General features: G+C 46.2%; 1 protein-coding gene across 1 annotated transcript; it reads left to right on the plus strand.

Moving 5' to 3' along the window:
* Positions 1-11818: 11818 nt before the first annotated feature.
* Positions 11819-60958, plus strand: itih5 (inter-alpha-trypsin inhibitor heavy chain 5). Its single transcript, XM_038811887.1, has 13 exons — positions 11819-11985; positions 12249-12293; positions 15398-15561; positions 20125-20217; positions 25705-25952; positions 30467-30630; positions 34041-34157; positions 45085-45256; positions 46321-47166; positions 48563-48616; positions 54601-54717; positions 56070-56447; positions 60543-60958. Exons 1-13 carry the CDS (start codon positions 11881-11883, stop codon positions 60845-60847), a joined length of 2808 nt encoding a protein of 935 aa, XP_038667815.1. The 5' UTR covers positions 11819-11880; the 3' UTR covers positions 60848-60958.
* Positions 60959-144179: the final 83221 nt, after the last annotated feature.

A 144179-nucleotide genomic window follows, 5' to 3' on the forward strand; every position in this document is an offset into this window, starting at 1 on the left:
GAGGGCTTAAGTGGGTCGGTGCAAACTCGATGGGCCGAATGGCCTCCTTCTGCACTGTATTTTCTATGTTCTATGTTCTATGACTCTATGACCTCTGGGTCTGTGCTGACTGGGGACAAAACTTTACTTCCAAAGTTGCTTGGATATCTTTAAGGAATGGAATTGTTTTACCACAGAGAGAATGGCACTGCCATGAGCTGTCATAACATTGAAATAGAATTGCTTGGACAGCAAAGCCACTATGCTGTCACATGTGTGGGCACACGATCATCCATACAGCCAATGGTTTAGCACACTGGGCTAAATCGCTGGCTTTTAAAGCAGAGCAAGGCAGGCCAGCAGCACGGTTCAATTCCCATAGCAGCCTCCCTGAACAGGCGCCGGAATGTGGCAACTAGGGGCTTTTCACAGTAACTTCATTGAAGCCTACTCGTGACAATAAGCGATTTTCATTTCAATGTGTGTCATTTATTCGTGAGATGGAAATGCATATCTCAGTTTCAGACTCTTCCAATTTTTGCTAAGAATAGCTTCCAATATCATGCGTGAGAAGGCCATTTGCTTCTCAAATTGACTCCCTTTCTTCCGCGGCCTCAATTTGAAAGCAAGTTCTGCATTTTGGGCTTTTGGCTTGATCCAGTTCTTTTCTCTTGGTGCCTCTTCCTGATTGGTACTTCGTGACTCACCCTGTGCTTACTCACCCTTACCAACATCAGCATTTCCCACAGTGGAGGCAGTATTCACTTTGTATGATGGCGAATCGCTAAGCTGTTTTACATAGTTCACAACGTTCTTGAAGTAAAAGCCATAGAACCACAGACTGATGCAGCACAGGAGGAGGCTAATCGATCCATCGTGCCTGTGCTGTTAATATTACAAAACTCCAGTAAGCTTCACCAAACTTCCTTACGTAGCTGACACTTCAGGCCTCCGTCCTGGGCATGGACAATCCAAAGATCTTCCAGCGTAAGGAATGCCAGTCATTGTAAGTCTTTGCTGCAGGACCTTCTGATCTGCAACACCTTTAATAAATTATGACATGAAAATTAATTTTGTATAAGCTCCAGAAAACCTGCCTAATTTTAAAATGCCATGAATCCTCAATTCAATACACCCCCCAAAATCAGGTGGGATACAATATAAAACCCATGCTAGTGTTATATCTCACAAATATTTTTGCAGCACTAGATGGCGTACTGCAGCAAGGCAAGTTAACTCAACTTGTATCAGAATGTCCAGGCACAAATGATCTAGCTATGTCACGAAATATTTATCCCCTTTGAAATAATTGTGCTATTTATGTAGTGTCTATTTTTCCACCAACGCTGGCTCCACTGAGTTGATGGGAGGAGTGCAAAACATCTTCTTGTGCAGAATACCTGTGAAGAGTAAATGGAATATTGAGGCGAAGAAGGGATTGCGCACTCTAGCCGAATTAAGCCAACAGTGGAAATAATTAAATCAGTTAAACAGCACCAGCAAGAGAAAGGTACTCTTACAGATCTGTTGATGAATCATAGAATCATAGAATTTACAGTGCAGAAGGAGGCCATTCAGCCCATCGAGTCTGCACTGGCTCTTGGAAAGAGCACCATACGTCAGCCCACGCCTCAACCCTATCCCCGTAACCCAATAACCCCACATAACCTTTTGGACACTAAGGACAATTTAGCATGGCCAATCCACCTAACCTGCACATCTATGGACTGTGGGAGGAAACCGGAGCACCCGGAGGAAACCCACGCAGACACGGGGAGAATGTGCAGACTCCGCACAGACAGTGACCCAAGCCGGGAATCGAACCTGGGACCCTGGAGCTGTGAAGAAACTGTGCTAACCATGCCACCCATTATTAAATGGAGAAAGAGAGAAATAGAGAGAGATGAGAAGAGAGGGAGCAGGTCCTTGTCCCTGTGTGTTCAGGATTTTAACTGAGCTCCTTGGATCTCTGAAAATCATTCCATTCAGGCAGGACCCAATCATCACCTGTTACCGGGCAGAACATGGCCTGTTGGCCGATTCATTGGCCACCACCCAGTCAATTGAACCAAGTCCCACCCCATATCCCGGGTGCCGAGAATTCTGGGTCTTGCTGTCCAAAGCTGGCAGCACCATATACTATGTTGCAACTCCTTGAGTTCCTCATGCTCTCTGCTGGTTAGTTTAATGATATGCGTCCATTAAGCATCCATGGATCAAAATGATAACAGGAAAAATAATGGAAATGGGGGATTCAACAGGAAGGTCGCTGACAGTGCAGAGCCAGCTTAACTGGCAGATCAACCTTCTTAATTGGTCTGTTTCTACCTTGAATGCAAGAACATAAGAATATAAGAACTAGAAGCAGGAGGAGGCCATCTGGTCCTTCGAGCCTGCCCTCACCATTCAATGCGATCATGGCTGATCTTTTGTGGACTCAGCTCCACTTTCCGGCCCGAACACCATAACCCTTAATCCCTTTATTCTTCAAAAAAACTATCTATCTTTATCTTAAAAACATTTAATGAAGGAGCCTCAACTGCTTCACTGGGCAAGGAATTCCATAGATTCACAACATTTTGGGTGAAGAAGTTCCTCTTAAGCTCCGTCCTAAATCTACTTCCCCTTATTTTGAGGCTGTGCCCCCTAGTTCTGCTTTCACCCGCCAGTGGAAACAACCTGTCCGCATCTATCCTATCTATTCCCTTCATAATTTTATATGTTTCTATAAGATCCCCCCTCATCCTTCAAATTTCAACGCGTACAGTCCCAGTCTACTCAACCTCTCCTTGTAATCCAACCCCTCAACTCTGCGATTAACCTAGTGAATCTCCTCTGCACACCCTCCAGCGCCAGTACGTCCTTTCTCAGGTAAGGAGACCAGAACTGAACACAATACTCCATGTGTGGCCTCACTAATACCTTATACAATTGCAGCATAACCTCCCTAGTCTTAAACTACATCCCTCTAGCAATGAAGGACAAAACTCAATTTGCCTTCTTAATCACCTGTTGAAACCTGTGAACCAACTTTTTGAGACTTATGCACTAGCACACCCAGGTCTCTCTGCAAAGCAGCATGTTTTAATATTTGATCATTTAAATAATAATCCCTTTTGCTGTTATTCCTACCAAAATGAATAACAGCACATTTGTCAACATTTTATTCCGTCTGCCAGACCCTAGACCATTCACTTAACCTATCCAAATCCCTCTGCAGACTTCCAGTATCCTCTGCACCTTTTGCTTTATCACTCATCTTAGTGTCGTCTGCAAATTTGGACACATTGCCCTTGGTCCCCAACTCCAAATCATCTATGTAAATTGTGAACAATTGTGGGCCCAACACGGATCCCTGAGGGACACCACTCGCTACTGATTGCCAACCAGAGAAACACCCATTAATCCCCACTCTTTGCTTTCTATTAATTAACCAATCCTCTATCCATGCTGCTACTTTACCCTTAATGCCATGCATCTTTATCTTATGCAGCAACCTTTTGTGTGGCACCTTGTCAAAAGCTTTCTGGAAATCCAGATATACCACATCATTGGCTCCCCGTTATCTACCGCACTGATAATGTCCTCAAAACATTCCACTAAATTAGTTAGGCACGACGCCCTTTATGAACCCATGCTGCATCTGCCCAATGGGACAATTTCCATCCAGATGTCTCGCTTTTTTCTTCCTTGATGATAGATTCCAGCATCTTCCCTATCTTAACTACCGAAGTTAAGCTAACTGGCCTATAATTACCCGCTTTCTGCCTATCTCCTTTTTTAAACAGTGGTGTCACGTTTGCTAATTTCCAATGGTAAATTATCACTAGTGCATTTGCAATTTCCCTCGCCATCTCTTTTAGCACTCTGGGATGCATTCCATCAGGGCCAGGAGACTTGTCTACCTTTAGCCCTATTAGCTTGCCCATCACTACCTCCTTAGTGATAACAATCGTCTCAAGGTCCTCACCTGTCATATCCTCATTTCCATCAGTCACTGGCATGTTATTTGTGTCTTCCACTGTGAAGACCGACCCAAAAAACCTGTTCAGTTCCTCCGCCATTTCCTCATCTCCCATTATTAAAACTCCCTTCCCATCCTCTAAAGGACCAATATTTACCTTAGCCACACGTTTTTGTTTTATATATTTGTAGAAATTTTTATTATCTGTTTTTATATTCTGAGCAAGTTTACTCTCATAATCTATCTTACTCTTCTTTCTGTGAAAGATCATCTTTCTGTGAGGACAAGGCCTGATTTATTGGGATACACTTTCTCGGTATGATTGATGATTCAAGGTTACCCCTGACGTATTCAGAATATTGTCTTCCAATATATATTTAAAGGTCCCCAAAGCCTGACTTCCTATCTTAAATTCACTTTTATCTTGCCTGTAACAAAATGCTCAACTTCTGCAAAACCTCCTCATAGAAAATAATTTATGTGCATCTTTAAGATGCCTGTGAGTTTCTCTCTGTGATACCAGAAGAACTTTGCTGGGCCTGCTTTCTGCTGAATACAACCTACTCCAGCAAGACAGACCTAACTGGGAAATACCATTCACTCGATGTACCACTTATTCCATTAACACATTTCTTTAATTTTTAGATTCCCTTCCACATTACCTGCTTCTTTTCAACCTGTAAAAATGGGGTTTTATATCGATCGACTTATATTCGCAAGAATAATTGGAGAAGAGCCAGGAAAGACTTCATGGTCACTATTCCTGCAGTGAGGGAGTCCACGCTAATATTTTGGTCATCAAATCTCTCTTTGAAACCCTGAGCTAGTAGTCTCATTTTAGTTTTATATCTCGCTTCAAAATATATTTTTTCCAAACATATCCACCCGCGTGACATGGCTGGCTGTCCCCGATCTGACATTTAGAGTATGCATCAAACTCTTTCCAATGATCCAACTCTTGGTTTTGCATCTCATATCCATTTACCTTCAAATTGTTGCAGCCACCAACATTTTATAAGGACTTTGATTTCTAGTGTTGTTCCTATTTTGTTCTATGGTTCTTGTTCCAGTCAAACTATGGCCACTTCTGGTCCAACAGTCTCATTCTAGATTATCACTGGATGATCTTTTCCTCCTACCATCAGTGGTTCTGTTGACAGTCAATGATCTTCTCCACGGGCCAGAGTCACTTCCAGATCCACTATGGGAGCACATACTGCATTTCCTAGGTTTTCACATTTTCACCTCATTTTGCCAGTCCATATATCTTTATCTCTTGTCTGTCATCATGGATAAATAGCCGTTCTTCGAATTTGCTGATGGCTTCCTCCGTTCTCCCTACAATGGTCACGTCCTCCATTCACTGCCCCCTTTTAACTCAGTATCAAGTCTCAGGAGTTCTCTTTGAAATAAATAGCCCCATCCGGTCCATCAGTATCACTTTGTCTATTGTCGTCCATATCCTTGTCTGAACTGCCAAATATATGAGTTGTGATGGACACAGGGCAGCTCTTCACTTCCTACTTATTGTTCAGATTCAGCAGGTGTATAATCAATGCTGATTATCCTAGATGAATAAACTCGAATAGTTTGATTACCATGTTGGAGGCTTGCTGTCTTCTCCTCACATCCTATCACTTTACCCATACCTTTCTATTCTATCCGACCCTCTCTTTTATACAGTAGTGTAATAAATCTCAAGGATCAAAATTTATCTCTGACGATTTTATGCAATGACTTAGGGCTGCCTGAATTTTCACTGAAAACATCTGCCTTGATAAATGTCCTTCTCCCTATATGTAGCACATGCAAGTGCAGAGAAAAGGTGGAATGATTGTATTCCCTTCCAAGGGGTGGGGATGATCACCCATCGCTTAAGGTACTTTTGCGTTTTTCCTATAGAGCAGCTAATACAGAATATAGCCCTCAAGCATTTCAAGTGAGTTATTGACATGACAGCCTCTTCCACAAGTCAGCTACTGCACTTCCCACATGACAACAATGACTACACTTCAGAACCACTTCATTGACCGTAAAGCTCTTTAAGGTGACCTGCGGTCATGAAAGTCACTGATCTGAAGTTTTCCATTTTACACCATAGACCAATATTAAATTGCACCTGTGCCGGCTCTTTGCTTCTGCAATCCAGAACTAATCTCATTCTGCTGGTATATCATTCACCACGTCGGCTATTCATCCACCTTTTTTCCTCTTAAAAGGTGCCCTAGTTTCTGTCTCAGCTACTTGCTGTATGCTCCAAAAACGCTGTGTGCAAAGACGTTTCTTCAACCGGCTTCGTGACAGTTTCAAATTGATGACCCTCATCAAGGATTGCCCAGTGTTTATGATACATTTCATCAAATAAAAGTGGCAGAGACAGGGCGAAGGAGCATCTCATATGAGACTGTCCAAAAGAAATAGTGGAGGGAACAGCGATGGGCAACAATGAAGAGTACAGAAATGCTAATAACATTGCTCATTGAGTCACTGAATTTTATAATTCAGGAAAGAACAAAGAACAAAGAAAAGTACAGCACAGGAACAGGCTCTTCGGCCCTCCAAGCCTACGCCGACCATGCTGCCTGTCTAACCTAGAACCTTCTACAGGGGTCAGTATCCCTCTATTCCCATCCTATTCATGTATTTGTCAAGATGCCCCTTAAACGTCACTATCGTCCCTGCTTCCACCATCTCCTCCGGCAGAGAGTTCCAGGCACCCACTACCCTCTGTGTAAAAATCTTACCTCGTGCATCTCCTCTAAACCTTGCCCCTTGCACCTTAAACCTATGGCCCCTAGTAATTTACCTCTCTACCCTGGGAAAAAGTCTCTAACTATCCATTCTGTCTATGCCGCTCATAATTTTGCAGACCTCGATCAGGTTGCCCCTCAACCTCCTTCGTTCCAGGGAGAACAAACCAAGTTCATTCAACCTCTCCTCATAGCTAATGCCCTCCATACCCGGCAACATTCTGGTAAATCTCTTCTGCACCCTCTCTAAAGCCTCCACATCCTTCTGGTAGTGTGGCGACCAGAATTGAACACTATAAGGTATAAAGGGATTAAGATTGATATTTACTGTACACAGGTCAACACTATCGCATCTTCTTCATAAATAAAACATAGATCCGTGTCTAGAAAAGCAAAATCCTGCAAGTGTTGGTAATCCGAAAAAAAAGAGAATGCTGAAATATCTGTATGAATTATTCTCCATATTAATAAATTAATATATCTCTGCTAACACAGTCTGAAAGTTTTCTGTTATTTTACCATTTATATGCCTAGCTGGTAAAAAAAAGTTCAGCTTTACTCCAGCAGAAATCACATCTTTATTCCTTTGCAGTATCTTTGAAATTCTTTATTAGAAAAGGCACTTATCGCAAAAACAGATCAAAAGGAGACTCCAAAATAACTTGTTTAATGCATTTGGCTTTCTTTAGTATCTCACACCAGTAATAATTCAGTTTATAAAATTCATTTTATCGGAAAAAGTCAGTTTAAAAAAGGTCTGTTTTTCCCCATGTGCTGAAAGCAGCAATTAACCAGACTGGAAAAATGAAGTAACACTCTTTTGTCACAAAGTAATGGTGTCAGAAGGCCATCTGCTACACAGGAAACAAAAATATCAGAGCACAATAGCCTTCTTTGAATTAAAGATTCCATTTTTTGAAAAAAGTCAACTGCAAACCAATTTTTCCCATATTAAAGCAGATTTTCACTCTGTTGAAATGAGGGAAACAGTATAAATTTAAAACACACAGACTCCAATTTTCCTATCTGTTAGTCAGCAGCAGGTAACCGTAACCCTCTTCTGACACTATTATCTGGTGTCTAAAGGTTATTAGTCTATCTCCATGTCAGTTAATGCGGGGCACCCAGGTAAATGGGGAAAGCTTCTACTTTGAAATCATTTTAACGGAACAGGAAATTATTAAATGGTAATACTTGGAACTAGATAATCAAGAAGTGTTAAGTGCAACTTATTAAATACAAATTACAGCCTTGACTTGCTTTAGGCAGCACAGTAGCACGGTGGTTAGCACTGTTGCTTCACAGCGCCATGGTCCTGGGTTCGATTCCCGCCTTGGGTCACTGTCTGTGTGGAGTCTGCACGTTCTCCCCACATCTGCGTGGGGTTCCTCTGGGTGCTCCGGTTTCCTCCCACCGTCCAAAAATGTGCAGATTAGGTGGATTGGCCGTGATAAATTGCCCTTAGTGTCCTAAGATGTGTAGGTTGGGTGGGGTTGCGGGATGGGGAGGGTGAGTAAGCCTGGGTGGGATGCTCTTTCGGACGGTTTGTGCAGACTCTATGGGATAGCTGGCCTTCTTGTGCACTGTAGGGATTCTATGGATAAAATCAGAGGAAGGAAATACTCATTTTATCTTGGTGCCACATCAATGAAACTTCTCCAAATGCTTCACACCATAAATCCCCTTTTGAAACGCAATGGCTGTTATGGAGGCAAATCATCTGGTTGCAAGAATGTTCCACGGAGAACAGTGAGAAAATCATAGCATCCTACAATACAGAGGGAGACGATTTGGCCGACCAGGTTTGCACCAACCCCTAGAAAGAGCACCCCACCTAGATCCACTCCTCCACCATATCCTTGTAAGCCAGTAATCTTCACAAAATAATCATTATTACATTTAGACATTACTCGCTGAGGGTGGAATGTGAGCCTGGACATTTGGTTCCTCATCCAATTCTGCCCTGAAAACTTTCACAACCACCTCAGGGGGCAGACACAACCACAGTACAGCACCTCACCCACAGCAACACCTACAATGCTGCTGGTTTGGAGCATTGCCATCGGTGTCCGGCATGTGCTTGTTTCTTGCCTGTTAGTGAGGAGAATGGGCCAGTCTGGTTGAAGAGTAGTCCCATGCCTGTAGTGTTGCCCAGGCTGTGTAAACAACACAGGGCAGCAAATTATGAGGAAATGCTTCCTCAACCGAGCAATAGGTGCCAATAAAGGAAAACCTGGCATGCAGTTTTCAACCTCTCAGCTAGTGTGACTAATTTGGGATAAATTTACTCGGTTCGCAAAATATATATTAAAAAAATTCAATTTGCGGTACAAGATGGTGGAAGCTGTGAATTTTTACAATTGTCCAATTTGACTTGCTCTGCTGCTGTTAATAGTTATGGGAAACCAAGGCCAAATTTCTGTCAACACCAATAGGCATTTTGGAAAATCGCCAATGAAGTGGCTTTATTTATTCCAAATTGGAGAGTTATGTTTTACACAGAAACATCGAAAATAGGAGCAGAAGGAGGCTATTTGGCCCTTTGAGCCTGGTCCGCCATTCATTATGATCATGGCTGATCATCCAAGTCAGTAACTTGTTCCTGCCTTCCCTCCCTCATACCTTGATCCCTTTAGCCCCTAGAACTACATCTAACTCTTTCTTTCCTACTAAAATTCAGTTTCATCAGCAAGAACGTGTTTGATGGCAATTGGTTCCCAAAGCCACCAGTTTCAAATCTGACTGAGTTATTTATAAGTGATGTTTGGTTCCTTACATTTCCACTTTATGTTTTCTTACTCCCGATTCCTTCTCCTTACGTCTAAAATATTTGTCGGATGAAGTTACGTTCCCAAAATTGCTTTTATGTTGTGCAACAATGCATATTTTGCACAACTCGGGAGATGACTGAACTTCATAAACACATGTTGGGATGGGTGGGTGGGTGAGTGGGTGAGTAGAGTAGCGATGATGGGTTCCCGGCTTCCATCCAAAAAGGTTGTGAAGTCAATGGAGTGACTGTGCCAGCGTTAAGAGAGGTCGGAGACATTATCAGGTTTATGCCTCATTTCAACTGCAGGGGCAACACAGAGCCCTACTGGATTGGACTGGTTACAAGAGAATAGGAAATTGGCAGAGGTTGGGACTCTTGAGCTTGTGATATTCTTGGTGTTGCTAAATTCAGGTGATTGGTGTAAGGTTCACAAAGGCCACAAAATAGCTTTAACTTGAACAAAGCTATACATTTATTAACACTACTAATATGGATTTGACACTTACTCCCTAAATAATATACAGTTGATAATAAACATATAATCTATACTCATCTACTACTAATCTCCAACATTAACCATGATCTGCTCTCACTCACACTATCTTTCCTTCAGGCTGCTCTCTAGCCTTCTCCTCAAACACTCCCCCATAAGGCTCAGCATCAATGTATTATATGCTTGTACATCTAGCTCCCTTTAGTGGTTGAGTTACACATTTCATTAACCCTTGCAGTTCTTACATTTATGATCATACCACAGAGCCCAGGGGTTGGGGAGTGGGGTATTGATCTCAGGAATGGCCATATATGAGACTACAGCTGGCTGTAATGTTTTTTGTGGACCCAGGAGGAGGAGGAGGTTGCCTCAAATGGAGGGGAAAAGTAGTTTGGATGCCATTTTGTCAAGCAGCTGCCAGTATTTCCATTTGGGATTACTGCACGGGCTAAACATCATCCAGGACAAACAGGTGGAGTGCGTGTCACACACAATCCATTCATTTGTAGTTCAAATTTTCAACTGGGTTCCAGCAAGGAGCTTAAGCCTAGATGTGCACATTTAAAGATCCTCCCATATGGATAGATGGGTGGCTATTAACATTGCTTTGAACATACAAGGGGCAGCCTACATTTCCCAAACTCAATTTTCCTCTTCTGGCTTCCTATTTTCCGGACACAGATGGGCAGCAGTTGTGAATAGCTCCTGAAATATCATGAGGTCACAAAGTGCCATATGAATTCACAGGCCGCAGTTTAACCTGAGCCTCCATCGTCCCTCCCAGTTTCTGGGCGTGCTCCCATATGGGTGAGCTCAGTTGGCTGGAGGGCTGGTGGCGATGAGGAGTGAGGCCAACAGTACAGGTTCAATTCCAATACCCGCTGAGATCTTCTCAAACTTGTCCCTCACCTGAGGCGTGCTAAGCCTCAGGTTAAATCACCGCCAGTCAGCTTTCAAAGGGGAGTGCAGCTCATGGGACTGCAGTGACATTTTTTTCATATTCCTCTTGTAGATCCACCGAAGAATCATATAGCTGAGGAGGAAGCTCTAATGTTCTCAGTTTTGTAAATCAGGATGTCTCGAGTATGTAGTGTGGAACAAAGAAGATCAAGCTAAGTTAATGAACAAAGCTTTTTTAAAAATAAATTTAGCGTACCCAATTATTTTTTCCAATTAAGGGGCAATTTAGTGTGGCCAATCCACCTATCCTGCACATCTATTGGGTTGTGGGGGCAAAGCCCACGCAGACACGGGGAGAACGTGCAAACTCTACACGGACAGTGACCCAGGGCCGGGATTCGAACCCAGGTCCTCAGCACAGTATGCAACAATGCTAACCATTGTGCCACCGTGCTGCCCGTTAATGAACAAAGCTGATTTATTTACACTACTGAAATAAGATTTGAATAAGTTACCAAAGTTAAATTAAACTATACAATATCTCTAACTACAGATCTCTCAACTATGCAACTAATATTTCTCAGGCCTAAACACCACCTCCCAGAAGCGACATGACATTTATAGGATTGCTCCTTATCGCCATCTGGTGGTGAACAGTATTAATGTCAAATTGTCAACCGTTTGTATTCCTTGCAATGTACATATTGTTAGAGGCCACTCAGCCCATCGAGCCCGTGGAAACCCTTCGAAATAGCTCCAATTAGACCCATATCCCCTTCAGGACAGACTTAATTTCCAAGCAGGAGTGTCCAAGTTTAAAGGATTTAAAAAAAGAATAAACTCTTTGGGCTGCACTTCAGGATAGAGAGTGGAGCAGCCGAGTGGGTTGAGCCGGGGGGGAGGGAGAGATCAGCCCAGCCATGCCCCCTGGGACTGGCCAGTGTCAGTGAGGCAGTCAGGCAGCTCAGGCTGAAGTGGAGCAGCTTCACACTGCACCCCAGCAGCGGAGGGAAGCGGGACAATGATCGCAATTCTCTTATTCTCATGCTCTTCCCTTGCCTCCTGGGCAGAAGGAAGCTGGGGTTTGAAGGGTGAAGCGGACAGCTTTAACACAGATCCCCAACCTGTAAGTGAATGCACTCCAGCCAGATTCCTATTAAATATCAAAGCCTTGAGAGTTTAGTTAAAAAAAATAACCTCAACAGGCTAAAGACCCAAATAATCAATGAACGCGTGGATCCTAAATTAGAATTGTGCAGTTTATAGCGTTTTATCTGACGCAGTTTAGAACGTTTGGCAGCAAATGTTCACTAAAGTGGCACAAGAATTGGATTGTCTGAACACAGCTCAGTGAAACTTGCGCTGATCTAATGCACCTTTATGTTTCAGGAGTTTCAGCGTCTTCCGAGGCAGATCGTTGTGTCGCAGAGATCGGTAAGTCCCTGAAACTTGATGTTATCCGTTTAGTTTGACTGTCGCAGCAAAGCAGAAATGTGCAGGATTTCACCACCCTTGCCCCCAGGTCCCCGGGCAGTTTTTTTTTCCATAGCCACACGGGGTGTGCAGGAGAGCTGGGAGGGTGAAGGAGGAATCTCTGACCTTGAGCTGCATCCAGCTGGGATCTGCAACAATAGCCCCACAACATTGCTCCACCTGTCCCCTTACACTGCTGGCTTTAGGACAATTTTAAGAAGCCGATTAAGAAGCCAATTGTATTGACGTCCTCAGGACAGCTAAAAGGATTTTGCAATCGTGAATCCCTTTTGAAGCGTAGTCACCGATGCTTTGCAGGCGGATTGATGATTCCTGCACCCCACTGGGTGTATAGCGCTGGAATTCCCTGTCTAACATCTGGGGTCACCTTCACCACAGGGATGGCAGAGGTTCAAGAAGGCAGATTATCACCACCCTCTTGAGAGCAGCTAAGAATGGGTAGCAATAATAATAATCTTTATTAGTGTTACAAGTAGGCTTAACACTGCAATGAAGTTACTGTGAAAATCCCCTAGTCGCCACACTCCGGCGCCTGTTCGGGTACACAGAGGGAGAATTCAGTGTTGAATTCACCTAACAGCACATCTTTCGGGACTTGTGGGAGGAAACCGGAGCACCTGGAGGAAGCCCACGCAGACACGGGGAGAATGTGCAGACTCCGCACTGACAGTGACCCGAGGTCGGATTCGAACCTGGGACCCCGGCGCTGTGAAGCAACAGTGCTAACCACTGTGCTACCATGCAGCCTGAAAATGCCACTCTTTCCAATATTAAACGCAACTGGGCAGCATGGTAGCACAGTGGTCAGCACTGTTGCTTTACAGCGCCAGGGACCCAGGTTCGATTCCCGGCTTGGGTCACTGTCTGTACGGAGTCTGCACATTCTCCCCGTGTCTACGTGGGTTTCTTCCAGGTGCTCCGGTTTCCTCCCACAAGTCCCGTAAGATATGCTGTTAGGTGAATTGGACATTCTGAATTCTCCCTCTGTGTACCCGAACAGGCGCCGGAGTGTGGCGACTAGTGGATTTTTCACAGTAACCTCATTGCAGTGCTAATGTAAGCCTACTTGTGACAATAAAGATTATTATTATTACTGTGGATGCTGGAATCCGAAACCAAAAGAGAAAATACTGGACAACCTCAGCAGATCTCACAGCCTCTCTGGGAAGAGAAGTGGGTGAACGTTTCGAGTCTGGTGCCTTTGAATGGCTATGATACCATTGGACCGCATTGGTGGTAAATAAATGGGTGTTACTGGCAGGAATATATAAAGCATTCAGTTCTGTGTGATCCAACCTTTGTGGCTGAATCAGAACAAAATGGCAACCACTGTGAAAGTAAATTAATTACATCAGTAAATAACTATCGATTGAGTTAGGAATGTAAGCAAGAGGAGTCGGCCATTCAGCCCATCGAACATTTAATTAGATCATGACTGATCTGGATCTCAACTCCATTTAAGCACATAAAAACATACAAATTAGGATCAGGAGTAGGCCACTCAGCCCCTCGAGCCTGCTCTCCTATTCATAGACTCATAGAATCCCTACACTGCAGAAGGAGGTTGTTCGGCACATCGGATCTGCAGACACGGGGAGAAAGTGACAGAAAGTCATCGAGGCCAGGAATTGAAGCCGGGTCCCTGGGACTGTGAGGCAACAGTGCTAACCACTGTGCCACCACGCCATCCAGTAAAATCATGGTTGATCTGATTGTAATTTCAACTCCAAATTCCTGCCCACCCCCAATAATGGTGAAGTGAGATGTGAATCATCTCATATATTGTTGATGAACATCACTGCAATACAAATATAGCTTTCAAACCCACAAACAGAGCTTTAGGGAGCACCTGTAGTAACAATTCAAATGCTTAAATTAACACACTTAATTCTGGCCTTTAAATGGTGAATGATACAATCAAGTAAATATAGACTCATAGAATCCCTACACTGCAGAAGGAGGCCATTTGGCCTGTCGGGTCTGCACTGACCCTTCAAATGAGTACTCTAGCCATTTACACTTCCCCGACCACTCTTCCCTACCCCGTAACCCCATAACCTAACCTGCACATCCTTGCACACTAAGGGGCAATTTAACATGGCCAACCCCCTAAACCACACATCTTTGGACAGAAATTTTAAAAAATCTTTGATATAGAAATATCTTCATCTCAAACTACCATCATGGATGACCATTTATAGAAAATTAAAATCCTCAAACTACAGGGCAGGCTATAAGATTAGAAAAATACTCAGAAAATAGTGAATGTATTTTTGCTCCAATTATCACTTGTAAATAGAAACTGATGACTGAAGGTAAAGTAGATCAGAAGCAAAATTAGAAGTTGCCAACAACCTACATGAAGAACTATCTCCATCCCTTAATATGTTAACAATTTCTAACGCATTTCAGCCTACGGAGAAAATTAACAGCAAAAATGCATGTTGCAGTTGTACAAAACTCTGGTGCGGCCGCATTTGGAGTATTGCGTGCAGTTCTGGTCGCCGCATTATAGGAAGGATGTGGAAGCATTGGAAAGGGTGCAGAGGAGATTTACCAGGATGTTGCCTGGTATGGAGGGAAGATCTTATGAGGAAAGGTTGAGGGACTTAAGGCTGTTTTCATTAGAGAGAAGAAGGTTAAGAGGGACTTAATTGAGTCATACAAAATGATCAGAGGATTAGATAGAGTGGACAGTGAGAGCCTTTTTCCTCGGATGGTGATGGCGAGCATGAGGGGACATAGCTTTAAGTTGAGGGGAGATGTAGGACAGATGTCAGAGGTAGGTTCTTTACTCGGAGAGTAGTAAGGGCGTGGAATTCCCTGCCTGCAACAGTAGTGGACTCACCGACATTAAGGGCATTTAAATGGTCATTGGATAAACATATGGATGATAATGGAATAGTGTAGATGGGCTGTAGAGTGGTTTCACAGGTCGGCGCAACATCGAGGGCCGAAGGATCTGTACTGCGCTGTAATATTCTATGTTCTATATTGTTTCAGGGAACTAACGCTTGTGTTTTTGTTGTTTTTCTCTCTTGCAGGATAGTAAACCCCATTTGACAGATTTTGTTGTGAAATCCACGATCTTTTCCCGCTATGCATTCACAGCTGTGTCCTCCACCATGGTCAATCGAGCCTATCGACCCAAAGATGCAATTTTCCAAATGCAAATTCCAGCCTCTGCCTTCATTTCCAACTTCACAATGTGGGTATCCGCCAGCCTTGATTCTCTGGGGCTTATTGAGAGTTTGTCACGGATTGACCAGAACGATCGATGAATGGATGAAATGCTGAGTCAGGTTTGGCTGTTGCTGAGCCTTTTACATTAGTTACATTTGCCTCTGCACCCTCCAGCTCAAAGCATTTTTGCCCACTAAGTCTCGGGAAGTGCGAACTGAAAACAGAGCAGGGGGGTAAACAGGGCAAGAAACAGGGGGTGCTCATCACCAATCAGATCAGAGGATTTGTAAAGAAGCTGCAGGAAAGCGGGAAGGAGGGTGAATTGGACTGGGCAAATTCAATATCAAATCACGTACAGAAAAAAGGTAACGAGAGGGAAAGAAAGAATTGGGGGGTGGTAGCGAAATTTTGCATCTGCATTGGCTGTCAGTGAGAATGGTGACACGGACACAGAGTAGCGCAAAGATTGGGAAATGTGATTCGCACTGGGGAGATCGCGTTTCCGATTTTCCACTTCCCTCGCTGGTGACGTAATGAGATTCCCGGCCGCAAAGGGTGAGAACCTCATTGTAATATATTAAATAAATCTTAATATGATTAACAATGCCAATCTGCCTCATGTTACCCATCATACCTAATATTCATACCTCGCCGACATGAGCTCATGTCGGTGAGGTTTCGGACAGATATGTGAAGGCGCGGATCAGTCGTGGCGAAACCCCCCCCTCCCCCCTGGACCACAAAGGTAAGTATAGCCCCTGGAGGGGAGATGAACAGCGCCATTCGGCAGTGCCAATCTGTGCCCAGAGGCAATGCTGGAGTGGAACCTCTGGGGAGCCCAAATGGGGTGGGTGCTTCTCATTTTGTGTGGTGAGGTGGGAGGGAGGGGGACATAGCACTGAGGCTTTGAAGGAGGGACTTGACAATGATAGTTACAGAACGGGCTTAGTGGGGGTGTGTGGGCATTGAGGGGGTAATGGGCATTGAAGGGGAAGTGGGTATTTGGGGGAAGCAGGCATTGAGGGGGGAACTTCCAGTGGCAGGGGAATGGGCATTGAGTGGCAGGGAACTTGTAGTGATGGGGGAGCGGTCACTGGTAGGGTAGCCTACAGAGATCAGCGGGTAGCAGGCAGTGAGGATGGGGTCCTGGCATTGGGAGGGGGGGAGCATTGGTGATGCTGCTGTGTTGTTTGTTTACTGTGGGGAGAGGGGTATCCCCCAATAATTGTACCATAGTTGGGGGACAGAACCCCTGATACCTTTGTTGGGTGTTGCTGGGGAAGTTTGAACTCTTTGCTGATCGGGGTGCCCTTTAACGGTGGCACGCTGGTCTCTGTGGGGTTGACCTTGCCGGCTCTATCAGGCCTCGCCCCACCAGAGTGACAACATAAACCACGCCCTCAGGTTTTTTGTCAGAGTGGCTCAAGGTCTGGTCTGAAAACTCAGCCGTCTATCTGGAGAGATGCATGCTGGTTTTCAGGCAGAGCCTGACATTCTGGCAAATTATGGGAAATTCCACCATGGATTATGGAAGAGCAAAAAGAGACAGATGAGAAAACACATTTTAATTAACATTTGGAAGTTTTAAAATCTCCATGAAAAGTTCAAACCTTGACCAAATGCGGCTCCACACTTGTAAATGCTCATTTTCAGTTCCCGAGCAATTGCTTGGCAGTAATTAATTATCATCACATTTCTCTACTTACACTATCAATTACTAGCCCTGATTATTTGTGATTAGCTCAGTATCTTGTGTACCAGTGCAGTAATATCACAATATTTCGATGGTGAGGCAGGCAGCGAGCTTCTGCTTTTCATGAAGATAACAGGGGATTGATGTAATTTGGACACCACCCTTTTGGGGCGGCATGGTAGCACAGTGGTTAGCATTGTTGCTTCACAGCACCAGGGGCGCGGGTTCGACTCCTAGCTGGGTCACTGTCTGTGCAGAGTCTGCACGTTGTCCCCGCGTCTGCGTGGGTTTCCTCCGGGTGCTCCGGTTTCCTCCCACAAGTCCCGAAAGACGCGCTTGTTAGGTGAATTGGACATTCTGATTTCTCCCTCAGTGTACCCGAACAGGCGCCGGAATGTGGCGACTAGGGGATTTTCACAGTAACTTCATTGCGGTGTTAATGTAAGCCCATTTGTGACAATAAAGATTATTATTATTTTTAGAAATTTGCATGCAACCGCATATCAGCCAATTGCCTGAAGGTCCATAATTATGCGTAAGATATTGCAAGCCTTATTTCGACAGGAAATTCGGACCCATTATTTTGGTTTGAGCATAAGGATTGTCTTCTGGTTTTATCCTAAAATTCGCGAAATGTACCAACTTTGCATCTAGGAAACGAAACAACAATCCGTTAAACAGGACCTTCAGCAGACAGTTGAGTCATTTCAATGTGAGATACTTCCACCTAGTTAGGGGTGAAAATAACCCAACACAAACTATTTCAGCCCATTAAGATAGACCTTTTATCTGCCCTTACTATCAATTTGCTGAAGTTCCACCATTTTGGCTTTGCAAGCAGAAAAAGAGATACAGATCTGATATGATCATTGGGGGATGGTGTTCCCCAGATGTAACTGTTATGGTTGTAATGTGCTTTGGCATTCTTAGTCCCAGATGTTAATTGGGAGGAATTAGCCCGATATGAAGTATTGGATGAGTATTTGGCTCACGCTGGATTGTTTTTCACGGCTGACAGCAGGACTAAATTAGGATGAGAACTACTCTCAACTTGCACCAACAGATTGGTCCTTGTTCACTTTCATCTGTGTAGCCAGTCATTAAGGGATTAGGGATGATCCCCCAATGTATTACGAAACCAGATTTGACCTAAATTAGACCCATTTTGTTCTATCCAAAGGCACAATTCTATCCAAAGGCACAATTGTATTTTCTTGAATTCTGTTCAATTCCCTTTTCTTCCATGTACTGAATGATCTGTTGAGCTGCTTGCAGAAAAATACTTTTCACTGTACCTCGGTACACGTGACAATAAACAAATCCAATCCAATCCAATCCACAACCTTGTAACATTTACTACTATTTCCCAGTGGCTGTCAAAATGAAAAGTTTGGCTAAAAATGAAGAACTATTGTAAAGAGAAATAGTTCTCTGACCCTAATTCAATCCTAAGGATCTCTTGACACTCAGAAGCTTCTGAGTGAGCAACAGTCTGTCAATCTACCTACCTAACTATGCTTGTTATAATATTGTGTGGGATTCTCCGGGCCCGTGTGCTGTTCGCTAGTGGTGGGATTCCCTCATCTCGCTGCTTTCCCATGGAAGCCACCGCACACCACCGGAAAAAAAACAGGTGAAGGTGTGCTGCCAGCAGGAATAGGGAACCCCAACAGCCAGAAAGTTCCGGCCATTATGCCATGCTCACTCAGTACTGTAGAACTCGTAAAAAACCTATACAATTATACAAGGGGCTGGTTTAGCTCACTAGGCTAAATCGCTGGCTTTTAAAGCAGACCAAGGCAGGCCAGCAGCACGGTTCAATTCCCGTACCAGCCTCCCCGGACAGGCGCCGGAATGTGGCGACTAGGGTCTTTTCACAGTAACTTCATTGAAGCCTACTTGTGACAATAAGCGATTTTCATTTTCTTTTCATTTCAATACACCCTCCTCACTGTGCATAACGTGCTTTACACGCGGTTGTCAAAGACCGTAGACAGGCAAGGATTTATTTTTCATTCTTTTCATGATCTTTGCTGGTGGGGCCAACATTTGTTGCTTATCCCTAATGGCCTTGTGAAGGTGGTGGTTAGCCGGCTTCTTGAACCGCTGCAGTCTACCTGCTATAGATACACCCACGGTGCTGTTAGTAATGAATGCATGACAACGTTGTTCCAAGTCAGGATAGTGTGTGGTTTGGAGGGGAACTTGCTGGTGACGGTGCTCCCATGTGTCTGCTGCCCTTGTCCTTCTGGATGACAGACGTAACGGATTTAGAAGGTGTTGTCGAAGGAGCTGTGACGAGTTGCTGTGGGTCACCTTGTAGATGGTACACTCTGCTGCTACTGTGCACAGCTGGTGGAAAGAGTGAAGATTGGCGATGATGAATGGAGTACCAATCACGCAGCTACTTTGTCCTGAACTTTGCCAAGATTCTTGAATGTTCTTGGAGCCACACTTGTCCAGGGAATAATGGTTAATAAATGTATGGATGGGAATTACTTCCTGCTCAAACATTTCTTTTGGAAAGATCCCTAATGCTGATTTCCACAACTTTAAGATAGGGGAAAACCAGATTTAATGATGAACTAATCTCAAGGGGTAGCCATGCGTGAGCACTTTGCACAAAGTTTCTTTACTTTGAAGTGAGTTAAAAACTGCAACTAATAGAATACCTGACAGCCTGTGACAAAAGTTTTACCCCCTTAGCCTTGCTCGGCAAAAAGCCCCACATAGGCTCTCTGTCCCTTTGTGAGATTTACGGTGAGCTGTGAAACACTGATGGTTATTGAACCGTAGGATGTAAAACTCATTCTCACAACACAGACAGTCCTAGGAAATGTCTGGACATTACTGTGATTTAAATAACGTTTAATCAACGCTTTTGTTTCTGTGCAGGATCATTGGCAAAAAGGTACATCAGAGTGAGGTGACAAGAAAAGCAAAAAAGTCCAAAGACAAAATAAAAGAACATTCTGGAAAAAATGATATGTAGGTATTCAATTCCTCACTCACCTGCATTCATATATTTAAAAGACTTCCAGGTGATGCAGGAGTTAAATGTTTCTAGCGGGTACTGATTAAGTGATGTGTAGTAAAAATTTTATTAAAAATTAATTTAGAGCACCCAATTATTTTTTTCCAATTTAGGGGCAATTTAGCGTAGCCAATTCATCTACCCTGCACGTCTTTGGGTTGTGGGGGTGAAACCCACGCAGACTACGAGGAGAATGTACAAACCCTGCACAGACAGTGACCCGGGGCCGGGATCGAACCTGGGGCGGTATTCTCCCCTACCCGGCGGGGCGGGGGGTCCCGGCGTAGCGGAGTGGCGCCAACCTAGCACCTTTGGGGGCTAGGCCAGCGCCGGAGCGGTTGGCACCACGCTGACTGGTGCCTAAACCGGCACCAACGGCCTTGATGCTCGCCACCCGGCGCCGGGGCTGGCCGAAAGGCCTTCGCCGGTTCGCGCATGCGCCGGTGGTGACGTCAGCGGCAGCTGCCGCTGACGTCACCACCGGCGCATGCGCACTGGGGGGTTCTCTTCCGCCTCCGCCATGGTATAGGCCGTGGGGGCACCCCCCGGGGTCCGATCGCCCCATGCCCCCCCAGGACCCCGGGGGCCCGCTCGCGCCGCCGATCCCGCCGCCACCAGAGGTGGTTCAAACCTCGGCAGTGGGAGAGGCCTCCCAGCGGCGGGACTTCGGCCCATCGCAGGCCGGAGAATCGCCGCAGGGGGCCCGCCGCTCGACGTGTGCGATTCCCGCCCCCTCCAATTCCCGGGTGGCGGAGAATTTCTGCCACGGCGGGGGCGGGATTTTTGGCGTCTCCGGGCGATTCTCCGACCCTGCGTGGGGTTGGAGAATTTTGCCCCGGTTCCTCGGCGCCGTGAGGCATCAGTGCTAACCACTGTGCCACTGTGCCGCCCCAGTGTAATTGAAACTTGCCATTAATGTAATGCTGGTGGTTTACTGAGATACAGGCTAGCTTTAAATAACAGCAAGTGTCAACTGGATTCAGTCCCGATGACCCTGTCTTTACAGCAACTGCTGAAGGGCCTTTATTCAAAATAGCCCACTGTTCAAAACAATTCTTTTCATCTGAAAGAAAATGGTAGGAATGACGGACGTAGCTGAAAGGATGGAACCCAAGGTGATCAATTAGACTACACATTGTGATCTTGCCCCTCTGGTTCCCGTGGGGTGAATTGCCAGATGGGCCACTGGGGTGCGAGTGAAAGAAAAAGATTGGTCGGCCAGGTCTGTCCAAGCGACAGAGGCTTGAAAGTAAGGAGACCTATGTGGCCTTTCACATTTGGGGTAGTACATGTTTCTAACAGTACAGAAAGAAGAGGGCCTTTGTGTGCCCAATCCAGCAGACACTAAGAGGAAAAGAAAGTAAATTTCCAATTTGAATTACACTTGAGGCACAGATGTTCTAAAGTAAAGAACAACCTGCACCAATAAAGCACCAGGCAAAACAAGCAAATCTAACTCCCTGAACAGATGCTTCAAGTGTCTGTCCCTCTGTACTTGAGGTGAATTTGACGATTACTCGGGTTGTCAACACCAACGATTTGTCTTCAGCTTTGAAATGAACTATTTCTTTCCTGGGGCATCTCAACTTGCTACTCAAAGACATTGGTCAGCTGTGTGGAGAATCTTGGTTAATTGATTTAGTTTATAACAGAAAGCCGGGTCAAGTGTCAGTGGTCTTTTCCAGGTGGTTGCAGATGGTAGGGTCACATAAGAGCAGTGTGCAGTGATGGGTGAAGGTTCATGGGCAGAGTGAGTTCAGGGGAAACCCAAAAGGTTCCAGTGAGCACGTACTTCTTGGATTTGTGACAGGACAGAATAAGTCATGAAGAAATAATTAGGAGGTGGATGTTAAAAGTCTGCAGATTTTAAGAGGATGAAAAGATTTAAGGAGGTAGAGGGCGCAATTCTCCCAAAAAATCTTTAAGTGCAGTCTCTGGCAGGAAACGAGGTGCGTGCCCCATGGGGTGGGTGGGGCGCAATCCAGATCGCAATCCATCATTTTTTGGAATGGGGCAAGTTCTGTGCCGGCACTAAGAGGGGCGGGGCCTACACACTTCGGCAAATCCGGCTTCACAGAGAGCATGGCACCATTTTTAAAGGGTGCCCCAAGTGACAGTAAAGGCACCTCCTCACCACTAGCGCCGGCAGCAGGGCCTCAGTAACCCCACCCCCACCCCCCCCATCATCACGGGCATCAGTGCCCCCCCCCCCCCCCCACCCTACCATCATCCTCAGTGGCATCAATATCCTCCCCTCCCCGGCCCCAAGGATCGTTGGCATCTGGGCACCAGGGCCCTCGGAATGGGTCTTTCATTTCATTTCATTTCTTTGCTCAGGCCCCTCTCCCGATCATCAATACTAGCACCTTCCCACCAAGTGAGCGCCACTATGGGATGGCCAAATGCCCCCCTTTCATGACCCCTTTCATGCCCAACCCCTTGGCAGTACCAAACTAGCACTGCCCCAATGTCACCAACAGTTCCAACAGTGCCAGGGAGCCAGTGCCACTGCCCTGCCATGTCCTCAACTACCTTGGGGCTACAATGCCCTCAGAGCCCCTTGGCGTGGGCATCACATTGGATATCTGGTGGTGAGCCCCACCAAATTCACGTTGCGTCGGCGGATGGGAAAACACTGGGAGCCGGGACAATCCGGCTTCAAACAGTTCCAGCATATTTAAATGAGGATATGAATAATGTGAATCTGGTTCGCACACAGTGAGGGGGTGAACCAGATTACGTCAACTGCAGCAGGCCGAGAGCATGGCGCATGTTCAGTGCCCGCCGTAGATCCTGTTCCGTGGGTCTCTCGCTATTCTCCCGAAATAGCGGGGTTTGCGCCAGGCACACGCATCCAGAGCATTGCCCCCAGAGTGTTTCACAGTTTTGATGGAATAGAATGTGTTAGTAGAAGCATTGTGATGAGTCACGATTTCAATGCAGTGAGGGATGGCAACAGGAGAGGAAAATTCAGAGGGAGGTTCGAACGCGAGTCAGCGATCCGGTTGTGCCCGGTGTCGAACCTGGCGCTACAGGTGAATCAGGCGAGCCCCAATTCAGGCTTCGCACTGGATGCGAAACCTCACGCGAGTCACCTGACTCATTCCACCCGGCTTGATCTGGATCTTGCCCTCGGTGGGCGCGATCCAGATCTGAATATTTAAACGATCCCAAGACTCACCGGTCGTGCCTGGGACACCTCGACATGGCGCCATGCTGTATTGGTTCCCACAGACATGGACCGGTCGTAACAGTTCCTTGAGGGGGGAGGGGGGGGGGGGCTATTGGATAACCCTGGGTGGTCGAGGACAGGGCAGGGTGGTACCCTGGCACTCTCTTGGCACTGCCAGCTTGGCACTCTGGCAGTACAACCCCGGCACTCCCAGGGTGCCAGACTGGCAGTGCGAAGGTGGCAGTTTGGCACAGTCAGTGGTCGGGCCCTGGGGGGTCTTGCCAGGTAGAGGGGGGTGAAGGAGGGCGAGGTGGGGTTCCCGGGTCCTCCCTAAGGTTGGTGGGGGTGGTGAGGGATGGCGGTCAAAAGAACATGGGTGGCTTGAAGGGTGGGGGCGGGAGGGGGGGAGATGGGGGGCTGTCAGACAAAATAGCCCCCGATCTGTGAGAAATCTCTCTTTGAATTGAGTCTGCTGAATTGGGCCTTGATTTTAACGCAGTGGGGATTAGTCTATGTGGACTTGTCTCTTTGGGATCTGGTGGGCATTTATCTGCATTGTGAAATGATTTATCGGGTGTTCGGTTGTGGATGGGGTGGCTGGGAGGAGATGAGGTTTGTGTGTCTGTGTTTCCTCCCAGCAGCGAAGGAGTTATAATCCTGAACGAGACTTTTTTCATTTTGTGAAAATATGAATTTTAAAGCCAGTATAGCCAACATTCCCAAGTAATGTCCCACTCCTTTCTTGCACTTCTTAGGATTTCTTTATTCCCATCATGATTCCACCCACATATTTTTTTCCCCTTAATTTACAACAGTGTCACAGCACAGCTGAGAAAAAAAAGTACATTTTTATTACCTCTGATGCTGAGCGCAGCAGCTGCAACACAATCCTCGCTGACTCAAATCCCAAACTCATGAAAATCTCCGCTCCCTGAGGAAACATTCATCACAGCCTGGCCCGTGAGACAACAGATCAGCATGGGATAAATCGGCAACTGGTCAACTTTGGCCGAACTGCCGTCTACCATTAAAAATAAGGGCCGCGATTCTCCACCCTCTGCCGGGCGTGTTTCCCAGCGACGGGAGGGAGCCCGTCGCCGGAATCTTCTGCTCCCGCTCGCTCTCAGTGGGACTTCCCATCGAATCCGCCGCATGCCACCGGGAAAGCTGTGGCAGAGGAATTTAGAATTTAGAATTTAGAACAGTACAGCACAGAACAGGCCCTTCGGCCCTCGATGTTGTGCCGAGCAATGATCACCCTACTCAAACTCACGTATCCACCCTATACCCGTAACCCAACAACTCCCCCTTAACCTTACTTTTTAGGACACTACGGGTAATTTATCATGGCCAATCCACCTAACCCGCACATCTTTGGACTGTGGGAGGAAACCGGAGCACCCGGAGGAAACCCACGCAGACACGGGGAGGACGTGCAGACTCCGCACAGACAGTGACCCAGCCGGGAACCGAACCTGGGACCCTGGAGCTGTGAAGCATTGATGCTAACCACTATGCTACCGTGCTGCCAGCTTACAGGTGTGCGGCCAGAGGAGGCGCGAGGGTATGCGATTGCCCAGCTTCAGATGTGCGGCCAGAGGAGGAGAAACATCAGCCAAGAGAGGACAAGCTAAATGTTGGCAATGAAACAGTCTCCCACATTCAAAATGCTCACCACCCCGTGCTCTTTAGGCCAATTAGCTGATGTTCGGGAACGTACCTGGGAAGCTCACCCAGCAAAGCTTCAATACTTTCGGGAGAGTGGTAAAGCGACAGGAATAAGGTGGAAAAATTTCAAACCCAACCTTGCATTCGGGCTGGATGGAAATAATTTGGCAAGTGCACATTCGCGTGACTACACCTCACTGACCTGTGTACTGCCGGCTGTTACTTTGAACCTGGGGAAATTTCTGCTTACCTTTTCCAGCCTTAATAGGGTTCCGTCATTTTCGCTGCCAAACATCACCGACCTCTTAACTGTGCCTTTGCTTCTAAGTCATTAGTGATCCTATAGATTCTATTAACAATGAAACTATCCCAGATGTCAAATTGAGATGCAGAGGGCTTTAAGAATGACGATTCTGAGAATCATTAAACACAAAATGTACGATATGGTTTGTACAAATACACTTACATTTTTGTGGTTATGTCCAGTGGCATGATAATGCAAGGTAATCGCTAGAGTCCTCAACCAAAGTCATTAATTATTTCATACTCCTCTATTGCAAAACAATGGGGCATTCTAACATATTCTATTGTTTCCTGCCAGGGACAGTGAAGTGGAAATTTTCACTGTCACCGTGCCTTTGCCTGCAAGGACCAAAGGAATTTTCCTCCTGACGTATGAGGAGCTGTTGGAGAGGCGTCTGGGAAAGTACACTCAGGTGATCAGTGTCAGGCCAATGCAGATCATTCCTAAACTCCTGGTGGAGATCCATTTGACCGAGAGTTCAGGGATCACTTTCCTAGAAGTTGCCCCCCTGAGAAACAGCAAGCAGATCAACCACCACATTGCAGGTACAGAAAATCAAAGAGGGATATTTATATTCTCAATGATGAATTTACAATGAATCTATTTAATGAAGTGTGTTTAATGGGAATTTTTCACCTGTAATTTTATTCTCCTTGATCTATTTTCCACGACACCTCTGCCTTCAAGTGGGCAGGTTTTCTCCCTGTGTGCAGCTGATACCCCTGGATGTCGATTGCAGGAGAGCATTGGGGATAATGTAGCTCCATTAATTTTCCCTCCTCTCTGCTGTGCAGTGCTGGTTGGTGTAATGCAAGATAAGAGCTGACATGAGTGGAACTGCAATCCTACGTTTACATGCATTCAATAGCTCTTGAGTGTTTGTGTGCTAACGCTCTGCAGCACTGTGCCAAAACTCTGGATGCTACATTTTCAGGAATGATGCTTCTTAACGCAAAGGATTATGTGAGAAACAGAGCTAGTCACTGATACGATCCCAGTTGATGGCTCTAAAGACCGTTGACGGGATTCTCCAGTCAGCCAGCTGTGTTCTTCTGGGCTACGTGTCCTTGCCGGCAGAGGATTCTCCGTTTCTGCCACCTGCCAATGGGATTTCCCATTCTGGCCGCCCCACGCTGCCGGGAAACCCGTGGGGATAGGTGCGCTACCAGCGCAACAGAGAATCCCGCTGTCTTTCCCTCAGCTGTTTTCAGCAAGGATCCACTTCCAGAATTTCCAACTCTCCCAACGGTATTCTTCTGCCTTGAATTCCCATGTGCATTCAAAATTCCATGCGATCTCTCAGGTACTCAGCCATGAAAATAAACTCTACTGCTTCACAGGCTTCATTAAGCTCACCAACCTTAGAATTGCTTCAGATAGCTGACCTCCCGCTAGCCAACTTCACCAAGTCTGCATTTTTCAGTCTTTAACTTCAGTGAACAGTACACTGGTCAGATTCCAGCTGCTTTTGTCCCTTTGACTTCAATATTCTTGTGACCATTCTTTTCATTCCCTGGTTTCTCGAACTTTAGTCTCTGGGACTTGCTTTTGCCCCATGACTCCACTGTCCTGCTGAGCTGTGAGAGCTGCCTTCTCTCTCAATGCCTCGCTCTAACTGCGTTGGATCTAGTTATGACTAAACTCAGAAGGTCTTTCTAACTTAATGGTGGCCCTGGTTGCTAAGCAACAGCGCAGCCCTTCTCAAAACATTTTTGCTTTTTATGTCGGAAACTGTCAAATCACAGTGCAGACATAGTTTGAAATGAAACAAAAACCCCCGCAGGCATACAAATATCTTTGTTTGACGTAAATGTAACTAGAGTTTTTACCCTTTCTTATATAGATACATTAAATCAAACTCACTTAAATCTTTACTTTATTTCTAATATTCAATTATGCTAACATAGATTATTTTAAAGCAACACTGCTTCCTACAGTCATTTCCCCTGGATCTACTCCCACTCTCACAAAGGCATACTCTTGTAAGGCCTGCCTCCATCCAAGGTGGGCAATTCTGCAAAGATGCCACCAATAACATTGGTGTCTGCACATCACCAGTTTTGTACAGATGAGACTTGGGGGCCCAGTTGCTGGAGGGTATCATTGGACATGTGTTGGAGGTGGCTGCACCTACTTCACATGGATTTCTGATATGAGATGAATTTATTTGGCTTGGAGGCCATAACCTAGTTTGATGCATCAGTGCAATGATGAGGGAAAGCTGCACTGTCAGAGGTGCTGTCTCTCAGGTGGCACATTACGTTGAGGCTTTGTCCATAAACATTGGGGGCATGGAACTGCCTGTGGAAGTAGTTGAGTCGGAAACATTAGGGACCTTCAAGCGGCTATTGAATAGGTACATGGATTACGGTAGAATGGTGGGGTGTAGATTAATTTGTTCTTAATCTAGGAGAAAAGCTTGGCACAACATCATGGGCGAAGGGCCTGTTCTGTGCTGTATTTTTCTATGTTCTATATTCTATAAGCGCAGGTGGATGCCAAAGATATACTGCAGTATTCAAAGAAGAGCAGGTGTACTACCTCAGCCAGTATTAATGCCCAAACAACACCACTTTAAACATATTTAATTTGCCTTCAACTTGTTGTCTTTTGTGCGCAAATTGACAATCATTCCGGCATTTCAACAGGGCCATCATTTCAGAAGTAGCTCATTGGCTGTGAAGCACTTTGTAACATCCTGAATATAAAAGCTCAGGAGAGTCGAGGTGAATCAAAATGGCAGTATATTTTTAGCCTAAAGAAAGGGCCGTGATGCGCCGTACAGCACAAAGGCCCCAACCGGGCTTACCGATCATTCCGGCCACATCCCTGGCCGAGAGTTGATTCGATGAACCACATCTGAGGGGCCTCTGCACAGTAACGAGGGAGCCCATATTCCATGGGCCCCATGGGGAGATCAATTGGGTCACCCCCGTGCGTACCGTGAGGATTATTACACTGGAATTAAAGGTACCACAGTCCCAGGTGACCAGAGGCTGCTTTCTGCTTTGAGGGGGGAGAGCTGACTGGTGGTGATTTAACCTGAGGGTCACCACACCTCAGGTGTGGGGCAAGGTTGAGACCTTAATGAATAACCTCAGCCGGTTTAGCTCAGTTGGCTAGACAGCTGGTTCATTGTGCAGAGCCAGGCCAGCAATTCCCGTCCCTTTCTCACTCCTTCCTGGACAGATCACCCACCCAGACTGAGCCACCCCCATCAGGCTGAGTCCCGTTCCAGACTGATTCAACCCGCCCCGGACTGAGCCCTGCCCCGGGCTGGCCTCCTCAAGGACTGACCCCTGCTCCCAGACTGACTCCCCCCCTCCCCAGTATGGGTCCCCTCCTGGACTGACACCCACTTTCTGGACTGACAACTCCCTCCTGGACTGAACCCCCTGGAATGACCCTCCCCCTCCTGGACTGACCCTCCCCCTCCTGGAATGGCCTATCTCCCGGACTGAGCTCCCTCCTGGACTGACATCCATCCCGGACTGACCCTCCCTCCTGGAATGAGCCCCCAACCTCTCGGACTGAGGCCCTCCTAGACTGACACCCTCCTCCCGGACTGACCCTCCTCCTCCTGGAATGACCCTCTCCCTCCTGGAATGACCCTCCTCCTCCTGGACTGACCCTCCCCCTCCCTGACTGACCCTCTCCCTCCTGGACTGACCCTCCTCCTGCCGGACTGACCCTCCTCCTCCTGGAATGACCCTCTCCCTCCTGGACTGACATGGAAAACCCAGCTCCAAGGGTAGGAATTTTGGGCCCTTCCTATTGGTGGGATCTTCTTCCCACTGAAGCTAACCCCCAACGTGGGTTCCCCAGCAGCAGGATGGGGGAGCCATGGAAATGACCCTTGACCTTGGTGGGACTGGAAGGGGGGTTGGCAGCTGGAAAATTTCAGCCTAAGTGTCTTTTATATTCATTGTAGAAAATAACAGAATGTTGTTAGGTTCCAGATGTAAATGTTTGGGAATAGCAGAACCTGAACACATTAAATACATCTGTCCAATTCACCTATCAGAGAAACAGCAAATATACTTCCAAGTAATTGAGTATATTTGAAGTGGGGTATCCCAACAGATATCAGGCAATCAGCAAAAAACAAGTTTCTCTTCCTTTAATAGAGTTGTTCATCTGTTAGAATTCCAGGTTTTAATACAACTGTTCCCCAGTTCATCAGTTAGTTTTCAGTTCCCGTCAGTTGGCCTAGTCATGTACAATCAGAAAGTGCACGTTTCCAATAATGTGGCCTCAGTGGATGGGAAAATCTTGGGGATTAACTTTGTTCAGTAACCTGTTAACTGCAATAAACCGTACTCAACTAATTAGTGAGCAGTAAAGATTCCACTGCTGACTTCCATATCTGTTCCATAAGGTGGCAAGGTCATCCTCTTGAAGCTAATGGGAGTCCTTCTTTAAATACGGCTTGACAAGGCCATTGGGTAGCACTTGCGAGTTTTAACTTGAGCTTAAACCATGAAACCAGAGAAGCCAAACAGTGTGTGAAGAATAAGAGCATGGATGAAGATTATGGATTTAGACTCTTCAGGAAATAAGAAGACGAGGATTGAGGGACAGGGTTGACGTCTTACAGTTATTATTTCAGAAAGAACGTTTATGCAACCTTTGAAAGTATTTCATTTGACAAACTATGCTCTGAATGTTCCCATGTGCCAGGTTCAAAAATTCATTCCAGCATTCAAACAGGAATTCTATTTCATCTGGATTGAATATTATATCTCAGATATATGAATTTGAATAACTTCTATAAAGCACTAGTTTGGAAGAGAGGAGGTATTTGTTTGTAAGGATTGTAATAAATGGACGGAATATCTATCCACCATAGTTAAAGATTTTAAAAGCAGTCTGAATTGGAAGGTCACATTATGGAATATGTAAGGTCAGATTTTATTTGGTATTGCATTAACATCCTCAAACCCCCAAAATTATACTTTTGATTTTATTTTGTAGAACTGTGTTATTGTCATACAGGTGCACATTTCAAGTCACAAAGTGATTATTAAGTCTTTGGTGTTTCTCTCCTGTGCTACTAAAGCTTCACCTCCTCCTTCCACCAAAATCAGCCAGACCAGAACAACAGCCCACATTAGGTTTGCCCCGTCTATTACACAGCAAGCTGCGATCAGTGAGACTGGAGTTCTGGGTGACTTCATCATGAGATATGACGTGGACAGAGAATTGGGAGTTGGCGAAATTCAGGTATTAATTGTTTCCTCATCCTGTGTCCAGAGTGTCCCAAGAGTATATGCCCTTATTTATAGAACACTCCAGGGAACCCACTTTTGACAAATTGCAGCATTTTTATTAAGAACATCATTTAAATTGGATAACTTGATTTTAACTTGGTTCACAGGGTAAGTTGATGTTTATAGATCTTAAAGAAGTGCTTGCATATTTTCCATATGTAATATCTGGCCATAGAAGTTTCCCTTTGTATTCATGTTAAATTTATATTCCGAGCATCATGTACCTGTGTGTATGTCCCACCCGAACCCGCAAACCACTCATCCCCGGTTCATTGGAAAATCCCAGCGTAGTAAGAGCAAATAGTCTTCACTTATAGTGCGGGATTCTCCGATTGGCGACGCCAAAATCGCATTCGGCATTCGGCCGGAGAATCTATTTTTACGCCGGACATGGGGACGGTGCCGTTTTTCCGATGCTCTGCCCCCTCAAAAACAGCATACTCGAGGAGTACGTGCACGCTATTGGGGCGGCCTCAGGACGTCACCTGAGGCCCTTCCCCGATGCTCCGCCCCCAAAGGGCCAGTCCCCGCCAGCGTGGGTTGCGTGTGCGCTCACTTTTCGGGGACGTCGCATGGCGGTTGCGGACTGTGTCCAGCGGCGTCACAGTCGGCGGGGGGGGGGGGGGGAGCTGTTCCACTGGCAGGGGGGGCTTTGACGGGGGCTGAGGGGACTCATGGCGGCTGGTCCGGGGGTGGCGAGGAGGGTTACTGGGGGGGGGGGGCAGCTTTTGGCAGGCTGGGCTTGCGTGCGGCCGGCGCCATGTTGTAAGACCGCCGCGCCAGGGGCTTTACGCTGCACGGCTGCTAGCCGCCCACCGGGTGGAGCATCACCGGCGACATTTTGGTCATAAGACCAGCCGGATCCTGCGGACATAGCCACAGGATCGGAGAATCCAGCCCATAGTTTATTTTCCATTTGTTTCTTTTCATCAATTTTCACCTTCCCCTCCTCTCCTGGAGTTATTGACCCCTTGTTGAGATTTTGTACTCGGGGTTTCAGTCAGTTTCTGGTAATTCATCCAGATGGATATTCTTCGGATGTGTCACAATGAAGCCAGGAATTTCCTCAATCTCCACTTCCTGAGAAAGTGCCCGAAAAATGACACTATGCTGATATTTCCGATGTGAACTTCCTGTTCAACCACAGGAAATATTGTAACCGAGGCCAAGTGAGTTGTCATTTATGACTCCAAGATCACATTTTTTGTTTTTTTGGAGAGCGACAATAAGCAGTAATGCTGGCTTATCTCACCTATCCTAACCACAAGCCCCCTATTGCTAATTGTAACATACCCTTTTCTTCCCTCCTACCCTAACTAAAAATCAGTTCACTATGCAGTGATTCAGGTGCTGATGTAACTATTTGTAAATCAATGCCGTTGCACCCCGATCATGAGCTGGTTTATTTTGATAAATGGTTGCTTTCTCCCAAACGTCAATTACACTATTTTGTAACTTGGTGCTAGTGAGCAATTTAGCAGTATGAGCCATCTGTAACACTCTCCTCACTACCTTTGACCAAGAAATAAATATTCCAATGTTATATGCTGAAGTTACTGTTTATGTACCCCATTTCTGTAGCAGAGCTTCTACTCTCATCACCAAGTATGCCAGCTGGTACGGTCCTCGGGGGGCGCAGAGGGGATCCGATCCCGGGGGGGGGGGGGCACGGTGGCCTGGCCTGCGATCGGGGCCCACCGATCTGCGGGTGGGCCTGTGCCTTGGGGGCACTTCTTCCTTCCACGCCGGCCCCTGTAGGGCTCGCCCATGGCTGGCACGGAGATGACACCCCGCTGCGCATGCACCAGAATACGCCGGCCGGTCTGCGCATGTGCCGAACCACGCTGCCGGTTCTGCGCATGCGCTAAGTCGTGCAGTCCCTTCGGCGCTGGCTAGCGTGGTGCCAACCCCTCCGGCACCGGCCTAGCCCCCAGAAGTGCGGAGAATTCCACAACTTCTGGTCAGCCCGACGCCGGAGTGGTTCGTGCCATTTTTTACGCCGGCGTCGGGCCTCCTCGCTGATCCGGGAGAATCCCACCGACAGCTTCTGCTACCTAAAAGGACAAGGATAACCGGTGCATGGTTACACCAGCACCTGCAAACTTCCCTTCAAGTCACTCAACGTCCTGACTTGGAAATGTGTTATGTTCCTCCATTGTTGCTGAGTCGAAATCCTGAAACCTCCTCCCTAACAGCACTGTGGGTGTACCTATACCTCACAGGTTGCAGTGAGTTCAAGAGGGGACTCACCTCCACCCTCGCCAGGGAAATTAGGGATGGAGAGGAAACGCTGATCTAGCCAGAATTGTTCACATCCCATAAACGGATTGAAAACAACCCCGGGCGGAATTCTCCGATCGCCTGAGGCCGGCGTCAATCCCGCCCCCGCCTTGTCCTGAATTCTCCGACCCCGAGATTCGGCGGGGGCGGGAATCGCGCCGCTCCGGTCGGCAGGCCCCCCGCGGTGATTCTCCGGCCCGCGATGGGCCGAACTCCCGCCGTTGACAGGCCTCTCCCATGGGCGGGAATCAAAACATCGACCTGACCGGCGGGATTGGCGGCCCGGGCGGGCTCCGGGGTCCTGGGGGGAGGGCGCGGGGCGATCTGGTGCCCCCATGGTGGCCTGGCCCGCCATCGGGGCCCACCGATCGGCGGGCGGATCTGCGCCGTGGGGGCACTCTTTTTCTTCTGCCCCGCCATGGCCTTCACCATGGCGGGGGCGGGAGAGACCCCCCCCCCCCCCCCGCGCATGCGCCGGTATGACGTCAGCGGCTGCTGATGCACCGGCCCATGCGCGGACTTCCGCCAGCCGGCGAAGGCCTTTCGGCCCCGGCTGGCGGGGAGCCAAAGGCCGTTCGTGCCGGCCGGCGGAGTGGGAGGCACTCTGGCGTGGGCCTAGCCCCTCAATGTGAGGGCTTGGCCCCTAAAGGTGCGGCAACTTCCGCACCTTTGGGGCGGCCCGACGCCGGAGTGGTTCACGCCACTCCGTCCCGCCAGGACCCCCCGCCCCGCCGGGTAGGGGAGAATCCCGGCCCCACCTATAATATAGAACTTAAAAATTATCAGGGAGATTATCTTAAAAGCGGGTCGCTCATGTTGAGAGTCATTGCTCAACTCTTTGTCATGCAGTCACCATCTTAGGGTTACTTGTGTTACTAACACAGCCAAACTGAAACATGGGGCCTAATTGTACCACCCCTCCAACTGGCGGATATTTTCCAGTCCTGCCAAAATTAATGGACTTTTAAACGGTCGACTGCATTTTCCTGCCGCAACCGGCTGTAAAGTTCTGCCCATTGTATATTGCTGCCTTTAACCATTTGGAGAGGAGAGATCGGCTGATATTATTATCTTCACTTTCAGGTTCAGAATGGATATTTTGTTCATTACTTTGCACCCAAGGATCTTCCGCCAGTGCCAAAAAACGTGGTTTTTGTGATAGACACAAGTGGCTCAATGGCCGGACAAAAAATCAAACAGGTAAACATCTTTACTTTGATAAAGGGATTGAAGTGTTGGGCACTGTGGACTTGTGAAGCAGATGGATGCCACCAACACTGAAGAAGGTTCAACACTATTTTATTAGCTCTTATAAAATAATAGACATACGAGAACTGGGGGTTTAAACGATGCTAGATTAACTAGAGCCCTGTGCCTGTCCGAACCAGTTGAATCTCTCAGCACGTGGTGGGAGTCTGTACTGTACTTGATGAGCTCTTGTGCTTCTGAGAGGCAGCACCCAGAATGAGCGGGAAAAGTGATGCCCTCTGCCTTTATAGTGCGTGTGTTCTAACTGGTGATTGGCTGCGGTGTTTGTGCATGTTGATTGGTCCTAGTGTATGTCCATCAGTATGTGTCTGCACCATGATATACTGGTGTATATTATGACAGGGATCAATTTTATCACATTTAAAGAATAACAGTTTACAGATGGAAGGCTATATCATCATTCACTAGCCAATTATAGGGACCATTGCAGTTTACAGTACAGCGAGAGATCATTCATCCTATTGTGTCTGCATTAATTAAAACAGTTATTCACCCTAATCCTACTTTACAGCTCATGATGTGAAGGTTATGACAATTCAAGTGAATGTCCAAGCACTTTTCAAACGCATTGAAGCTAACATGCTCAAGCCACACTTCATGATATTATCATTGATTGTAGAGACAGTTTCAGTCTTTTTGTTACAGGCAGTTCATTTGCCATACAGGAATTAGTAAATAACTTCCATCCGTTGGCCATGGACTAACAACGGAAGCATTGGCCTGGATATTGCCAAGGAACGGTTATAGAGGTGTGGAACTGGAGTTGCAGAATGAAAACCCAGAACTCCACGTGCGAAGGAGTTTCAGCTGGAGTTTTAACATCTTCGTGTGTAACCTCCAGCCCTGGCAGGTTCCCTGCTTAGAATTCAGCCTGATTGACAAGCTTGGAGTCCAGCTGGACAAGGCCCATTCAGGAACAAGTTGCAGGACGAGGTGTGTCCAATCCTGACCCTGGTGAGGGTGTGAAAGGGTTTGATTCCTGATGGAGGTTCAATTCCTGCTCCGGGGAATGAGGTCGAGAGGGAGGGGGGGGTGGGGTTATTCTAGGGATGAGGGCCAAACCCCTTTGCAATGGGGCTGGGGAGTCTAATTCAGTGTGACTTAGTGGGCTGGGGGATGTAATGCTGCTAATCCTGGCCCTGCTATAAAGGCATTTACCTTTTCGCCGTTGCTGTCCTGACTTTGCTCCGACTGTTGGGTTTTACAAAACCTGGGAAACATGGCTGTTTGCAATAAAATCAATTAAATCACAGGCAAGCACTTTTAAAAAAACATATTTTAATTGCCAGTTCACTGGGATGTTCCTTGCCCGACCTTCGTAAAACCTAAAGGTGGGCAGATTGGGGGTCAGGTTTCAGATTCCTAAAAATTTCAGCCCTTCCGCGCCACCCTGAAATCTACATTTGTTTTTGCTAGATCTCATTTCCCCCCCTCCCCTCATTGAATTCGACAACCACTTGTTTTGTTTTTTATCCATTTGCTGATAACCAAACTAATCAGTTTTAATTTGCTGTATTAGTATGAATGGTGGACAGATATTGTCCCGAAGACTGACTCAGTATGAGGAAGGTAGCTCATGGCTGGCTTTTAGAAAGACAGCAGGTACCAGAAAATAAACAACACAACTCACCACTGAATCTAAAAATGTGTTTCACATTCACAAAGTTGTTCGATACGGCGTCGCCTTGACATCGTTTTTGTTTTCTTGCAGCTTATTTCAGTACGAATACCTAATGTGTCAAATATTTTGTAGCTTCCAACATTGAGTTTTGCTACCCATGCTGCCTTCAACTTTTAAACAAGCAGAAACCTGGCATTTGTCTTTGCCTCTGTTTCCAGCCAAATACACTGTCAACATTCTGTTGTACTTGGCAAGCTTCTCTTTAGGAATTGATACCAGTCAAAGTTAGCCAAGGAATGATGTCATTTCAATTGTAACGTTGGGCAGGTATCTCCGACCCCCCCCCCCCCCCCCCCAACCCCCGCCCCCGCACCCCCGCCGGATGGGAGAATTGCCGGGGGTCGGCGTGAATCCCGCCCCCGCCGTCCTCCAAAGTCTGCAGCCCTCCAAAAATCAGCCCAGCGTGAATCGCACCGCCTGCCGCGGAGAATGGCGGGGACCGGCGCGACTCAATGGGCCCCGGGGCTGCCCGAATTCTCCGGCCCGTAATGGGCCGAAGTCCCGCCCGTTTTTTGCCTGTCCCACCGGCGTAAATTGGAGTAGGTCCCTTACCGGTGGGACCTGGCAGCGCGGGCGGCCTCCGGGATTCTTGGGGGGCCGCGGGGAGATCTGGCCCCGGGGGATGCCCCCACGGTGGCCTGGCCCGCTATCGGGGCCCACCGATCCGCCAGCGGGCCTGTGCCGTGGGGGCACTCTATTGTTCCGCACTGGCAGCTGTAACAGTCCGCCATTGCCGGTGAGGAAGCCCTCTGCGCATGCGCGCGGATGACGCCAGCACGTGCTGACGCTCCTGCACATGCGCCAACTCGCGCCGGCCGGTGGAGGCCCTTCAGCGCCGGTTGGCATGGCTCCAAGCCCCTTTCCCGCCGGCCGTAGCGGCGCAAACCACTCCGGGGCGGGCCTAGCCCCTGAAGGTGTGGAGGATTCTGGGGAGGGGGCAGGGCTAGGGCTGTCTCTCAATCTGCAAAGGGACACCCCACTGAAGATAGTACCCTCCACACCCTTTCCGGATGATTGGATCATGTGGTGAAAATGGAGAAGGGTTTTGGGAAGGAAGAAGCTGATTGAAGGCGAAGAAGGGTTGTTGTGAAAGATGGTCGAGGAGGTGGCCTTAGAAATGGTGCTGACATCATGAAAAGCATTCTCGATAACAGGAGAAACTTCAACTGAGGAAAATGCATTTCAGAAACACTGGTGCCAAAATAGAATCATCAAAGTAGCTAGATTGAAGGTGGAGCTTGAAACAGAGTCTCGAGTGGGAAGAAGTGTCATTGTGGGGAGGGAGTGACATAGGGGGTAATGTCATTGGACTTGTAATATAGAGGCCCAGAGAGGCCAAGGATAATCCTTTGGGCACATGGGTTAAAATCCCACCATACCAGCTGGTGGAATGTAAATTCAATTAATAAAATCTGGAATTTAAAGCTAGTGTCAGTAATGGTGACCATGAAACTATTAACAATAATAACAATCTTTATTATTGTCACAAGTAGACTTACATTAACACTGCAATGAAGTTACTGTGAACTAACAGTGCTAACCACTGTGCCACCATGCCACCTCTTAGAGCCCACCTCTGACCCCAACTCTTTTGTAATGGACCTAATCATTGGAACATGATAGTCAGCCACCCCTAAATGATCTGAAGTCTCATGGTACAATTCTCCGCTCATTTGTTTCAAACTAAACTCTGAGAGTTTAGCATTAGCTATGAGGAGCGGTTGAATAAACATGGTTTGTTCTCACTGGAACGACGGAGGTTGAGGGGCGACCTGGTAGAGGTCCACAAATTATGAGGGGCATAGACAGAGTGGATAGTCAGAGACTTTTTCCCAGGGCAGAGGGGTCAATTACTAGGGGGCATAGGTTTAAGGTGCGAGGAGCTAGGTTTAGAGGAGAACGAGGCAAGTTTTTTACACAGAGGGTAGTGGGTGCCTGGAACTCGCTGCCGGAGGAGGTGGTGGAAGCAGGGACGATAGTGACATTTAAGGGGCATCTTGACAAATACATGAATAGGATGGGAATAGAGGGATAAAGACCCCGGAAGTGTTGAAGATTTTAGTTTTGATGGGCAGCATGGTCGGCGGGGGCTTGGAGGGCCGAAGGGCCTGTTCCTGTGCTGTACTTTTCTTTGCTCTTTGTTGTTCTTTGAAATTATTTTGTGAATTGGGAGAAAGCAAGCCAATTTATTGGCCTATTTATTCCACTGTCTGCTGACATTTTCTCATGCATGACTCACTTGCTCATAAACAAAAGGCTGTAAGAGGAGACCATATGGGTGCCAACTCATGAGTCCTCTGCTTAACAAACGGCAGCTGTTTCACCAATTCAGGGAATAAACCGTTTAATTCAAGAAATTGAAGATATGGCATTTGCAATGTTTGTGATCTCCCAATGAGAGCGGGACAGGCATTGTAGTCAGTCTGATTGGAATTGACTGTCATTTTTAGCAGGGTCATAATTATAATCTAAGCAGAAGCATCTGCAATAACTCGTTTTTGATGCACATGAACAATGATGTCAAGGCAGGATTTGAAGTTATGTCTTGTAACCAGTGAAATGTCATTTTATCCTTTGCACTCATATAATCATAGCACGTTTTAGTATTTGCCTTGCTGCATTCTAGCATAAAATTTCACTTATTATCCATAATCAAAATGTAACCAACTTTTGGCTCACTTTATGTTCATACAAATTATCCCTATTCATTGGGATTATCCTAAATCCCTCTAAAATTGCTTGAAACATTTTGCTTGTCCATTATATTAACACTTCAGCTTGACAAATTACCCCTGGTATTAACTGCATGGCCTGTGTTACTGGAGGGTTGCAAACCACCAATTCTGGGAGCGCGGAGAAACACACATTTCCACCAATTTATCACGGTCAAGTAAGCTAAGTGGTTTCAACACACTTTGGAGCCGACATGTGTTATGGGAAAACATGGCATATTGCAAATGCACGCATTTCCCGTGAGCTGTATTTCTAATGGTCGTGTCATGGTCCAAAGGCCACCTGGAGTAGTGTATTCAGTCCTGGGCCCTGCATCTCAGGGTGGCTATATAATTGTTCTTAGAGGAGCAGGAGCACAGATTCACCAGAATGATACTGGGGCTTAGAGGGTTAAATCATTAGGGCACACTGCATACAGACTGAGGGGTGATTTGCTCAAAGTGCTTAAAATATTCAATGGTTTGTATTGGGTAGAGACAGAGAGATTATGGGTGGGATTCTCCAATAATGGGGCTATGTCCCCATGTCATTGTGAAAAGCGGTGCCAACCACTCCGGCGTCAATGGTCTTCGATAATGGTGAATGCTCCACTTCCTAGGGGGCTAGGTCGGCGGCAGAGTGGTCCCCACAGCTCCAGCCGGCGTGGAATGGCCAGCGCGGGTTCGCGCATGAGCGGAACGGCCGCCGTAATTCCACACATGCGCGGGAGTTCCCTTCTCCGCGCCGGCAAGGAATGTTCTACCTTTGGATCCAGGAAGGTGTTTTATTTCCTTTCTCTATTTGCCCTTGACAAGGTAATATTGAGCTGCCTTTCTTGAACCCTTGCGACCGGTGTGACAAAATTACTCTCACAAATGTTTCAGATGAGGAATTCCAGGATCTTGACACATTGGCGATTTGTGTCCATGGCAGGTTGGTGTGTGACATGAGGGGGAACTTGGATATGGTGATGTTACCACACACCTGCTGCCCCTGTCCATCCAGGGTTTGGGAAGTGCTGTCAAATAAGCCTTGGCAAGTTATTTCGGTAACTAGGTTGGCATATCTATTTGTACAGATATTACACTCAGCAGCTATCAAGCAGAAGCAACTACAAAGAATAGCAACACGAATGTTCAGTAACAGACAGAAATGAGCATAGAAACACCAGGCTCCCAGCCACTGTGCATTAAGGAAACCTGGTTTCCATGTGCTTCAGAGTAAGGTCATTTACTGCAACTGAAACAATTTTGAATCACCATTAATGTGGCGGCTCATTGGCAGCATAAGTGAATCAGGTGTAATACAGACATTCAAAGGAAACCATCCCTCATTGTTGGGAGCGCAGCAATATAAAATGTATGCAGAAATTTGATCCATCCCATTAGGTTTGATGGTTCATCAATTTGTGTGTCCCTTTGCCATTTTGTGTTTAGGAAGTAGCTGTTTCCAATTAAGAGGTTCAAAATCAAGGAAATAGCTCAGTAAGAAGTCTTACAACACCAGGTTAAAGTCCAACAGGTTTGTTTCAAACACGAGCTTTCGGAGCACGGCTCCTTCTTCAGGTGAATGGAAAGGCTTGCTCCAGAAAAAGCCGTGCTCCGAAAGCTCGTGTTTGAAACAAACCTGTTGGACTTTAACCTGGTGTTGTAAGACTTCTTACTGTGCTCACCCCAGTCCAACGCCGGCATCTCCACATCAAGGAAATAGCTAACTGCATAATTGGTCCAATGTTGCTCCCTTGACATCATACATGTCATAAAGCTAGAGGAAAAACAAAACAGTTTGTATAAAATATGAATGCCAATACTTGCTGGCTTTCTCTAAATGTTGCCACTTCTGTGAATTCAAGTCTCAAAATATTTTGGTGAATCTGATTGAGCTGGGCTGGAGTTCCAATTAATTGCAACTAACAAGTATAATTAATGTCCTCGGAACTGCACAATTAATGTTATAGGATCTGTCTCATTATTATTTCCTTCCCACTAAATCACTCCTCAACTGACATTTGTGTAAACTCATTGATTTATCACAAAATCCGAGAACACCCCAGCAGATTTTTGAAAGTTAAAAATTCCAAACACCTTTTCCGAAGTTTCGCGAAACCGTTACATATATATATATAGTTGCAAAGCGCAACCCACCATGATACAATTTACTGGATAGAAGTGAGAAAAACCTTTTCAAAAAAGAAATATTGAAATAACAAACAAAATAAATATTCGAAATCTGAAATAAAAGCAGAAAACGCTGGGAATATAAATAGCGGAGAAGAGAAAGAAGGGTTAACTCACTCCTGACGGAGGATCTCCACCTGCCTTCACAGATGCTGACAGCCCTATTGTGCATTTGCAGTATTGAGTCAGTTCATTTTCAGTAGTATATTTGGAAAGGTGTACAGCAGGGAATTGGAATTAATTTTACTTTGAAAGCAGGGCCGGGATTCTCCCCTACCCGGCGGGGTGGGGGGTCCCGGCGTGATGGAGTGGCGTGAACCACTCCGGCGTCGGGCCGCCCCAAAGGTGCGGACGTTGCCGCACCTTTAGGGGCCAAGCCCTCACATTGAGGGGCTAGGCCCGCGCCGGAGTGGTTCCCGCTCCGCCGGCTGGCGTGAACGCCTTTTGGCGCACGCCAGTCGGGCCGAAAGGACTTCGCCGGCCGGCGTAAGTCCGCGCATGCGCTGGAGCGTCAGTGGCTGCTGACGTCATACCGGCTCATGCGCAGGGGAGGGGGTCTCTTCCACCCCCGCCATGGTGAAGACTATGGCGAAGGCAGAAGAAAAAGAGTGCCCCCACGGCACAGGCCTGCCCGCCAATCGGTGTTTCCCGATCGTGGGCCAGGCCACCGTGGGGGCACCCCCCGGGGTCAGATTGCCCCGCGCCCCCCCAGGACCCCGGCGCCCGCCCGCACCGCCAATCCCGCCGGTAAGAGAGGTGGTTTAATCCATGCTGGCGTGAGAGGCTAGTCAACGGCGGGACTTCGGCCCATCGCGGGCCAGAGAATCGCCGTGGGCGGCCCATCGACCGACGTGGGGGGGGCCTGCTGACCGGCGTGGGGGGGGCCTGCTGACCGGCGTGGGGGGGCCTGCTGACCGGCGTGGGGGGGCCTGCTGACCGCCGTGGGGGGCCTGCTGACCGCCGTGGGGGGGGCCTGCTGACCGGCGCGGGGGGCCTGCTGACCGGCGCGGGGGGGGCCTGCTGACCGGCGCGGGGGGGGCCTGCTGACCGGTGTGGGGGGGGCCTGCTGACCGGCGTGGGGGGGGCCTGCTGACCGGCGCGGGGGGACCTGCTGACCGGCGCGGGGGGGGCCTGCTGACCGGCGTGGGGGGGGCCTGCTGACCGGCGCGGGGGGACCTGCTGACCGGCGCGGGGGGGGCCTGCTGACCGGCGTGGGGGGGGCCTGCTGACCGGCGTGGGGGGGGCCTGCTGACCGGCGCGGGGGGGCCTGCTGACCGGCGCGGGGGGGGCCTGCTGACCGGCGTGGGGGGGGCCTGCTGACCGGCGTGGGGGGCCCACCGACCGGCGCGGGGGGGGCCTGCTGACCGGCGAGGGGGGGGCCCACCGACCGGCGTGGGGGGGGCCCACCGACCGGCGCGGGGGGGGCCTGCTGACCGGCGAGGGGGGGGCCTGCTGACCGGCGTGGGGGGGGCCCACCGACCGGCGCGGGGGGGGCCTGCTGACCGGCGAGGGGGGGGCCTGCTGACCGGCGCGGCGCTATTCCCGCCCCCTCCGAATCTCGGGGGGCAGAGAATTCGGGACATGGTGGGGGCGGGCATGACGCCGGCCCCGGGCGATTCTCCAACCCGGCGGGGGGTCGGAGAATACCGCCCCAGATCTTTTCAGGTGGGGCTTTGTATTGCTTTGTTACGGAACAGGCAATGTTCAAACCTGCTAGTGTTGGGCAACATTTGCCAGGGACACACGGATCAACGGTCCAACCGCAACAAATCCTACAGTTACCGGGAAACTTGGCAGCTCCAGCAATAGCTGAAGAAATGCACTCGGCACATTTGAAAGAGAAGATACTAAAGTGTCCTCATTAGTTTGGAAAGAATGTGCATGTGACACTGGGCAGTGCCTTGGAGCATATGGCTTCATGGATGAAGTGTCTTCAGTCACATGGATAGGGGATTGTTCTCTTTAGAGAAGCCAAGATCGAGAGGAGATGTGATGTAGGTTTGCAAAACTGTGAGGGATCGACACAGAGTAGACAGGGAGAGACTGTTTCCGTTGGTGCCAGGGTTTAAAACCACAGGACACCAATTTTAGATGACTGGCAATAGAACCAATGGTGACACGAGAACATTTTTTCTTTACAGAGTGAGTGGTTAGGATGCTGCCTGGGAGGATGGTGGAGTTCGGTTCAAGCATAGTTTTGAGAGGAAATTAACAAGCACCTGAACGGAAGGATTTTGCAGGGTCAAGTTGTAAAAACAGGGAAATGGGACTGAGTTCCATGTGCAGAGAGCTGCCATGAACACAATGGGTCAAATGGCCTCCTTCTGTGCTGGAACTCTTCTATGATACTGTGAGATCCTTGCTATTAGAGTTTACTAAAATCCCAGTGACAATCTGGCAGGAATTCTCCGCCCCGCCACACTTCTGCCCCGACCAGCCGGCGGGATTCTCCGTTATGCCAGCCTGTCAATGGGGTTTCCCATTATGGGGCAACCCCATGCCGTCAGGAAACTCCCGGGCGCCGGTATAACGAAGCATCATGTTTCCATTGGCCTCTGTTTCCATTGAGTAAATCTAACAACTACATCCTTTGGCCTAACTGAGGCTAATATGCCAAGGACTTTGGGGAATGGAATGCTTTTCATTTCAGGCACGCATTCAGCAGATTTAGGATCAGAACAGCTTAATGCTAAATAAAACTTTTACTCTGTATCTTCTCCCCATGTTTGTGTTGGTTTCCTCCCACAGTCCAACGATGTGCAGGTTAGGTGGATTGGCCATGCAAAGTTGCCCCTGAGTGTCCAAAGATTAGCTGGGGTTACAGGAATAGGGCGGGAAAGTGGGTCTAGGTAATGCGCTCTTTCCGAATTCGGTGCAGACTCGATGGGCCAAATGGCCTCCTTGCACACAGTAGGGATTCTATGATTCTATGAACATTGTGCTCATTTCTCAGGCAGATCCTTAGAAGACCATCCCCTACTGCATTAGCGTGGCGCATTTCCACTTACCACAACTCATCTCAGTGCTATTGTCAGTTAGAAACGAGATTGAGACAGCACACTGTGGCGACTAGGCTGGACTGGCTGAAATGCAGGTACCTCATGATCTTGCTGCAGACCCGATGTAAACCAAGCGTCCCTTGAAAAGACCATCAGCCAGAGTTTGGGATTGGGTTTAATAGCTGTGTAGAATACAGTTCCAGTGTAATGTGAATCCAGTTTTATAAACATATCACCCAGAAGACACTTTGCCACCTGCCTCAAAATATGAAAAAAAGCTCCTGGTTGAGAATGAAGTAAAGGTATGCTGGAAGCAGAGCTTCAGTGAGGGAGAGTTTGATTTGTACGCTATAGTTTTTCTCGTTCATTTACAGAATGTGGGCAGCATAGGCAAGGTCTACATTTATTGCCCATCCCTAATTAATACAGAGAAGGTGGTGGCAAATAATAATCTTTATTATTGTCACAAGTAGGCTTACATTAACACTGCAATGAAGTTACTGTGAAAAGCCCCTAGTCGCCACATTCCGGCACCTGTTCGTGTACACAGAGGGAGAATTCAGAATGTCCAATTCACCTCATAGCTCGTCTTTCGACACTTGTGGGAGGAAACCGGAGCACCCGGAGGAAACCCACGCAGACACGGGGAGAACGTGCAGACTCCGCACAGACAGTGACCCAAGCCGGGAATCGAACCTGGAATCCTGACGCTGTGAAGCAACAGTGCTGACCACTGTGCTACCGTGCCGCCCTAGATTGCCTTCTTGAAGCACTACAGCGCATGTTGGGGGAGTCCGAGCAGTCTTGTGTGGCTTGCCGGTCCATTTCAGTCAGCTGTTCACAGTTACCCTGGGTCTGAATTCACACAAAGTCCAGACCAGGCAAGGAAAGCAGGTAAAGAAAGAACATCAGTAAACCGGGTGGGCTTTTCCTGACAATCTGGAGGTGTGATGGCAACCATTATGTTTGTTTTTAGTTTCCAGATATTTAAATTCCCCAGCATCTGTGGTGACGTTTGAAGCCCTGCCCTGGAGTAGTAGCCCGGTAATATACTACCATATAAATCACCGACAATGGTAGATGCTGTTTTTGCCACTCTGTCACTAATGGTCTCAGATCACTGGTGTAATATTGTTGCAGCATGACTTGTATAATACGAGGGGGGGGGGGTTGATAACTGATGTAATCAAATAGCGTGATCAGTATGTAGACGAGTGCATACTGTGATGAAACAGGGCTGAAAAAAATAGTTTCATTTATTTTATGGTGAGCGCTGTGCCTATTTTCAGACTAAAGAGGCCCTTTTCACCATACTGAATGACCTTCGACCCATTGACCACTTCAATATCATCAATTTCTCCAGTCGTATCAAGGTCTGGCAAAGTGGAAAACTTGTCCATGTCATTCGGGAGACCTTAAGAGATGCCAAGAAGTACATCTTCCAAATGTCACCTTCAGGAGGTAAAAGAGGCCGTCTGTTATTTTCATTCTGAAGCTTCTGATCTCTGATCTCGAATAGGAAATCTCTTTTGGTCTTTGGGACATTGTTTCCATGGAGGCAGCCCCCCCCCCAACCCCTGCATCAATATCGAGCTGAGCTGGTCACCCATTACTTGTGCACCCTGTTCTGACAACAGAAGAATTTTTATTATTTATCTGCGTTACATGAGAAAACTTAGTGAGTGATGATTTTTCCTGGCATGACAGAGATGCCTAGGACCAATTGTGAGGTAATCACTAAAAGGGGCTCTTGTGTTTTCCACATCTTGGTACGTAACACTTATTCTACAAGATCGGCTAGAGCTGTAAACAATTTCAACTTTCTTCATCGGTTTTTTTTGTGGCCTACTATGTTTTTTTTAAAGTGTTTTGCAGAATATTTAACATTCGTGCAGAGTTAGAAGTGGAAAACATGTCCGGTCCAGGGAACCTTTCAAGAGGACTTTAAATATAGAATCGGCTAATAATGAATAGACCAATTTGCTTCTTTTTAAAAGAGATTGTAAATCCCTTCCATTAACACAATTCCTCCTTCTATCCTGTGAGTTACAGTTCCTGCGTGGGCAGGAATCTCTTGCTCTACACTTCTCTTCCTGAGACTGACCACAATGTTGTGCGGATTATCTCTGCTTGTCCCCAGATCTGGCTCAATTCCCACTTCCACTTGCCTGCAGCCAGGCTCTGATGCTTCTCAAGCCTGGGCTGAAGTCCAATCCTTCGTATGAAGATGAGGCCTGTGAGGCCACAATCTCACCACACCTTAAAATGCGTCCTTGACATTTGCACCCAGCCTCCGCATAAACCAACGCCAGCCCAAATTAAAGCTGTAACCTGTATCCCTCGTACTCTTCAAATATTTCGTTTCCCAAATCTCTAAACGCTAAAGCAAAAAGCATTTGCGTGGGACTGATAGTTCTTTCAGGAAGTCTGCCTGGGTACACTGGTCCAAAGTGTCTCTTTGTGCGCTGTGAAACTCCAATGTTTGATGATGGCAGTGTTCTTCAACATTCTACTTTGCTTCCCAGGTACCAATATAAATGATGCCATCCAGACAGCATCTAAATTGTTAAAAGATTACATAGCTCAACAAGACAAGCGTGTGAGGACAGTATCATTAATCATCTTCCTGACAGATGGGCGCCCAACAATTGCTGAAATTCAACCTCGTAAAATCCTAAACAATACAAAAAATGCTGTTGAAAACAAGTTCTGCATCTTCAGTTTGGGAATAGGAAAAGATGTGGATTACAAGCTGCTTGAGCGAATGTCACTGGAGAACTGTGGAGTAATGCGGAGGATTGATGAAGACTCAGATGCAAGCGCCCAACTGAAGGGTTTCTATGACGAAATTGGAACTCCGCTACTCTCGGACATTCGCGTGGATTATTCTGAAGATTCAGTGGAGTACGTGACGCAGAATGTCTTCGCAAACTACTTCAATGGCTCCGAGCTTGTGATTGCAGGGAAGCTGATTAACAGCACTGTCGACAACTTGCACGTCCAGGTTACTGCGAGCACAAGTGACAAACGCCTCACGCTGGAGGCGGACGTGATGATCAATGACACCAGGAAAAGTTCAGACAACGCCAAGGGCAGGCCCAGTGATGCCAAGTTACTCCAAAGGGCATGGAGCTACTTAACAGTAAAAGAACTGCTGAGATCACGACTAAAGAGCGGCAGTAGCAGGGTGAAGGAAATTCTCTCTGACAAAGCAAGAAATCTTTCGTTGGAATACCATTTTGTCACACCCCTCACTTCGCTAAGTGTGACGAATTCAGGTGATCAGAGCAGTGCACCCACAGAGAACGTGATAAATGAATCTGAGGTGAAAGCTGAGAAAGCACAGGCTTTACAGACACTATCTAAACCAGGTAAAGTAGATCAATATATTGATTGCAGCTATCGGTCAGTAATTTGACTTATTTAATCAGCCAGATAAGCACTTTTAGAGGAGAATTTGGGCTGCTTTCCCTCTTCTGTTCCTCAATGCTATGATGTGGAGAAGCCAGCATGTTCTCGCCGGGTCCATACAGGAGCCTCATCAGGAACATTGGGAAGCTCTTTGGGGCTGGCGGGGTGTGCTGGGAAACTCGCAACAGATTTCACGACTGCGTGAAACGTGTTTTTGACCCGACGCCCGATTCACTGGGCCATCGGGATTCCCGTCCCTGGCAGGCAGCCCTGTAGAATCCCGGCCTATATGTGACCCTTTTAAAGTGTCCCGTGGAGCAAAATGTTGTGATTGACTGAAATCAATCAGAATATGCAAGGCAACCGTGTCACAAGATGCAAATATTCATTTGATTACATTGGAAATGCCAATCGAAAATGCAATCAAGAAATAGTTTTGTCCTCTGGAAAGGAAAAGCATTCGATTAAAAACCAGCAATCATTACAAGACTATCCAATCAAATTCTTCAATTCTCAAATCAGCAAGTAGCACAAAACTGACCAATCCAATCACTCAAATATTTCATGTTCTGTGAATGGCCACTTTGGGTGGAATTTTCTGGCCCCATTGTGGTGGAGGCGGTACTGAGGCCCACACTGTGGCGAGCCGTTTAAATATCTATTGACTTTGGCAGAATCAGAAAGTCTCGCCGGTGGGAAGGGTCATAACTCTAACCCCCCTCTTTGATTTCTTTCACCTCCCACCACAGATGCTTGAAATTGAATCTTTATGGTGATGGATATATCAAAATGTCACAGTTCTACTTGAACTTTACCAGTAAAGTTCGCCATTGTATATTGGAAGAATCCTGACTTGGTTCTCACTCTCTTCAATCTTCTTTGTCCAAAACTTGGATTAGTTGATTGAGGCAGAGACTTTGAGCCACTATTGACAAACCTGTAGGGACACGAAGGGTGCACCATGCAAGTTATAGTCTTCACACATCTTTTAAGAAAATACAATAACTGGAGTACACACCACAACCCATAGTGTATGATCATTCAGCAGAAAGGATTCCTTCAGTGGAAGGTCAGTACAAACTCCTGAAAGATAACGTAAGTAGCTGTGTACAGTGTTTTTTCGTAAATTCCACTGATCTTCCAGAGGGAAATCGGGAGAATCCTTACTGAAAATACTGGCTCAGAGTGCCTCAGAAAGTCAGTACCTAAAGAGTTAAATATCAATTCCAAGCATGCTAACATTTTAAGTAACCATTTGAAGTATTCATCAGAAGGCATAGTCCAGTTAATTGCGAGATGTTAATAGGGTACAATTAAGCTCAACAATTAGTTTATCATTGACATTTCTTTGTCCAGACAGCACTTCCTTACAAGAGAGAAAGAAAATGGTAGTGGTTTCAAAAACGTCAGGTAAGTGCTTCAGCCTTGAGCCGCTTCACCAAAGGCCCTCAACTGGTTATTTGGAATAACTGCTTCGAGTCTCAGTCAGGACAGAAATTACAGTCATGGTTACACCAGACTGCTAATTACACAGGATCTGCCTGTTTAAATTCAACGAGAGGAGCATTGTCAGGGGCACCGACTTGCTACAGTTTGACTGATTGACTGTGCAGAATTATTAAGATCTGAAAGAAAAAAAATCAGAAATTACAAAAAGGACCCTTTCCGCTTAGAGAACGGCTTCTTGCTCTAACAGATAACAGTTGATGATATAAATCCTGAAATGACGGTGTATATACATTTACATTGCGATACTGAATGGATTCTTATGAATTCCCATTGCTGGCCATTTAAATTGAATATAACAGTGCCCAATATAATAAAATAATATAACAGTGTACAATATAATGAAATAATATAACAGTGTACAATATAATAAAATAATATAACAGTGCCCAATATCATAACATAATATAACAGTGTACAATATAATAAAATAATATAACAGTGTACAATACAATAAAGTAATATAACAGTGCCCAATATCATAACATAATATAACAGTGTACAATATAATAAAATAATATAACAGTGTACAATATAATAAAGTAATATAACAGTGTACAATATAATAACATAACAGTGTACAATATAATAAAATAATATAACAGTGTACAATATAATAAAATAATATAACAGTGTACAATATAAAACATAACAGTGTACAATATAATAAAATAATATAAGTGTACAATATAATAAAATAATATAACAGTGTACAATATAATAACATAATATAACAGTGTACAATATAAGATCATAACAGTGTACAATATAATAAAATAATATAACAGTGTACAATATAATAAAGTAATATAATAGTGTACAATATAATAACATAACATAACAGTGTACAATATAACAAAATAATATAACAGTGTACAATATAATAACATAACAGTGTACAATATAATAAAATAATATAACAGTGTAGTATATAATAAAGTAATATAATAGTGTACAATATAATAACATAATATAACTGTACAATATAACAACATAATATAACAGTGTACAATATAATAAAGTAATATAATAGTGTACAATATAATAACATAATATAACAGTGTACAATATAATAAAATAACATAACAGTATACAATATAATAACGTAATATAATAGTGTACAATATAATAACATAATATAACAGTGTACAATATAATAAAGTAATATAATAGTGTACAATATAATAAAATAATATAACAGTGCCCAATATAATAACATAATATAACAGTGTACAATATAATAAAATAATATAACATTGTACAATATAATAAAGTAATATAACAGTGTACAATATAATAACATAACAGTGCACAATATAATAAAATAATATAACAGTGTACAATATAATAAAATAATATAACAGTGTACAATATAATAACATAATATAACTGTACGATATAATAAAATAATATAACAGTGTACAATATAATAAAGTAATATAACAGTGTACAATATAATAACATAACAGTGTACAATATAATAAAATAATATAACAGTGTACAATATAATAAAATAATATAACAGTGTACAATATAAAACATAACAGTGTACAATATAATAAAATAATATAAGTGTACAATATAATAAAATAATATAACAGTGTACAATATAATAACATAATATAACAGTGTACAATATAAGATCATAACAGTGTACAATATAATAAAATAATATAACAGTGTACAATATAATAAAGTAATATAATAGTGTACAATATAATAACATAACATAACAGTGTACAATATAACAAAATAATATAACAGTGTAGTATATAATAAAGTAATATAATAGTGTACAATATAATAACATAATATAACTGTACAATATAACAACATAATATAACAGTGTACAATATAATAAAGTAATATAATAGTGTACAATATAATAACATAATATAACAGTGTACGATATAATAAAATAATATAACAGTGTACAATATAATAAAATAACATAACAGTGTACAATATAATAACGTAATATAATAGTGTACAATATAATAACATAATATAACAGTGTACAATATAATAAAGTAATATAATAGTGTACAATATAATAAAATAATATAACAGTGCCCAATATAATAACATAATATAACAGTGTACAATATAATAAAATAATATAACATTGTACAATATAATAAAGTAATATAACAGTGTACAATATAATAACATAACAGTGCACAATATAATAAAATAATATAACAGTGTACAATATAATAAAATAATATAACAGTGTACAATATGATAACATAACAGTGTACAATATAATAAAATAATATAACAGTGTACAAGCTGACACATCTATTAAAACACTGGACAGAACAATTGCCCATATGTATTAAATATTTGTATATTAATGATGTTGGCCTGTTTATTAGAAGGTCAATGGGCAGGATTCTCTGCCTTCCCGCCTGCCTGGTGACTGGGGAATCCCACCGAGCTCAATGGACTTTTCCATTGTCCGCATCTTGACCGTGGCAACCTTGCGGCGGACGGGACGGAAGAATCCAGCCCAATTTATCTTCAAAGCTGTATTTGCAAACTGTCGCCAAAGTTTTTTTTGGGTATAATTTGGTATTATATATGGTCTATTTTATAATGTGACCAAATCATTTTTGGTGTGGGAGTGTTGGTGTGAACAGAAGCTGCGAAGCAGAGATTGTGGCTTCAGGTACAGTCAGCCTAAGGTTGAAGAATTCGGGTCACTGAAGGCCCGCTCCGCCCCCGACTGGCCGAATTCCCGACGCCGTGGATTTTAATGTGGTCCGGCCACACTAGTGTGGCGGCTGCAGACTCAGTCCACGGCCGACCTTGGTGGGGGGCGGGCTGATCGGAGGACAGGGGGAGCCTCATATTCGGCCGGGCAATGTTTGTGCAGGCGGTCAGGGCCGGGCGATCGGGGGCTTTATTTAAAGGGTCCAGCTCTGCCGTCCAAGTCCGCCATGGAGTACAGCGCGGTCGCTGGAGGCCGCCACCGTGCGCATGTGCGGCCTTCGACCCGGAAATGTGGGTACCCATATCTGCAAAAACTGCTAGATCAATGCCGGGTCCCTGTTCGCCCCCTGCAGGGCTTGGATATATGGCCCTTTCATGCCAGTTTTTCCAGCGTTAATCTCCACAGTTTTGATGCCGGCGTGGGGACACAGTCCCAATAACGGAGAATTCACCCCGTGACATTTGACTTTTGCCTTGGAGGGAGGGGCATTCAATGAGGATGGATAATGGGACATTACTGGTGATGTCATGGCATTCCACTAAAGGCAAGGGGCAGCTGAGTGGGCAGCAAGCTTCCATTCCTCCAAAAGAGGGAGGGGGGGGGGGGGGGGGGGGGATTGAAGGTAAATATTTGAATTAAACGCTGTTAAAGATGCAAATGAATGCACCGTAACCTTTTCAATTAGTTTGTATAATCTAGGGAGCTCCTTGTATGTCTGTGCTGAAGACATTTCACAGTTGACTGCTGGAGGGCCTGTGTGAGAGGCTGTGTCTGACTTTCCACATTCACCTCTGCTTTGGTTCTGGCCTTTCCTTGATAAATCCTCAAAAGGCTGCCCGGTTACATGTTCTCAGCATGAGGATGTGAACCCTTCCAGTCAGTGAGCTCGGGTGAAAGCATGTTATTCCAAGACCCAATCTTAGATTTCTTAATTATTTTAATCTTCTGTCATTTTATTCTTGATCCCCTCTCCCTCATTTGGACAGATGGTTCCATTCTCTGGCTTGACGGGCCTTACATTGAATCAATTTCAGATATATCTGTGCTACAAATAATATTCTAAATGTAACTGCATGCGATCTCAAAAGCTAAAAATACTTTAAAATTGCTGTTTTGTTCAAGTCTTGATTTCATTTGAGAAACGCAGAGGAAGGTCATAAAGGAAAACAGGAGAGAGGACTCATCCGAAAATAGCAATTAGATGACACTAATGCTGGATTGTTAAAACTCTTCAGGTTACAGAAGGAAGGGATAACTGAGGGAAGTGAAGATTTGTTTTTCCAATTGTAAAATGTGTTCCCTCTCGCAGAAGGTCATTCATCTCTCCAGACCACCTGGATTGATGGGGTCTCCTTCACGTATTTAGGCTTTTTTTTAAAAGTCCATCTTCACACACACACACTTGTTTCCCCCGCTGGGAAATAGTGAGGAAGGTAGTGGAAGAATTCCCAAGCGGATTATCAGCTCATTGAACCTCGTTATGAACGTGCTTTCTGTGGGCAGAAAGTCCTGACGGTGGACTTGAACCACAAACTTCTGGTCCACAGGTAGGGATGCTATCACTGTGCTTCAAGGCCTCCATTTTGGCAGCTACGTTGTACCAACAAAAAGAACAGGACATTGTTCTGACCAAATTCCTACCTCAGCTGATGCCACTCAAGGCAAATTAAGCAGCCATTCATCTCATTGGTACATGGGGGGATCTTGCTATTTGCAAAATGATTGCCATATTTGCCTGCATTTAGATACACGCATTGGGCTGAATTTTCCTGTTTGAGGTATGAACCCAAAATCAGGCTGTCTTGACCAGGTGCTCAAGCATGTGCATGGTGGACCGTCAGGTATGAACTCCTGGGCGGCATGTGGCCCATTGGATAGCTATGGGACTGCGGCGCTGAGGACCCGGGTTCGAATCCCGGCCCTGGGTCACTGTCCGTGTGGAGTTTGCACATTCTCCCCATGTCTGCGTGGGTTTCACCCCCACAACCCAAAGATGTGCAGGTTAGGTGGATTTGCCACGCTAAATTGCCCCTTAATTGGAAAAAAAATTAAAGGTATGAATTTCTGAGGGGAGGGCAAATGAAGAAGCTGCCTCCAGGAGAGTCACCAATTAGAGATGGCAGGTGTGCTGAGAATGCGGGAGGGTCAGTCAGAGAGCCCATTGTGAAGGGTGGCCGGCAGATCCACTGTGGATCCTGGGGTGAATGGAGAGGAAAAGACAGCACACAAAGGTCGCAATGCTGCCACATGTTTGCTGGGACTGGCAGCTAAGGTACCAAACCTCAAACCAAACAATGTCCGGTGGATCGGCCTGGAGGCAACAGGCAAACAATTGCAGGGCTTTGCCTGCAAAGTCCTGAGGGTTTCTCCTTTAAAGCGACCACCGCATGGGAATCTCTTGGTGCTTCCAGCTCCTGTTTTCTGCCCGTCGCATCCTGTAGGTTGGCAGGCTGCAGATACAATGGAGGTCCCATGTCCTCCCTGCAATATAGCACAACCATTCAAAATTTTTCGCTAATTGCCTCAATAATTACCTTAATTGACTTTCCGCCACTTACAGCTGTGTTGCCAAGTCTGTGTGCATCCTGTCCTTGGAGCATGGAGGAGGTGGGAGCATGTCCATTTGCATTTTGCAATTTTTCCTGCCCCGCCACCCCCTCCCGTCCAATCGCCTGGAAACGTGCCTCCCAGGAACTCATTTTTTTACAACGTTGAGAAAAATTACTGGTTGAGATACTTCCTTCTCTTTTTAAAAGTTGTTACTAACAATTGCAAACAAGTAAACTGAAGGTACTATTGCAGCAAACCTGTTTACTGTATTTACCTATTTTATGATGCTGGCACAGTCGTTAGCACTACTACCTCACAGTGCTAGGGACCCGGGTTTGATTCTGGCCTCTGGTGACTGTGTGGAGTTTGCGTGGATTTCCTCCGGATGCTCCGGTTTCCTCCCACAGTCCAAAGATGTGCAGGTTACATGGATTGGCCATGCTAAATTTACTCTTAGTGTCCAACAGTTAAGTCGGGTTACGGGGATGGGGCAGGGGATTGGGCGTAGGTAAGGTGTTCTTTCAGAGGGTCGGTGCACACTCGATGGGCTGAATGGCCTCCTTCTGCAGTGTAGAGATTCAAAGAATATTTGATTAAACTGTACCATTTGTTTGCTATCCAGCTGATGGAGATCCTCACTTTGTTGTTGATTTTCCTTTGAGCAAGATGTCCATATGCTTTAACATCGACGGTGAGCCAGGTAACATACTCAGACTCGTGTCCGATCAAGAGAGTTCAGGTAAGGAGCAAACTGAAAAGGTTTTAAAAGCTTTATTACACATCCGTCATCAAGATGAGAATCATAGAATCATCCAGCACACAATGAGACCTTTTACCTACCATGGGTTTACTCCGGGTGCTCCTGTTTCCTCCCACAAGTCCCGAAGGACGTGCTTGTTAGGTGAATTGGACATTCTGAATTCTCCCTCCGTGTACCAAACAGGCGGCGGAGTGTGGCGACTGGGGGATTTTCACAGTAATGAATACACATATGCTCACACACACAGACACAAACACGCAGGTACGCATGCATGCATGTACATTCACACACGCACACCGCACACGTCGCTTCACAGGGTCCCAGGTTAGATTCCCGGCTTGGGTCACTGTGCGGAGTCTGCACGTTCTCCCCGTGTCTGCGTGAGTTTCCTCCGGGTGCTCCGGTTTCCTCCCACAAGTGCCGAAAGACGTTCTGTTAGGTGAATTGGACATTCTGAATTCTCCCTCCGTGTACCCGAACAGGCGCCCGGAATGTGACGACTAGGGGCTTTTCACAGTAACTTCATTGCAGTGCTAATGTAAGCTGATTGGGATGCTAATTAAAATATTATTCTTAATAAAAACATTGTTATAGTGTATTGAGTGACATTTTGGAGAAAGACCAGTTGCGGGATTCTCCGTCGGCAGGTTCCTCCGCTTCGCCGGCAGTGCACCCACACCTATGGGTTTCCCGACGGCGTGGGGTGGCCGCAGTGGGAGACCCCATTGGCCGGCTGTGGGAATGAAGAATCCCTCTGCCAACGGACGCGCGGGCCGCAGCGGAAAACGGGGCTGACGGGATGGAGAAACCCGCCCCAGATCCCTTTAAATATGTAGGCCCTGGATTTCCATGGGATTTTTCTGACCTCCCTCTGAGATTGGTGGAACTCACAGAGATGGACTAAACAGGAATTTGGGGCAAGCATTGCGAAAAATCAGGGCCATACACGATGAACAATTCCCCCTCGTTTGAGAAATGTATCAGTCATCTCCATTATCATAGCACCAAATCTTGAATTTTGCTTATCAGGAAGAACACTTGAGCCACATACGATACAGCTACGTTTGCCAGACCTCAGGGTGACTAAACGTAAATGCCGCCGGATCTAAAACGAACGGAATCACTCTAATTTTGTGGTTACTGGCTAGAAAAAGGCTTGTCTGCTTTCCGCATCCAATCAAATGCAAAATAATCTGTTGTCTGTTGCTTTGCCTCCAGCCATTGTGATAAGTGATTTCAAAAGGGAATGTGATTTGCAGGAGTCTTTTCAGCATGGTCATGATTTTAATGTTGAGATGTCTAATCATGATAATATCTTGTGTTGTTGGCAGGAGTGACAATTAATGGGCAGTTGATTGGAGCTCCAGCGCCTCCCAATGGACATAAGAAGCAGCGCACCTACTTCAGCATCATTACCATCATTGCCAGTAAACCCTCCCGCTCCTATATTGAAATCACACCTCATAAGGTCGTCTTTGACGGCCGAGATAGATTAATCTTGCCGTGTGATAAAACCATAGAGGTGCAGATTGAAGGTTTAGTGGTTTCCGTGATTGCCAAATCCAAGGTCACCGTGACGACACAGGAGTTCATCTCCTTTGTTATCCTGCTCCATCAATATAAGAATCCTGCACCCTATCAAAGAGACCACCTGGGATTCTACATTCTCAACAGCAAGGGACTCTCCTCTAATGCTCATGGACTCTTAGGTAAAATACCTGCGTTTTTCAAATAATATATTGTGCTGGTGTGTGATGTAATGATACTTTTTAAAATCGAATCTAACAAAGTTTCTTAAGCTATGCCATTTGTTATGGACCAGGGTTTAGAGAACCCCAAAGTGTATCATGGAGTTCACCTGACCCACAACTTTTAATAGATTGTGGTATGGGGAACACACGGCCCACTCTACAGGAGTGGTACAGCAGAAATGGAAAAGTATTTTTGAAAGCAAAACAATGTTTATTCTATGAACTCAAGTTAACCTTTTTAAAACATACAGTGAACCTCTTAGCAACCATTAATTCAAATACAACCCCCAAAGACTACAACACTAAGTAAACCTTTAAGCTTTCCTTTTAACATCCATACGACTTAAAAACAAAACCTTTATCAGAAGCACATCAGGTTAAAGTCACTACTGAAAACATTTACAATTCTGAATTCACCAAATGATCAAGAGATAGTCTTTTGATGGCAGAGAGAACAGCAGTACACCTGCTTGGTCTGGCTTCAGCTCCAACACTGAAAACGAAACTAAATCGCACTCTGCAGCCTGATCAAAAATGAAAGTAAAAAGCTGACAGACAGCCCAGCTCCACCCACTCTCTGACGTCACTGCAGTAGTAAACACCCATTTCTTAAAGGTACTCTCACTACAGATATTTATATACATACCCATTTATAAACACCCATTTCTTAAAGGTACTCTCACATGACACATTACAGGTTACATCATACATTGGCGATCTTAACAAAATAAGTTTATATATTATGGGGCTATGGTAATATCGTCATGATGTTCCTGGACCAATAGCTGTGACTTGGACGAATGATTCAGTGTTTCAATTCCATCGCAGCTGGAGGAATTTAAATTCAATTAATTAAATAACAGAAATCAAAAGCTAGAATCAGCAACGGTGACTGTGAAACTACTGATTTGTTCCTAAAGCACCCCGCTTCACTCATGTTCTTTACAGAGGGAAATTTGCTTTCCTGGTCTGACCAAGAAGTGACTCCACACCCACAGCCATGTGGTTGATCCTTAATCGGTCCTGGAACGACCCAGCAAGCCATTGGGTTACAAGTAGTCATCGACTTTTCAATGTTCGAGTTATGATGCACAACATTTGTACACTGACACCCTTTTTCGACTTTCCATGTCGATTCTGACCTCACGGTGCCAGGTCAGCGGTGTTCATACATGTGCACCGATGTTCAATTACTGTTTAATGCACATTTGCAGCACTTGATGCCTTTGTTTTTCCAAACTCTTCCTTAAAATTTAGATTTTCTTGTCCCACAACAATGGCAGAAAAGTGCAAATCTGGTGCAAACGATGTTTCTTCTTTTAAGAAGCGCGGATCAGTTACTATGGAAACAGTAATGGAAATAATGAAGAGTCTGATGCAGGTGAGACGCACACTGAAATTGGTCGATCTTTGAATATCCCCTTGACGAATAGTGTGACAAATGTAAAAGACAAGCAGGAACATGTTAAGGGTTCGGTTCCTAAGCTGTCAGCTGTGATAATTAAGCAGCGTGTTGGACGTCTTGTTCAGGTTGATCAACTGTTAATAGTTTGGCTGGAGGACCAAAATCCACGCTGTGTTCCTGTGAGTTTAGGCATAATTCAGGGAAAGGCTAGGAGTCTTTATGATGATCAAACGATCTAGACAATTCTAACGCTGAACCTTTTCATGCAAGGAGGGGCTGATTTATGCATTTTAAAGCAAGGGCCAATTTGCATAACTACAATGTCGCAGGTGAAGCTGACATTGCTGATAAGGAGGCAGCTCATTCTTTATCTGGGACATTGGCTGGAATCATTTAAGAGGGTGGGTATTGTGCTCGGCAAGTTTTTAATGTTGATGCAAGTGGGCTCTTTTGGAAAATGCCGTTGAGAACCTATATCGCCAAAGAGGAGAAATCCATGCCAGGTTCCAAAGCTGCTAAAGGTAGATTCACTCTTCTGCTCAGTCCCAGTGCTGCATGCATTAAACTTAAACCTTTGCTTGTGTACCAATCAGAAAACCCCCAGGAATTTCAAGGGATATTCCAAGGCATATCTCCCAGTGATATGGAAATCCAAACGTAAGGCGTGGGTTAAGAGCGCATCTTTGCGAACTGGTTTAACCATCATTTTTGCCAAGCGTAAGTGATTATTGCGGTAGAAACAATCTTGCATTTAAAGCATTGCCACCCCTTGAAATGACACTGATCATCCAACCACCCTTGATTGATGCGCATCCTGAGATCAAAGTAGTGTTTATGCTCTCCAATACCACCTCACTGTTGCAACTCATGGATCAGGGAGTAACTGCGTCATTTAAAGCGTGCTACCTTTGGCGCACATTTTCCCAGGTCAGCAGAGATGACCATTTTCCCAGGCCATCAGAGATGACCATTTCAGAGGGAAATCAAGAGTCAGCTGTATTGCTGTGGGTCGGGAGTCACGTATGATCCGTCTGAGTAAGGTGTCATGAGATATAGGGTGGATACGTGGGTTTGAGTAGGGTGATCATGGCTCGGCACAACATTGAGGGCTGAAGGGCCTGTTCTGTGCTGTACTGTTCTATGTTCTATGTTCTAATGTCACTTTAAGGAATGTTTGTCTGCTCATATTACTGCAGTGATGTCAGAGTGTGCGTGGAGCTGGTCTGTCTGTCAGCTTTTTTACTTTCATTTTAGGCTGTTTGCTGCAGGGTGTGTTTTAGTTTCGTTGTCAGTGTTGGAACTGAAGCCAGACAGAGCAGGTGTACTGTTGATCTCTCTGCCATGAAAAGACTATGTCTTGATCATTTGGTGAATTCAGAATTATAAATATTCGCAGTAGTGAGTGTAAACTTAATGTGCTTCTGTTAAAAGATGTTTCTTTTGTCTTCTGGATGTTGTTTGGGAACTTATTAAGGATTACTTAGTGTTGTATTCTTTGGGGGTTGTATTTGAATTGATGGTTGCTAAGATGTTCACTGTATGTTTTAAAAAGATTAACTTGAGTTCATAGAATAAATACTGTTTTGTTTTAAAAAATACTTTTCCATTTCTGCTCTACCACACCTGTGGAGTGGGCTGTGTGCTCCCCATACCACAATCTATTAAAAGTTGTGGGTCAGGTGAACTCCATGATACACTCTGGGGTTCTTTAAACACTGGCCCATAACAAAGGACATCAGATTCTCTTTCGTAAAAGGATGGTAGTGAACAAAATGGGCTTTTGCAACATTCCAATAGTTTAGTGGTCACCATTACGGAAGCTAGATTTTCATTCCAGGTCTAATCAACATTCCCCAGCTGCCATAGTACGATTGAACTCATATTACTGGATCATTAGCCCAGGTCCCTGGATTACTGGTCTAGTAACAACGCTGTGCAACCATAGTACAGAGCGTAGAATTCAGCAGCAGGATTGGTGCGAAGGAAATGTTCAATCGGGTCACATAATGCATTAATCACGGAGGATTGCATTTCCTCACCGTAATGTCTCGAGTTTATGCCTGAAGTTTATAAATACATGTGTAATTGAAGAAAATGATGTGCAATATTTCATCAAAGCCCAGCGGACAGACTCAATGTTTTATTTTATTCCCACGGACAACTGTGGCACACAGAAACGTGGCATTTACGCATCCCTAGGATTCCATATGGGAAGAAGGATTGCATGAGTCACGTAAGCTAATAGCTAACGATACACCATGTAAACATTAACGAAAAGGAGGTAAGTTACACTACAGAGTTCTACACAGTCGACAGGGTGAGTTGGCTTTCAATCAGGAAGTCTGAAATGCAGCCCTTTCCAAAGATTTCCAGGCTTCACTCACTAATCACAGCCGGCCTCTGTTAAAGACAAAGCACAATTTGGGAACACCATTAGGAAAAAGAAGGGAGAAAATTGAATAAAGCAAAGTCCAATTCCCACTGCCTTTCAAAATCTACGCGCCGTTCTATGCCTTTCACTAATTCTTTGTATTTTACCGTGAAACATTGATCTCCTATCCCCAATCCTGCTTTTTAATGGGTTAAAGTGTATTGTTCCATGTTTAATTTCAGTAGCTGGTGTTATTGTGACAATATTTCTCCTGCAGGACAGTTCTTGTACAGCGAGGTACAAATCACTGAAACAGCTGTAAAGACAAGTGGTTCAGCAAGACAGCAAAATCAAACTCAGGCCGAAGGAAGTGAAAAGTCCAAAGGGTCGGTGGCCATGTTAAATATTAAAGATCGACTCGTGCCTGTGGTGAGAAAGCAGAGACGGATTTACAATGGGCAGCAACAGGTCGACTGCTGGTTTGCCAAAAACAATGCTATTAATCTGATTGATGGAACTTACAAAGATTATCTGGTGTCAAATCTTTTTGAGACAAGCACAAGCAGTTCAAATCAACTTTAACTTCAATGGGTGGGAATAGAATATAACGTCCATTTTTTTCACCACCTTCGAAAGCTGTTGCAACTGCGATATTTTAGTTGGCTTTTGCACAATTACAAATGTCATGCTTTGTTTCTATGGTAACCGCATCGTTTATAAGACTCCACTCCAGATGTTCTCCTGAGATTCCCATTGATAGAAAACATTTTAAAAGCTCAGTCTGTCGCCAAGATTTTTGAAGACATAATCCAAAGAACTGTTTTTCAAATGAGAGAACCTATTTGTGTCCAAGGACCCTCCTGAAACGAATTTGCTTTGCGACTTTTGGCAAAATAGCCAGCCCGCTCTGAACGATGAGTAGGAAAGACATCACGGGTTTGAACCCACTCATCAACGTGTCCCCTTCCCCCAGTTGCCTGCCATTTCGAGCCAGACTGGACTGAATCACACACATTTTCCAAAAACATAAAGCTAGACTTCCCCTTTCTGTCTAACCTTCCAACTGGATGTCCAAACTAAAGCAACAGACAAGTGACCTTGAAATGAAAGATCAACAAGACTTGTGTAGGGGTTAGAAGACGTCAATAACAATGCAGTAAAATGTATGTCTAGCAATTAGATTTGCTGATATTCAGGACAGACTCTTTAACACGTGAATATAACTTTCCCCTGATAAGGGCAGCACGGTGGCACAGTGGTTAGCACGACGGCGAGGTCCCAGGTTCGATCCCGGCTCTGGGTCACTGTCTGTGTGGGGTTTGCACATTTTCCCCGTGTTTGCGTGGATTTTGCCCCCACAACCAAAAGAGGTACAGGGTAGGTGGATTGGGCACGCTAAATTACCCCTTAATTGGAAAAATGTTTTAAAAAAAACTTCCCCCGATTGCTATTTTAATGTAGGGTGTTAAGCAATTTATTTTGAATAACCCCATGGGCAGAAGAATCTCTTGTAGGTACAGTAAATGTTCATCTGCTTAAATTGCTAATGGCAATTTCTAAAGTTCATAGATTAGCAGATACAGTTCACTGACTGCCCTCCAAGACTATCATTGGGAGAATGTTTCAGATACACAGCAGGCGCTCCCTCCATATCATGTATGGAAAATGGTTCAAGAGTAACCAAGAGCAGATTTGGATGGTAGCTCTGCACGGATTTAGTGAAATTGATCTGTCAAAAGACAATGAGGCTGGTATATATGTCGTAAAAGCGATATTGTGCAAGTTAGAGGAATGCCACAGAACGCTCTGATCAAACTATCACCTTGAGTCTAGTTCTAATCATCCAAACACAAAGGAGTCATTCAGATGTGAGGCCACTCGTTATAGCATCAGTGAATTGACTGATGAGGAAATACTGAAGAATTTTAGACTTTCAGTCTTGAGGTGTGGTGATGATGTTGTGACCTTATGTCACAATCAGAGTTGATGCTATAACTGGATGGAAGATCACAGGATGGAACCGTGGCTCAAAATACCTTACATTTTATGATTTTTAAAATAAAATATGGAGGAAAAGTGTCACAGTACTGCTAATTAGTTTTACTCACAAGAAAAAAACATTTATTAAACATGAAATGTTGGATTATTATACAAAACTCCTTTAGTGCAACCTTAGCCTAACAATTTTAAGGTGAACTTGGATTACAAAGTACATCTTAAGCTACAAGGTTTCGCTAACACACAAAGTCCCTTTTAAACACAGAGGAAGACTGTGATCAAATGTACACATTCTGCTCCGAACCTATGTTAGTGTCTGTGGATTTCTCCTTGGAATACCCCCAGGTGATTGTCATATGAGAGCTTTCAAACTCCGCTCCAAAAAACACGCTTTAAAATCTTCTCTTATAATAGTGCTTTCTCTTGGCAGGTTACATTCTGAAATCCAGTCCAGTCTTTACAAAATGACACTTTCAAACAAAACTTCAGCTCCACTTTTAACAGTGAATAGTCCAGTCCAGGATTTAACAGCAACCGCTTTAGGGTTCCTTTGTCTTGACTGCTGTGCAAATTGATCACAATTGCCTTAACTCTCAATTCCCAGACTGTAATAAAATGTTATGAATTTTACATCCACCTCTGAAGTCTGCTGTCCCACTTTAAATCTAGTGTCTCTTTAACTCAGAACACTTTGTTTATTCTTCCCGGAATTCTTCTGAAAAATACCTTGACCTCTTTTCACTTAACTCCAGAATGTTTGACACTCCCTCTGTCCTAATTCCCTGGTTAACTGGACTGAATCTTGTTTCTTAGGCAGACTGCATCTTTACGACTCTCTTTTCCTGTCCATCTTATCCTGGCAGAGTTGAGAGCTGTTTATTCCTTAGTGACCTGGCTCCAACTGCTCTGGCTTCCAGTTAAAACTAAGAACAAAGCCTTCTGTTGCTAAGCAACTCTCCTTCTGCAACTATTTATTCTTCATGCTGCAGCCCTTTCTAAGCACGATAGAAACACAGTCTTATTGGTTCCCATTTAGTGGGGGGGGGGCAATGCTGGAGGGTGGGTTGGCTGTGCCTGCATGGCAGTGGGGGGGACTGCAGATTTAGAATGCTTTGTGATTGAGGCCCCTTTTAAAAGGGGTGTCCCCATCTCTGAATCCCAGCTTTGCCGGCAAGATTAGGCCCCCACCAGTCCTTCCGCCAAGCTGGATCCTTGTCAGCACGTTGAAATTGCACAGAGTGCTATTTGAACTGGCTAGAAAGGCAACTCTGAAACCAACGAGCTTCAAAATGCCTTTATCGCTCTTCCAGCACTCTGTGCAATGTCTGGAAAATTCCACCCACACCCAGAGAGTTGAAATAAGAAGACATTTTCAGGATGACAACATGTAACTAGTGGAATTCCACAAGGATCAATGCTGAGGCCACAATTATTTACAATATGTATTAATGGTTTGGATGAGGGAAGTGAATGCACTATTGCCAAGTTTGCTGGTGACGCAAAGGTAGGCAAGTGGTGAGGATGACACATTGGGCTGAGTTTTCTAGCCATTCGCGCTGGTGTGATCTTATGGTCCTGCAGATGGTGCATTCCCACCACGGGTTTCATGGCAGCGAAGGGTGCGTTTAACCCCGTTGACAACAGCGGATGCAGAAGGTCCGACCGCTGGCAACTGGTGAGTCATCCTCTGCCACTGCAGAACGTGATGTGGAAAATCCAGCCCAACGAGTCTACAGGGGAACATAGGCAGGTTAAGTGAATGGACAAAAACTTAGGCAGATTGAATATAATGCAGGAAAATGTGACATTGTGCACTTCAGTAGGAACAATAAAGGAGCTGAATATTATTTAAATGGAGAAAGACTGCAGAAAGCTGAGGCGCAGAGGGATTTGGGGGTCTTCATGCATAAATCAGAAGAAGCTAGCATGCAAATTCAGCAGGTAATAGGGGCGGCAAATGGAATGCCAGCCTTTATTTCAAAGGGAGTGCATTCTAAAAATAGGGAAATCTTGCTAAACCATCCAAGACATGAATAGAGCACTGGAAGGTGTGCAGAGGAGATTCACTAGGTTAATCCCAGAGTTGAGGGGGTTGGATTACGAGGAGAGGTTGAGTAGACTGGGACTGTACTCGTTGGAATTTAGAAGGATGACGGGGGATCTTATAGAGACATATAAAATTACAAAGGGAATAGATAGGATAGATGCGGGCAGGTTGTTTCCACTGGCGGGTGAAAGCAGAACTAGAGGGCACAGCCTCAAAATAAGGGGAAGTAGATTTAGGAATGAGCTTAGGAGGAACTTCTTTGCTCAAAGGGTTGTGAATCTATGGAATTACTTGCCCAGTGAAGCAGTTGAGGCTCCTTCATTAAATGTTTTTAAGATCAAGATAGATAGTTTGAAGAATAAAAGGATTAAGGGGAATGGTGTTCGGGCCGGAAAGTGGAGCTGAGTCCACAAAAGATCAGCCATGAGCTCATTGAATGACGGAACAGGCTCAAGGGGCCAGATGGCCTACTCCTGCTCCTAGTTCTTATGTTCTTATGTCCTTATGAGTTAGACCACACCTGTAATACTGTGAGAAGTTTTGTTCCCTGTGATCAACCTCACAAGGATCACGAGGAATCACTCATTGAACTCTCTGTGGGGTTCGTGGAGTATGAGTTCCCATGGTGACGGGAATAAATTTGGTTTAACCTTTATCTTAGTGTCTCCTGGATTAATACAGTCCCCTCATCTAAGGAAAGATATATTGGCATTGGAGGTAGTCCAGAGAAGGTTCAAGAGGTTGATCCCAAGTATGGAGGGATTCTCTTCTGAGGAGAGGTGGAGTAGGTTGGGCTGTACTCATTGGAGTTCAGAAGAATAAGAGGCCACCTTATTGAGGCATATGGGATTCTCAGGAGGCTTGATAGATACTGAGAGATTGATTCCCCTTACAGGTGAGCTGAGGACCAGTTACGACACCATGGGCTAGTGCACGGTCAATACCGGCCTCCCTTGACCCGGAGTCGCAGCACAACTGAATTAACCAATAATTCTTAGAGAAATTCCCTACATCTTTGGCCCTTGGCTGCCCAATAATTACAGTCACCAGGTTTGTAAGTTTAAAAACAATTTTTATTTCTAACAAGACCTATAATGAAATATTCAGCAAACACAACTGGTTAACTATCTTCTGATTTCTAATCCCCCACTTTAACTTGCCCTCACCCTCCACACACACACACACACAAGGCAGTCAAACATAGAGCGGAGGAGAGGGGTGAAAATTAAAAGGAAAAGGAAAAAGAGTCTTTGTTCCAGGTGGTTGTCTTTAAGCACACCTTCCTTAAAAGTAAGCTTTCAGATCCAAGTCTCTGTTTCCAATGTGTAATGGTTTCACTGAAGATTCATTCAGGTCTCTGCAATTTCAGTGATATAGCAATTCACAGCCTTTCTGTGGAGAGGGAGAGAGAGAGAGAGAGGGAGAGTGTCCAGGATTCAAACTCTGCTTTCCTTCAGCCTCTGGAAATCATCTGACTCAGGCAGAATCCAATCGACACCTGTTACCGGGCAGAATACGACCATTTGGACAATTCATTGGCCACAAGCCAATCAATCGAACTGAGTTCCACCTCATCTCTCGGGTCCCGAAAAGTCTGGATCTTGCAGTCCGAATCTAGGAGTACTATATACTATGTTGCAACTTCTTTAATTACTCCGTCTTTCTCTGCTTGACTTAAAGATGCATGTCCATCAAAATGATAACGGCAAAAATAAAGGAAAGGGAAATAAGGGAATCAAAAGGAAGGGCCTTTACAGACCAGAGGGCATCATCTCCGAGTAAGGTGTCGCCCATTTACGACAGAGATGAGGAAGAATCTCTTCTATCAGAGGGAATCTGTGGAATTCTTTACCACAGGGAGCTGTAGAGGCTGGATCGTGAAATATGTTCAAGCCTGAGATGGACAGATTTTTAATTAGTAAGGGTTATGGGGGATAAGGTGGTAACCTGGAGTGGAGGATTATCACATCAGATCAATCATGATCTCATTGAATGGTGGAGCAGACTCAATGGGCCGAATGGCCTACGTCTGCTCCCACATCTTTTTGTTCTCTGGTTTTATGATGAATTACAATGAAGAGCTCCAGTCATGGCCATTGAGAACTTGCTGTTGTTGAAAGCACATCTTTTCTCAGTCAGCGTTTTTACTGCTTGACAGGCAATTGTCAACTTCTTCGAAGGCAGTCTTCACCTGTTTATCACTCGACTTAACTTCAGCTGAGCTTCCCTAACGCCAGCCTTCAGCATTGGCAGGGGAGAAGCTGATACAGCTCTCCGAAAGCCTTTTCAATACAGGGATGATCTTTACGTTTTCAAGTATTTTTGATTCATCAAAACATTCAATGTCACTTTTTTCACAGGAAGAACACAACAGCTTAATAACTTGGAATGTGCTGTCAGAAACGTATGCCACAAAAATGTTCTACAAGACACATTCCTGCTTATTAAAGGCAACATGGATAAAGGAGCAATGGACAAACATGCAGTGAAAATTGTCCCCTCTATCCACAACATTTTGTAATCCATCTCAGATCCAGTGATTGACTGCAATGTTTCTCTTTTATTTGCAGTGTTGGATTAGTCTGGCAGGTTAATTTTTACTTGACATACACATGTGTAAAATCAGTGAATCTATAAAGCATATGCATCAATTTCTAAGGAGCAAAATCTGATTCAGAAATTTGCATATATGGCAAAACATTCAGAGAAGCAGTTCTCAACTGAATTGACTTAGAACTTAGAACAGTACAGCACAGAACAGGCCCTTCGGCCCTCAATGTTGTGCCGAGCAATGATCACCCTACTCAAACCCACGTATCCACCCTATACCCTGGAGCTGTGAAGCATTTATGCTAACCACTATGCTACCATGCTGCCCCATTGAGAAGCACTGACATGTAGAAAGACTACTTTGCAGTCAAGGAACGGGTATCTGCCATTAGCTATAACTTCAGTCGGTGCTCCTTGTAATTGCCCTGTTTTTTAATTAGATTGCATTTGATGCACTTTCCATTGTTCTTACTTACATACACATTGCAACCTTCCGTATGACCAATGCTGCCCCACGAGCAGTCCTCAACATGAATTGTTCAAGTCTCAGTGGAATTCTGCGTCGGCCCATCTCGACAGGTGTTGGGTTCAAGAGGTGCAACTCAGTTCATTTTGTCTTGGATGGATACGCTTGTCAAATCTGTGAGTCAGTCAGTTTTTTTTTTCATCCTTTCATGGGATGTGGCAAGGCCAGCCTTTGTTGCCTACCCCTAATTGCCAATGCTTTGCTCGGCCATTTCAGAGGGACAGTTCAGAGTCAACCGCACGGCTGTGGGTCTGGAGTCACATGTAGGCCAGACCGGGTAAGGACGGCAGATTTCTTTCCCTGGCGGGCATTAGCGAACCAGATGGGCTTTTACAATGACTGATGATAGTTGTCAGGGTCAACATTACTGAGGTTAGTTTTACAATCCGGGCTTTAAAATTAAATTCATATTCCACCAGCCACTGTGCTGGAACCCACATCCCCAAAGCTTTGGCCTGGGTTTAGTTCAGGGACATTACCATAACACCACCATCTCCCCCTCAAGCTAGAATCAGCCCTTCCTCCACCATTATTTAATAGGGTTCATCTTTATTCATCAAACTTAGTCAAATTATGTACTCGCGAGTACCAATTGCTTTCAAGTAGCCCTTCCATATTATATAAAAGCAAATTGCTGCGGATGCTGGAATCTGAAACGAAAGAGAAAGTGCTGGAAAATCTCAGCAGGTCTGGCAGCATCTGCAGGGAGAGAAAAGAGCTATTGTTTCGAGTCCAATGAATCTTTGTCAAAGCTGTGAGTCATTGGACTCGAAACGTTAGCTCTTTTCTCTCCCTACTGATGCTGCCAGACCTGCTGAGATTTTCCAGCATTTTCTCTTTACTTCCAGATTATACATCTGCTGATTTAATAATAATAGCATTTCTTGATGTGAGCTAGCTAGGCATGAGGTCCTGTGGTGCAGTGGGTAATTCCCCAGCCCCTGAGCAAGAAGCCCTGTATCAAATCCTACTCTAAGACTTGATGGCTGAGGAAGGTGCGTTCATAATGCGTCCGAGTACGTTGAGTGTCAACTATTCATTGCAGTGTTAATGGAAGCCTACTTGCGACACTAATAAAGGTTATTATTATTGTAAAGCCTTCCAAAACACGGTAAAGGAAAGATTGGGAGAAGTTTTTGATTCCTGGTCAGCCATGTGATGGAAAGAACATTGGAGCCTCTACCCAGAGCTCCAGACTACAACATGCATGCAAACGTGTGCACTGTAAGGGCACCTTAGATGCCTTGGTGAGCCTGTTGGCTGGTTGCCAGTGTTAAATAAAATTGTTGCCAACAATATGGAGTTTGATCCCCGCTCTGACTGGGGTGGCTTCGGGACTTTCCTCCTTGCCCGATCCATGGTGAAGATTGTCGCCCTGTAAGATGGCCCTGCCTTAGGGGAGAGAACTGATGAAGAAGAATGAGCTCAGGTAGCCATTATGCCTTTGACCTGAGTTGGTTCCTATTCTGGTTTCTCAAACGAAAATCCAGTCCAGCTGCATCATCATTCTTTGAAGATCGGGTCGGGACAAAAATTGCCTCAACAGGAAGGGATTTGAGGATCAGTTGCCATCTGACTGGTGCAATATGGGATAAATCTCCTTTCCTAATGACCCCCCCTTTCCCGCTTTTGCCACCTTTGATTGGGAAGGTGGCACTAAACCATCGCTGCCCGCTTCCTCGGTCTACAAGAAGGCATGCTAAAAAGATTCATTCTCTCCCCACTCCACTCAGTACTCAAATGGCCCAGTGAATTCTCATAAACTGTAGACTTGAGTGATTTCCTGAGTTATCTGTCCATCGAGATATTTTGACAGTGGACGTCAGGCAATATTTTGTTTTTCGATAACTCCACGGCTTTTCTTTTGGAGAAAATTTAATGTAAAAGTTAAATTTTTACAGTAGGTAAGTATTTTGAATCTATACTCATAAGTTCTTTGTGTTGACCATTAAATGTGTCTACTTTGGCGATCACTTTAACAAAGAGTTGTATTAAATTGATATAATGCTTGTCCCTTGCAGTTCTGCTCGTGGAGGTGAGGGGGATAGGTGGGGACTCAGCTGTATTCCTACGTACCCGCCTCCACCCTGATTGAGTCTATTGCGGGAAGACCCGAGGGCAGCTTTTGCACCCCTTCGCCAATGGAGGCCTTGAATTGGCAAATGATGCCCACTTCATGGCCTCAACCTACCCAGCAGCAGGTGGGAGGTTCACTGTATGGGGAACACGATAAGGAAATCCATGCTGAGTTGCTTGCAAGTTCCCAGGAGACGTGTCCCTCATCCAAAGGTACTCAATGTTTAATTGAGGGACCTGGCATTGAAAGAGGGGCTGCTGAGAGCCAATTAATTGCTACTTAAGGACATCATCCCACCTCTGCCAGTATTTTTACCCAAAGTGGGAGGAGGCCTGGCTCATCTTGGAAGCCATGACTTTGTGCTGGTTGCTGTCGGGCAAGGCAAGAGGGTCACCACAGTGGCCCGTAAAATCTAGCTCTTATCATTCATGTTTCCCCTCCTCATTCTGCATTCAAATTGTATAACTTTACTCATCTCAGAACTTAATCTCCCATTCATGATGGGATGTGGGCCTCACTAACAAGGGCAGCATTTGTTGTCCATCCTGAGTTGCCCTTGAGCTGTGTGGCTCATTCGCCAATTTCAGGGGGCATTTAAGCGTCTACCACCTTGCTGTGGGTCTGGAGTCGCATGTAGGCCAGACCAGGTAAGGACGGCAGATTTCCTTCCCCAGTTGGATGGGCTTTTAAAACAATCGACCAAGGTTTCATGGTCATCATTTGATTTTGAGTGAATTCAAACTGGGGCCCTCAGATCTTTACCTTGGATTTCTGATTTATAAGCCCGGTGCAAATACCATTACACCACTGCTACCCTGCTGTTACTCTGAACAAAGAAGGCTTTAAATCTTATCAGCAACAGTCCAAAAGGGTGCATTGATAGATTTCTTCCATTGTTTTAGAATTTGCTTCCAGAGAAAGTTGAAGTGATATACTGAGTGCAATTGTGGTGCTATCTTCTATCAGCTTTCAATAACATACCTATATCCGAGGTTCAATGATGATTTACACTGAACCTGGATCTAGAGATAGAAGGTGGAATTCAATTGAATGAAAAACCTTTCCCAGTTTGTGTACCTCCTGCTCTTTTTCTAAATAGTCAACCCTCACTTCCTTACCTTAAAAAATACAATAGATACTATGGGATAAAGACCTTTTTTAACATACACCATAGCTCACAATATATGCCTATCAAAGTGCCTAAAATTAGAAATAGAAGTAGAATCATTGTGATGGTGCTAGCCATCAACATTTCCCCTCATCCCATCACCAGATACCCCCAGTGTGTAAGAGACAGAGTAGGATATTCCTCAGCAGTGAAATGGAGGCCTACAATCGTGCTTCAGGCTCATTTGATGACCCATAACAAATCAGATTGCACTACTGTGCAATTGGCCTTCCGAGAAATGTCAACCTTTCACCAAGATCTTCAGCCGGATCTGCCATCTTCTCTGTTCATCGCATTTCCCGGACACCCCATCCACCAGAGGGACGAGCAACATATTATGGAACTTGTCTCGTGGGAGTGTCCCTTTTAAAAATGTTTTTGTCTTATCACATGGCTTCTGTGATGTCATTATGTGGGTGGAGCTGGGCTGTGGCCGTGGGTTTTACTTTCACTTTGAGTTTGGACTGGTTTTGAACTGCACAGGTTGAAAGAAGTGTCTCACTCTATCTTCATTTTTTAAAAAAGCTGTTTCCAGACTGCTTGATAACTAAAAAGAGACAATTGCTTCCTGAAAGGAATACAAACCTGCTGTGTGAAAAGGAGAACAGAGCATCACTAACAAGTCTTATGCCAGTAGGAATGCCGTGTGCTGGGCCACACCTTTGAAAAGGGGTCACTGGATTTACTTGGATTTTGTTATTGAATTTGAACAGTTAAGGGGGAATTCATTAAGGGTTATACATAGATTACTGTAGCTGTGTGGGGGCTTTATGCTTGTAGTTGATAAAGATTCTTACTGTGTGTGTTTATACAAATGTTAACTAAATTCTTAGAATAAAGCTTGGTTTTTTGATTAAAAACACCTAAGAACTCGGTTGATTAACATGTGAATGGCTGGCTCTTGTGCTCAACGTAACCAAAATCAATAAACAGTTGTAGGTCAGGGGAACATCCCTGATATACTTTGGAGTTTTCTAAACCCTGGCTCATACAAATGAAAGAAGAAAGTAAGACAAAAATGGTGAAACTTTGGGATAAGTATTCAGCCAAACTCAGTCTTCACCTAACATGTTCTCTAACTGACCTCTATGTCAAAAGTAGAAAATGGTTGCAGTCACCAGCAATGGCATCACTCACCCTGATCTTGAACATCTCCAGATATCTCAGCACAAGAGTGTCAGAAAGAAAGACTTCAGTTTTCATGGTGCTTTTCACAACCTGAGGAAGTCCCAAAGCACTTTACAGCCAATGAAGTACTTTTCAACAACAAGCTCCCGCAAATAGCAATGTGATAATAGCCAAATTATCAGTTCATTATGACCTTGATTGAAGAATAAATATTGACCATGACACTGGGAAATAGCACCTCTGCTCTTCCTGAAATATTTCTGTGGGATCTATTACCTTCACCTCAAAGAGGCAACAGGGCATCTGCTTACTGTCTCTTCCGAACAATTCCGTATCTGACAGTGCCACACTCTGGCAGTACTGCACTGCAGGCTCAGCCTAGGCATTTGTGCCCAAGTCTCTGGTGTGGGATCTGAACCATTTGCATCAATAAAATTCCTTTAATGTAGAAACCGCATCCCATAGACGTTCACAGGGTAAGGATGTATTTGTAGGAGAATTTGGCTAAGGTTTTGTGGAAGACATCAGCTTGAGAAGGCTTTGAAACCAGATGGGGCTGGTTGGAGATTTTTGGAGAGGGTGTCAAGGTGACAGCCAAAACATCTGTAGGGTAGACAAGACAGGATGCCAGTGTCAAAGTATTTGTGTGCATGAAAGAAAATTTAAGACCGTGGGATTATATACAATTTCCCCCAGCCCTATTTTTTTAATTCATTCTTTGGGATGTGAGCGTCGCTGGGCTGGGCCAGCATTTGTTGCCCATCCCTAATCACCCTTGAACTGGGTGGCTTGCTTGGCCATTTCAGTGGGGGGCAATTAAGAGTCAACTACATCGTTGTGTGGGTTTTGAGTCACATGTCGGCCAGACCGGGTAAGGACGGCAGATTTCCTTCGCTAAAAGTCATTAGTGAACCAGATGGGTTTTTGCGACAATCGACAAGGATTTAATGGTCATCATTAGACTTTTAATTCCTGATTTTTATAGAATTTAAATATCACCATCTGCCCCGGTGGGATTCGAACCCAGCACCGCAGAGCATTACCCAGCCATTGGTAGCAGCCTCCTGAAACCTCGCTGCCTCTCCACCTTGGTATTTTCTATAGAATGCCTGCAATGCAGAAGGAGGCCATTCGGTCAATCGAATCTACACTGACCCTCCGAAAGACCATCATACCCAAGACCAGCCCACTCCCCTGCCCTACCCCGTAACCCCGTACATTGATCATGGCCAATCCACCTAACCTGCTCATCTTTAGACTGTGGGAAGAAACCGGAGCACCCGGAGGAAGCCCACGCACACACGGGGAGAATGTACAAACCACACAGACAGTCACCCGAGGTCGGAATTGAACCCGGGGCCCTGCCGCTGTGAGGCAGCAGTGCTAACCACTGTGCTACCGTGCTTTCTGGAAACTCATTTCTCCCTCTCAAACTGTTCCTTCCTGGCTCAGTGCTCATTCTTCTCTCTGTAGAGCATCAATTAATGAACGTTCCTTATGTTAAAGGCAAGTTATTGAGCTTTCCAAGTGCAAACGAGATATGAATACAATGACATCCTTCCAATTTCTCACAAAATCGGAATATTTTGGTGCGACTCTGAGCAAAGAGTGTGGAAGATAATTGCAACAAAATAGTTTTTTAAAAATAGCTCTGAAAATTGTGCAATTTTCTGATAAAATGTACTTTTTAAAAAATATTTTTTTATTCTCCTTTTTCGCATTTTCTCCAAACTTTACACCCACCAACAATAAACAATAATCAGTAACAAATATGTAAATCCCCATAACAATAACACCGATCCCATCCTCCCACCAAACCTAAAACATTCACACACATGTTCACACAAACAAATGACAAAAAGGAATCAGAAATCCCCCATAGCCACCATTAGCACCCATCGCCCCCCCCCCCTCCCCCAACCCCCCCAACTAATGTTCGATGTTATCCAGTTCTTGAAAGTGCATAATGAATAATGCCCATGAATTGTAGAACCCCTCTGTCCTTCACCTCAGTTCAAACTAAGAGTCAGGAATTCCAGCAGGTCCCCCTGCCACGCCAGGGCACAGAGTGGAGAGGTTGCTCTCCAACCTATCAGGATCCGCCTTCGGGCGATCAATGAGACGAAGGCTCTAACATCTGCCTCCGCACCCGTTTCCAACCCTGGCCGGTCCGACACCCCAATAATGGCCTCCCGGGGGCTCGGGTCCAGTTTCACATGCACCACTTCATAAATTAACCTAAAAACCTCCTTCCAGTAATCCTCTAGCTTTGGACAGGACCAAAACATATGAACATGATTAGCACAATCTCCCCTCCCCCCCCCGACACCTGCAACGTTCACACACATCTTCAACTCCTTCAAAGAATCGGCTCATCCTCGCCCTCGTGATGTGTGCTCTGTATACCACCTTCAGCTGTATCAGCCCCAACCTCGCGCACAAGGTGGAGGCATTCACTCTCCGGAGCACCTCATACCAGAACACCTCCTCCATATCCTCTTCCAACTCTTCCTCCCACTTTACTTTGATCCCCTCCAGTGGTGCCTTCTCCTCTTCCAAAATAGCTCCGTAGACTGATGAAATGTACTTGAAATACTTTTTGTGTCCTACAAACATTTCTAGCTTTGATAATAATAATCTTTATTAGTGTTACAAGTAAGCTGACATTAACACTGCAATGAAGTTACTGTGAAAATCCCTGAGTCGCCACATTCCTGGTCGGGTACACAGAGGGAGAATTCAGAATGTACAATTCACCTAACAGCCCGTCTGTTGGGACTTGCGGGAGGAAACCCACGCAGACACGGGGCGAATGTGCAGACACCTCACAGACAGTGACCCAAGCCAGGAACCAAACCCGGGAGTCTGGCACAGTGAAGCAACAGTGGGAATAACTTTGCTACATTGCCTCCTGTGATGAATGGTATCAGTAGCTGCTGTGACTGTACCTTACCTTTAATGCATTGGCCCTTTAAGACCGGGCTTGGAATCCTGAGGGTCTCCGCCTCTGGCTCCGCCCCCAGGAAACGGTATATAAGATGAGGCTCACTCGGCAGCATGTGATGAGCACACTTCTCGGCTGCTGTTCAGTTCTCAGATGATTAAAGCCTTTGAATTACCTATCTTCTCTCCTGTGTCGTAATTGAGGATATCTCACCGCCCTGCTTACGAGCTTTAAGATTAGGGATAAGTCACTCAATCAAAACAGATAATGTTTGTCTTTCAAAAGAAAATGTACTAAGGGATAAATAGGCAATAAACATACTGACTTCCCTAAATGTTGTTGCGCTCCACGATAAGGTCGTCAATGATATGTTCTGTCACAACCATGTGCCATATTCTATCGGACTGGACGAGGGACACAAATGTGTCAGAGGTTCAGTGGAAATGCTGTTCACAGGAGTCAAGTGTTGCTGAATAGAGTTCAGACCTCGGGTTATTTACATGTGTTCAGCAGTCAATGTACAATGAATGCACTGTCACGGGGTATCTGGCAGAAAAAATGGAAATTACATGCACTCAATTGAAATGCAAAACAGATTTGACTGTATGCAAATGTCACCAGCACTTGCTTCCATCTATAATGTTGAAAGTGCAAACTTTGAAATCCATGCTTTCGCTGCGTGTTTTTTCCAATATCTTACTGAACATTAAAGAAGATCAGCAACAATACAGCTGATGTTTACGACAAAAGAGGAATCTATCTAACGATTCTGATTAACTGATTGTGCAGGATTAGGTTATACTTCAGCGTAACACACAACTGCCACGGAAAGGTTATAGCCAAGTCTAAATGACTTTTGTCTTTTCCTACATGAAGGAGACATTAAGGTTCTTCATTTATGTGCATCAACTGGGTTTTGCTGACAGATACGAGTGATTACTTATCCACAGAGAAGATTCATTAGACTCACACGAGGCCTTCTTCCAAATGCCTTCAATTTGTCCGTTCTGGTCTGGATTTTGAAACCAAAGAGGAAGATGTACTGGATAGTAACAGTTGCACTCAATACATTAAATTATGTTTTTTTTTTGGTATTTCCTTCATGTGACAGGGAATGTCTTAGCTGGTTGCAGTTTTGGCTCTGCCAGAAAGTTACAGGTTAAATTTCCCACTCCAAAGATTCTGCCTAAAGTTAAGGCTGACACTTCAGTGCAGTACTGAGGGAGTGCTGCACTGTCAGAGGGTCAGTACTGAGGGAGTGCCACACTGTCAGAGGGTCAGTACTGAGGGAGTGCCGCACTGTCAGAGGGTCAGTACTGAGGGAGTGCCGCACTGTCAGAGGGTCAGTGCTGAGGGAGCGCTGCACTGTCAGAGGGTCAGTACTGAGGGAGTGCCGCACTGTCAGAGGGTCAGTACTGAGGGAGTGCTGCATTGTCAGAGGGTCAGTACTGAGGGAGTGCCGCACTGTCAGAGGGTCAGTGCTGAGGGAGAGCTGCACTGTCAGAGGGTCAGTACTGAAAGAATGCAGCACTGTCAGAGGGTCAGTACTGAGAGAATGCAGCACTGTCAGAGGGTCAGTACTGAGGGGGTGCCGCACTGTGGGAGGGTCAGTACTGAGGGAGTGCTGCACTGTCAGAGGGTCAGTGCTGAGGGAGCGCTGCACTGTCAGAGGGTCAGTACTGAGGGAGTGCCGCACTGTCAGAGGGTCAGTACTGAGGGAGTGCTGCACTGTCAGAGGGTCAGTACTGAGAGAATGCAGCACTGTCAGAGGGTCAGTACTGAGAGAATGCAGCACTGTCAGAGGGTCAGTACTGAGGGGGCGCCGCACTGTGGGAGGGTCAGTACTGAGGGAGTGCTGCACTGTCAGAGGGTCAGTGCTGAGGGGGCGCCGCACTGTGGGAGGGTCAGTACTGAGAGAATGCAGCACTGTCAGAGGGTCAGTACTGAGGGGGCGCCGCACTGTGGGAGGGTCAGTACTGAGGGAGTGCTGCACTGTCAGAGGGTCAGTGCTGAGGGAGCGCTGCACTGTCAGAGGGTCAGTACTGAGGGAGTGCCGCACTGTCAGAGGGTCAGTACTGAGGGAGTGCTGCACTGTCAGAGGGTCAGTACTGAGAGAATGCAGCACTGTCAGAGGGTCAGTACTGAGAGAATGCAGCACTGTCAGAGGGTCAGTACTGAGGGGGCGCCGCACTGTGGGAGGGTCAGTACTGAGGGAGTGCTGCACTGTCAGAGGGTCAGTGCTGAGGGGGCGCCGCACTGTGGGAGGGTCAGTACTGAGAGAATGCAGCACTGTCAGAGGGTCAGTACTGAGGGGGCGCCGCACTGTGGGAGGGTCAGTACTGAGGGAGTGCCGCACTGTCAGAGGGTCAGTACTGAGGTAAAGCTGCACTATTAGAGGATCAGTACTGAGGGAGTGCTGCACTGTCAGAGGGTCAGTACTGAGAGAATGCAGCACTGTCAGAGGGTCAGTACTGAGGGAGCGCCGCACTGTGGGAGGGTCAGTACTGAGGGAGTGCCGCACAGTCGGGGACAGGGCAGGGTGGCACCCTGGCTCCTCCCCTGGCACACAGGCACCTTGGAATTGCCAAACTGGTATTGCCCAGTGGCGCTGCCAAGGTGCCAGACCGGCAGTGCCAAGGTACCATGTTGTCACTCCCAGGGATTGTGCCCAGGGGAGACCTTGCTGGGTAGGGAAGGGGGGGGAGGCATCCTGGGCGTCTCCCCAATGTTGAGGATGTGGGGCAGGGGTCACGAACAGGGCGTGTGGCCTGAAAAGGGGAGGGGGGGCAATTGTGGCAGATGGTCAAAATGCCACCCCTACCTGTGAGGTGACTTCTCTCCTGGTGAGCTGGAGGCGATCAGCAGGAAATCCCTCTAAGTGTGGCCTTGGGAGGGAGAAACTCCCCGAGGCCAAAGAGAACAGCAAAGTGTCGTTGGATAGAGGGGGAATCACCCGATAAATATGCCAGTCGGCAGATTGTAACCCAAGGCGGCTGAATTGTACCCGTCAATACAACCCGATTATAGAGTCGGATTGTAACTTGGACGATACTGAACTGATATGGTGAATGTAACAATTACTACAGATGTGAAGTACACAAAATAATGCCATTGATTAAATAAAATTCTTAAAAACAACACAAAGCATATTGCATTATTGAAAATAGACATTTCAAGAGCGGTTCATTTGGGCTTCTATTGTTTCCTGGGATTTCTACGATCTAGTTCCTGGACTAATGTCAGCTATAGGACCATTCGTTGATTTTCCCCTGCCCTCATCCAGGGTCACTCTGATATCTCTGCTGTTGTTTTGGAACATAAGAACTAGGAGCAGGAGTGGGCAATTCAGCCCCTCGATTCCGCTCTGCCATTCAATACAATCATGGCTACTCGCATCTCGGCCTCAACTCCATTTTCCTGCCCATTCTCCATAACCCTTCAACCCATTACTAATTTCAAAACTGTCCTTCTCCTCGTTAAATTTACTGCGATCAGGGCAAGTGACATACTGCACGGATGGTGGGGGGTTGCGGGTGGGGGGGGGTGGTGGGGGCAGGGGGTGGGGGGCTGGGGGTACGGGGACCCTCCCATGGTGTGTTTGGGCTGGGGAGAGGTTGGGGGGGCCTTGGAGATGAGGACGCCATTAAAAATGGCGTCCCAATCTCTCGCTACACTGGGGAGTTCCAAAACGGCGCTACACATGGCCTCGGCTGCGCCTTCCCTGTTGAGGCCCCTTTTTCAACGTGAGTCGCAATGATTAGCCATGTGTTTCCCGGCACTGTGAGCACCGGGAAACATGGGGCTGAACGCGCTCGCTAGGCGACTTTGTTCTCAGTTGGTTCAATCGAGCCCTCTGTGTTTACTTGATCAAAACCTTTCCGAGTTTTAAAGGCCTCCATCTTGTCTTCCATCACCCCTGGCCCTTCTCTTTTCAAGATCTGTATTGCTCAGTATTTTGACAAGTTTACCCACCAATTGTCTGTCTATAATAACCAATAACATGACGAAGGGTATGGAGACAGGAAGAGGAAGCAATTTAAGAATATACTCCAGTTAGAAAAACTGCAAACAAAAGACATCTGAAGGCAAATCTCTTGCCAAATTATTTAATTGGCATCTTTCGAAAAGGCTTACTAACATCTGCTCTGGTTGTAGAGTTGACAATCTCCTAGCAACTGGCAAATCATAGTGAGCTGACTCATTGCAAATCATTCCCATTACTTTAGGTCCAAAGAATTTTCTCCTTCCAATCACCCTGAATGGACCAGATTCCTGGGCCATGAAACCACTGATTATTATGGGGGATTCAGTCCAGTCACTTTGACAGAGCTAGGCTGGTGTTGGTAGGTATTGGCCGAGGTGAAACAATTGTTGTCACGTTATGATCTGACTCTGCCCTTGGAGAATTACATCTCCCTGGGGCAATGGACAGTTTTTCTTTCATCGCCTTTCATCTTGGCTGTCCCTTGTATAGCAAACACATAGAGAAAGGGGCAAAGTGGTTTCCCAACAACTTCCACATGACAACATTTCAGCTGCAAACTTGCCACTTTCATTGGAAAAGGGGGCAGGCGCAATTATAATGGGGTAAAAGATTGGTCACGCGCCGGACTGATCCACACATTTAGAGTAAAGGCTGAGCAACAACAACAAAAAGGTTTTCAAAGAGAACATGAACCCCGTGAAACCTCTAACCGCAGCCTTATAACGAAGACAGCAGTCAAAACACTTCTTTTGCAGTGAAATCTGAGAATGAATAATATGAGGGGTGAACTGGGCTCCAGCACACAGTGGAAACTGTCCCCCCTCACAGTCTCTGAGGTATCACACTGCTTGTTCAATGTCCAGCACTGGATGAGCAGGAATTTGCTCCAACTAATTATTGGGAAGATCAAAGTCAGTTTGGTCCTTGCCATGAACTCTGTTTTCTCCCACTGACTCAATCCTGGCAACAGATTGAGTCTGAACCAGATGCGCTCAACCTTCGTGTCACATTTGAACTCGAGATGAGCCTCCGAACACATATCCCCTGATTTCCACCTCTGCAACATTGCCCCACTCTGCACCCACCTCTGCTCACAGGACCCAAGGACAATAGGGTTTGAAGCAGGAGTCGGCCATTCAGCCGTTCAAGCTTGCTGTGCCATTTGATAAAATAATCTGCACTGAAACGCTCATTCATGCCTTTGTCAACATTGGGCTTTGCTGTTCCAATGCACTCCTGGCTGTCCTTCTATGTTTATTCCCTCTGCAAACGTGAGCTTATCTAAAACTTGGCTGCCCGTGTCCTAACCTGCACCAAGTCCCATAAGTCCCCTCTGCTTACTGACCTATACTGGCTCCCAGTTAAGCAACACATTTATTTTAAAATCCTCAACGTTATTTGTAATTCCCTCCATGGTCTTGCCCCTCAATGTGCAATGTAATCTCATCTGTCCTGACAACCCTCTGCGAAATCTGGGTTCATCTAATTCTGGCCTACTGAAGATCCCAATTTTAATCACTTGATCATTAACTGTTGGTGACCATGAATTCTGCTGCTATGGTCCTTGCTGAATCCACGATAAGTGGAGTGATACAAATTGTGAACGGGGTTTATTGCGATACAATTCTCATACTCCTCCACTAAGGGTCTCTTTCCCCAACCTGCACCTAGGCTGGGGTTTTTATACAGCTGGGGCTCCCATTGTAGAGGGGAAGCCCCACCTCCTTAAAGGGGAAGTTCCCCCCCTTAGGGAAGTTCATATTCCGGGGAAATCGTATTGTCCTGATGCCAGGACCTCCATTGGGGTTACTACAGTCCTAAACTTTGGAATCCCTTCCCTAATCCTCTCTCACTCTCTCCCTCTCTTCTCTCCTTTTCAACCCTGCTTTAATTATCACCAATTTGACAGCTTATATGAGAAATTCAAAACCAAAATCACAGTGTTGCAATAAAATGTGAAATTTAAAACACGTTGTTGAGATAAAGTATAGGAAACATCTATCTCATCTAACCTACGTTATATTGACCAGGACGCCTGACGCTAAAATTGGATGTGAATTCTAGAATATTAGTCCATTCCCCAACAATAATACTCACCTGTAGGAATAAAATCTTCACCCCCTTAAAGAAACACTGTTTGTTAGTTATCTAGCTTGGTGTTGTGGAATCATTTATTGCCTGTAAACGCTCATGGGCAACCTAAAATGATTAGTCAGTCTGTTCCATTTCGTGCAATTTACCTCTTGAATATTTAGGTAGATAATCCAATGTCACCTGCATCTTTTAAATAAGGAAAAGCAACTCAAACTTATTAGAGAGCATCTGAAGTAAATGTCGATGGTTGAAATGCTGCACCAACAAGGTGGCACGTCCAAACAACAACAACTTAAATTTATATGGTGCCTTTACAGTAGCAAAATGTAAAAAAGTTCTTCACAAGATCATGACCAATAAAAACGGCTATTCCACCACATTTGGGGGTAGTAGGAGAGGTGATCAAAACCTTGGTCAGTGAGCTGAGTTTTAAGGAGCGCCTTAGCGAAGGAGAGAAAGGTGGAGAGGCGGAAAGGTTTAGGAATTGAATTCCAGAGCTGAGGGCCTGGGCAGCTGGAGGCACGGCTGTCAATGGGGAACAAAGAAAATCGGGGATGGTCAAAATGCCAGAAGTGCCGGGGAGGGGGGCAGAGAATCCCAACGGTTAGAGAATCCCGGCCTTAGTCAGCCGTTGTACAGATGGTAAACTGGTCAAAGTGGTTCAACGGCCACTTCTGACTGAGTTTAATATACCGCAAACTTCAATAAGCAGCTCCTCTCAGTAGAACAGAATGCTGCGTGGGTTTGAACTTCCAATTCGGCCTACACAGAGCAAGAAAAGGAACACTGTCTCTCCAGTGATTCATTTAATCTCAGCATCCACATAAACAAATGCAAGTCCCTGTAATTGCTCAAAATTACTGCTGCTCATTAACGAGCTGGTGAAGTGGATAGTCAGTGGAAACAGTCAGCAACAGGATGATCAAGGAGAGGACACATAAAGAGCAGGGATTTTCTCTACTAAATTCTGTAACATAATGCAGAGGTACAGTGTGTGGTTTGGATCATTTGACCCACTGGCCAGATGCGCAATGTGGTGCTCGTCAACACAAAGAGGTTTGGCTTCGTATTGATGCTGATATCATGTGGTGTAATTCAGGTTTGACTGGCCTCACGCTCTACCTGCCAAGCAGTTTTCCAGATTTACAACGGCTGTTTAGTTGCCGATTCTGTTGTTGCCAAAATTTCCCATTTCCACCATGCTAAAAATCGCAAATAACAGCGAAGATGGTTTTCCCCTGGGTTCACTTTAAATTGTATCCCGACACACACCTGTGAGAATGCCCCCTGAAACATTTTAATTGTAATTATGGACAAGATTGAAGGCTAATATAAAAGCAAAATACTGCAGATGCTAGAGATCTGAAATAAAAATGGAAATGCTGGAAATACCGAGCAGGTCCAGCAGCATCTGTGGAGACAGGAACAGAGTTCACATTTTGAGGCCATAAAACTCTTCTTCAGACTCCCACCTTTCGCCCACTATAAGCCGGAACTTGTCCAAAGTTCTGCTGCCCATAACCTAACACACACTAAGCTTTGTTCATCCTGCACCCGTTGACCTTCGTTAGCCCCCGGTTTGGCAATGCCTCAATTTTAAAATTCTCATCCTTGTTTTCAAAGCCGTCCATGCCCTCACCCCTCCCTATCTCTGTAATCTCCCTCAATCCATCGGGATTTCTGCACTTCTTCAATGCTGGCCTCAGGAGCATCCATGGTTTCAATTGTTCCACCATTGGTGGCCATGCCTGCAGCTCCCTGGACCGTAAGGTATGCAATTCGTTCTCTAAATCCACTCACCTCGCTATCTCTCTGGACCCCCTGTATAGGACTACTCACAAATAGTGATCAGGAGTTACTTACCACCACTGTTTGCAGAGAGATGTGGCGTGGGAAATGGAAAAACTGGTTGTTGTTGAGTGCAACGCAATGAGTGCAATACAAGAAGAGAAAAGGGGGCACCTTACTCTATACGTTGCCTGTGCTGTTCCCAACACATTCTTGATGCTGGCAATCACAGACCGAATAGTAAAAATGACTGGACAATAGACTCCTATGGGCGGCACGGTAGCACAGTGGTTATCATTATTGCTTCATAGCTCCAGGGCCCCAGGTTCGATTCACGGCTTGGGTCACTGTCTGTGCGGAGTCTGCACGTTCTCCCCGTGTCTGCGTGGGTTTTCTCCGGGTGCTCCGGTTTCCTCCCACAGTTCAAAGATGTGCAGGTTAGGTGAATTGGCCACGCTAAACTGCCTCTTAGTGTCCAAAAAGATGAGGTGGGGTTACTGGGCTTCGGGGATGGGGTGGAGGTGTGGGATTGAGTGGGGTGCTCTGTCCAAGGGCCGGTGCAGACTCGATGGGCCGAATGGCCTCCTTCTGCACTGTAAATTCTATGATCTATGATCTCTTGGTCTTGAGAAAGGCCAATGAAAGTTGACCGTGGTTTTCACACAGATGGTGCCTGATCTGCTGAGTACTTCCAGCTTTTTCTGTTTTTATTTTCAAAAACAAACAGGATGGGTTTGAGATTGGCCAAACCTCTGTCACTTAGCATCGCCTGAGAGTCAGACGGCTATGGGTTCAGGCCAAATTCCAGCAATTGAGCTCATAATCCAGCCTGACACTCAGGGATTGCTGCATTGGCAGATGGGTCAGCTTTTCTGCAAGGCATTGGATCAAGGTTCTAGCTGCCTTCTCTCGGGAATGCAGTAACATCTCACACCACTATCAGCAGCTCGGGAGTTATCTTGGTGTCCTGGCCAACATTCAGGCCTCATCTGACACCGCCAGAAAAATGTTAACCGGCCATTCTTATCCTTACTGTTGTGTAGGCACTTGTTGTGTGCAAATTACCACCGCATTTGCCAAAATTACGATAGTGGCTGCATCTCACCAGCACTTTGTCAGCCGTAAAGCAATTACAGAGGTGCTGGAGGATGTAGCAAGTACAGCATTTACACTTGAGCTGCACAGCATGCAAACAGCTTCAAATTGCTTGAGAGGATGATTTTTGTTCAATGTATCGCTTCATTTCAGTTGCTTGCCTGAATGTTACGGAGAGCAATTAATCTTAAATGCTAAAGAAAGGTCCATCTGTAAACTTTAGTTAGCGTAGAACACAGTGGGAACTTGCGGATCTGGCAACATCTGTTAATGTTGCACTAGTTAAAATAGCTGGATAAATTCTGGCTAGGAGTCTAGCTGCAATGGGTTCTCACCTTATGTCCGTTCTCTTCACTAAGTAAAAAGGTAATGACTTTGATTTGCACTCCAGGGTTTGAGCCCAAAATCAATCCAGAAAGGTCAGCATGGTGATTAGGAAGTTGTCAGAAGTTTCCTTTGTTTTAAAGGCTCAGGTGGATGTTAAAGGTAGCTTTTGAAGTACAGGGAATTGAGGCTGACAATGCTCTTCGAACCATATGTTTGCAAGTCTTTTTTTCCCTCTACTTCGCTGACATGATAATCTTATTAAATTCACTTGCTTTTAATAGTTATGGGAGGAGGCTGCGGAGTAAGTATCAATCATTCTTCGGCAGGCCATCCTTGTGTATGCTAAGAAAAATAATTTTTGGGGAGTTACTAAGCGTACAATTTCCAGACGACACTCGGGACACAAAGGGTTAACCTGTTTGATATTGCTGGTGTGTGCCAGAGGCAAAACACTGACTTTGTGTGATTTTTAAAAATTGCAGTTTTCACTATCGTTGTAACGGGTTTATTTGGATTATCCTGAGGAAGTAGGGTGACATGGGGGTGGGGACGCAGGGGTGATGGGGTGGGTAAGCAAGGTGGTGGGGGAATTGGTGAGGGGATTACCATGGACCATAAACTGAATTGTATCAGCCATTTAAATAACATGGCTACAAGCGCAGGTCAGAGGCTGGGCATTTTGCGCCAAGCAGCTTACCTCCTGACTCCCCAAAGTCTGTCCACCATCTACAAGGCACAAGGTCAGGAGTGCGATAAAATGCTCTCCACTTGCCTGGATGAGTGCAGCTCCAACAACACTCTCAAGAACCTCGACACCATTCCCTTTAAAGCAGCCACTCGATTGATACCCCATATGACACATTAAACATTCACTCCCTCAACCACCAGCGCACAACGGGAGCTGCGTGTACTATCTACAAGATGCACTGCATTAACCTGCTAAGGTTCCTTCGACAGCACCTTCCAAACCCAGGAAATGCTACAAATGAGAGGAACAATGGCAGCAGAGGTGTTGGGAGACTGCCAGTTGCAAGTTTCCCTCCAAACCATCCTGACTTGAAATATATCGCTGGTCCTTTCACTGTCGTCAGGTCGGAAATCTCAAGCTTCCTTCAGTGTGGGTGAAGCACAGCAATTCAAGAGGTGGTTCACAACCACCTTCTCAAGGGTAATAACCAGGAACCAGGATAACATCAGGTCGCATGAACAAATATTTAAAAAATTCTCCCCTTTTGTGAATCCGAGTGGAAATCAAGAGGTTGAGCATGCATGATCTTCCCTTGTTCAATTACTGTAATTCTGATCAAAGGGGTGGAGGATGGTGGGATAACAAACAACATGTTCAAGACCGATTTGCGGGCAATATTTTAAATGCAGTTTAGCTTGTAAAAGCGAGGGTGAGTGTGTGAAGTTGCTCTCCGTAAATTTGAAAATGACATTCTTAAAGAAATCCTTCTTTAAAAAGGGAGTACTCAATTCGTACAGATGTGGAACTACATATTTTACTTAGGCAGAAAACAAATAAAAAATGCCAGAAGCTTTCAGCACACGAGAGAATTATGTTTCAGCATGAGCCAAACACAAGTATTTAATCAATGTAATAAGCAGCAAGTCTCTGTACACATACAATTTGGGAATATGTTAATGCCAGATAACCAGCATTTGTCATTTTAGATGAACTTGTTTTACTCGTTTAATAAATTCCCAAGTCTGCATTTTTTGTAAACACATTTCCTCTGAAAGCTAAACAGCATAAACAGATCGACAGGAGTAAAGGATCTGCTGTTACATGGTTCTCTAAAATAATTCCTTCTCATCTAGGTTGGTTAGTTCTAATGTTGTTCTGCGTTATCCTCCAATCATTTTAAATTCTGTGTTATGTACTTATCTTTATGGTTACTTTTGTTACTGACTGCCTGTGGCACCCAAATTTTGGGAGTGATACGAAGCCTTACCTATCCGACAGCCCACGACACGCAAACCTTGGCCAAATAGTCACTCTAATGGGGCAGCTCTTTAACCCAACTCTATCCGTTACCATACAGCAGTATCATTTTAATACTGTAGTGAGGATCCCGGACGAGTCCGTCACTGACCAGTGTCCAGGTTGCGCAAGGTTGCAGAGTTTTACGAATACGGCACTGCCCTGCAGGAAATGGTGCGAGACCGTTTAGTTTGCGGCATTAACAATGCAGCCACCCAGCAGAAACTATTGGCCGAACCATCACTGAAACTGCAAGCAGCCATACAAATGTCACTGTCCCTGGAAAACGGAGAGTGAAGTGTGAAGGAAATACAAGGCATGGAAGTAAGCCTTTGGGTGCACTCCCTCCTGGCGTGGAACCCGTCTCTAGCCCACTACCCTGCCATGGACCGAGCACCATCAAGGCCTGACACGTTGGCCGAAGGCTGAGTTGTCCCGCGGGAAACTTCCCTGGAATCCACTGAGGGCGCGCCAGGTCGTTGCGGGGTGTACGGTCGCCGGCCAAGGCGAGAGAGCAATCCGCAGACCAACCAGTGATCCAGGCACCCTGGTAGAGGTGGTTAGCCGGCTAGAGCCTGTACTGTCCACCGGGATAAGCCTGAAGGTGACGGCATGAAGCTACATTGCTTGCGGTGCATTGGGTGGCCCCCACAGGATTACGGTGCAGGTGAACGGGCATTTACTGGACATGGAACTGGACACAGGCACGGCGGTTTCCATCCTGGGGCAGAGTATATTCAAACACATTAGACATGGAACACAGGATTTTGACCTGACCAATACCAAGGCCAGGTGAGCACAGGTGAGCCGTTGGACATTGCAGGTACCACCATGAACTTGCCAGTCGGTGTGCCACCTGCTGATTGAGGTCAGGGGATAAGGCTGCAGTTTGTTGGGCCGCGATTGGTTGAGCCATTTACAGCTAAATTGGCAGCACATCCTCCAGATGAGGTCCAGGGGCTGAAGTTAAGTGTTGGGCAAGTACCCCGGAGTACTTCAACCGGGGGGTGGGGGGGGGGGGGGGGGGGGGGGGGGGGGGGGGAAATAAGAGGGGCCGTGGCTCACATTTGTGTGTCTCCAATGCAAGGGAGGTGGTCTACCTCGGTTATCGGGTGCACTGCGAAGGCTTACACCCCATTGCAGACGAGGTGCACACCATTCAGCAGGCCCCAACCCCGGCGGCCGTCTCAGAACTTTGTTCACTTTTAGGACTTGTTAACTGTTACGGCAAGTTCATTCCGAACCTTGAAACCATATTGGCCCCCTTACATCTCCGACTCAAGTGCCGACGTGGAGGAAGCCGCAGGAAACGCTCTTCTGCAGGTAAAGAGAGAATTATTGTCTTCTGGGTTACTAACCCACTATGATCCCACCAAACCCTTACTCATCACCTGCGATGGATTGCTTTACAATATTGGGGTTGTCCTGTCACATCGAATGGAGAATGGCGTGGAACAGCTGATTGCTTTCGCCTCTCTGACAGAATATAAATATCCACAGATCGAAAGGAGGGTCTGGCGGTGGTCAGACATAGAATTTGCAGTGCAGAAGGAGGCCATTGGGCCCATCGAATCTGCATCTGCCCTGGAAAGAGCACCCGACTTAAGCCCACGCCTCCACCCTATCCCTGTAACCCAGTAACCCAACCTAACCGTTTTGGACAATAAGGGCAATTAATCATGTCCAATCGACCTAACTTGCACATCTTTGGACTGTAGGAGGAAACCGGAGCATCCGCAGGAAACCCACACAGACAGGGGGAGAATGTGCAGACTCCACACAGACAGTGACCCAAGCCGGGAATCGCACCTGGGACCCCAGCGCTGTGAAGCAACTGTGCTAACCACTGTGCTGTCACGCAGTCAAATAATTTCATACATTTACGGCCGCCATTTCACTATTGTTACAGACCATAAGTGATCCTGCCCATTGCCTCCGCGAGGATCCAGCGCTGGGCTCTGCTTTCGGCCGCCTACCAATATTCATTCAAGCATCAGCTGTGGACACAGATAGTCAACAGAGCCACACTGACCCATTTGCATTTACTGACTAGCCCCACATTGCCCTCCCAGGGTGCACAGAATGGTCGTCACTCTAAACATCATGGATTCTGTGCCTGTCATGGCATCTCGGATCTATGAATGGATTCCGACAGACCCAATTCTCACACAAGTTTAACGAGTTGTGTTACATGGAGCTCAGCATCAACAGCTACCAGACGAATTCATGGCATCTTCATCAAAAATGTCAGAGTTTAGTGTGCAGGACGGTATACTTTTATGGAGTTCACGCATTGTCATTCCAGGAAAAGGCCAGAAGTTGAGATTGAAGGACCTCCACGATGGACATCCAGGGATGTCCAAGATGAAGATGTTGGCGGGTAGTTAGGTCTGGTGGCTGAGCCTGGATGTGGACATTGAGAAGATGGCCTAGCAATGCACCGTCTATCAGGAGCACCAGACATTCCAACCGGCTGCACGCCCTTTGCCCTTGGGAATGGTTAGGACGACCATGGGCGTGGTTGCATGCCGACCTTGCTGACCCAATTTAGAGTTCAAAGTTCCTCCTATTAATTGATCCCCATTCAGAATGGCTGGAGGTCCACAAAATGGCAGCGACCACCTCCCAGTCAACAAACGAGAAACTCCGAGTGGCGTTTTGCACGCAGGGCATCCCTAAATTGCTTGTTACAGATGCCCGATCCCTTTCACAAGTGAGGCGTTCTCGGGGGTTTTGAAGGCGAATGGGATATGGCACATCCGTATTGCCCTGTACCACCCAGTTTCGAATGGTTTAGTGGAGCAGGCAGTACAGACGTTCGAAAGTGGCTTCAAGAAGCAGTCTTCAGGTTCGATGGACACAATGTTGGCTCGATTCTTATTTTGCGACAGGACCACCCACACGGGGTGGCCCCGGCTGAAATTCTGATGGGACGTAGACTTTAAACCCATCTTGGTATGATTTTCCCTGACGTAGGTGCGTCAGAACCAAGAGCTGGAGGGCGTTGCCCCGTTCAACATCAACCTCCCAGGCGCTTTGTACTGGGTGATATGGTGTCTATCCAGAACTTTGCAGACGGCGCCCAGTGGGTCTCCGGGTATATCCTCCCTCCCCAGACAGGGCCGGTTTCCTACAAAGTACAAGTCTAAAGTCGGATCATGCGAAAGCACCTTGATCACATTCGGTCTTGGCGACCAATACTTTGAAAGTTTCCTCATTCATCCCGCTGACTCTGATGCCACAGCAGCACGTATCGCGGCCCCAAGGGGGTCCAGATATCAAAATAATTGAGGTTTTGGACACAGATTCAGAAATGGAAACTCAGGCACCTTAAATCTCCGATGGAAAGTCGACAGTACAGCAGCCATTGGCGGAGCAGCCACCACAACGTTCCACACGGAAGTGGTGTTGGCCTTCCAGGTTTGCGCCACCCGATCCGGCACCCTGGGCCGCCCACCCTCCAACCAGATGCAAAGAGACTCCAGTGCCCTCCTTCCCCACAGGAGTTGGGGGATTGTTCGGATTTTGAGGGGGAGAGGGATGTTATAACCCACAGGTATCATGTGGGGTGGGAACGGTTAACTTCCCCGTGAACCTTGCAGAATACGAGTTCCCCCATGGCGGCGGGGGACCTTGAAACAATGTCTAGTTGTCGGGTATGTAAAACCAGCAAGTAAGGCAGCGGTAAGGCAGACCCAGTCGGAATTTACCGTGTGACGTATACAATAGTTGTTCTAAATAAGCTAGGTTTCTTTGAACAACCCGGTGTGGACTCCTTCGTGACCCCATAAAATGTTCAGGCTTAGGTTATCTCTGTCCAGCCTTTATAATGAGAATGACAATAGCGACCGTCACATTTTCAAAGACAATGATAAGTCGATGAAGAGGACATTGCTTCCTGGTGGCAGGGAGCAGATGCCCCTTTAGACAGAAGTGCTCAGTTCAAAAACAAGGGGCGCGATTCTCCCAAAATGGGAGAAATCGTAAAGCTGGCGTAAAACCCGGGCGGGTTTTACGGCAGCGCGCCCCTTCCCGACCGGGGACCGATTCTGGTCCCCGGTCGGGGCTCGATTCTGGTCCCCGGTCGGGGCTAGCAGCCCGACGCCGTAGGCTCCGGCAAGACGGGCTTAACGAAAATCGTTAAGCCCGCTTGCCGGAGTTAGCGCCGGCTGACGCGTCATATGACGTCAGCCGCGCATGCGCAGTTTGGAAGACTCCAACCCGCGCATGCGCGGGTGACATCATCGTGTTTTTGGGCGAAACCTGCGCATGCGCGGGCCGGGTTGCCCCTCAGCCGCCCCGCGAATGGATACTGCGGGGCGGCGGAAGGACAAGTAGTGCGCGGGCATCGGGCCCGCTGCCCGCGATCGGTGCCCACCGATCGCGGGCCCATGGCACCCTTGGCACGGCCGTGGTACGGCCGTGCCAATCGGTGCCATGGTTATTAATAGCGAGTTTGTGACGCCGTTTTTACGAACGGCAAGACCAGGTGTGTTTGCCATTCGTAAAAACGGCGGAAAGGGCTGGGACTTCGGCCCATCTAACAGCTGAGAATCGCTGCCAGCCGTAAAAAAACGGCGGCAGCGATTCGGGTCGGGACTTCGGCGGGGGGGGGGGAGAATAGCGGGAGGGCGGCAAAAATGTCGGGAAGGCCCTCCCGCTATTCTCCCACCCGTCGTGGGGGGCGGAGAATTTCGCCCAAGGATACATAGCAGCTAACCTGCTTACTCCGAGACGGCCTCCGATCTCTGCAATGTTTTCCGTCCAAAAGGTCAAGGACACCAATATCATGGGAAGGTTGTCACTTCCGGCACAGGCCATGGTGAATTGGAATGTCCTCCCTCAAACCATATTGGGAACGCCATCGGTGCGAAGCCGACATCTGTTTGAGTAAAAGGCCAACCTCCACCGCCAACTCGGGGGAGAAAGGGACAGGTGATAAATGCAGTCCTTCCAGCCTTATCTACATCTCAATCAATACAACCTTGTCACAACTGTACACACCCAAGAAGAAGAAAAAATGATCTTACAGCACAACATGAAGGAATGTTGACAATCCTTCTCTCTGATGGCCTCTCAATAAACGCTGATTGTAACTATCAGTCTTCCCTCCTGCTTCGGAGGAGGAGCAAAATGCCGTCGACATTCTTTTCAAGCAACCCACCCAGGAACTGACATGTTGATTTCAAACACCTGTTGAATGCAGTTATGGCTTTATTGTAAGCTGTACACCTGAAAGCGATTTCAATTCCTCGGCAAATATTTTACCAGCTAAGTTATTGAGTCTTCAACATGAGCAGAAGCATTTCAACTCCAATTCGATCTATACGTTTGCGCGTGTTATGACTGTGGTGGGCCGTATCTCAAACAACGACAGGTCAGACTACAGAAGGGAGATAGATCATTTGGTTGCATGGTGTACCGAAAACAACCTCTCTAAATGTCAGCAAAACCAAGGAACTGATCATCGACTTCAGGAAGCGAGGTATGACACACGCCCCCGTCTACGTCAATGGCTTAGAAGTGGAGATGGTCAACGGCTTTAGGTTCTTGGGGATCACCATCACCAAACAGGTTGTCCTGGTCCACTCACGTTGATGCAACAGTCAAGAAAGCCCAACAACATCTCTACTTCCTCGGGAAGTTAAAGAAATTTGGCATGTCTACATCAACTCTCACAAATCTCACAAACCTCTACAGATGTGCGATAGAGAGCATCCTATCTGGCTGCATCACAGCCTGGTATGACAACTGCTCGGTCCAAGATCGCAAGAGACTACAGAGTGTAGTGAACTCAGCCCAACACATCACACAAGCTTGCTACCCTCCATATATACCTCCCGCTGCCTCGGGAAGGTAGACGGCATTGTCAGAGACCCACCCCCCCACCCAGTTATTGCCTTCTTCCAGACCCTTCCATCAGGCAGAAGATACAGAGGTCTGAAGCCCCGCACATCCAGACATAGGAATAGATTCTTCCCCATTGCTACAATACTCCTCAACGACTCTCCCTCAGACTGATCTGTTCCCTGTAAAAAACTATTCACGACGCCCTATGCTGCTCTTGCTCATGTCATAGTTGCTTTGTTTTGCCCTTAATCCGCACTGTAACCAATCACTATTTATTGATGTGCCATTTGTCAATTATTTTCTTTTGTCTACTGTGTACGTACTGCGTACGTTCCCTTGGCCGCAGAAAATACTTTTCACTGCACTTCGGTACATGTGACAATAAATCAATCAATCAATGAAAATGAAAATCGCTTATTGTCACGAGTAGGCTTCAATGAAGTTACTGTGAAAAGCCCCTAGTCGCCACATTCCGGCGCCTGTCTGGGGAGGCAGTGAGCTAAACCAGCCCCTAAAAGCCAGCGATTTAGCTCAGTGAGCTAAACCAGCCCCAATCAACTGCTGGCTGCAGCATTGTGCAGATCACACAGGTCATTCCTGAGAAAACCTTCCTTAAAGTAGGTGCGGACTATGTCGATTAGAGACCATAGTTTAAAGTATGTAGTATTCAGGGACTTGATATATTAATGAAGGAATCACAAAAAACGTCCTCTTTCCATGCTTGTAAAATGCTAGCATGAATGAAAATGTTTAATTTTCTGATTTCTTTCTTGATAAAGTCCAAATGGAATACAAAAGTCTTTGTTTTACTGTAAGAAATAAATCTAAAGTGTAAGTGGTTTCCATTACACAGAGCCTATTTCATCCATTGTATGAGCTGCCCATATACTTAATGAAGCATTATTGTGCACTGTTCAGCATAATGCAAATAGATGGCGTCATTCAGTAATGCCAGAGTTCACTTTCTGAATATGAGCAGAGGATTATTTTGTCAAAGGTTGGTTTGATAGTAACATAGGTTGCTGCAGTAATGTGAAGGTCTGCAATTCCCCAAGGGATACATGGCAGATTTTCCAATCCTGGTGCTTGATTGCGGGACAAATGAGCTGAAACTTGTCAGTCATCCTGTTGTCATGCCCGATAAAGGCAAGTCATATTCATCACTTGAATAATATGGCGCTGGATTCTCCGTTTGGGAGACTAAGTCCCCAAGCCGGCGTGAAAACTGTGCCAGGAAAACTGGTGTCAACCGATTCCCCGTCTAGCAGGGAGCCGGCGTAGAGTTCGCAGCTGCAGCTGCCGATACGGCCCCCAGCACTCCCGGCACGGCGTCGGCCTACAGTGGCTGTGCTCCATGGCGGACTCAGCCCGCAGACCCGGACCGCAAAGTAGGACCCCCGCTCCGGCTGCTCGCGCACCCCGGACTGCCTGCCCACATTGCCCCCAGCCCTGAATGAACCCCCCCCCTCTACGCCGATTGTCTCTCCCCTGACCGTGGCGGCGCCAGACTGAGTCCGCAGCTGCCATGTGAGGATCCTGGATGGTGTGAGCACACATAACCCACGCCGTCGGGAACTCGGCCGGTCGGGGACAGAGGATCCCGGGGCGGGCCTCAGGCAATGGCCTGAGGCCGTGGATAATTGGCGCGGCATGCTCCTGGAGTACGCCGCTTTTCAGGGGGCGGAGAATTAAGAAACAGGCGCCGCTCCTGATTTCGGCATCAAAACGGATTCTCCGCCCCTTTGCCTAACGTGATTTTGGCATCGGGGAGCAGAGAATCCAGCCCATGAACGTTACCCAGTGTAGAATCTTTTGGGACTGAAATTTCGTATGAAAATGGACAATATGTGCTTCGGAAGGTGACTGCCAAAAGTAATCTGACCAGATCTGTGAATTCAAAAACTCATGCCCGGGCTCACTTAGACACATGGATACATTCCAATCTAAGAGGTGCCATATCCTGAGACCGGCTAAGGGACATTCCTGAATCAAATAGGTCTTAAAGACTGTGATTGTCTCAATCCCACCACCACCACCTGCCCAACACCCTATTTGGAAAAGAGAACTCTGATCAGTCATATAGTAGGTCTCCTTTTAAATCTTTAAAAAAGAAGGATACAGCAACAGCGGAAAGGGCAGTAACATTTATACCTTAGGAACCGAAGACTGTAACATTCTCTAAACCTGTCCCTTTTCAGGTCCAGCAGTATTGCAAAACAACCTCCTGGTAAGAGACAACTACCTTTGATGACTTCCAACTCTTTAAGAGAATCTTAAAAAAACACTTTGGCACATGACTCTTGAACTTACCTAAACTGCATTTCAGGGGTGAAGAGACTTTTGCATCAGACCTGGAAATGCATGCATAGTTTCCTGAACTATCATGTGATTTATGAACTATTCATTTTGTTTAGAACTTGTAAAAGTGCACTATTCTCTCCAACTGTATTGTTCTTGAGTTTGTTTGTGTGTGCGAGTGCGAGAGTGAGTGTCGTAGCATTAGATTCCAGGGCAAGCGTGTTAATAAGCACCCCTCATTATTTAAACCCACAGAAAGCTTGGATATTAAAATTGTCCACACACTCAGGGGTTTAGAAACATACATGCATCTTCCTCTCAAAGGTTTACTGATTAGGGATATTAGCGATAGGAAAAAGCATTCCAGTAGCTCTCTTTCTCCCTGCCTGTAACATAGTGTCAAAGTGTCATAGTGTAACAAAGAGTTGTCCATGCTGATGGATGCCAAGTGTTGCAGACGGGCACTTTCAGAGCACCAGGATTATGTGCTGAGGGACGCATTAAAGATTGGGGCAGCTATAGCAGAGGCTCAAAGGGGAAAGGCGACTTTCCTTGGTGAAGGATTAGCTTTCCAACTGTAAAACCCCTGAGGTTCAGCACTGGGCTGGATTCTCCAATAATGGGGCTATGACGCTTTGTAATGTTCTATGTTCTAAGCTTGAAAACGCAGGCGAATCTCTCTGGACTTTCCTGAAGAAAGCTTTACGATTTCCTCTGCCGTGGGGGATTATTGAACAGCAGTCCCACTTCGCAGTGATGCAAAGGTCTGCATATCTCTGTAATCGGGTCCTGTCCGAACTGAGATGGGGCAACACAACTGCAAGAAGCAGTCTTGCAGTCTGACACCTGGTGGAGTGCAAACTCCCCCCAGAGGCTGGATACAAGTGCTGAAGGAAACGCCACTCTCACACATTCTCTTAAGACATTCAATTTAATAGCTGAGAGCAGGACGTGTTTGTGAGGTCACCAAAGCTCCTGGAATTGTTGGGGTGCATCTTTAGTCGTTGTGGTTATGTTTATGTACACATTACTAGAATGGAATGGATGCAATGTATCATGTCATTTCGATTCATTCTCAGTCTGGTGTGACAAACCAAACCGATGTCTACAAGCTGTCCAACTGTGTCATACTGCTACCAACTTTCAGCTCCTTCATAAATGGACCTGTGACTTTGTGCGCTAATTAACCCCTCATGTATTGGTGCTCTGGATCATTTGGAAAAACCTCCTCGTAGGCGATAAATGATTGGTGCCTTGACGTTTATTTGTTAGTTCGCACAAGGATAAGAAAAACACAACAGGAACTGGGAGCTGATTTCTCATTCCGAAGCCAGGGACTAGTTTCTGGTCTTGACTCTGCACGCTGTGTTCCATTCGCAGCCATCATTAATGCATAACATTATTTATATTGCTCTGATTTCTTTCTACATGTTGAACTCACTCCTCGGATCGAATCAGTGCAGGAAGTCAAGATGCACAACTTTCAGTTCAGAGCAGAAGGGATATGACATTTTCATCATCAGATAACCTCGAAGTGTTGCGTGGAACAGGAGTACTTTTCTCTTACACTGATCAAAGCTCAGGCAAGACCTGATGTTCTGATCCTAGACATGAGCAGAGCACCCAAAAGAGTTAAGATGTGATCTTGTATGAATATTGAAAAGTATTTTTAGTTACACAAATACGCCATCTGCTGAGAGTAACTGGAATGCAGCATAAAAACGGGAGAGATCCTTGAAATGTAGGACAGAATACAATCAAGGTGTTTAGACAACTCTATAAATATCAGTGAAAGTTAGCTCTGCCGATTCACAATGGATTGTGTCATTAATTATTTATATTGTAATGCCCAGCAAAGACCTGTCCTACCCATAAGTTTTAAAACATAAAAGATGGCCGCTGAGAGACACCTGACTTGTTCTGTGGTGATAAGAGTCTCTGGTAAACGATTTCAAGGACAAAGTTCACCTGAATTCACTTCACGATAAAAAGAACTTTTCTTCACCAGGCCTGCACCTTGTGTTTTCCAAGACAAGGCAATCACATGAATGAAAACCAATTCATTTGTTTATAACTTGTACAAGTACACTATTCTCTTTTACTGTATTTTTCTTGAATGTGTTAATGTTTGTGAGTGGATGAGTGAGTGAGGGGAGAAAGCAGGATTAGGCTATTGAGTTGGATGATCAGCCATGATCGTGATCAATGGCGGAGCAGGCTCAAAGGGCCAAAAGGCCTCCTCCTGTGCCTATCTTCTATGTATCTGTATGTATCTACATATCTATGCATTTTCAAGGTGAATGTGTGAATAAATAATCCTCTTTATTTAAACCCATGTAAGCTTGTTGCTGGTTATTGAAATTGTTCACCCACTCAGGGATTAAAGAAAGTACAATCTTTCCTTTCAAAAACAACACACTGATTAGTTCTCTCTCATCCCTGTCCGTAATAAAATGTTTGGTGTAAAGTGAACATTTTGTTCGTTCCCTTCAGTTTTATATGTGCCTGCCTCATTTTCACTCATTGGGTAGAGTTAAATGCCCTCCCCTGTGCCTAGTTTAGTGGCAGGGAGGACATTTAATCATGCGGGTAGGAAACCCACAACCTTCCCACATCCACCTTGATCAAGTCCATGTTGGGAAGGCCCATGGCTGGCCTTCTCTTCTCATAATCAATTGAGGTCCTTATGTGGGCAGTAAATGTCCATCTAATGCTCTTCTCCTGCTGCCGTTGTTAACCCAACAATGGGCAGGGGCTTGCCAGGCAAGTATGTTGACAGTCTGGCATATTAAGAAGAGGAGATTCTTCTGAGAGTTTTCGCCTGCCCTTGCTGCCAAGCTCCCGAATACACCCTTCCCCTTGAACCCCACCCACAAACCCCTTCCTGTAATCAGTCACCTGTCCCTGGATCAATCCACAATCCTCGGCTTTAGGTGGTTGTAGTACCGGCAACAGCCACCACCTGCCTAATGATGCTGCTGTTCAATAGGTCTGCTTGCCTCTAATTGGCTGGCAGTTCCCAGTGGGTGCGACCGCCACCCTGGGTGGGGGGGGGGGGGGGTCTTTGATTTTGGGGAAGGCCCACAACTGTCACCCACCAAGGCCTGTCAAGTGCCTGAATCACATGGCAGACATTCCATGAAAGAGACAATATGGGGCACTCCCCATCCCTCTAGCCAATGTACAAGTTCCCATCACCTCTGTTACATGCTGCCCATTGTGTGGTCAACATAGGGACACCCTCCCGAATAGCATTGTGGATGTACCTACACCATATGGAACTACAGCGGTTCAGAAGGCAGCTCACCACCACCTTCGCATGGGTAATTAGGGATGGGCAATAAACGCTGGCCTGTCCAGCGAAGACCACATCCCATGAATGAATAAAGAAAAAATATAGAGCCGATATTGTGCTAAAATTGCTGTGCTGAGGAGAGGGCTAACTCCATCCTGGCCAGAAATATTGTCCGGTGCTTCGGCAAAATGGAGAGAAGGATTGTCCCCCTTTCAACCTTGGAAGTGAAATCCTATAATTCTGTTCATTGTGTTCCTTGGTGAATATTGGCCTTTGTTAGGGTGAATGTGTTAGTGCTGGGATTTGAATACTTTCCACTTATAGCAAAAAGCATGCAGCTCTCCAGGTCAGATACAGGTTTGCTAAATGAGAAACAAAGCTCCCTCAACAATGCGTTTAGTTCCAAACTTTAGTGCACAGTCTGATATTTTGACTCCCAACAAGAGATAGATGTTAATGAGAAAAGCCACTTATCCATACAGAACATATTTACTGTCACTCAGGACAGCTGGTGCTGCAATGGTTTGGGGTCGGAGGGAGAGAGATTTGGTTAATAATCAGCTTTACTCGGGCAGAAAACTGACACTGGGGATCGTACACCCAGATAGAAACCGCCCGAGATTAATTCCCATTGAACTCAATGGGGAAGGATCTGCCAATGTTTGTTTAATGCTTGAGGGTCAATTGTCAATCGGTTCCAAAGTGTCCAAAACCCCACCAAAGCAACTGGTGGAATCTGAATTCAATTAATGAATCTAGAATATGAAGCTAGTCTCAATAACAGTGACCACTAAACTAACATTGATTGCTGTTAACGGATATCCTTTAGGGAAAGAAATCTGCTGTCTTTACTCAGTCTGACCTACTCGTGACTCCAGATCTACTGCAATGTGACTGCCTCTTACCTGCCCTCTTAAATGGCAAAGCACGCCATGCAATTCAAGGGCAATTAGGGATGGGCAACAAATACTGGCTTTGCCAATAAAAGACTTAGGGAACAATAAATGTCGTCCTGCTGTACATATTGCTTTTTCTGTAAAGGAGGTGAATGAGGTTGCACAGCATTGCAGATGCAAACTTCTACTACATACAGCTTAGGAATGGTTTCTGTATTAGTCCACAGGAACCTATCATTGTGGCAAAAGAATTGAAAGACTAACTTCTCATTCCCGAAGAAGCAGGGATATCCAATGAGAACCTTTTCACATAAAGTCAAATGCTAAACTATATTTCTAAAATCCAGTCAGATTGAATCCAAAGTATTGAATCCAGATGTCTTTGAAAGGATTTCTCCAAGGGGAACCCCCCCTTTTCCCTACTGCTTCCCTTAGCAACCAGCGACTTATCCACTATGAGCACAGCTAGACGTCCCTCTGCAGCTTTCAATCGGGACTCTATAATTCACAAATAAAGAATTCCCCCTTGGTTCTGTGCCAAATGTGAAACCATAATTCAGTGAGTTTAACAGAGAACTTGATGATAAATAGGAAAACTGGGGGACATAAAAGATCAAAGTGGACTAGTTGTCATGGAGCCTGAATTTTAAATCGGGGCGGGGCCTATTACTTGAAGTCAGTCTTGAGCCCACCAACGTTTTAAAAAAAGGCTGCTCCGCAGTAATTATCCACTGGCAGGCGGCCTGAGTGATCTGAGTGGGAACGAGAGAGAGTCCATCCCTGGAAAGCTGCTGGTCAATCTGATTGGCCAGCAGCTGAGCATCCCAAGCAGTGCCAGCACTCAGTAGTGGCTGCTGCTGGGACTACAATGGTCCCAAGGAGCAGATCCATGGATACCAGACTTCCTGGTGAATGTGGGCTATTTAGTCACGGAGTGATCAGGGACCCTGGAGACGGTGGTGGTGAAGGTCAGGTGCTGAAGGCCAGGGCATGGCTCAAAGTGTAGGGTTCGGGGGGAGGGGGTACCGGAGGGTAGAAGGTAATTCCTAAAGGAGGTATCCCTCTCCTTCCTGTCCTTGAACATTAGGTCATGAAAGCGTAAGTTGATCTCCTTCGTTCGTCTTTCCCAGCTGCACTAATTGACAAGTTACGGGCCTCAATAGTCTTAAGGTTGGGCGGGCTGTCTGATGCCTTACCCAATCAACGCATTGTGGGGGAAAACTGGGAGGTTGGGCAGAAAGTGGGTGGGCATTTCATCAGTTCTATTTTACCTGCATACGTGCCAGCGGGGGACGGCAACATTTCCCACCCACCCCTAGGTGATGGTTATATAAAGAGAAGGAGAACTTTACACAATGGGATTAGTCAAGCATCCTTTGTCCTTATGGGATAACGCATTATAAATTAATAATTCTCTCCAATCTGCTTTTTCTAAAGGATATAGGAAAATAAGAACTTAGGAGGAAGAAGAGGTCACATTAACCGTGACACATACAATGCAACAGAGAAAACATTGCACTGTCATGAAAGCCATCTTTGATAAGAAGAACATACTGTCTTAATTATTTTAATGACTCATATCAAGAAAGTAAACATGCTTCGAAATTGGTACTGCAAAGGAATATGGTGATCTCCAAGCGAGGAGGGTGGCCAAAATGAAACCAAAGTAGATTTAAGATGGATAGGCCACAAAACCCTTTCAGACACGAGGCTGAGATAAACAAAAGGAGCAGGCCAAGATGGCTGGGATGTGATGTTAGTCAGCACACAACTATTTTGGCCCACATTTTGGCCTACGAATAGTTTGGCAGGTGCCGCCCACCACCACAGCAGATGGGTCAGGCAAGTCCCACCTTTCGTCACAGGTGTCAATCAAATTATGCACGGTCAAAGTACTAACAAACCTGCAACTGGTTTAAACAACTGTTTTCATAGAGTCATGGAGTCATAGAATTTACAGTGCAGAAGGAGGCCATTCAGCCCATCGAGTCTGCTTTGTCCAGTTGTAATCTTCCGCTGCTGCATTGTGCATTTCGATGGAGTGACAACCTTTTATTCAATGGCTTTTTTCCCCCCTAGGGATAAATGGGTTTTTATCTTTAGTCGTCTTGAACTCTGTAGGATTGACCCAGAAATTGTATCCCCCAGATTAAATTGTCTACGATAGCATTGTTTCGCCCCCTAATCTGCCAGGTTATTAGCCCGCACAAAGGGATATTTTTTACCTTTTGTGGAATGATTCTGCCTTTATTGTTTCTGGGGTATGTTTACCATCGGTAACTTGCTGGGCAACACTGCCTCAACATAATTAGTTTGTCACTAAAACTTTTTACCTGAAAAAGGTGGCCTGAAAAACGGAATCGAGCACGTTTTGAAAAACACAAATGAACGTGGTAAAAATCCCACACGGCCTTTGGTACGATGCATCTTAAATAAGGCGTAATTAATGATCCTGTATCATGCTATCTCTGAATGATACAGGCTCATGAGAAATTCAGAATTGCAGGAAACACTCTTCGGCTGTGAACAAGTTAAAAAGGTATCACAAATGCGAGCAGTCTGATCTATTTGTTGTTACCTGAAATTAACTGGCTGTGTGGAGAGGAAGTCTCCCTTAATAGCAGGGTGTGAGACGATTTTCTTTCTTTAAATAGAAACGCTCGTGGAACTGGTAATGAGATTGAGTCAGGGATCCACAAAGCACCGAGAAAAGGAATTGTAAATAGACTCATTCAAGTAAGCGCATGAAATTTGGACCACACTGTGTACTGTTTACTGGTATCTTGAAACAAAAAGGCTGAAGCAACAGCAAGCTTGGATTTTCTTTCATGTCTCGATTATATTCTCAAAGTACTTGAACAATAGGGAACAGTAAAATTCCATCTTCAGTCTGTGGCTGGTGTCAGGTTAGCTGATGGGGAGCAGGGCAATAACAGGGACAAATAATTGACCTCAACCACCTGGAGAGGGGTGGGTGGGTGAGGGGGGGGGAAGAGAAAGAACCGCTGACCCCTATCCAGTGACCCAGACCAGAACTTCAGACATGGACGTCAAGCGACAAAACAATTGGACTAGGACTCGATGGTCGTTGCCCCCGCCCCCCCATGGCAATCTCCGAGGGCAAATAGTCAGCCGCCACCCATCCTCAAGTCCTGCCTGTAATTACTGGCTACCTGGGTGCGTATTCAGTGAGCAAGTGGAAACCAGCAAGGTTCTCACTTCTTGACGTGATAGTTTCAGAGCCAGCAGTAGAATAAAGGAAGGAAAATCAATTCATAAATGCTGTGTCAATAGTACGCTGGCAGATAACGGGCAAAATCCTCCGCCTCGTAATGCTGCAAATGCAAACCGTGCTCGGGCACAGATCAATTATCCGATCAATTGAGTTCCGTGCCGGATGCCGAATTGGGCACCATGCTCCTCTCGCTGGTGCCGGTAACGAGGATGGCGTCCGCATCGGTGGCATCATGCAAAACAGGCATTTGCATACACTTGACTGTGATCAGCGCGTTTGACCCAGTATGGGCCCGCCCTCTCAGACGGAAGTCACGTGGGCGCGGTTTCCTACAGGTATTTACAAAAAGGGACTGGGCGCCATGGCTGCTGAGGGACAGAGAGAAGGGAAGCAAAGTTTTTTAAAAATGCTAAAAATTGTACTGCTTGCCAAGAGATGCCTGCCAGGACCGGGGGGGGGGGGGGGGGGGGGGGGGGGGTGTGGGGAGTTGTAGGGTGTGACTTGGTAACAGCTGCATGGATTCGGGGTGTCCCCCTTGGGATTGGGTGACCGGGCACTGACCACCATTGCTACAGTACAGTTATTTGGCACCCACCCAGGCCACCCCTTTGGAGACCCTCAGACCCCAGCTGCCCCATCACTGGAATGGGTGTGGCCAAGCTCAATCAGCGACACACCAGGTGCCGCCACTCCTCGGTTCACTCATCTGAAGCTCGGCCCCACTGCAGGGGAAGAAGGGGATTAGCAGAGCTCATCCCAAACAAAGGACACATGCACTGTGGCGTTTGGCACCCTACCTGGCATGCTAGCCCACTCCACAAGACCACCAGCTGCCTCCGAGCCCTACCTGCCCACTGCGCCCCTGCTCCCATTCCATCCTGCCCCTGGACAGATAGTCACAACCTGTGGGTCACACCCAGGACCCACCTCACACTGCAGCTACACTCTCAGCAGACACACACTTCCCTGCCTCACCCCCATCGGTAGGACCTGCCCACACACAGGCCTCTAAGCACAGATGGGATTGGTGGCACACGGTGACCTTTCCACCACACTGCTGGCGGGCAAATACACGGCCCACCCAGTGAGGAGACCCATTGTAGACCCCACTGGGGAGACAGGATAGGGGCTGCAGGGCCAATTGCTGACACGGGTTGCGGTAGCCATCGCTACGCTACCCCTGTTGACAGGGATGGGTGGTGAAGACCGAGGCTTCCCGGTGCCACTCACTGATGGGGACAGGGGAACAATGTGGATGGGGACAGGGGAACAATGTGGAAGGCAACATATTGGGGGGAATGGCTGAGGGGTGGCGATGGGTTTGAGGGGGACAGGTGGAGGGTGGAGCTGAAATGGAACTCAGGGTCACCGTCTAGCCTGTTGGATTTGGATGGGTTAGAGAATACACATCCTGCTAACATCTTCATCTTCTCTCTCCCTGCAGAGAATGAATTTTGGAGTACAGCCAGGAATGCTCGCTAGCTACCTGGCCACAGCTGCCACTGAGGACGCACGGAGGCAGGAGGCACTGATCCTGATTGGCGAGGACCCTGCACAAGGAGCCTGCCCCAGAAGAGCAGGGGCCAGCTTGTGAGGCTCCAGTGCTGGCCGTCCAATAGGCCGAGGAGGAGGTGTGAAGGAGGTGCCGCATTAGGGCATGTATTTACAGTCAGTGCCTGTCCTGCAAAGAGATGCCACATCGTCTGTGTCACCAAAGACGTTGTCTAACCAGGGAGACCATGCACCACCTGTGCCGGATGATGGTGCACCTGGCACTTCGGGGTTTGGAGGAGGACACCTGCTCCGTGTGGCAGTCCAGGTGATGAACTTTTATACCTCTGGGTCTTTCCAGGGGCCGAGCAGTGACCTGCCTGGAATCTCACAGATCATCCAGGCTGTGGCCACACACCCACAGACACACACATACACACAGACACACACACATGTCACACACACAGACACACACACACATATCACACACATACATGTCACACACACACACTCACACACACACACTCACACACACATGTCACACACACACACAGACACACACACACATATCACACACACACATGTCACACACACACTCACACACACATGTCACACACACACACGCAGACACACACACATACACACTCACAGACACACACACACAAGTCTCACACACACATGTCACACACACATGTCACACACACACAGACACACACGCACACACCTCACACACACACACACACCCACAGACACACACACACGCACTCACACACATATATCACACACAAAAGTGCTGGCGTCCAGTGGCCGTTTATTTTTCCAAGCTGCTCCAAGCACATCATTCGTTTATCATACAAGAACCCACCAAAGTGAACATACAGACGGATATAGCACTGTTAGTACTCTCAAATATTTCAATGTCAGAGATCCATTTTAATGCAGTGGCGCTGTAGTAATGCCACTGGACTAGTAATCCAGGGGCCCAAGCTAATGCTCAGTGGCCATCAGTTCAAATCCCACCATGGCAGCCATTGGTGTAATAAGCTAGTCTCAGTAATGGTGGCTATGAAACTAGCCTTAATTGTTGTAAAATCGCATCTGGTTTACGCACGTCCAGTCCTGGCCAGGTCTGGCCGACAGGTGACTCCAGACCCACAGCAATGTGGTTGACTCAAAATTGCCCTCTGAAATGACCCTGGAAGACATTCTGTTCAAGGGCAATTATGGGTGGGAAACAAATGAAAGAATTGTAAAAGTGAACCATGGAACACTAAAAGTAACTGTGGATCAGCAGAATAGTTACCAGGATCCATAATCTAATCGTTCATAGCAGTACAACTTGAGATGTAGAATTTTTGTGCTCTGATATCCTTTTCTTTGTTCTCTGCCAAGTCATGTTGCATATTTCTAGGTTAGTTTTAGTACACAGATGGACTTGATCCAACATGGTTTCAGGTTCAACACAAACTGTGCCACGCAATCCATCCAAAATGCACTCAGGCCTCAGGAGATGGTCTCATATTATACTGAGGTGCAGCAGCTGGTGTAAAGAAAATTCGAAACACGTATTGGGCGACGTTTTCAATCCTTTTCACAGTTGGGATCACTGCACCTTGGCATTTGAATGATGGTGCGTGCCAAGTAAATGAGCACAGGGTTCAGATTTTCACGAGCATAGAGTGACATGTGAGCTGCTGGTATAACTCAGGTCTAATAGAATGTAAGAAAGTCCTCCATTTATACAGTGTAGTTCATGACTTCACCATGTCCCAAAGCACTTTACAGCCATTGAGGTATTTTTACAATGCAGTCGGTATTGTATTGGGAACACACTCGCCACTTTCTGCACAGCAAGATCCCACAAACAGCAATGTGATAAATAACCGGATAATAGTGCTAGGTTCTCCGTTGCGAGTACAGCTGCTAGCGAGGCCGGAGAATTTGCCCGCACTGGTCTCTGGTGGCGGGATTCGCTACTCCACCGCTTGTCAATGGGATTTCCCATTGAAACCACTCCAGGTGGGAGAGCACTTCCGGCAGGGCCAGAGAATTCCGCCATCAGCGAGCGGCCGGAGAATCCCGGGATGAATATTCGCCTGGACACCAGCTCTTCTGAAGAGTGCCTGGGGGATTTTACACCCATCTGAGTGGGCAGACACTCCAATCCAAGGCACAGTCAAGCACTCACTCAGCACAGCGCTCATCAGGCGAGACTCCGTGCTCCAGGAATGGATCTTGACCACAAAGCTTTCAGAATTGGAGGCCACTGTGCCAAAGCGGAGACACAGCCGACACCTGAGAGTAATCCAGGGTTGTTAACAGCTATAACGGTATACAAATACACACACACGCAAATGTTTCACGTCAAAGACAAGCCTAGTAGCCTTGAACACTTTGAATGAACAATAAGAAACGTTGCCCAGCGTTGCACAATAAATCACCTTCCAACCTGCGGTGCTTGTAGTAATTAAGAAAGTGATTTGGAAAGCCTTACAGCATACCAATAGCAGACCCATCTACTGGTATTATTTGTAGTCACAGACAGTGTGTCATTTTCCATTAGATTGCACATTCACTGTAGGAACAAGAGTTCAGGCGAGTAATAATCTACTATGATAAACTAACCAGAGGGGCCGATAAGTTAATGGAGTGCTGCCCACTGCCATTGAACCCTGTCATGGCTCATTACACTTCCAAGGAGGTATTCAGGACCGTGTAATTGCTGTTTATAGAGACAGAGGACCTGTTGTGCATGAGATGAAGGCTGGCCTGATGCAGAAATAATTAACAGTTTGAGTTCTCTCGATACTGTGAAGCAGACAGGCCATCTTTGTGCTCGCATGAGTTCGGACTATTACTTCCATTCTGATGCTACATTAACAACACACAACAGATTTCTGCTGATGCACTGAGCAACTGTACAATGGACCCAGCCGCACGAAACTGGGAACCTTTTCATAATTTAAAAAAATGTGCATTTCAGCACCACTGAATCTTTGACCATCTAATGCTTTTTTCCCCTTTTGCATCATTTTTTAAAACTGCCTGATGGGACTCTACATTGTTTTTGTGCATTATAACCAATAAGCTATCTAGAACGCTGCTCACTTCTCAAAGCAGCCCAATGATACTTAGGGTGAGGGGTCACTTTGGGCAATAAAGGAACTCTGTCATCCATAGTGCAAATGATGAAGAGCACATCGCCTGTCTGAAATATGCCCTTAGTCTGTAGAACTGTCTGCACTCAGTTCATTGAAGAGCTGCAGCACCTGTCCTTTTTTTTTACATTGTGAGGATATTTTTCATATCAGCAAACATCATTCCTACACCTTGTCCTCAGTTCCAGCTTTTACTAATCCAATGTGCTATCTGATGTGATTTCCTTGAGGGCTTTAAAAGCTTTCATGTAGTGCTGTACTCAACTGTAAATGCGGTTCAGAAACCAAGAGAAAAAGATGTGCGTACAATTACATTGCCAATTCGAATGATTCCATTGAGGCCCATTGAGTCTGCACCAATCCCCACAAAGTGCACCCTACCTAGGTCCAATTCCCCCACCCTATCCCATAACCCTACCTAACCTGCAGATCTTTGGGCACTAAGGGACAACTTAACATGACTAATCCACCTAACCTGCACATCTTTGGACTACGGGAAGAAACCGGAGCAGCCGGGCGAAACCCACGCAGACACGGGGAGAACGTGCAAACTCCACACAGACAGTCACCGAAGGCCAGAATCGAACCCGGGGTCCCAGGCGTTGTGAGGCCGCTGTGCTAACCACTGTGCCACCATGCCACTCCGAGCTCTGAAGAAAGAGGGTTTTTAAAATAAATTTAGATTACCCAATTATTTTTTTCCATTTAGGGGGCAATTTAGCATGGCCAATCCACCTAACCTGCCCATTTCTGGGTTGTGGGGGTGAAACCCCTGCAGACACAGGGAGAATATGCTGAAGAAAGAGTTATGCAGACTCGAAACATTAACTTTATTTTTCTAGCATTTTCTCTTTTTATTTCAGATTTCCAACATTCCCAGTATTTCGCTTTCGTCCTCTTGTGGTGTTTTGCCTTTGCCCCATTTTGTAAATGAGCATTTGATGGGATGATGCCGGCCATGAATGTTTCATGGAACACTTTCAAGTTTCATTGCATAATTCCACAGCAAAAATCATTTTTAAAAAAGGAAAAGAATCCTGAATTATCTAAAACAGTTTTGATGTCCTGAAGGACGGGTCGTCCCGGAATTAATCGATCGGCGATTCCTCCCCATGCTCCTTTAAAGATAGTGCAGGCTATGATCTTATAATATATACACTTGAGAGAAAGCTTCAAATAAGAATTCCCTGCAATAAATAGAGAACAGGGCCTAGAATTGGCAATGAGAATAATAGTGAGGCTATCAGAAATCACGGTTATAATAGAGAGAATCCAACAGCAGCATCCGACACATGCGTGCGTGCAGTTAGCTGGGGAAATCCAGAGGTTGTCGTACCATTCCTCCACAAGAAAAGGTGTTGCAGTCCTCCATGATAAATTCACCATTGAAATGACTGCAGTAGTGTGAAATTGTTGAACTTCCCCCCTAGTTCCACATTAGGTTCGGGCATGGTACATTCAGGAGTTAATGAGTTTTAGTGGTGTGATAAGCCATAATCACTGCTGCACAAACCCTCAAGCCTTGAAAAATTAATTTTATAAGTATGTAGTTTCATTCCCTCAGAAGATAATTAGTATTGGAAATTTAATTGGGAAACAAAGTATATATATTTTTCTTTCTCTGCTTCTCTTCAGTAAACTTCTCTTCCTTCAGCTGTCTTTATTTCCCAAATGTTATTGTGTTTTCTGTGCAGCATTCAGAAACAAGTCTATATCTGTACTTATCTTTGGCTCGCATGCCCCAAACTTTACCACCAAATTCCTTACTCTTCTGTTTCTCCCTTTAACTGCATGGAAAATACATACAAAGAGACAGCTCTATTTATACAAGTATACAGTATAACTCCACTCCCAAAGACACTTCCTCCAATTTAGTCCATCATTCCTCTACAGGGGAGAGGCCAAATGCTGATTGGGATTCCATTTTGCTACACATTCATGTTGCATTCCAAAGTGTGGTGAAGAGTACTTTGGAGCTTGATATATCAACTCTGCCTTCAATTCATTCTCTCACACACATTATTTTGCTTAATCTTGATTTTTGTTTTTGTTAATGAGTAGCGCACATCTATCGTGGATAACATGATGACATGCCGAACTAGGTGACGTATTGACCAGTGACAATCATTCACCGTTCATCAACAATTGATCACGAATAATATATCATCAGCGTGTAGAAGCCAAAGATGTTGACCGATGCTTTAAAAATTTTTTTTAATTCCAATTAAGGGGGAATTTAGCATGACCAATCCAACTACCTGCACATCTTTGGGTTGTAGAGGATGAGAGCCACGCAGACTCGGGGAGAATGTGGAAACTCCACATGGACAGTGACCTGGGACCGGGATCAACCACGATGACCGATGCTGTGGGGTGCACTTTCCCTTACCTCTGAAATGCATAATATTGCAAACTGCACCCTGGTGGCAGTGGATGTTACTGAATTAAGACAAATAGAAATACTATGTCATCCTGGCAATATTTACATGTTCTGAATATTTGATGCAGGGAAAGAAACAGCAACAATTAATTTTAACACAAACTTAGGAGAAGTTAAGGACAGGGGATATGGAGTCGATCAAAGCCGTTAGCCTGGAGGACTTGCAAAGTACCGAGTAACAGGCCCAGGTTTGAAAGCTTTACCTTGTCTGAATTAGATTTGGAAAATTAATGAAACAATTCAAATGTGGTGGAGAAGAATGGGAGTGGCCCATTATAAGTCACTTCATTTATTTAAAGAATAAATCTTATTTACCCATTTGTGAGTTGAAATAGCCACTTTAACTCGTTACCAGCGGATGTTTGGCAGGCAGACTGCCTGAGGCTCCTCATGTAGAGGACCATTACCTCTCTGATGCTTTCAGCAGTATTCTTAGAGGGTAGGCTGGTGCCCTTCCTAAACTTGCATTTTGACCTGGCTAATCCAATAGTAATTTTCAGAAGGGATTTGGATATTTACTTGAAAAGGAAAGTAACTGCAGGGCGAAGAGGGAAAAACAGGCAATTGGGATTGATTGGATAGCTCATTCAATCAGCATTCAGAGACACGATGAGTAGAATTCTCCCATGTCCTTATTGGCTGGTTCGATGGCAGGCTGCAGGGAAGCATTTGGCAGGAGGCCCAAAGATCGGTTTTACGCCGGTATGAAGTTCCCATGGGATCTTCCGTTGGTATCTGTTATGGCGGACCAGGTAGGCCGCTGGAGGCCAGCTTGAAGCTGACTTGCATCTCGCTAATGCAGATGAAGACCTTCCACCCACACCTGATTCTCCGTGACACCAGTGGGAAAACACGCTGGTCCAGAACACGTCGGGAACAACATGGCGTGCAGAAGCCTGACCTTAGCTGGACAATGCCTGCGGCTGCCTCCGGAGTTCAAGTTGGAGGCCACAAGCAACCCCGGAACCTCAGACACCACAGCAATGAGTGGGAATAGCATTCACAATTGGATCCTCCAGAATCGGTGCCTTGGAAGACGTCCATCTCCCACTTTCAAAATGTATCTGGAGATCCATCTTCTTTCTCAGAAGGTCCATTTATAAGTCTTAGAGTCCTCCCGGAGATCCACCTTCATTTTCAACCAGCCCATCTTCTTTCTTTAATAGTGGGCCAGAGATTTTGGGCCCCTTTTCAATCAGACATCCAGAAACGTCAGCGGACTACAGGTCACCCGTCTGCCTTTGCCAAGGAATACAGCGCAAAACACCCGGTGCAAAATTAATTAAGACGGGGCCGGAAGGTATGTTTACCCACCAGCCTCTGCAACGGGGAACAATCCGTGTTTCCGCCCCCACCACAGGATTTAGTCCCGACATAAACTGAAGGAACAGCACCTCATCTTCTCATTAGTCACGTTTCAGCCTTCCGGACTTAACGTTGGGTTCAGCAACTTCAGACTATGAACTTTCTCCTCCACCTTCACCCATTTTTATTTCCATCAATTTATTTTATTTCTTCCATCGATCCATTTTCCCTCACTATTGCCCCCCCCCCCCCCTCCCCTATCCCACTTGGGCCATCTGTTCCCGATTCCTAGATGTCCATTGACACACTGCATACCGTTGCTCTGTCATGAACACATTGTAATCTCTTTATGCGCCACAATCGGCACCTTCTTAGCCTTAATCACCGCCATTTACATTCCCTTTGTCTTTTTGTCCACCTTTGTCACTCTTCACCTATCGCTGGCCCTCTATCCAGTTCCACTGTTCCACGCACGTCCCCTCGCCCCCAACAACAGTATAAATCTGACCCTATTTCCAGTTCTCTCCAGTTTTACCAAAGAGTCATCCAGACTCGAAACATTAGCTCGCTTCTCTCTCCACAGATACTGTCAGTCCTGCTGAGATTGTCCAATATGTTCTAACTTGAAACTATATTGCCGTTCCTTCACTGTCGCTTGGTTAAAGTCCTGGGACTCCCTACCTGACAGCGCTGTGGGTGTACCTACACCACCAAGAAGGCAGCGGGTTCAAAAGGCAGCTCATCACCACCTTCTCCAGGGTAATTAGGGATGGGCAATGAATCCTGGCCTTGTCAGAAATGCTCACAGAGCATGACAAAAATAAAAAGAAGCACATGTGTTCTCACTTCACTTTAGCTGCAGTATCTCCTGAGACTCGGGGGGCGGGATTCTCTGACCCCGTGCCGGGTTCTCCGGCACTGGTTTTCGGGCGGGGGTGGTATTCACGCCCCCCCCCCCCCGGCAAATCTCCGGGCCCCAATGGGCCAAGCGACCACCTGTTATTGGCCAGTCAGGCCGGCGTGGATTGGACATGGTCCCACATGGCGGGACTTGGCAGGTAAGTTGGCTGGTGCGGTCCTCGGGGGGGAGGGAGGGGGGATCTGACCCCGGGGGCAGGGGTGCCCACAGTGGCCTCGCCCGCGGTCGGGGCCAACAGATCTGAGGGCGGGCCTGTGCCGTGGGGGCACTCCTTCCTTCCGTGGCGGCCCCTGTAGGGCTCCACCATGGCTGGCGTGGAGAATTCCGTTACTTCCGGTCAGCCCGCGCCGGAGTTGTTCGCGCCATTTCTGGCGCCGGCGTTGGGCCATCGCGCCGATTTCGGTGAGTGCCGCCTGGGAAATCTGGCTAAACAGCATAAAAGTTGGAAGAGAAACAAAAGGCAGGATTTACCCGCTGTTCGTGCTGGCGGGATATTCCGGTTCCACTGATGGTGTACCGGTTTCCCGGCAACGTTGGGACCAGAAAATCCCGCTGGCAGCCCAACTCCCCCGCCGAAAAATACGCAGCGGCACGGAAAGTCCCGCCCAAAATCTCAGGTATGCATTCTCATTTTACTTGATTTATGATATTTTGTCGGACTTGTTTTGCTTCTGCAAGTGGCCTTGGGTCGTCAGCTTACCGCAAGTTTATTATGGTCTTGCCTCCAACCTTTAGCCCTGGAAGTACATCTAATTCTCTAAATATTTGTTCTGTGCACAGGTTCAATAATTTATTGTGGCTGTGCACGGCTTTGTCACGCTGCTCTCTTCATTTGAAACATCTTGTCCATCTTATGGATGCTCACTATACGGTTCCAACATAGGCTGTCGGTAAATGACTTTAATAAATTACCCGATTCCTGGGGCATGGTCGTTACCATCCCACCAGTGTCTCACCTCTGTTAAGACCAGGGAACGGTACGTGGTTATGTTATGGGTCAAGTAACCTGGAGGCCCGGAATAATGATCAGGAGACATGAGTTCAAATTCCATTCTAGCAATTTAAATTCTGTAAATAAATGTGGAATACAAAGCTAATATGTTGACCACGTGACAGTTGGATTGTGAAAACAAATGCATCTGCGTCACTAATATCCTTTGGGGAAGAAGATCTACTCCTCTTACTTTTTTCCATTCTTTCATGAGATTTGGTCCTTGCTGACCAAGCCAACATTTATTGCCCATCCCTAATTGCCCTTGATCTGGCAACTGTGTGATTGCAGCCCTGGTTGACTCAAAACTGCAAGCTGAAATGAGCTATCAAGTCAGGCAGTTAATGGCAATTAGTAATGGGCAATAAATGCTGGCTTTGCAAGTAATGCCCACATCCCGTGAGTGGAAATACTTATAAAAAATGGGCAGTTTGGAGATGGATTGGTTTCACGTTTGAACGATTTTTAACACTTTAATGTCCTGCCCGACTCAAACCCAGCAAGACTTATGAGTTAAAATTTATCCCCAATGATTCTATGAATTGGGTCAGCACACTTTGGAGAATTGGAGATCATTCCTGAACATGTAAAGTGCCACGGTACTGGAATTAATCTTTTATAAGCTTAGATATTAATGAAAACTGTCACAAATGACGTCAAATCAGTCAGTCTGATCATACACTTACACATTAGAATGCTGAATGTGACACCCAAAGCCCATCTAACTGAGCCCCACTCTCACAACCCTGGAGAAGTTTGTTGGAACATGTGATTTAAGACAACGGACCACACAACGGTTAAAAAACAAAACAAGATTCCTTTATTCCAGCAATAGCAAAGCTATATAAATTCTCCAGTAAAAGCTTATCTTGAAAGAACCGAATATTTACAGAGAATATTCACGGCCGATGCTCCAGGTCTCTGCCATATTAATGGCTTTGGTTCCCCATCTGGTTTGAACAACTGCTCCAACCCCTGCAGACAAAATCTTGCTTTCCTCTGTCTCCATGAGGCTCCTCAGAATCAGGGGTGTCGCCGGTCAGTCTGACTAGGTCTTCAATCCCCCATTCTTGGCTCTTCAGCCGATCCCAGGGCTTTAAGCTGCCCTATTCATGGTATTGGCTCCTGCCACAATGCCTCTCACAAGTCCAAGACTTGACCTTGCTGCTTGCTCCCTCACCTCACGGCATCTGGCTCCAGCCCTCAGCTTACCAAAAACGTTGCTCCCTGCAAGGAGAGGCCAACAGGGACTGACCAGTTCCCCTGCTCGGTTCCCTCCCCCTACATCATCACCTGCGGCTGGAGGCCCTGTTACTCTCGATTCTCATCAGTTTAGAATAATTTGTGAACGAATCAGATCCATTTTCACCAGCAATATTCTTACACTATGGATGTACACCTGGAGCAGAGAATACCATCATCTCCTAAATGGCCAGAACAACAGGAGTACTGTCTCTCACTGGCACTCCCAGATGGAACCTGTTCCACTGTTAATGGCAGAAGTTTGAAGTTTTGCAGAGTAAAGCTTTTTAACCTGGTGATGCAGTTTTCTCTGACTGAAGATAATTTATAACTTCATAATTGTGACTGTTTTCCAAATCACCATCCTTACCCTGATACATAAGGCAAAGTAATTGGGTAAGGAAACATTTGCTTTATTTCTGGGTTCGGTAATGCAGCCTGTCTAATAGATGTCTCAATGGATGGGATTAACTGCCCCCCCCCCTCCCACCACCATGTATCTTCCGGTGGTGGAGGTAATCTGCCATCAGCTACAGAATCGTCTGGCCCTGGAGATGTCTACGAGGTTTTGCGTCCTCTGCCACTGGGGAGCTCCCCATGCCAACCCTTCCCCTCCACCTACCCCATGACATCTCATAACCTTCATGCCAACATATGCCCCTCACCAAACTCCCATGGCCTCTCCTGGCCTCTATACTAACCCATGACCCATACTCATCCCCATAGCCCGACATGGGCCCTCTGCCAAAATAGTGCCAACCCATGCCTCCCACCCACCACCCTTTTCCCTTACACTTTCCATGCCAAATCACCTGTTATCCAACATGAGTAGATCTCAGGAACCATGGTCAAATGAAATAAAATAAAGCTCTGGGTCTATTGCAGACTTTGCTATATTAAAAAAAAAATTGATAACATTCAAAGCTCTTCAAGTATTTAATCTTCTCTCAAACGAACATTTCCTTCAAGTATTTAATCATTAATAAAAACAAACTATCTCTTCAGAAAACACAAGTTTATGTTCATAGCTTCACATCACAGACAGATAGTTTTCTTATAACCACTTGGAGCTGTCAAGAAAACTGTGACTTTATAGGCCCCCACTGTGGTAATGATAGGTTGTGGAAGCAATCAAGCAGCACTAATTTACTTGTCAATGAACAATGATATAGAAAGCACCATTTTTTTTTACTGCATGCTGGATGTTGCTTTTTAAATGTAAAGGCCTGGAGATTTAAGTTCCACAGAGCTTATTCACGTCTATTTTTACATCTCCAAAAGGTGCAACTGACCTCTCCAGAAATGTACCTGACCTCTCCCAAAGAGCACCTCACCTTTCCAATAGGGGCTCCTGACCCTTTGAAAAGGGCACCGCACCTGGGAAAATAACCCTGGCAACTTTAGGTGGTCAACATGAGTTGCTTTTTGGAAATTCCTGTGATGAAAATTAGATCTTTTGAAGGCAACTGCACTTTTACATACACAGCTGTCTCCATGAACCATGGATGTACAAATTACAACCCACCCCCATTGCGCCCACCCTCTGCACTCTGGTGAAAATGGTGGGTGCCAAGTTCAGGGGGCAGGACTTCCAGAATCATGGTTCCGGGACCATATTTGCAAAGGCATGGAGTCCATCCCTTTCTGCAAAAATTCAGGCCTTAATCTCCGTTTAACACAAATATAAATGATTTTCTGGAGAGCAGCGTATGTGGAGAAAAGAGCCATATGTGATCAATTTTGAGAAATGTGAATCGACAATTCAATTAAGGTACAGGCCAAAAGATATTCCAGTCAAGCTTGATCTTCAATCCCAAAGAGAATTTGGGTCTGGAATAGATAAATTTGAAATTAAAATCTGGTATTTGTAAAAAGCAATTACAAAGCTGATAAAACGATATAATGGCCCAACTGGTTCACTAATGTCCTTCAGTAAAAGAAACCAACCATTTGAACCATGTCTACATGTCACTCCAGCCCTACACCAAAGCAGTTAACGCATAACTGCCCTTTAAAGTGGCCGAGAAGATCACTCAGTTTTGTCAAATGGCTCCAAAGACGATAATAGGCCAACACCCTCTTTACATGGGTGGCTGGTTTAGCTCACAAGGCTAAATCGCTGGCTTATAAAGCAGACCAAGCAGGCCAGCAGCACGGTTCGATTCCCGTACCAGCCTCCCCGGACAGGCGCCGGAATGTGGCGACTAGGGGCTTTTCACAGTAACTCCATTGAAGCCTACTTGTGACAATAAGCAATTTTCATTTTCACATGGGTAGCGAGGGATGGGCAATAAAAGTCAGCTTTGTCAATGTTACTCACATCCTGCTGACACAATTTGCAATTAATTAATTACATTTTGAAATGCAGTCGTTGTTGCGTGGGCAAGGTTGCCAGCCTATCTTTACACAGCGAGATCCCACAACCCACAAGAGGATGAATGACAAAGTATTTTTGCTTGTCTGCTTAAGAGGGGTATGTTTGCCAGGACACGGGACAAACTTCCCACTATTCTTTGAGTCATGTTACATCCACCTGAACAGACAGATGGGACCATGGTAATTTTTGTCTGACAGTGCAGCACTCCCTCGGCGTTGAAGTGTTAGTCCGAATTACGTGCTGAAGTCTATAACCCACAACGTTCTAACCAAGAGTGTAAGAAATCATTTTACAAAAATGTCATAAAATGCTACGAAATGTTTTGACTATTAATGGATATGTCGCTCGTTCTCACTCTCACAGAGAGAAAGCTCCCCAGCAACTTCCTGAGCTGGCAAACACAAGATCACAAAGGTCCTTATCTCTGCCAAGGTAATGGCTCCAGCATAATCAGGCTGAAACAAGACATTGCTATATCCCGGTGGGATCGTGGGAGTTAACCTCATGAGCCAAATGTGAACCATCCGTCTGAAGGTTAAACAGGGAATCCAAGGAAACAATGAGTCACAAAATAACTTCCTGAGCTTCCAACAGATTGAATATCTGCTCCTTGCTAATGAACGAATAAATAAACTCCCAGAAATAAGATATATAAATGAACTCTGAAGAGAAAAAGAAACATTGGATGGAAGAGAACTGCTTGAGGTGTATCGATGCCGGCTCCAGATTAATAGATTGGTTGGCGACTTCCGGTGGCGACCATGGAGTAAACGGTCGCACATTCAGCAGCTCTCGCCCTCAGTGGTTTTTTTAATGGTGTTTAACCCGGATTTTTCAGAGAATTTCTCAACGTAAGCTGATCGAAGGGAGAGGAAAAGGAGGTGACCCTCAATTTATGGAATCGTGTCCAAATAAGAGTCGATTAAGGAGAAACCAAAAGATGAGTGAAAGCAAGAATCATCGAGCTCAATGGTAACGAGACAAAGCCTGTCCACGCCAGCTCACCAGTCAATGGAACAATGGGTCGAGTACCTGGATGAGAAGTTCGCCCGGCATCACAAGGTGTGTACAGAAGGTGTAACCCAGATGATAGCCTCGATTAATGAGGTGGTTGACCAGGTGGAGGAGAAAATGACGACCCAGGGACAGGAGATTCTAAAGCTGCAGGCACTGGCAACTGAATGATAGGAGGAGTTCACTGCAATGGCTTCGGAAATTAGCATACTACAGGACAGCCAGAAACGACTGCTAGACTGTGGAGTCTGCGCGTCCTCCCCGTGTGTGCGTGGGTTTCCTCCGGGTGCTCCGGTTTCCTCCCACAGTCCAAAGATGTGCAGGTTAGGTGGATTGGCCATGCTAAATTGCCCGTAGTGTCCTAAAAAAAAGTAAGGTTAAGGGGGGGGGGGTTGTTGGGTTACGGGTATAGGGTGGATACGTGGGTTTGAGTAGGGTGATCATTGCTCGGCACAACATCGAGGGCCGAAGGGCCTGTTCTGTGCTGTACTGTTCTAAGTTCTAAGTTCTAAGATAAAGTAGAAGATTTGGAGAATTGGTTTCGCAGGCAAAATATCCAAATCATCGGGCTGCCAGAGTAAAAGGAGGGATAAGACGCGGGAGTGTATGTGGGGAAGATGTTGCAGGAGATGGTCGGGGCCGATGTGTTTGACAAGCCGCTGGAGGTGGACCTGGCGCATAGTGTGCTCATACGTAAGCCCAGGTCGTGAACCCCCGAGGGCCATGGTGGTGAGGCTACCTCGATTCCTCGACAAGGAGCGTATCATGAAGTGGTCCAGGCAGACGAAACAGTACATGTGGGAAGAATCAGAGATCCGGGTGTACCAAGACTGGGGACCAGAACTCGCAAAGAGGAGAGCAAGTTTCAACAAAGTTAAGACAGCCCTGTTTGAGAAAGACATTAAATTCGGACTGTTATACTCGGCGCGTCGTTGGGGAGGCACTGAAAGCAGTCATTAGAGGGGAATGTATTTCGATTTGAGCCCACAGGGATAGAACCGAGCGGTCAGAGCTGGACAGGTTGGTAGGAGAAATCTTACAGGTGGACAGGAGATATTCGGAGTCTCCAAATGAGGAGATCCTGAAGGAGCATCAGAGACTTCAAATGGAGTTTGGGCTCCTTTCCACAGGAAAGGTGGAGGGTCAGCTGAGGAGGGTAAAAGGGGCAATATATAAACATGGGGAGAAAGCTAGCAGGATGCTGGCCCATCAGCTGAGGAAACAGGAGGCAGTTGAGAGAAATAGGCAAAATAAAGGATTTGAGGGGGAAGACGGTGACGGACCCGGGGGCGGTGAATGAAGTGTTCCAGGAATTTTCTAGCCAGCTATACGAGTCGGAACACCCGGTTGGGGAGGAGGGTATGAATCAATTGCTAGGGAGGCTAGAGTTCCCGAAGGTAAATGAGGAGCTGGTGGAGGCCCTGGGGGGCCTGATTGGGCTTGGGGAGGTGATAGATGGACTGGGGGCGATGCAATCGGGGAAACCTGATGGGTTTCCAGTGGAATTTTATAAGAAGTTGTCTGGGTTACTGAGGCCGCTCCTGGTTAAGGCTTTTAATGAGTCCAAGGGGCTGGGAATACTCCCCCCAACGTTATCACAGGCATCAATGTCTCCCATTGTGAAGCGTGACAAGGATCCGGACAGCTGTGGATCGTACAGGCCAATCTCCCTCTTGAATGTATGCCAAATTACTGGCAAAGACCCTGGCCACTCGAATAGAGGATTGTGTCCCGGAGATAATTGGGGAGGATCAGACGGTATTTGTAAAGGGCAGGCACCTGACATCCAACATTAGACGGCTTCTTAATGTAATTATGATGCCAGCGGAGGGGCCCGTGGCTGAGGTGGTAGTTGCCATGGACGCGGGGAAGGCTTTCGACCGATTGGAGTGGAAGTATCTGTGGGATATTTTAGGCAGGTTTGGGTTTGGGCAGGGATTTGTGGAGTGGGTCTGGTTACTGTACCAGGCCCACAGTGGTAAGAACTAACCGAGTTTGGTCAGAATACTTTAGTCTTTGTCGGGGGACAAGGCAGGGATGCCCGCTCTCTCCATTACTGTTTGCCCTGGCCATAGAACCCTTAGCAATGGCTCTGAGAGCAGCAAATACCTGGAGGGGAATAGTGAGGGGGGGGGGGGGGGGGGGGGGGGGGGGGGGGGGGGGGGGGATAGAGCACAGGGTCTCTCTCTATGCGGACAATTTGCTGCTTTATATCACGGACCCGTTTGGGGGGGAATGACCGAAATCATGGAGGTATTAGGAGAACTTGGGTGATTTTCAGGCGATAAATTGAACTTGGGAAAAAGCGAGATGTTTGTGATTCAGGCACGGGGGCAGGAAAGGAGGCTGAAGGAGTTCCCTTTTAAAGTGGTTGGGAAGAGTTTTAGGTATCTGGGGATTCAAGTGGCCAAGGATTGGGGGCAGCTTCACAAGTTAAATTTGGGCAAAGCAGTGGATCAAATGAGAAGGGATTTTTGTAGATGGGACATGTTCCTGCTGACGCTGGCGGGGAGGGTTCAGATGGTGAAGATGACGGTCCTTCTGAGACTGCTTTTCTTTTTTCAGTGTCTCCCGATTTTTGTCCCAAAGGCTGTTTTCAGAAGCATGAATGTGATGATATTGAGGTTTATATGGACGGGTAACACGCCGAGAGTAAAGAGGACACTCCTGGAATGGGCCCGCGGGAAGGGGGATTGGCTCTCCTGAGTTTTATTAACTATTACTGGGCTGCCAACATATTGATGGTCAGGAAGTGGGTAGTGGGGGAGGGGGAGGTCTGGGAGCGGATGGAGGCAGCATCCTGCAAAGGTACGAGCCTGGAGGCTTTACTAACGGCATCCCTGCCGTTCTCGCCGGCTCGGTACTCCACAAGGCCTGTGGTGGTGGCAGCCCTGGGGGTGTGGGGGCAATGGAGGCAGCACATGGGACTGGAGGGGGTGTCAGTGTGGTCACCGATCTGTGACAATCACCGGTTTGTCCCGGCGGGGGGCTGGACGGGGGTATGGCAGGGATTGAGAGGTTTGGGGATCTATTCATCCAGGATGACTTTCTGACCTTGGAGACATTAGAGGAGGAGTTTGACTTGTCGGGAGGGAACCGGTTTCGGTATCTTCAAGTGCGGGACTTTGTACGGAGACAGGCCCCAAGCTTTCCTTGCCTCCCCCTGAGGAGACTTCAGGATAAAGTACTGTCAAAAACAGGGATTGGAGGTGGGAAGGTTTCGGACATATAAAGGAAATTGTTAGAGTGGGAAGGGGCCCGTAACAGAGAGGTGAAGGGAAAGTGGGAAGAGGAGTTAGGAAGGGAGCTGGAAACTGAACTGTGGGAAAAAGCCTTGAAAAGGGTAAATGCATCCTCGTCCTGTGCTAGACTCGGCTTGATTCAGTTCAAGGTAGTCCACAGGGCCCACATGACAGTAGCCTAGATGAGTAGGTTCTTCGAGGAAGTGGAGGACAGATGTGGGCGGTGTGGGGGTAGCCCGACCAACCATGTTCATATTTTGGGCATGTCTGAAACAGGGAATTCTGGCAGGGATTTGCAGATGTTATGTCGGAACTTCTGGAAGGTAGGGTAACTCCGAGTCCAGAATTAGCAATATTTGGGGTGTTGGAAGATCCGGGGGCAAAGGGGGGATGGGAGGCCAATATCCTGGCCTTCTCCTCCCTGGTGGCCCGGAGATGGATCTTGCTGAGATGGAGGGACTCGGAGCCCCCGGAATCAGGAGTGTGGGTCAGCGATATGGTAGAGTTTCCCAGTCTGGAGAAAATCAAGTTCGTTCTAAGAGGATCAATGCAGGGATTCGCCCGGAGTTGGCGGCCGTTCATCGATTTCTTTAACAAAAACTGAATGTCAGCAGTAAGGGGGGGAAAGGGAAAAAGGGGGGGGGGGGAATAGGAGGCATGGTAGTGTTAAATAAGGACAGGGAATTCAGTATACGGGTAATTGGCGATAGGGAGGGAGAAGTGGGGTACATGGTTTATTGTGTGTTGTTATTTTAGGGAACATTTTGTGCGTCGATCCGCGCGGTTGTGTTAGAGATATCAATATGTTAAATTGTGAAAATTACAAATGCTTCAGTAAAATATTTTTTTTAAAATAAATTGGCTAACTCAAGAAGAATTAAGAAATTAAAAATAATTGTCCCTTCCGACCCTTGTCTAGGAGAAGATGAAGAGCTTGGGCGGCACAGTGGCACAGTGGTTAGCACTACTGCTTCATAGCGCCAGGACCTGGGTTCAATTCCGGCCTCTGGTGACTCTGCGTGGAGTTTGCACTTTCTCCGCGTGTCTGCATGGGTTTCCTCCGGGTACTCTGATTTCCTCCCACAGTCCAAAGGTGTGTAGGTTAGGTAGATTGACCGTGCTAAAATTGTCCATTAGTGTCCATAAGGTTAGGTGGGGCTACTAGGTTACAGGCATCAGGTGAGGGCCTGACTCTATGTAGGGTGCTCTTTCAGAGGGTTGGTGCAGACTTGATGGGCCGAATGGCCTCTTTATGCTCTGTAGAGATTCTATGATTCCTGATATCTCAGCCGCCTCAAGAAGGCAAAGATCAAAGGGAGATGAAGACTGATGTTAGCAAATGGACAAGAGGCTGTCACTTCAAGCCATGGAGAATAGCTTCATCAATCTGTCTGTCTGATCTCGGACCACCAAAGTATTCTGAGGTGATTGCCACCATCAACCATGAAGATCAGCACCTTCCTGCTTCCCTTATTCATTACTCCAATACTCAAATCTCACCATGGCACATGGCGAAATCTGACGTAGAAAATCATCTGGATTTGAAAGTCTAATGATGGCCATGAAATCTTTGTCATAATAACCCATCCGGTTCACTGTTGTCTTTTTTTTCCCTCTAGAGTGGGAGTTTGTCATCTTTACCTGGTCTGGCCTACATGTGACTCCAGATCTACAGCAATATAGTTGAAATGAAATGCCCTTGGGGATGGGTAATAAATGCTGGCCCAGCCAGTGACGCCCACGTCCCACGAGCAAATAAAAAAACCCAACAAATGTCAAAAATTATTTAATTGGCTATAAAGCTCTTTGGGATGTCTATCTGGCAGTTGTGAAAGGTGCGATATAAATGTAAGTCTTTTTTTCTTTTCAGGTTATTCCTTTAAGGAGCCAAATAGAAGTCTGTATAACATAATTTGTTATCAGCTTGCAATAAAAGACACAAATGCAGTTTTTATTAACATGCATCAAATTTAATAGCTATCCAAGTAACACAGCGATGTGGCTAAAGGAAGCATTGATTATTTTTCAGTCAATTGACTGCGAGAATCTAATTAGCTTGAGTCTGTAAGTCTCTGCAAATTCAGTTAAACAAGGCACAGTCTCCTTCATCAAACAGCAAAGAGATATTCTGACAACACTGGATAATTGGAAGACATTGTATTTAGGCAGAGCTGCCAACACTGGGCATATCCTAGTTGTGGGTTTTTCCAATTACAAGCTTTATATCTGAGACGTACATTCACACCAAAATCGTTAACATGGCCAAAAGTAACAAGCTTCATCACTCACACAGATAGTGGAGGATGGATGTGGCAGTAATGTATTTGTTCCTGTTTCTTAAAATATTTGACACACGTCATCTTATTTTCCTGATTCTTTAAAAAAAAAAATTCTCTCCCTTTGTCTCCCTATTTAAGTGTTGCTTTCTCTTTATCTGCCTGGCTGTGAGATTTCCAAGTGTTTCCCCCTTGTGTTTTGTTCCTTGCAAATGAGCAAGAGACTATTCTGGCATTTATAGAAGTAATGAGAGCTTGCTATTAAAACCAATAAGCTTCCAGTGGATGAAGAGAGCATCAGTGTACAGACCTACACATCAGTTTGATCGTTCACCTGTGTGGCATTAGCTTTAAATCAGGCTAGCAGTTAAGGATTTATCAGCGAGGCTCAGTTTCCCAGGAAAAGAAAGGACGTGGCAGCCAGGGATCTCATTTCTGCTCAGTGTCATGGCAGTGTCCCTTTAAGTAAGGTTTTTGTCTTATTACATGGCTTCAGTGATGCCACTTTGGGGGTGGAGCTGAGGTATGGTTGTGAGGTTTTTTTGTTTCACTTTTAGTTTTTGACTGGTGTGGACTACAGACAGAGAAAAGAAGTGTTTTAGGCTGTCTCTCTCTATCTTCATTTTAAATATCTGTTCCAGTGGTTTTAGATATATAATTGGTGGTGGCTTTGGATATATAATTGTTTTCCGGAAGGAGTTCAATCTGCCGGTTAAAAATTGGATCAGAATTTCAGTAACAAGACCAGTCTTATTCAAGTGAGAATGCAGAGAGCTGGGCCACGACCTTGAAAAGTGGTTTTTGGTTTATGGGATTTTGTCTTTGAATTGGAACAGTTAAGGGGGAATTCATTAAGTGTTATACATAGATTACTGTAGCTGTATGTTCTTGTAATTGATTAAAACTATTGATGTGTATTTATATATATACAGGTTAACTCAGTTCTTAGAATAAAGCTTGTTTTGATTAAAATGTCTCGGGAATCTGTTGAATCACACTTGAAGGGAAGCCTATTTGTGACAATAAGCAATTTTCATTTCATTTTTTTCACAAGAAGAGAGCACAAGACCATGTGACTTAGGACCAAAAGTAGGTCATTCGACCCATCGAGTCTGCTCCGCCATGCTATATGATCATGACTGATCTGATATGATAATCCTCAATTCCACTTTCCCACCTTAATAAGAGGAGAGGAAGCTGTTGCATCACCTCACTCTCCAATTCTGACATGACCCATGCAAACTACTCCTCTGTAGGTCATCACTTCACTTACTTGCTATGATGGTCATAAAATGTACCTTCAGTCACCTGTGTCATGACTGTTTCTATGTGACAGTGAGTATTGAGGAGGCAGCTAAAATTGCAACATGCTTTCTCCTTATACAATGTCTTGTGAAGGCAGATAAAAAATATATTATATTTTCTTGAAATATTGAGAATCTAGTGGCCCCGTTTGCCATTGGTGCAAACATGGTTATGGCCACTAAATTCGCAGGAGAACCAAAACAGGATTTGCGCTGGAGAGATCTCAGTTTGAGATTTCCACCACTCCCTGCCAATGACGTGATCGGGCGGGAACCTGATTTCCATTAATTATAAAAAATTAAATATACTTAAACGGCTTTCCGCTGTAGGATTGCCCATGATGGATCCTTCCCCCTGCAGAATAATGTAATGAGTCGGTGAGAATCGCTACTGGTTTCAAAAGTGAAAAGCAGTCATGGTGACTATGCTGGAGTGCCTGGAGGCCCTGGGGGTTGAGGGTCAAGGATGGGCATCTCCCCCGACACTGCTCAGGAGCAGTAACAGAGGGCACTGCCACTGACTGCCAACCTGGCATTGCAACTGTGGCGGAGAAGTGTCAGTTTGACACTGATGTGTAGGACTTCCAGGTGGGCAGTGCCAGAGTGGTTACCCTCCTCCATTGGGGTGGGGGGGGGGGGGGGATGATGAGCAGGGAGAGTGTCCCCCAATACATCCGTGGTGGCCGGGGGGGGGGGGGGGGGGGTGTGTGAGAGGTGGGAGTGTGCCTCCCAGTACTTCCGTGATGAGGGATGTGAGAGGAGGGAGTGTGCCCCCCGATATGTGGTGCGTTTGGGCGACGCCCCAAAGCTCGTGGTGGTGGTCCTCTATGTCCATGCAGGGTTGGGGAAACTTCTTTTAACCGCAGATCATACTGCCCTTTCAAAAGGGTGTCCCAATCTCTGCGGAGTTAGCCTTGCCAGCTCTATCAGGTCCTGCCCCGCTTGAGTGACGACACAAAGCACGCCCCTGGATTCACTGTGCACTAAGTGCCAGAAAACCTGGTCTGAAAATCCATCTGGAGGCGCGATTTTACCAAAAAATGGCAAAGTGTTGTGGCCTGACTTGAAACTGTTGGGATCTCCTCCAGAAACACAGCTGGCTTTTCAGACATTTAGTGCACAAATTCCACCCTTTTCTGTATTTCTTCATCTCATATTGCGGTAATTCAACCTGACCAGACCTTCATTAAGAAATCCTTGAATGGGGGCGGCACGGTGGCACGGTGGTTAGCACTGCAGCCTAAGGCGCTGAGGTCCTGGGCTCGAATCCCAGCTCTGGGTCACTCTCCATGTGGAGTTTGCAAATTCTCCACAGGTCTGTGTGGGTTTCACCCCCACAACCCAAAGATGTGCGGAGTTGGATGGTTACATGAATCATAGAGTGTGGATTGGCCACACTAAATTGCCCCTTAATTGGAAAACAAATAATTGGGTACTCCAAATTTATATTAAAAAAAAGAAATCCTTGAATGGACATTCTGGGCGGGATTCTCCCCCACCCGGTGGGGCGGGCCGTACCGACGCCGAGGATTGGCGAATCCTCCGCACCTCTAGGGGCTAGGCCTACGCTGGCTGGTGCATGCGTGGGCAATTAATAATAGTCTTAATTATTGTTACAGGTAGGCTTACATTAACACTGCAATGATGTTACTGTGAAAAGCTCCTAGCCACCACATTCCGGCGTCTGTTCGGATACAGGGAGGGAGAATTCAGAATGTCCAATTCACCTAACAAGCACATCTTTCAGGACTTGTGGGAGGAAACCGGAGCTCCCGGAGGAAACCCACGCAGAATGTGCAGACTCCGCACGGAAAGTGCTCCAAGCAGGAATCGAACCTGGGACTCTGGCCCGTTTCTATCTTGCACATCTTTTTGGGTTTGTGGGGACGGGACCCACATGGACACGGGGAGAATGTGCAAACTCCCCACAGACAGTGACCCAGGGCCGGGTGCAAACCACTGCTCCACCACGCCGCCTCTTGGAGAGTTTATCTTTACAAATTTTGTGATTTGTTTGCCAAAAGGAAAATTCCAAGGAAAAAAAAGAGCTTGTGATACTGCAGTGTGATCTTCGATTCAGTAAATCCCCTTCATCGCCGCATTCTGGGTGTCCCTGTATCAGATTGGAGTGGCTCACCACCACTTTCTCAGGGGCAATGATGGACAACAACGCAGGCCATGCCAGGGAAGCCCATATTACATGAAAGAAAAAATAAATAAATCAGCTGGAGAAAAATAGGAACATCAACCCTATTCAATGGAGTCATTCCCTGTGTCGGTAAGGACATTGCCTTCACTTTACTGTAAAGTAAAATAATCCGAAAGCTACATTAGTAAGAATAACATGTCAACTATAACCAATGACGGAGCTAAGGAAATCAGTCACGGTAAGAGTTAGCCATGTGGAACTGTCAACCAATCACGGGCTTCGCTTGTATAAAAAAGTATTTTAAAAAAATTTTTCATGGGACGTGGGCGTCGCAGGCTGTGCCGGCATTTATTGCCCATCCCTAATTAGCCTTGAGGGGGCAGTTAAGACCACATTGCCATGGATCTGGAGTCACATGTCGACCAGACCAGTAAGGATGGCAGGTTTCCTTCCATCCTTAGATCCCTGAAAGTTGCCACCCAGGTTGATAGGGTTGTGAAGAAATCCTATGGTGTGATGGCCTTTATTGGTAGAGGGATTGAGTTCCGGAGCCATGAGGTCATGTTGCAGTTGTACAAAACTCTAGTACGGCCGCATTTGGAGTATTGCGTACAGTTCTGGTCGCCTCATTATAGGAAGGACGTGGAAGCTTTGGAACGGGTGCAGAGGAGATTTACCAGGATGTTGCCTGGTATGGAGGGAAAATCTTATGAGGAAAGGCTGATGGACTTGAGGTTGTTTTCGTTAGAGAGAAGAAGGTTAAGAGGTGACTTAATAGAGGCATACAAAATGATCAGAGGGTTAGATAGGGTGGACAGCGAGAGCCTTCTCCCGCGGATAGAGGTGGCCAGCACGAGGGGACATAGCCTTAAATTGAGGGGTAATAGATATAGGACAGAGGTCAGAGGTCAGAGGTGGGTTTTTTACGCAAAGCGTGGTGAGGCCGTGGAATGCCCTACCTGCAACAGTAGTGAACTCGCCAACATTGAGGGCATTTAAAAGTTTATTGGATAAGCATATGGATGATAAGGGCATAGTGTAGGTTAGATGGCCTTTAGTTTTTTTTCCATGTCGGTGCAACATTGAGGGCCGAAGGGCCTGTACTGCGCTGTATCGTTCTATGTTCTATGTTCTATGTTAAAGGACATTAGTGAACCAGATGGGTTTTTACGTCAATCGACTCATGGTCATCATTAGACTTTTAATTCTAGAATTTTATTGAATTCAAATTTTACCATCTACAGTGGCAGGATTTGTACCTGGATGCCGAGAGCATTAGTCTGGTTTACTAGTCCAGTGTTAATACCACTATGCCACCATCTCCCAGTTCACTGTCTCTGTACGCTCAACTGTATTTCATTTGATATGACATGTATTTCATCTCAGAATGGTAATGACATTAAAATAATGTTATTTGATTCATTTGGTTCAGTTATATGACCGGGAAGACCCAAGGTTCAATTGCCAATGGATGCTGAGTTAGCACATTCCAGATGGAGGAGCAGATTCGACACAACCACTGGATGAGAGAGCGGAAGGAAGAATTTAGCCGAGGTTCCACTTCTGTTCACCTTCCAGTGACCCTTATCAGAAAATTGGTGTTGGTGAGGCCATGGGGTAAGGGCAGAACCAGGCTTGACTCAAACGACCCCAATCAACAGCATTGTATTTATATCCCACCCTTACTACAATGAAACATCCCAAGGTACTTCACAACATTATATATTGTAATACAGAGCTTGGCACAGAGTCACATCAGGAGATAACAGGTCACATGACCAAAAGCATGGCCACAGTGCTGGGTTTTGAGGAGCATCTTAAAGGAGGAGAGGCAGAAGGGTGTGGGGAAGAATTTCCAGAGCCTGGAACCCAGGCCACTGTCGGCATTACTGCCAATGGTGGAGCAATGATAATTGGGAATGCAAAAGAGGCCAGAATATGAGGAGGGCAGATATCTTTGTGGTTTGTGGGGTTGGAGAAGATTACAGAGATAGGGAGGGGACAAGACCCTAGAGGGATTCGAAAACAAGGATGATGATTTTAAAGTCAGGTTTGTTGCTCAGTCGACCGCTGATGTGGGTCAGCAATCACAGTGGGCGATGGGAGAATGGGACATGCTGCCAGTTACATAGAACATAGAACAGTACAGCACGGAACAGGCCCTTCGGCCCTCGATGTTGTGCCGAGCAATGATCACCCTACTCAAACCCACGTATCCACCCTATACCCGTAACCCAACAACTCCCCCTCTTAACCTTACTATTAGGACACTATGAGCAATTTAGCATGGCCAATCCACCTAACCCGCACATCTTTGGACTGTGGGAGGAAACCGGAGCACCCGGAGGAAACCCACGCACACACGGGGAGGACGTGCAGACTCCGCACAGACAGTGACCCAGCCGGGAATCGAACCTGGGACCCTGGAGCTGTGAAACATTTATGCTAACCACCATGCTACCGTGCTGCCCACGGCAGCAGAGTTTCCGGATTGTACCATGAGTAGGGGGTCCATTAGGAATTCTTTAGAATTGTTGAGTCTAGAACCAACAAAGGTAAGAATAGGGGTTCCAGTAGCAGAAAAGCTAAAACGGGGCAAAGTCAGGTGATGTGGCAGAGGTGGAAATAGGCACAAATCGGAGGTTGGAAGCTAATGGGATGAAATGCCAAACCAAGATTGCAAACAGACTGGGTTAACCTCAGACTATTGCCAGGGGGTGGGTTGGAGTCGGTAACTAGGGAACAGCTGGTGGGGGGGGGAGGCGAAAATAATAGCTTCAGTCTCCCTAATATTTAACTGGAAGAGATTTTTGCTCAGCCCGTACTGGTGTTGGGTGAACAATAATTTAGCAGCAGTGGAGCAGTCGAGGGAGGTGGTGGGGATGTACAGCGGCATTTCGTCAACATAGGTGTGAAAGCCAACGTTTTGATTCATCGCCAGAGAGTGGGGGAGGAGGGGGGAAATGAAAATGAAATGAAATGAAATGAAATGAAAATCGCTTATTGTCACGAGTAGGCTTCAAATGAAGTTACTGTGAAAAGCCCCTAGTCGCCACATTCCGCCGCCTGTTTGGGGAGGCTGGTACGGGAATTGAACCGTGCTGCTGACCTGCCTTGGTCTGTTTTGAAGCCAGCGATTTAGCATTGAGATGGGTAACTTCATAAAGTTGACCAATTCAAAGATGCTGTTGAATCTGCTTCCGCCCCCTTTTCAGGCAGTGCAATCATGTTGAAAAGAAATCTGATCCACTGCGCCTTTTGCAGATAACTTAAAATTTGCCAATTTAATTTTACGCACTGAAAGTGTTAAGTGATGGTAGCTTGGCGCTGTGTTGCGGATTGGAAGTACCAGGGTCATTCTGTTCAGAGTAAGAGCAGAGTCGACACCTCAGCTTGCATGTGTGGGTATAAGCTGCATCAGTGAATAGCAGGACCAAGGCTGAAATCCCATGCAGGCAGCTCTCAAGCACCCACTAGTGGCCGCATAAATGTTCGACCAGTTCGGCAATTCAGCATCATTTGAAAGACCAGCTACCTTCTGTCTATGGTGTTAGACAGCACACGTATCGCAGAGTGGAAATGAAGTTAGGTCAGAGCAGAAGTGGTGATGTTTTATTCTTTTTTTACAAGATTGTTTTTTTAAATTTAGAGTACCCAATTATTTTATTTTTCCAATTAAGGGGCAACTTAGCCTGGCCAATCCACCTAACCGGCACATCTTTGGGTGAAACCCTACGCAGACACAGGGAGAATTATCAGGGGCTAGTTTAACACAGGGCTAAATCACTGGCTTTTAAAGCAGACCAAGGCAGGCCAGCAGCACGGTTCAATTCCCGTAGCAGCCTCCCCGAACAGGCGCCGGAATGTGGTGACTAGGGGCTTTTCACAGTAACTTCATTTGAAGCCTACTTGTGATAATAAGCGATTTTCTTTTGATTTCATTTCATGTGCAAACTCCACACGGGCAGTGACCCAGGGCCGGAATCGAACCTGGGTCCTCAGTGCCGCAGTCCCAGTGCTAACCACTGAGCCACATGCCGCCCGTGATGTTTTATTCTCAACAGTTCACTGTTGAATTTTGTAATGTGGCACAGTGGTTAGCACTGCTGCCTCACAGCTCCAGAAACTCTGGTTCAATTCCGGCCTCGGGTGACTGTGCGGAGTCTGCACTTCTTCCCCGTGTCTGCGAGGGTTTCCTCCGGGTGCTCCGGTTTCCTCCCACAGCCCAAAGATGTGCAGGTTAGGTGGATTGGCCATGATAAATTGCCCCTTAGCGTCCAAATGGTTAGGTGGGGGTATTGGATTACGGAGATAGGATGGAGACGTGGACTTAAGTAGGAGTGCTCTTTCCAAGGGCCGGTGAAAACCCGATGGGCTGAATAGCCTCCTTCTGCACTGTAAATTCTGCGATGTTTTAGGAGTAGTGAGATGTTGACATGGTTGAGGTGAACCGAACAATTGTAGCGGGTGGGGGAGGGGTGTGGGGAGGGGGTGAAGCAGGGCCTCATCCATTGTTAATGTTTCTGGTTTGAAAACGGGGTACCGATCAGAAGTCCAATTCATACGGTCATCCTGTCGTGCCCACATGGTGTCAAAAACATGCCAATGCCACATGACGGTATAGATGTGGCCCTAATACCAAGCTGAAGCAGGAATCAGGGCTTCTAAAACGTGCTAATAAAAGGCCAAATCTGTTTCAAAACTAATTCTGTAAATTCACTTCTTCAGAGTGATATCTCGCACTGGGCCTTCCTCAGTTTATGGGCAGCCCAAACGCGAGGCCTTTAAGAGATGGATAGAAACCCCCCCAAATAAGTTTGTCGTTAAAACCATAGAAGCAGACTTCAGAGTGCTGCTTGGCCCTTCTCCGCCCACTCCACCACCTCATCGCCAGCCACCTGGCCAGCAGGTCCTACCTCAGGGATGCTGGTGACGTTGCAATTAGATTCTCATTTCACCTGCCAGCTGACTGGGGACATGGAATTACTGTTTAAGACTTTGCCAAACCTGGGAAGATGAGGCCCAATATCGATGGGGCCTGGGGCCTGCTTGTTCTTGCTGACCTGCCTGTTCTTGCTGACCTGCCATCACCAAACAACCTCTCCTCTGAGATTTCATTGAAAGAAGAAGAGAAATAATCCTCCTGAGCAATACGATTTTCAGACTACATCGCGAGCAGAGATTGGCAAAAAAGAATTGGGAGCAAGGCTGCCAATTGTGAGTGAGTTATTTTCACTCTTGCCCTTAAAGTAATTGGTGTCCAACTGCCCATACCTACCAGCTCGGAATAGAGTTAGGTCGAGGACAGAAACTGGTCTTCCCCAGCAGAGTGCAGCGTTACAGCAGGTAGGCTATGTATGTTGCACTCACGTCAAAGTCTTGAGCAAACTGAGGTCTGCCTCGTACACACCACACATTTTCAAACGGGTTTGAGGCCTACGTGATTTCCCGCTGGTCTGAAGCAAGCTGGGAAGTCCTGGCATGATTTCGGTGAGCAGCTGTTTCGTTGAGATGCATATGGATTAAAAACTGTGTTCACGACCCAACGTTAACCCGCCATTGGGAGGAATTTCAAACTCTTCTTATGCTGACCGGCTTCAACATTTCAACTCCCATTGGATTCTCCCGCCCGTCACCAAGCTGGCGACTGGTGGAATGGGAGGATTTTGTTTAGGATTTCCTTTTTTACATATAATTTACTGTGCCGAAGGAGGCCATTCGGCCCATCGAGTCTGCACCGGTCCTTGGAGAGAGCACCCTACCTAAGCCCACACCTTCACCCTATCCCCGTAACCCAGTAACCCCTCCTAGCCTTTTTTGGACACAAAGGGCAATTTAGCATGGCCAACCCACCTAACCTGCACGTCTGTGGGAAGAAACCGGAGCACCCGGAGGAAACCCACACAGATACGGGGAGGATGTGCAGACTCCGCACAGACAGTGATCCAAGCCAGGAATCGAACCTGGGAACTGGAGCTGTGAAGCAACAGTGCTAACCACCGTGCCGCCGTGCCGCTTTGCAGATAGGTCGGGGTTGTCAATTTTTCAGGATTGGCCTGGAGTTTCCAGGAATTGAAAATGAAACTCCAGGATACTGCCGTGTGCAAATCGGGAGAAAAATCATCGGGACATTAAGAAAGATAATTTTTTTTAACTTTCTTTGAATATTTTCCCTCACCAGATATTTAAAAAAGCATTGAAAATGGGGATGGGGAGAGGGGAACACTGTTTTGCTGACAGTCAAGCAACATCCAATTGGGTAGCGAGTCTCTTTGTTTTCCACTTGGCGTAGGAAGGCCGTGGATGTATTGGCCAACCAATGGCTGGAGCATGGGGACAAGTCATGTGATGAAATCTCCAGGGATCGATTTAATCACAGTTAGCATCACTCAATGGTCTGCAATTTAATTTACTACCAGCCAGCACAAATTAGATGTACCAAATAGTCCACTTCACTCTTTTTTTTAAGAGAACAATCATCAAGCAGAAATGGCAAGGCTGGCATTGCAACTAAAATAAAACTTCAAAAGGAAACTTAATACATTCGATCAAAATGTCATTCCCAGTGGTGATGATGCACCCCACCCCACCTAAGGCCTTTAAAGCTTTATTGGGAGAGCGTTTCAATTGCTAATTAAGCAATTCCTGACTGAAAAATGAGCAACTGGCAGTTGAAAGTCCGATGGGGAAATGGCACTACCATTTGCCTGCCTGAATCAACATTGTTGTTGTACTATTTCTTAATTTTTCTGGAGCGCTTCCATTTTGACGTCGAAAATAAAAAAAAACACAGAATTGTTGCAGCGTAGAGGGTAACAATTCGGCCAATCGCGTCTGGGCCCGCTCTCCGAGTGAGTAATTAACTTAGTGCCATTTCCCCACCTTCTCCCCATAACCCTGCACATCCTTACTTCTCAGGTAACGATCCAATTCCCCTTTGAGTGCTTCGATTGGACCTTCCTCCACTGCCCCGCCAGGCAGCGTATTCCACAACTCAACCACTCGCTGTGTGAAAAGGTTTGCCCTCATGTTTCTTTTCCTTCTCCAATTACTTTGAATGTGCGCCCTGTCATTCTCCATCGTTTCAGGAATGGGAACAGTGGGCGGAATTCTCCGAGCTGAAATCGCGATCGGCGCGGGGACGGAGAATGGGCGATTATGCCGAAATCTGGTCTGACGCCGCTCCCGCGATTCTCCGGTCCCTGGAGAATCGCTCGGGAGCCTCTCGTGTGTGAGCTATGGGGCGCTGGTAGGGGGCCATTCACAGAGGCACCCCGGCGATTCTCCGAGGAAAACTGGCCGAGTTACCGACCCTGATGGGCGGTGGTGGAATTGATCACGGGGGGGCGGGCGGGGGGGCTCATGGACGGCCAGAGGGATCAGAGGGATGACCGGCGCCACGGACCCGGCGGGCGCGCGCAATCTCGGGACGACCTACATTCCTGGTGCCGCTCCGCGTTCCGAGCCCGCCATGTCTCACGGGGCCGCTGCCGCAGGCCACTCTAAAAAAAAAGTCCAGAGTGACTCGCCAGCGTTTTTACACAGGCGTGGGGACACAGCCCCATTATTGGAGAATCCCGGCCCCAATTTCCCTATCTAGCCTGTCCAGACACCTCAGAATTTGCAATACCACTATCCAATCTTTGCTCTGCCTTCTCAAATCTATCTTCGTAACTGAAATTCCTCACCGTTGGAACCATTCTCATCAATCGTTTCTGCACTCTCTCTAATGGCTTCACACCTTTCCTGAAGAGTGGTGCCCGGAATGGATGAAATTTTCCAGCTGAGGCGGAACTAATGTCTCCAATATAAGTTCAATGTCACCGTTTTAAACCTGTACTCTATGTTCATCAGTTCATACGTTCATAAAATATAAGAGCAGAATTAGGCCATTCGGCCCATCGAGTCTGCTCCGCCGTTCTATCATGCTGATATGTTCCTCATCTGTTACCTACAATGTTACAGGCCAAGAGATGGATTGCGAAATCAGTCGGAGCATCTCCTCCCTCGAATACATGATCTAAGAGCGGGAGTCGGCAATTTAGCCTCCGGAGCCTAAACATCCTCAACGTGATCATGGCTGATCCCATCCTGGCCTCTACTCCACCGTCCTGCCCGTTCTCCATAACCCTTCAACCCATTACCAATTAAAAATCTGTCTAACCCCTTTTAAATTTACTCACTGTCCCAGCATCCACCGCACTCTGGGCTAGCGAACTCCACAGATGTCCTTATTAATAAAGCCTAGGATTCTGTAAGCTTTATTAACTGCTTTCTCAACCCGTCCTGCCCACCTTCAATGACTTAAGCACATATACACCAGGTCCGTCTGCTTCTGCACACACTTTGGAATTGTCCTTTTATTTTATATTTTCTTGCTATGTTCTTCCGACCAAAATGAAAAACTGCACATTTTCTGCATTGAACTTGACTCATCACCTGTCCACCCATTCCACCAGCTTGTCTATGTCCTTTTGTTCAACAATGTCACACAGGTGACATGGATATATTGTAAAAGCAGAACCATTGGTTGAGCCCATTAGGACCAAGAAAGATCACTGAGGGTGCAGGACTCTTTAGCTTTGTCTGACAGCCGCTCCTTACTGATCCAGTTTTGAAACTGCAAACATTTGCCTACTTATAAACCCTGAATTAATGGGGGTTTCTTGGGGTTGTACTGGAGCAACATCCAATTCTAATCTATTGGAGAATAATGGGTTTTGGGGCAGTCAAATGTTTCAGCTTCTTTTTAAACAAATCAGTTCGGATTTATTTCCCTTGTGGCAGGAGCTTGGTTCTGCATTTTGTCCCATTTGTACCCCTCTACCTTTTGCTTCATAGTTTTGCTCTAGGTCAAAGCCAAATGGCGGTTGCCACGTGATATGAAAAGCACTGTCTAAACTTACTACTGCTGTCTGCACTTTGCATTCTGCTGTTAAAATGGAGCTGTTCACTTTAAAGGTTATTTTTTGTCAACTTTTGTGAAGTCTCAGGTCAATTGGAAAGTGACGGTTTTTTCATAGAATTTACAGTGCAGAAGGAGGCCACTCGGCCCATCGAGTCTGCACCGGCTCTTGGAAAGAGCACCCTAACCGCGGTCAACACCTCCACCCTATCCCCATAACCCCATAACCCAGTAACCCAGTAACCCCACCCAACACAAAGGGCAATTTTGGACACTAAGGGCAATTTATCACGGCCAATCCACCTAACCTGCACATCTTTGGACTGTGGGAGGAAACCGGAGCACCCGGAGGAAACCCACGCACACACGGGGAGGATGTGCAGACTCCGCACAGACAGTGACCCAAGCCAGGAATCGAACCTGGGACCCTGGAGCTGTGAAGCAAATGTGCTATCCACAGTGCTACCGTGCTGCAAGTGAGAGTCTTGTGCAGGTCGGGGAATGCTTGTATTTTTTTGTAATTTTCAGATTACAGTTGAGAAACATACAGCACTGATAGATTTTCTTTCTCGATATTTAAGATTGTTGTGTATCTATATCAAAATAATGATATCCGGTCAAAACATCCCATATCAATACTCTTAGAAGAGCAAGTGAGTTCCGCTGGTGTCTGTGGTGTTCTTTGTGATTCTTGTTCTCGGGATGGATGTTGGAGTGTTCAAAAAGACCACAGAAGCTAAGTTCATTAACAAAGTTAACATTTATTTACACTACTTGTTAAAGCTCAACCACTTACTCCAATAGTAGCCAATAATCCAGTCATCTACAAACTACACTCAACTAACACTAGTCTCTACACTATATCTATAATTGTACTGCCCTCTATCACTGCTCTCTCTAGCTCTCCTCCAGCTCTCTCCCAGAAGTCTGCAAGTCGGTGCTTTATATAGTTCTGCATCTAGCTCCATCTAGTGGTTAATTATGACATGAAATTAACCCTTTGTATTCTGAACCTTTCTTGTAATGTCACAGTGTCCCGGCCAATTTTGAACCTTGGCCTGGACACAGTGGAGTGTAGAAGAATGGGAAGTGTCCTTATTGAAACATTGAAGGTTCTAAGGGGATTGGCAGGGTAGATACTGAGAGAATGTTTCCCCTCATGAGGGATTCTAGAAGGGGTTTCAAAGGGGTCTTCCATTTAAGACAGAGACTTTCTTCTTTCAGAGGGTCGTTGGTGATTGGAAGTCTCTTCCACAGAGCGATATGGAGGCTCTGTCATTGAATATATTCAAGATTTTTGATTGACAAAAGGGAGTTGAAAGCTATGGGTGGGGGGAGGGGGGGAACAGGCAGAAAAGTGAGTTTAGGGCACATCAGGTCAACCTTGATCTTATCAAAAGGTGGAGCAGGCTGGAGAGGTCTACTTCTGCTCCTACTTCCTATGTTCTTATGCTTAATTAACACTGAACCAAATTATCTCCTCATTATTGCATTGCTGTTTATGCCAAACATCATGTAAGAAAATTGGCTGCTGCATTTTCCAAGATCACTGACTGCCTGTCAAAAATACCTCATTGTCTGTGAAGTACTTTGGTGTCCTGGGGTCACCTTAGGAATTATATAAATGCAGGTTTTTCATTCTAAATTGTTGGAAGACCCAAAAGAAAATACATGGAAAGTATCAAAAGTTGCAGGAGCCATAATATTTAATAATTAAATTCATTTTCAGCAGCACAACTAGCCATGACTGCTAGGTATGATTAAATTGTAAGGCAGAACATAAGTACGACCACAAACAGGAAGGATACACTTAACAGTGACTACAATAAGTCGATAGCTAATATCATTTCCTCTACCATTTCTGTTTTGGTACAATCAGTAAGTTTGAAAAGGTGTGCTGCAGAATAAAATTCCAAATTCATTTGGTACAACTGCAGAAAATATCTTTTGGTTTTTGGGGTTAATGAATGACAGAGTGCATACTGCATGTCAAAATGTACTTTAAAATCCTCTGGTTGCCTCTTTCATTCTAGAAAATGTGCAATCAATCTTGTTAGGATTTCTGGTCTACTGTGACTATCTTGGGCGGCCTGGTAGCACAGTGGTTAGCACTGTGGCTTCACAGTGCCAGGGTCCCGGGTTTGATTCCCACTTTGGGTCACTGTCTATGCGGAGTCTGCACGTTCACCACGTATCTGTGTGGGTTTCCTCCGGGTGCCCCAGTTTCCTCCCACAAGTCCTAAAAAACGTGCTGTTAGGTGAATTGGACATTCTGAATTCTCCCTCAGTGTACCCGAACAGATGCTGGAGTGTGGCGGCTAGGGGACTTTCACAGTAACTTCATTGCAGTATTAATGAAAGCTTACTTGTGACACTAATACACATTATAATTATTGTGAAGGGGCTACAGATCCAGAAGTGACCAATATGCAGCTAGGTTTGGCTGTAAATGGTGTAATTTCATTTAATGGTTGAGGGATTGATTCACCATGTGCTGTGATCCCTGATCTGCGCAGAACAGAACCTTCCCAAGGCTTCTAATCTGTACTAAATTAGGCAGATCTCAGCTCAGTTTACAATGACGATGACGTGGCTGCTTTAAGATTCTGAGGCTAAGGTGCGTGACGCATTATCAAGAGCTCCCAACACTGATCTCTAACCAGTGACTCATGCTGGGTGAGCATATCTTTAAGAAAATAGCATTTGGGTCTATGGTTCCCAAATGTTTCTAACATTGACACTTTCCTCATATCATGTTTGGATTCTTTGTAGATTATTGACAGAGGTTGATTGCCAAGATTATTGTACATCATTATTGCATAGCAAGGCTAACACATCTGCAGAGGTGAACAAGAGGGATCTAGGTCTATTTCGCCTAGCAATTCCTAGATTGCTATAGGAGGATAGCAAGGTACTGTGGAAGTTATCTCCAGGAGCTAGGATAGAGTTGAGTACATTTTAAGTGTATTACAGCTCGAAGAAAGTAACCGTCAGGGCTTTGTGAGATAGCCCATCATTGTGTTGTGCTCACATAGCTGGAGTGAATGGAACATTCATGGGAGTAAATAATCCAGTCAGTGCCTTCTAAAAGTGAAAAGACAGATAGTTTTTTTTTTGTATTGGCGAGCATATCTGATAGTCAACCTGAGTCTCACCTCCAGCTGCCAACTTCTCTCTTCATTGCTTTTCTCCCCTTTTTAATTGATCAATGCTACTTTTGCTGTCGTTCTTCTGAACCCTCCGTTTTATCATAAGCTTCCAAGATGCCACCCTATGTGGGCAACCTCAATGTTTTGAAAGGCTCACAGTGCTAGTTCCTACTCGGGAAATTGTTGCCCACGCCTCAGAGTTCTCAAATTCCTCTTGTGACTCGGTCTTCCCACAGTCTACAGGCTTTGAAAGTCCATCACTCCTTAAATTACTACACCTCGCCTGCTCTTTAAACGTTGGTTTCCTCATCCAAATTTCCCCAAAAGAAACATTCGGAGCTTTGATCCAGCAAGGGGTCTATAATTCTATCTTTCTCCTTTCAGTGTCAGAGATCGTATTTCTACCCTCCAGCATGGTAACTGTAAATACACAGCCCAGATGATCGAATAGCAATTTCAGAATCCAGCCTGTGTTTTACCGGCAAAATTAGGGAGAGACTTTTCCGGTGAAAGGTTCAACTTGCATCTGTGACTCTAATTGTCTTTTCTTAATTCCTCAATGTTGACCATTTATTTCTGACCAAACATTTGAACTGGTCGAACTATTATTAACCAAATATGTACTGAAAACAACAGGAGTCCTGATAGTTTACCAGTATGTGAGTCTATACACATTAACCCAAACTAATTTTGTTTAATAAAGTGATGAGTTAAGCCAATTACGCTGAATTGCCAATATGAATAGATGGAGTCAGATTCACTTAGAACAGAACAAAATGATTGTGAGATTACACTGAATCACTGACTCATTGCAGCCTGTGGACTAACATCAATCAGATGAATGAGTTCCAGCTTCACTGCAATTTACTTTGATGCTTCTTCTGTATTTAACTACGACTGTTAAGAATCTAAAAGTAATATAAAACATGTTTCTCAAAAACAGCAGGTTCTAATATGTTCCAAAAAGGCCCTGTAAAGTCCTTCAAATGATAATTAGCTCATCTGTTTATGCTAAAATATACCACTTAACTCATACCATATTTTGCTTATATTTTATTTATTAGAAAACAACAATAAGAGCTGTTTTCATCGAAAAACTGTATTGAGGCATTTCTACTCCTACCAACCATTACGTTGTCAAGAACAAGCAACCCAGTGGAGTGGACATCAACTATAGTATGGAGGGAAAACTTTCAACCTCAACTGGTTGAAATTCAAGAAGAAAACGACACTGACATCGCTCAAGGAACTTCAGTCTGCAGATGACATTGCCATCTCCACTCTCTCAGAAGAAACCTCCAAGCCATGCTTAAAAACGGAAGCATTCCGTAGAATTGGTCTCGGTCTCAACCTCAAGAAGACGCACATCCTTTGCCAAGCTGCCCAGGGCAAGATCCCATCTTGCCATCCATCAAGTTCAGTGAAACAAACCTTCCCAAACATGGGACATTTCCCAAAACTGGAGAGACACCTGTCCTCAAAGGCTGACATTGATGCGGAGATCCGACATCATATCCAATCCGTGAGGGCCTCCTTCGGATGCCGAAGGATAAGAGCCTTTGACATCTGCGACATCCATGCTGACATCAAGATCCTTGTGTACAAGGTGGTTGTCCTCCCAACATTTCAATACAGCTCAGAAACCTGCACTATGTATAGACGCCACCTCATGGCCCTGGGGGCACCATCAACGCTGTTTGGCAGAAATTCTCAGCATCAGCTGGGAGGACAAGCATACTAACATCAGTGTCCTTGAAGGAACCAAAAGCACCAGCATTGAGGCCATGATCATCCGAAACCAACTCCGTTGGGCCAACCAAGTGCTTAGGATGTCGGAATCCCGACTGTCAAAGCAAATCATCTCTGCACGGCTCAAGGAAGGCTTCCAGACAAGAGCCTGGGAATGCCAGTGATCTCGAGTCCAAGGACTGATCACACCTCCCCAGACACACCTGTCAAGTGTGCGGTCGAAGGAGTGGCTCCAGAATCTGGCTTACCAGCCATGCAAGAACCCACAGAACTCTTTACCAGTAACACAGAGATTCTTAGGTGGACAATCATACTCGTTAGCGAGTGACCGCAGAAGAAGAAGAAGATTGCTTTATGCAAAGAACTGTGTCCCCACGGTGGCCAGGCCCGCGATCGGGGCCCCCCGCTCAGACTCCGGACCAGTGCCCTGGGTGCACTCTTTCTCCTTCCGCGGCCGCCACGGCCTCCGCCATGGCGGAAGCGGAAGAGAAACCCACATCGCGCATGCGCCGGTGGTGAGGTCAGCGGCAGTTGGCCGCTGACGTCACCGCCGGTGCATGTGCCGACCGGCGAAAGCCTTTCGGTCAGCCCCGCTGCCGGGGGCGCCGGTTTTTTGCGCCAGTCTTCTGGTGCCAACCGCTCCGGCGCGGGGCTAGCCCCCAAAGGTGCGGAGAATTCCCTACCTTTGGGGAGGCCCGACCCCGGAGTGGTTGGCGCCACTCCCCTACGCCGGGACCCCCCGTCACGCCGGGTAGGGGAGAATCCCGCTCCCTATCTGAATTTTCCCTCACACAGCCCAGCCCATTTAATTTAAGTGCTGTGCAGGAGAGCCAAAGGTGGCGTTTTCCTGGTTTTCATGTCTGAGTAATACACCAGCCAGGGTATTGACGCATTTCGTCATTTGAGGAGATTGTTTATTCAGCCCGACCAGTTATTGTTATAAACGTTTTAAGTTGAAAAATAAGTGACTAGGAATAATTTCAACCTTAAAATATGACACTTTCATGATTGAAAAAAAATCATGTGGCCGGCTCTTTAATTCATATGTTAAAAAGCCCGTTTTCATCCATAAACGGTTGAAGGTTGGGTGTGTGCGCCAGAAGCCTAGGGTGCAAGGCCCAACTGAAATTGAGCTCCATCAGTAGATTTCTGGCGAGCTGCAGACACCAATGGTCATTCAGAGGTAGCCCACCAGTTTGTACACAGCTAATTTGTGACAGATACCTTGCTGGCAGAAGCCCTTGGGCGTGATTCAGCTACCCCATTGTGACCAGCACGGATCCGGGCTCAATGGGTGAATCGCGCAAGAGCCTCAAATCAGGCCCTGCGCCAGGCGCTGGACAGGTTGCAAGTCACCCAATTCAATGGCCCATATAAATACCCGGAGGCCGGATTCACCTAGCGCCCAGGACTCAGCCCTGCGAGACCGCATCAGGGCGCCATTTAGTACTGGTCCACACAAACGTGGACCAAGTGTGACGGCATCCTGGGGGTTCTCGCAGGCCAATGGAGACCCCTGGGTGGTCGGGTCAGGGAAGGGTGATACCCAGGAACTCCCAGGGTGCCAGGGGCACTGCCAGGGTGCCAGGATGGCAATGGCAGGGGTTGAGCCCGAGATCAGCGCACCAGCAGGAAATCACTCCAAGGATGCTGGGAAGAAACTCCCTGAGGCCAGAAATCAGCTCAGTGATGTTGGATAGCGGAGTGATTGCTGGCGCTGGAGCTGCCGCTGCCGAGAATCACCTGCTATACGCCCCCAAAAGTGAACTTTAACAACTACCCACTGAATTGCGCCCCTTAGATGATTCTTTGGTGGATTGGGGGAGTGAAAGGTAGTGGGGGGCGCGAGAAGGGAGGTGGGTCTAATGTGAGCTGGCAGTGGCCTGCATTAGAAGAATTTGTCTTTCACAACCTCAGGATGTTTCAAAGTGCTGAACAGCCAATGAATAAGTAACCATCAGTCGCATCAAGCTGAAGCTCTGTTGCCGTGGAAACTACTAATGTACAGCCTACCTTTAACAATTTGGTGTCATTTTTGCACTAAAAGGAATTTGACTTTGTTTAACCGTTTGAATTAAACATTGTAAATTTTTAATGCAAAATGGGAATTTGCTTATTCTTTTTTTTTGCTGCAATGTGTTATTCCCTTGTTGATAATTGTCACTTAGGGGTTCTTCTTGGAGGTATGTTAATGATAACAGAACCCAATGGTGTTAAAATAATGCCAGTCTGAAAATTCAGGCTTACGAATGTATGGGATGCAGTTTGCGGTAAGGTATTATTGGCATATGGGTTCACAATCATTTGCAAAGCTGTGAAATAACACTCTGCGAATCCTGTTAACAGATAAATAAATAAACATGAAACTACTAGTTTGAAAAAAAGCCTCAGGCCCTCTTTGTCGGCAGGGCCACTGATAACAGGCCTGATTGCGGCAGCCGCATTATAACAATAACAGCAGATTTCATCCCACATCGACAGACAGCAATCGTTCTGGAAGGGGGAGGGGGAGGTGCGGAATGATGATTAGTCCGAGGCTGAGAGTGATATTGGACCACAGTTGTTTTGCGAAACTAGTGGGCAAGTTGTGGGGGGGGGGGGTGGGGGGGGTGGGGGGGTTGTGGGGTGGGGGTTTGGGGGAAGGTGTGGTTGGTTGGCACTCCCCCTCCCCCCGACTCCACAAATGACTCCAATCTTTTCCAAGTTTTTGGGCCTTGCATGAAGTTCCGACGAGGGCAAATTAATTAGAGGGTCTGGGTCTGAAATGAGCAGCGGCGGCTCGTTCCAATATCAAAATGTCTTCAGGTCAGGCTGCCGGCAAGTAAAGAAAAGGAAGATTGTGCCGAGTTTAGTCGCGGCCCAAGCTGCCATGTGGATCAAATGTTACCTCGGCACTACTAAGTTAGTTATCGGGGCCAGTTTCTCGGCTCATGAAAGGGTGACGCTGTGTTAAATTTAAACCCCAATTTCCTATGAGAGTGTTCAGCTCGGGATGTGTCGCCAAATTGAGAATGAATAACCTTGTTGGATTAGGGCCAGTTTACAGTTTACATGGGTCGGTGGTACTCACTGACACATAGCACACACTCCTACCACCCCTCTCTTCACATCTGCCATTACATACTGTTGAGGATAGCTCCTCATGCTGCAATCCTCACACAAAACCTCACTCCTCTCGAATAAGCAAATTCAAAAATTAGTTTTCTGAATAATTTCTGTTGTTAAACCAAATTCAAAAATCAGTAAAATAGTGTGGTCCAAACCGGTCGCAATTTTAGTCTTTAATTATTGAAGTACTTATGCAGTCCTATGTTACTTTATAATTTCTGTGTTTTTCTGGTAAAGCTATACATCTCATTATATATATTTTACACTGAGGTAACTTGGTAACAATACAGGTAGTCGAAAGCATTGCAAAAGTTAAATTATACTTCAGAAAACATTGAGGTAATAATACAATTTGGCTTCAGACACCAGCAGCAGTTAAACACAGCTGTACACAAGCTACTCGTCGTTAAACTGAAAACTGCGCAAGCTTGCGCTCCTGATGTCACAAGAGCATGTGCCCTTTTGATTAACAAATCGGAAGATGCTTAGTAAAACACTCTTTAATACTCTACCCCTTAAATTTCAATTCCCCTGCAGGAGAGGCAGCAACAAGCATCATAACACACATGTCGTTACTCATACGTCAGTCTTTCAGGAACTTTGTGACTACGTTGTGGTCAGCGTAGAGCCACTGGTGCCTCAGTCGACACTGGCGTGTCTTTGGTCAGTTGAGCATGACTTGAGGGCACAGAGGTAGGTTGGTTGCCAGTGAGAAACCTCAACCTCTCTCGGAGTAGAGTCTACTGGATGTCCCTGAGCAACAGGAACCACTTCCTGTTGAATATCCACAGCAGCATTTCCTTCTGCAGTTTGATCCGGAAACTTAGCGGTCTCGGAGTCGTGGCGTAGACAAATGTGATCTTGGTGCCTGCGGATGACCCTTACATTCAAATTAAATAGAAAACCCTTATTAAAATACTATTAAAACACTCTGTAGCATACACACACACTTCTATCAGGTAGAATGCAATTCATATGTTCTTGTCTTTCTGAACTGCTGGTTATATAATACTTATAGTGTAATAGGGCAGCACAGTAGCATTGTGGATAGCACAATTGCTTCACAGCTCCAGGGTCCCAGGTTCGATTCCCCGCTGGGTCACTGTCTGTGCGGAGTCTGCACGTTCTCCCCATGTGTGCGTGGGTTTCCTCCGGGTGCTCCAGTTTCCTCCCACAGTCCAAAGATGTGCAGGTTAGGTGGATTGGCCATGATAAATTGCCCTTAGTGTCCAAAATTGCCCTTAGTGTTGGGTGGGGTTACTGGGTTATGGGGATAGGGTGGAGGTGTTGACCTTGGGTAGGGTGCTCTTTCCAAGAGCCGGTGCAGACTCGATGGGCCGAATGGCCTCCTTCTGCACTGTAAATTCTATGCTATGTACCTCTAACGTTGATCTATTTTTCTAACCCTTCATCAGAGGGACGTGGGACTACTTCTTACATATTTTGCTACAATATGCCTTTAAGGGACAGCAGCACGGCATCAATTTAAGGGAAGTGTGTATTGATCCAGTCTCAATTTCACTTTGGCTTGCAGGAGTACACATGCACATAGCCATCTGGTGCGGAGAGCCCTACTCTTGGGCCTGGTCCAAGGGGATCATCTGCCTTGACTCTCTGCCCCGCTTCCACAGCTATCTTTGCTCCTGGGTGTCTCTGGAGAGGGTGTACGTTAGCACGTTCGAGGCCTTCCATACATGACGGGGATTGGGTGTTTTATTGAAACATTCAATCACATTTTGTTCTGATATTTTCAGTCTCCTTTGAGATTCTGCTTGCTTTCGTGCAGTGTCCCTTCAAGGGTCTGCCTTTT

This window comes from Scyliorhinus canicula, chromosome 11, assembly GCF_902713615.1.
Source record: "Scyliorhinus canicula chromosome 11, sScyCan1.1, whole genome shotgun sequence".
Taxonomy (NCBI): Eukaryota; Metazoa; Chordata; class Chondrichthyes; order Carcharhiniformes; family Scyliorhinidae; genus Scyliorhinus; species Scyliorhinus canicula.

Excerpts from the sequence above, each read along its gene's own strand:
- itih5 (XM_038811887.1), top strand. The coding sequence starts at position 11,881 with ATGATCGCAATTCTCTTATTCTCATGCTCTTCCCTTGCCTCCTGGGCA. Across the intron at positions 15,562-20,124 it reads TTCATTTCCAACTTCACAAT|GATCATTGGCAAAAAGGTAC; the intron begins GTGGGTATCCGC and ends GTTTCTGTGCAG. Across the intron at positions 45,257-46,320 it reads CCAAATGTCACCTTCAGGAG|GTACCAATATAAATGATGCC; the intron begins GTAAAAGAGGCC and ends TTTGCTTCCCAG.